At 46.5% G+C, this 121,896-nt stretch overlaps 5 protein-coding genes across 17 annotated transcripts in view; 2 read left to right on the top strand and 3 right to left on the bottom strand.

The window, feature by feature from the left end:
• Positions 1-5,028: 5,028 nt before the first annotated feature.
• On the bottom strand, positions 5,029-34,140 carry SLC37A3 (solute carrier family 37 member 3). The gene is made up of 15 exons (XM_081212258.1): positions 34,035-34,140; positions 28,072-28,253; positions 26,986-27,100; positions 23,947-24,039; positions 23,287-23,370; positions 22,239-22,384; positions 21,196-21,292; positions 19,862-19,946; positions 17,758-17,963; positions 16,848-16,989; positions 16,160-16,261; positions 12,812-12,859; positions 12,373-12,524; positions 9,641-9,706; positions 5,029-8,171 (listed from the first exon to the last, which is right to left on the bottom strand). The coding sequence occupies exons 2-15, from the start codon at positions 28,164-28,166 to the stop codon at positions 8,079-8,081; spliced, it is 1,524 nt and encodes a 507-aa protein (XP_081068384.1). The 5' UTR covers positions 28,167-28,253; positions 34,035-34,140; the 3' UTR covers positions 5,029-8,078.
• A 69-nt stretch (positions 34,141-34,209) lies between these two features.
• Positions 34,210-42,592, top strand: RAB19 (RAB19, member RAS oncogene family). Of its 8 annotated transcripts, none has more exons than XM_081212284.1 (4): positions 34,210-34,442; positions 39,186-39,409; positions 40,032-40,215; positions 41,641-42,592. In XM_081212284.1, the coding sequence occupies exons 2-4, from the start codon at positions 39,215-39,217 to the stop codon at positions 41,907-41,909; spliced, it is 648 nt and encodes a 215-aa protein (XP_081068410.1). In that variant the 5' UTR covers positions 34,210-34,442; positions 39,186-39,214; the 3' UTR covers positions 41,910-42,592. The 8 variants fall into 8 exon arrangements, with proteins under 8 accessions (XP_081068410.1, XP_081068409.1, XP_081068408.1 ...); XM_081212283.1 differs by having other exon boundaries at positions 34,210-34,535; XM_081212282.1 differs by having other exon boundaries at positions 34,210-34,590.
• Positions 42,593-51,039: 8,447 nt separating this feature from the next.
• On the bottom strand, positions 51,040-73,519 carry MKRN1 (makorin ring finger protein 1). 2 transcript variants are annotated; one of them, XM_081212259.1, is made up of 8 exons: positions 73,364-73,519; positions 62,552-62,680; positions 60,617-60,843; positions 56,718-56,944; positions 55,429-55,643; positions 54,604-54,714; positions 53,971-54,109; positions 51,040-52,071 (listed from the first exon to the last, which is right to left on the bottom strand). In XM_081212259.1, exons 2-8 carry the CDS (start codon positions 62,671-62,673, stop codon positions 51,859-51,861), a joined length of 1,254 nt encoding a protein of 417 aa, XP_081068385.1. In that variant the 5' UTR covers positions 62,674-62,680; positions 73,364-73,519; the 3' UTR covers positions 51,040-51,858. The 2 variants fall into 2 exon arrangements, with proteins under 2 accessions (XP_081068385.1, XP_081068386.1); XM_081212260.1 differs by lacking the exon at positions 54,604-54,714.
• A 442-nt stretch (positions 73,520-73,961) lies between these two features.
• LOC308596920 (uncharacterized protein) lies at positions 73,962-112,042 on the top strand. 2 transcript variants are annotated; one of them, XM_081212248.1, is made up of 21 exons: positions 73,962-74,569; positions 80,667-80,811; positions 82,256-82,457; positions 83,448-83,587; positions 85,133-85,247; positions 86,694-86,868; positions 87,429-87,540; positions 89,006-89,112; positions 94,586-94,712; positions 96,546-96,666; positions 97,050-97,135; positions 97,386-97,516; positions 99,072-99,131; positions 101,179-101,245; positions 102,128-102,222; positions 103,327-103,455; positions 105,860-105,974; positions 107,050-107,187; positions 108,197-108,363; positions 110,709-110,800; positions 111,384-112,042. In XM_081212248.1, the coding sequence occupies exons 4-21, from the start codon at positions 83,503-83,505 to the stop codon at positions 111,577-111,579; spliced, it is 2,118 nt and encodes a 705-aa protein (XP_081068374.1). In that variant the 5' UTR covers positions 73,962-74,569; positions 80,667-80,811; positions 82,256-82,457; positions 83,448-83,502; the 3' UTR covers positions 111,580-112,042. The 2 variants fall into 2 exon arrangements, with proteins under 2 accessions (XP_081068374.1, XP_081068375.1); XM_081212249.1 differs by lacking the exons at positions 73,962-74,569; positions 80,667-80,811 and having other exon boundaries at positions 82,327-82,457; positions 99,072-99,110.
• Positions 112,043-118,859: 6,817 nt separating this feature from the next.
• Positions 118,860-121,896, bottom strand: part of DENND2A (DENN domain containing 2A) — a 62,887-nt gene continuing 59,850 nt past the window's right edge. For all 4 annotated transcript variants that reach the window (XM_081212235.1, XM_081212237.1, XM_081212236.1 and 1 more), the window contains exons 18-20: positions 121,694-121,896; positions 120,523-120,609; positions 118,860-119,582 (exon numbers count right to left, since the gene is read on the bottom strand). The exon at positions 121,694-121,896 is cut by the window's right edge and continues 37 nt beyond it. In XM_081212235.1, the coding sequence (XP_081068361.1) occupies positions 119,551-119,582; positions 120,523-120,609; positions 121,694-121,896 (322 nt within the window). In that variant the 3' untranslated portion in view covers positions 118,860-119,550. The remainder of the gene's footprint in view (positions 119,583-120,522; positions 120,610-121,693) is intronic.

The raw sequence follows: 121,896 nt of genomic DNA, 5'->3' as shown, positions 1-121,896 counted from the left end.
GACAAAAAGCAGGCAACTTCAGGCATCATATAAATAAAACGAATACTTTCAACACAAATGCCATTATGGACAGGTATTATACCTAAGTGGCTCCCTTACATCTTATTCTCATGACCCCCCCCCCCTGTAGAGTAGCTTAAGCTAAGAGGCAATGCCTTAGGTTACCCAACAAATGTCATGGCTTAGGGGAGATTTGAACCTGGGTCTCCTCAGCCATGCTCATGGCTACAGCACACCGCCTTGTCAACAAAAGAGTAAATACAGCCGGAATGATATGTTAGAAAGTTCAGAGTGCTAAGCTGTTCTGGCTTCTGTGCAAGCCCCAAGAGATGTAATATATTATGACTGCTTTCTGAGAAGAGGAATTACCGGAGAGGCGAGCTTTCTTTACTAAGTAATGGGCATGAATTAACTGCCTCTAAAAAAATTAAGGCAATCTTCTCTCCCATTCTAAACATAGATAGATACATAGATAGATAGAGTGATGAGCAAGCTCTCCAGCAACGCATTTCTGAGACCAAGGCGCATGCTTGGAGGATGCATGGAGGAATAGCTTAACAAATGAAGAAACAGAAGTGGAATGATTTGCAAGCTCAGATAAACATGGGGGCCGGGGCAAGAGTATCAGATGTGTTTGGGCTGCCTTATCAGAAACCATTAATCACAACGGCCTCTGTTCCTTAGGTAAAGCAAACTTATGAAACAGAGCAGGAAATCTGCCAGATCAACAAGCGGCAAGATAGTGACTGGGTTGCAAGGCTACCGGACTCTGAGAACGGGGGAGGGAAACAGAAAAGGTGAAGGCTTATCTAGATGATCAGTTCAAAATGTGCTCCCTAATCCCGCAAGTTCCAATACAAAGGCTAACAGTGAAGTATCTAGCACACAGCAATAAAAGGAGGGATGGTTCCATGTTCTTGTTTTTAAAAGGGGCTAATTCTGAACATGATCTATGAAAGCGAATGCCCTTCAGTTATCGGACACCAGCTCCCATCAGCCTCAGCCAGCATGGGTTTCCAAGCTGACAAACACACTTCCCCCTCTACATTTTGTTCTCATAACAACTCAGCAAGGTAGGTTAGGCTGAGTGGGGATTTGAACCCTAGTCTCCCAGTTCCTGGGACGTGGATGGCGCTGTGGGTTAAATCACAGAGCCTAGGACTTGCTGATCAGAAGGTGGGCGGTTCGAATCCCCATGACGGGGTGAGCTCCCATTGCTCGGTCCCAGTTCCTGCCAACCTAGCAGTTCGAAAGCATGTCAAAGTGCAAGTAGATAAATAGGTACCACTCTGGTGGGAAGGTAAACAGCGTCTCCGTGCACTGGTCTGGTTCGCCAGAAGTGGCTTAGTCATGCTGGCCACATGACCCGGAAGCTGTATGCTGGCTCCCTTGGCCAATATAGTGAGATGAGCATCGCAACCCCAGAGTTGGCCACGACTGGACCTAATGGTCAGGGGTCCCTTTACCTTTACCTTACCTCCCAGTTCCTAGTCTAACACTCTGACCACTACACCACACTATAGTCCAGCCATTTGTGGAGGGAACCATATTGGCTATCCCAATCTAGAATGCAGTTCAGCCTTCCCAAGAACGCCCTCTAGAATCCTCCCCTCTGCAACACACATACTCCCCAAAGTGTCCTGCATTTCAGCAGCTCTCTGCCCTTTGGCACATAAGGACTGCTATTCAGGAAAGTGTGAAACTTTGTCCCCCTTGGTGCAATGTGCTAACTCGCTGCAGAGCTCTTTGGATCCGAGCCAAACTACAGATACCTTTGCCTGGTAGCAACTCCCATCAAGGCGAAAAGACAAAAGTTCCGGAACCAGGGACATGTGGGCCACTCTTGTTAAAAGAAACAAAAAAACCCGCGAACACACTGATCAAACATCTGGTGAGGATGAGGGCTAAAATCCAGTTCTCCTCGGTGCAGTTTGTTTTATGGGGGCAACAGAAATATAGATGCACAGCCCACTCTTTGCCTGAGGTCTTTAGCTCTTTTGCAAGTTCCTACTTTATAGGCTGAGCAATGGCAAAAATATCATGCCTTAGCAAAGGATTGCATATTGTTGCCCATCCACCATTTTGCAGCAACTATCCTGGAATTGAGTGACCAGTGTGGCATAACTACCACAGTGCCTTTAGATACCCACTATCTTGGCATCTACCTCGATCCACCCAATTGTAAATACAGTGGTACCCCGCAAGACGAACGCCTCGCGAGACGAAAAACTCGCAAAACGAAAGGTTTTTTCGTTTTCGAGTTGCCTCGCAAGACGAATTTCCCTATGGGCTTGCTTCGCAAAAAAAAGGTCTGGGGACAGCGGGGAAGAAGCGATCTTCTCCCCCCGCTGTCCCCGGACTTCTTTTAAAGCAAGGGGCTGCGGGGAGATCGCTTCTCCACGCCGCCCCTTGCTTCAAAAGAGGTCCGGGGACAGCGGGGAAGAAGCGATCTTCTCCCCCCGCTGTCCCCGGACTTCTTTTGAAGCAAGGGGCGGCGGGGAGAAGCCTGCCCCCGCCGCCCGGCTTCGGAACGATGCTCCGAAGCCGGGCGGCGGGGCGGGAACACCTTCTGAAGGCGGGCGGGGGGCGGAAGTCTTTGCTCCCCCCCCCCCGCCTGCCTGTCCCGGAGGGCTTTTGAAGGCAGGCGGGGGGGAGCAAAGACTTTCGCCCCCCGCCCGCCTTCAGAAGAGGTCCAGGACCTCTTCTGAAGGCTGGCGGGGGGCAAAAGTCTTTGCTCCCCCCTGCCTGCCTGTCCCGGAGGGCTTTTGAAGGCAGGCGGGGGGGGGGAGCAAAGACTTTCGCCCCCCGCCCGCCTTCAGAAGAGGTCCAGGACCTCTTCTGAAGGCTGGCGGGGGGCAAAAGTCTTTGTCCCCCCTGCCTGCCTTCCCAGGGGCTTTTAAATCGCCCCGGACAGCGGAGAAGTCCTCCGCTGTCCCGGGGTTTTTTAAAATGCTGGGGGTGGGAAGAAAAGCCCTTGTTCCCCCCCCCCAGCCTTCAGAAGAGGTCCGGGGACAGACTGTCCCCGGACCTGGTCTGAAGGCGGTTTCCCTAGGAACGCATTAATTGATTTTCAATGCATTCCTATGGGAAACCGTGCATCTCAAGACGAAAAACTCGCAAGACGAAGAGACTTGCGGAACGAATTAATTTCGTCTTGCGAGGCACCACTGTATATATCTGTATTTTAATAGGGTAGTGCGCTTTATTTGTAGCTGTACGGTGGATGCTCGGGCTGCGAACGTGATCCGTGTGGGAGGCACGTTCGCAACCTGCAGTGTTCGCAACCCGCAGCGCCACGTCTGCATGGGTTGCAATTTGGTGCTTCTGTGCATGCGCGAGTGCCAAAACCCGGAAGTAACCCGTTCTGGTACACATGTAGATGCAGACAGAGACACGTCCAACACAGCATCATCTGTGCACCATAAAATGTAATTAGCCCTATACCTTTTAAGAACACCTTTGTGATTGGTAGTCATTTTAGTTACAACTTTGGTTGATAGCTGTCATTCTTTTCTTTTATTCCCCCCCCAACCCTTATATATACTGCATTTATTAATTCCTTTAGACTTTTTAAAAAGGCTGGTTGATAGCTTTTAAAAGCTGTTTGTATGGGCTATATTACATTTATATGCCACTTTTTCTTCCAAAGATCTCAAGGTGATGTACATGGTTCTCTCCTACCTCCCCCGTTATCATCGCAAGCCTGCGTGGCAGGTTAGGCTAAGGGACTGTGACTGATCCAAGGTCACCCCTGAGCTTCCCACCCCAGGTCCTAGCCCAACAGTCAAATCCTACAAATATGATAGCCAACGTGACACCAGGTGCACAGAGAAAGGAGGCTCACATGTAATTCCCCACTGCGAGCGGAAGAAAAAAAGTCTGTACAGGACAACTGATTGCTGCAAAAACATGCTGTGCTTCACAGCCTTCATCGCATCCTGTCACAACACCGACCTCTGAAACGGTTGCACAATTTGGTGCAATCTAAACAGAATGTAAACAAACAGATTTCTTCCAATTTGCCAAAAAATAATTTATTCATGTGAAAACCGATTTGGAAAGTTGACAGCGTTTCCCCAATTGACACAAAGCAGAGTGTAACGAACAGTAATACTGGGGCCGGGAGGGGGGGGAGAGGTACAGTGTCTAATGTTGTCAGTTAAGCAAGGGCAGTGTGTTTTGAAGCACCCCTGGAACAGCCAGGCATCAAGTCTTTGAAAAGGACTGCCTTGCAAGAGGACTAATGCAGCGTGGAGCCCAACCGCTTGTGCTGAAGCTTACAGCTATGCAGGCTCAAGGCAGACCTTCGCAGTGTGGCAGAAGTGGATTGGGCACACTTATTTCCTTGGAATATAGCCTTAGCCAGGGATGCAAGGACAAGCATGCTATCTCAGCGCTAACCCACCCTGCCACACTCCCCAAGTTGGAAGGAGCATCTTTCAAAGAGGAGAGCCCTTTCTACTCTTCCGGGGTTTCCAAATTGTGCGGGGATCTGGCATGCGCACGTCAGTCTCCCCGACAGAGATATTCAGCCTTCACCACATGTGAAGGCTGTGGGAGGGGCAACAGTGAGGGGCTGGAGGCAGTGTGGCCAAGGACCACCACCCCCATTTCTCCATCACATGACAGGGATCAAGTAAGGGCCTGTGTCAAAATCGCTTCCCCCACAGGTTAGCGCTGCTGTCTGTCTTCACCCCTAGTAAGCCAAAACCATGTGGGCGACCATCTTGAATTTCTGAGGCGGTTCTCACACAACTGCTCTCTCCCCCCCCCAGCCACGCTGTGCAAAGCAGGGAGCAGAACGAAGTACTGCAGCCTTTCTCAACCTGTGGGTCCCCAGATGTTGTTGAACTACAACTCCCATCACCCCTAGCTAGCAAGGCCAAAGCTCAGGGATGATGGGAGCTGTAGTCCAACAACATCTGGGGACCCACAGGTTGAGAAGCACTGAAGAACTGGATCTACATCAAAGACCCTGCTCTTTGTGGATCTCCTCAATCAAGCTGCCGAATATCTTTTTTTTGGGGGGGGGGGTTTGCGGAGAAGAGAATGGCAGTGTGTGTGGTACATCCTGAAACTTGGAAAAGGTAAAATAAAAAAATGGAGGTTGCGCCAACATTGTGCCCTGCCGATGTTGCTAGACTCCCTTCAGCTCCAGCCGGCACGGCAAAGAGACAATGATGCTGACAGACACCATCCAGCAGGGCGCCATGTTGGCTCAAGCATTGGAGCTTGTGGCTTTCCTACTAGGCCACGTCAGCCTCTTCTAAAAAGTACCTCAGGGATAAAAGCAAAAGTGGAAGCATGAAGTACCACAGACAGCCTGATGTTGCAGCCCCGAGTGGGAAGGAGCAAGGCCTTCCTACCTCTCACACAGCCTTTGCCAACGTGAAACTACCCAGATGTTTTGGACTACAACCCCCTTCAGTCTGAGCCACCACAGCGCTGGCAGGGGCTGATGGGATTGGTAGTCCTAGGCGTTTGGAGGCACACTCTGGTTTCTCTTCAGGGCATATAAAATCTTTTCTACACGTGTGGCTGTCACCAGGGTGGAGAAAGCTGTTCTGATGGATAGGACGGCAAAGGGGAAATAATGTTTTAAAATGTGGGAGATGGGAGGAAAGAAGTCTTTTCTTTTTTTTAAGGAGACGCCTAGGAATCAAGCCACCACATACTGAAGATGGTGGAACAGAGCAACACACTGCTGGGAAGGCGTACAGAGCAGTTGAGCGCCACAAGTCAAGGAGAGGCCTTTAAGGTAGCCGTAACATGATTCAACAAGGACATTCATAAATAAAAACATGTTTTTCTTTTTTAAAAAAGGTATCACTGTACATTAAGTTTCTATAAAGGCATTATTAGAAAAAGAACAGAAAAAAAAATCCCTTTCCCCAAATTCATGCCTTAACAATTAAGTGTTTCTTCCCCTTCGGTCTCAGCAGCACACAAAGAAAACTGAGGTGAAAATTCATTGGCAAGGAGACATGCAAGGCAGCAGACACAGAGTAAGTAAGGTTTTCTGAGGTGGGCTGAGGGTTTGACAGTCCCAAGTGACTCAAAGAATTTTGTGGTGCATTTTTTAGATCCAATTTAAATAAATAATCTCTCCTTTTTGCAATCTAGGCTGACCCGTTTCCCTGCCACCAAATCCAATCAAAGAACAGGTAAAGTAGCAAGCAGTGCGCTGGATCAAACCAGAGAAACCCACAGATCTATCTCATAGGTGCCCATTATCCCACGGGCATAATGAACAGAGCTTATTTGGGCAAAACTCTTAAGACACATGGGAATGGACAGCACACTGCTTTGCTAAACAAAACCTGGGGAAGTCGCTGCTTGAAACGAGCCTATGTACATTGACTTTTACATGTAGATGCCCTGGGTTGATGTCAGATAACAAGGCAGACACAGCACCGGATTTGGCGACAGGTATCACCCAGAGCCTAGTGGCCTTCTACTCCCATGCCATGAACTTCCAGGGCAGACCTATACCTTAAGCAAAAGAACATGCCAAAACCAGCTGAGCTCTCCTCTTCCCTGCTGTAACATCTAGATCAATTTGCCTCAAGCCCCGGCACCGCTAAACTGAGCACTTCCCTGCTCTCATTCCAGAGTGTTGGTTGCTGCTAGCAAGGCTCAGTGTGACAACATCAGGATGCTAACCTAGTTGAACTAGAGATTATGGAGAAGGGAAGACCTCAACCTAGAAAGTCTGCCCTCTTTTCTGTCCTTGTAATGCCTTTGGTGCAGGCCAAAGGATCACTCAGATCACTCCGTCAGGGTTGTGACTTGGATGACTCCCTAACGAGAAATTAGGTCTTTACTTCTCTCGCAGGATACTGAAAAGTATAAATCACCCCAGCTGATTGGAGAAGGCCAATATCAGATGATTACCCCTTCCCTTTTGATTGCTCATAAGCCCATTCAAACTCCTAACATCCTAAATTTTAAGGACTCCGGTAAAACTTTTGATTATCACCCTCCTCTGTGAATTATTTGGCTTTGCACCTCTCCCAGAGACGCAGCCTCATTCTCACACATCAGGCAGTTAAGAGAAGAATAAATCAAGTATGGAATGCAACTGCACTGTTAAGACACGGACAGGTTAAATTAACACAGGCAACCTGGACAGGACAAACATTCATAAATCAAAATAAAAACACAACAAGCATTCTTTATACAAGAGCGGGCTAAGGATCTGGGCTGCTTCCAAAGGTTCCTGCTGTGTATTTTGTAAATACAGGGCCAGGTAGAAACCAGGAGGCAGGTGCTTGGCACAACGCGTTTACAACACACACACACACACACACACACACACCAAAACCCAGCACTGGACTGGCCCAAGCCTGATTTATATAGTGTCAAGTAATGAAACAGCTTTCCCCTGACTTTGCTATAAAAAAAGCTGCAAAAAGGGGGTGTCAGTTGTAGCGATCTGGCTGCTGTCGGGTGTCCAGATGCAATTTACAAGCGACTGATAAGAGCCAGTTTATAAAGTTATCAGCATCAAGTGGAGAGGCATGCCCCAGATTGTTCCATCTCAGGCTGCAGGTGGGGGGGCGGGGTTTGCACATTTATATGATTCCTACGTCCGCCGATAAAATTCCCTCCACTGAGACAATTAGCATAATAGGAAGACAGCAGATTTGAACTCCTCTCTTGGATTTGCTCATTTTCTACCCGCAAGATTTATTTTGTGGAGGGCGTATTCAAAGCTGAGATCACCCACCTGCAGCCCAAAATGTTGTAGTCCAAGCAGGGGAGTGGGAGATGAGTTTTAAGATTTGATCCTGGTGATTGCCGAAACTGGCTCCAAGAACTGGGGGGTGGGGGGAATGTCTCTCTGGCCAGTTCTGCAAGCCCACTATAAACATACAGACACCTCCAGGCTGCAGGCGGCTGAAGCGTATCTTCAGATGGTATTAGGGCATTCAGACACAAACTTCGCAGTGTAAGTGGCAATCAACCACGGATGTAAGTGACAAAGTAAACATTAGCTGCTTGATGTCCTGAAACTCCCTTCCGCTTAGTGGTCCTTCCTTGGACAGTTCTGTTGAGTGGTGCAGAGAAGGGGGAGGTCAGCCAGCCAACCTGCGCAAACGTCTCTCTGCCCGCAGCATCTTGATTTCATTTACTAGTAAAGGCGTGATGAAGAGCACCGTTAAACCGATCTGCGAGAAGAAAAGGGGTTAAGGATGTTAGCATGGCTGCACACTGGTTCAACGCCATCGTGGCATTTGCTCCCCATTTCACACACAGGGGTGAAAACAAGGAAGCTGCCTTGTACCAGGTCTGTCTAAATCCAGGGCTGGCCATTCTGGACTTGGCAGCAGCTCTTCGGCAAAGACTTTCCCTGCCACGTATGTGATCCCTTTGAACAGGCAACGCCAGGGATGGACCTGAGACTTTTGCAGATAAAGAATATGCTTTGCCACTGAGCTATTCCCCGTAAGTGAAACACTCATATAGGCATGGTTCCATGGAGAGTGTGCTTGTATGGTGTGGGCATTTGTCACAACTGCATTTCATCCACTTCCCTCTTTTTCCCCAGACACCCTAAAATGTTTGTACAGCACAATTTTGTGTGCATGACTCAAGACACCAGCCCCACAATGTTCAATGAGGCTTGTAAGCCTGTAGAAGATTTCAGCCTGAGCATGCAGTAAGGCCTTCAAACACATTCTCTGTATTTTATTGTGCTATGTTACTTAGATATTTGTGGGGGGGCATAGATATTTGTGGGGGGGCATAGTTACCAACGAATGCAATAAATAATAGCGGCAGCGGTAGATCGATTACAGGCCAAGGTTTCTAGTCAACCAACTTTCGGAGGGACACATTTTCACATTACTGCTGCACAGGATACAACTCAAACACAAAAAAGTAGCATCCCAATTTCACATGAGAAAATGTTTAGGATGAAACAACATGTGCCATGTGGGAAGGAGGCAGTGGAAGAAACCTGACCAATGACCACATTTTGAGAGCTGAGGGGCTTAAATGCCAATGAAGTCAAGTTGCCATTTCTGCTCACCTTGGGGGCTCATTCACAGAAATGACTCCACGTGTGAAATGGAGGGGAAACAATCTGTGTGAGAGAACTGCACTGTGGCAAAAATTATGCGTCAGAATTAACTGCCAGGGTCCTGTGCAAATCAGCTAAGGAAAGGCGACAGTGTGGTTTGGTAGAACAGTCTTGAAACAGCGACTGTGGGAATCTCTCCCACCATGCTTGACTTCTCTAGATGAGAATAAGACTCTCTGCTTGCTGTTTCCTGACTTATATCAATCTGTCTTCAGTAAATTTGCATTTTCCCAATGGATTTCTGGAAAGCAATGAAGGGGCATGAATAAAAAGAACAGGTGGGGCAATCCATCATACCTGCCCCCTTTTCCCCATCCCACCCAAACACTGTCAGCCTCCACATGTATTGTTCTCATACTGGTGCTCACCTAACTCATGTGGTTGCTGTAAATTTATAGCAGTTTGTGCGTGAAGCAGAGAAGATACATGAAGTGTTACGTGAAGCGTATCTGAACACTTGAAAGTGCAGTACAAATGTTTAGTATCTTTAATCTAAAAATCCAACGTTGCATCAGTTTTCAAGTAAAAATAAGAAACAGCAACCAGGGCTCTTACCATCAGGCTGAAGAAATAGAAAACCGACATCCATTCCAATTTATCGTGAATCAAAGATACCAGTGACTGAAAAGGGAAGAAAATATGAGAGCTATTAAGGCTGTCAAGGGGTGGAGAACACAAAGAGACTCTCTCCTCCTCCCCATATGTTATGTCCCTCTTGCTTTTCCTTATTCAAAACACAACCCAGCACCTCCTCATGTGGCTACTCCTTCCTTCCAAAGCTGTCAGGTTTCATCTTACGAACTGTGCTGCTATCCCCCAAAGGCCTGTTGACATTATTATTTATCAATCATTTATACAGTGCCTACAATTTTGTAGGTGCTGCAGAGTGATTTAAAATCTAACAGACAAGATGTAGAGGGGTGGAAATGTGCCAGGAACCTTTCAAATTTGCTGTGTGGAAGGGGGGGGGGTGGAAGGAAAAACAAGCAAAATCAGGTATCAATTCTTAAACATGATAATCCCTAAATATAACCTTTCAAATTTGCTCCAACGTCTGAGTTACTGCCGCAATCCAGGGTTAACCAGAGGCTGTAGCAAATGGGAGGAAGAACCCCTGAAGAACCGAGGGACTCTTTCCTTCCCTCTTCTCAGCATAATAAAAGACATACAACTAACAGAAGTGGCAGAAAAGTTGACATGGTACAAACAGATACGTCTTCATTTAGAATCATAGAATTGGGAGGGAACCCAACCCCCTGCAGTGCAGGAATCTTTTGCCCAACGTGGAGCTTGAACCCACAACCCTGAGATGAAGAGTCTCCATTTAGTAAGGATATAAAGCTGCCTGATATTTATTCATTCATCTCAAACATTTTCTATCCTGCTTTTCTCTTAAAGGGAACTCAGAGGGGCTAACAGCAGAGCAGGGGCAGCAGCGTCTGGCTCAGGCCCCAAATACACCCCACCCAAGGCCTACAGCGGTACCTCGGGTTAAGAACTTAATTCGTTCTGGAGGTCTTAACCTGAAAGTGTTCTCAACCTGAGGTACCACTTTAGCTAATGGGGCCTCCCGCTGCTGCCGCCACGGGATTTCTGTTCTCATCCTGAAGCAAAGTTCTTAACACAAGGTACTATTTCTGGGTTAGCAGAGGCTAACCTGAAGCGTCTATAACCCGAGGTACCACTGTATCTATCTGACTCTTGGGACCCTCTCCAGGCCCACCTCCTCTCCCCAGGTCACACCCTTCACCCATCCCACTGGAACGTGTCCTTCAACACTGGCAATGCCTGGACAGTGGGGAGAGAGGGCGTGAGTGTGCGTGGAGACACGTCCACTCTGCAAAAGCAACATTTGCTATTGTTGCTTTGCTTCCCTTTGCCTCTGGCCTCAACCACCTCCGTCATGTGCCCCCTCCCCCGGAAGGCAGTGTGGTCCTCAGGCTGAAAAAGGTTCCTCACTCCTGTTTTAGGCGGGCAGAACATTTTTCCTTGGCCTAGAAGCAGAGTAGAGCAGCTTCATCCCTCTTCAGAAATGAAAGCAAGTGCTTATACTGAGATTCTGCCCCTAAGTATGTCTTTTACATCGCCGTGAACCCCCACACGTTCGACGGGATGCGCGCACTGGGGTGGGCGGGTGGGAAAGGTCATGCGCCTCACATGCAGCCTTTAAGCCTCTCTCTTTTCCAAGATGTTTGACATACTCCTGCTGTTAGCTTCCCACTATGGAAGACAGCCCCGCTTGCGGAATCTCAGCTGGTTGCTATGGAGATGCATTGTCAAGAGATAACGGCAACCTCAGGTAGAGAAAGAAGCGGAGGATGCGATTCCTCAGACACAAAAAGCTCTCCCCCCCCCCGGCCTGGTTCCTTCAGGAACGGGTTCAAGTTCAAAAACTGGAGAGCGGTGGGGTTAAAGAACTGGAATTCTAAAGAGGATGCTTGCCATTGTGATCTTCAGGCAAGAGAATCATCTGAGAATCCTCACGCTGCCTTGATCGGAGAGGAGAGGCGTCCGCTTCTGAAGGGAAAGGCACTCCAGAGACAGCGCAAAGCCAAGAGGGAATTTCCTTCCCACTCCCACAGATCACCGCTACTGATAAGTTGCTGGAATGCTCCCTGGGGCCAATTCAAAACCTACTTACAAACAAAGACGTGAACTCCGGCCCCAGCGGGCTCCTTGGCACTCCATTACGGAAACCGTAATGGTTACCTTTGCCAGAATGTTAGCTGCAGTCTCGTGCCATACGGACATTTCCCCAGTTTGCCCTGTGTTCTTTTTGGCTTGCACTCATCTGCTCCTGTTACGCAGGGCGTCAGTAACACCACCACAGACACATCCAAGTGCCTCTGGCTTCTACATAATTTTAAGGAGTCTCTCAGGAGGGCAACACCATTAGAACCTTCCTGACTCTCAGGATCCCTCTCAATGCTACAATGCTATGATACGATGATTCTCCCTAACCATGGATAATTTTATACATCTCTCATATATCCACCTTTCACTCACCTATTTGTCCTATACTTAAAAAAAACCCCTCCTAACTTTGTAACTTTTCCTTGTAGGTGGAATAGCTCCAGTCCCTTGAACTTTTTGGCTGCGCTTTTCTAGCCGTACAATCTTTATTATCAGGATCAATGCAGTGAAATGTTACCGGAAGGAAGATCTTCATGGTGGTTAGATTTTTAAAACCCTCTGGCAGCCCATTTCACCCTTTAAAAATGTGGAATATCAGAGCCTTCTGCTCTTTGAAATTTCAACAGGTGCTTCTGAACCCTTCTGAATCTCACCTGGCCCACAGCTGCTCCAATGCTCCCAGTGCCATCCACAATCCCCGTCACAGTCGCCAGAGCCTCGCTGCTTCCTTTCACCATCTCCTGACGCCCCAGGTCTGCAGAAATGGCGGAACTGATCATATTGGAAGGGCCTCCGATGAAAAAGCCTAAGGACCATCGAAAGAGATTAAAGAAAAGAATTGAGACCACTGCAAAGGATGGGCCCGCTCTCTGTTAGGAAGCCAGAACGTTTTTCATCTGAACTCGTTAACCCTGCCATATACCCTACAAATACCCACGAAGGCACCTTTAATTGAAATGACTCAATTGAAAAGCAGGGAGTTCCACGATTATGCAAAAATTGTGTGTTATTTTTGATGGCTCACACTTTTACTCCAATACAGATGGCAGGATGAGATCTGCCTTGTGTCCAGCCACAGCCCTTTCCCCTTACCTGTTATTGCCATGAGAACCGCATTGATGAGCTTGTCGTTTGGTGAACCTATAAAAAGAAAGGAATCATAGAATCACTGGATTGCAGAGTTGGAAGGGACCATGAGGATCATCTGGGCCAACCTCCTGCAATGCAGGGATCTTTTGCCCAACACGGGGCTCAGACCTGCAACCTCTGAGATTAAGAGAAGAAAGAAATGCTTCAAGTTCGTAACTACCCTTTGGAACGAGTCTGAAAAGATCAGGAAGGAATGAGAAGCTGATCATTAAAGCTGCTTCACCAAGGCTATCTGGGAAACTAGCTTGATCCAGCAGTGCTCATCTTATGTCCTCATGACCAACCAAAAACTCAACCTGGCCAAGGCGATGGGACACCACATTGAATACAAGGCTAGTACAGTGGCACTTGGGTTCCTGAACGGCTTAGCTGTCAAACAAAATCGGCTCCCAAATGCTACAAACACGGAAGTAAGTGTTCTAGTTTGCAAACATTTTTCAGAAGCTGAATGTCCAACATGGCTTGGGTCCAACATGGGTCCTGCAACCCATCAGAAGCTGCGCCTTGGTTTTTGAATGGTTTTGCGAGTCGAACGGAGTCCCAGAACAGTCTAAGTTCAAGAACCAAGGTACCACTGTATGGGCCAGTGAACTGCTGGAATCGCATCAGTTCTTTTGAGCATTAGGAAAGGGATTGAAAATGATATGCAGATACATGGAATGATCCATAGCGAACTTGGGTCCCCAAAACACTTCAAACGACTGGCTGTTTTGGATGAATTCTGAAGAACAGAACCATTAGGAAGGACTCTGAAACAAGCACATGTTTCTGTTTTCTTTTGTTTAAGTCTTTTGGATAACTCTAAGGATACAAATGTTTTGGCATCTTGCAAGTTTATTTACTTTTCCACAGCCTACTTAGAAAACGAGCAAAAAAATTATTGTTTTTTTAAGGGAAGGAATTGAAATCAAAACTATCAGTATCATAGCAGCGTTATAAAAATCTACGGGGCACCTGCACTCTGCATACTATGCACAGTTCTGGCCTCCTCATCTCAGTAAGGATATTGTAGAGTGGAAAAGGCTACACAAAATGGGGAACCAAAATGATCAAGGGATAAGAAAAACTGGGGCTTTTTAGTTTGGTGGAAAAAATGGCGAGTAAAGGAGGGCATGACAGAGATGCATGCAATTATGCATATTGTGGAGAAAGTGGTCGCAGGTAAGCTTTCCTCCCCTTCTCGTAGTAGTAGAACTCTAAGGAAGGTGAATGTGGGAGCATACAGGACAACAAGCCCTTTCCCCACACAGTATGTAGTTATACCATGGAATTCACTCCAACGAAACGCTAACTGCTACTAGTCTCTACTGCCTGCACTGTCTTGAGGCAGAGGGCCTATGAATGCCACTTTGCAGGAATCCCTGATGGAGAGTGCGTTGTAAGACGCAGTTCTGTGCTTCCCACAGGCATCTGGTTTGCCATGCAGGACTAGATGGGTCTTTGTCCTGATTCAGCAGGACTTTCCTTATACTCTTAAAACAGCCTTTGCAGGCCTAATAGGCTGCAGCAGGGTTTCCCAAACTGGGGTCTCCAGCTGTTTTTGGAGGTCAGTTCCCATAATCCCTGACCCACTGGTCCTGCTAGCTAGGGATGATGGGAGTTGTAGTCCAACAACAGGTTGGAGACCCAAGTTTGCAAACCCTGGGGCTGGAGGTTTCCCGCTGCTAATTTATGCATTGCAGTTTCTCAGACTGAGAATGGAAGATTTTCCACAATCACCCATTGCATGCCTGGGGCAATTATTCCCAAATCCAGGAAGCCACTCCACAGTACCTGCCTCAGCACAGTAAGCAGGAACAATACTGCTACTTTTCACTGCCATCTAGCTGGCATAAAATTTGAAATGCATCACCACCTTCTCTTATTGGTACCATGGCATTCACTTGAGAAACATGCAAGAAAGAGGAAAGCTGATCTTTCTCTTGCCAGAAGATGATGGCCAGTTACACAACACTCTTAAGGTGCAGAATTCTGCCCATTAAAGAGTTCGGTGTAACTCACAAGAGCAGACTGCATAATCCTATGCCTGCAATATTTGCACGCAATGAAAGACATTTTAAACAGTTTGCCTTGCAATCTGTGGGGTGCAAAAGATGGTCCTTGAGGAACTGCCTAAAGGAGAGCGATCAGGACGAAGATTCTATTTGTGTGATTTTTGCAGCTGATGTTAAGATTGCAAAACAATGAGGCATGGGAAGGAGCAATGGAGAACTTCTGAAACAGCTATGGGATATTAGCTCCACCCAAGGCATGATGGAGAACAGCAACAACCGGGAAAAGATAAACATGGTATTTTACAAGGACAGGAAGAAACACCACAGACAAAATAATTGCAGCACACAGGAAGAACAAGGATGTGGTTTGAATGCTTCACCTGTAGATTTATTGAGCATTTAATGTGTCAATACGAATGGCAGTCGTTAATATTGCAGTTGTTGCATAAGGGATTGTTACGGCTGACTGGAGTGCAATTGAAATTAATAAGAGTTTGGAACGCAGAAATAAAGTAAATCATTAAACCATCAATTCTAGCACACGAGGGACCATCTAAATTATATAATTTGGCATCTGAATGATTGGTATTAGTAATTGTATTATAATTTGGCATTGTTATAATGAGGCTATTATTGGATTATTGTAACTGAAAACTAATAAAAATTATCATCAGTGGGGCGGGGGAGATTCTATTTGTATACAGCCTCAATCCTTTCTGGCCAGATGAAAAACTTACAGGGAGATCCGACACTGCAGCAATAAAAGCTCCGTAAGCCAGAGTGGTAACACTACCTGATCCCTACAAAAAAGTCTCCAAGTCTGGCTTGCTCACTGATCTGAGCCATGGTGGAAACTACTTCTGATGGCTACAAAGCTCTCACCTACCCCACTTTAAAGGAGGTTGATGTGGCACATGGAATGCACAAATGGATGCACATATGCCTGTGTACAGACACAACACACAATGGTGTTTCATCCCTGCAGGTCACCCTGTATGGCCTTTTTCTCACTCACCCAAACTTTTGTTTGGGGGCTTCCCCAAGACACTTGGCTGACCACTGTTGGGACCCCTGGGTCTGATCATCCAGCAAGCTCTTCTGATATACTTCATCTGAACTCAAGGCGACCCCAAACCCTTGCCTTATTAGACAATGAAGCACAGTCATAACACATTTCAGCTGTCTCCTTGATTACATGTCATTGAAGCCACACCATGTGTTGAACTAGAGAAGACAATGTGCAGGTTACACATGACCCCACGCTATTAAACCCCATACCAAGCAGAGAAGTACTCACGGCTGTATCCCAAGAGAGATGCAATAGCCAAGATGAGGCTAACGGCTAACACCGGGGCTCTCTTTTGCAGTTTGTCAGAGATGAAGCCTTGGATGGTGCCACCTGCAGAAATAAAAGAGACATGGGGCCTTCTGGGTAGAAGTGCAGAAGACACCCACTGATGGGCCTTCAATGGCAACTGCAATAGCAGGCTATAGTTTACTACAAGCAAAATACAACACAAACGGAGGATCGGATGTCACTGTTTAAAAGCAACGTGGCCTAGACATTGAGGCCTGACCATCCTGTACAGCTTCATGGGTCTCCTCGTTGACTCTGAATTCATGCCCAGATTCCAGATGTGGAAGAACACGTCACCCCACAGATGTTGCTGGACTCCCAACTCCCCCCAGTCCTAGCCAGCAGTGTCAATGGGAGATGTAACCCAACATCTTGTGGGGGGCCAAAGCTTCTCCATTCTAGTCTCTCATCCCATCCCAGACCTCTGCCTCCTGAGTTCACTCTCATACTAGGTCTTAATAAGTATATCCTAAATGCAGCAAAACATATCATGAATAACAGGCAAATGGAAAGCAATTTAAACCACTGAGCCGGTACAAAAATGGTGGCTGCTTTTTCCCTCCCACCCAAATCTATACTCAAGGAAGGAAAAAGGGGGGAGGGAGCAATTGCATGTTGCTCTGCATACCTATAATCCCTCCGACATCATACCAGATCGACAGCTCATCAGCTTCCGCCTCCTTCCATCCAAAATTGTCATAGAGGTACAAAGGCAGCCAGAAGAAAAAGGAGTAGTTCACTAGCTTTAAGCAGGCATAGGCCAAGGAATACTGAAAGAAACGCAACCCAATGAAAAGCTGTTAGAACTGAAGCAACGCGAGCATAGCAAGCACACTGTAATGGGCTAGGAGGAAGGAGGCCTGGGTTCAAATGCCCAGCTCTGCCACAAGGTTCACTGGGTGGGCTTTAGGTAAAGCCTTATAGAATCACAGAGTTGGAAGGGACCCCGACGACCACCCAGTCTCAGTCCCCTGCAATGCAGGAATATGCAGCTGTTCCTTACGGGAACTGAACCTGCAACCTTGGTGTTATCAGCACCAGGCTCTAATCAGCTGAGCTACCTTGTGTTGCATCTCTCTGCCCAACCGGCTTTGCTATTGTGAAGACAAAAAGGGAAGCCTAAAGAAAGCGGACTTTTAGAAGACATCTGAAGGCCGACCCATTTAGGGAAGTTTTAAAAGTTTGATGTTTGATTGCGCTTTTAATATTCTGTTGGGAGCCATCCAGAGTGGCTGGGGAAACCCAGCCAGCTGGACGGGGTATGTATGTATGTATGAATAAATAAATAAATAAATAGAAGGAATTTCTTGAAGTCTCAGAGACCCCAGATTAAAAGATGCTGGTTGCCCTCACTAGATGACTGTCCTTCAAGCAGGTTTCTTCCAGATGTTGTTGCCTTTCATCCTTGGCCCAAGGCTCATGGGGGCTGGAGTCTTGACAACATCTGGAGGGCACCAAGTCAGGGAAAGCTGCAGAGATCCTTATGGAGTACACAGACCAGGGTGCCACATATTCCTAACAACATCAGGAGCCCTTACCAATATAACCCCAGGTAGACAACAAGCCTGAAAAAATCCAATAGGCTTGGGCTGGCGTGCGTTGCTGCTGCTGCCACTGTTGCTCAGATCAGCTGCCTGAATGGAGTAATTCTGATCGTCGTCGTCGTCGTCACTGCTACCAATCAATGGCTCACTGACATCTTCTTCCGCAGAACCATCGCCCTCTTCGCCAACGTCAGGGAGGCCTAGAAGAGCAGAAGGGGCCGCAAATCAAAAAGAAAGGACAACACCATCCCCTCTCCCAGCGATCGCTCTTTCGGGTCATTTTCTCCTCCCTTCTGATTGGCTCGCTTGCTCTCCCATACCTCAGTCCTCCTCCTTTGGCTTAGAAACTCTTCTAGATGGTGTTCTGCAGAGTCGCCAGTTTCTACCCCTGGTCTTCTAGAGCACTCGAAAGTATCCTGTCTGATCCTGGCGTCGGCTCTCTCTGCTTTGAGTGTCTGGCCATTAGTTGGAAGACACAACAAATTAGTGCATTCCCTATATGGCTGCGGCTGAATGTCCCCAAAGTTCTGCATCGCTGACAGTGCTGCTGGTACTCAAAAAGCAGGAGATACTTTAAGTCTCTCAGCAGCAGTTCTAGCGGAGGAACAGGGAGGAAGACTCTGTGCTGTAGGCTTGCTAAGGAGCTACTTGCATTAGTTTGCCACACATCCAATGTTAACCTGTCTCCAGATCTGCCCTGCCTCTACAACTTCCTCTGCCCTTAGCAGACACACGTATGTGTGCACACATGGGTATCCCACCCTAATCTCATCATTGAACTTGGAAACTCCTAACCTTGGAAAGACTTAGTAGCTTCAGGGAACAAGAATGTTGGGAGAATGTAAGAATAGCCTCACTCATATTTCTCCATCAGCAGCCATTCTATCTGGTAACAACGCTTTGGCTTAGAAACTCTTCTAAGATGGGTGTTCTGCAGAGTCACCAGTTTCTACCCCTGCAATGCAGGAATCTCAACAAATATGCATCCATGACAGAGGGCCATACAGTTGTCCTAGGTCAGGGTTTCCAAAGCTTGGGTCTCTGGCTATTTTTGGACTAGCAGGAGCCAGTGGTCAGGGATGATGGGAAACTGTAGTCCATAAACAGCTGGGGATCTGAGTTTGAGAAACCCTGTTCTAGACACTCTTTGCAAACGGATGTTTGATTGGAAACAAAAATTAAAAAGGGAAAAATCAAAACAGAGCTTGCCTCCTCCTTGTATTGAACCATTGCTACTTGCTCAAAGTAGCTCTCCACCTGCCTCCTGCCTCTGTGCTCACACAGTTTTGCTGCTAGTGTTTTGTTTGCATATTTGTGTTTTCATCTCTCTCTACTGCCCTGCTTTTGCCTGGCTAATTGACTCGACTTTGTGAGAAATGGGGTATGTAAATGGTTTAAATAAATAGCTCCTGCACCCCACTGGTTCTCAGTGCCACTGCCTAAGATGCAGTTTATAATAATAGCAGGAGCTGAGCACGTGTAGAAAAAGTTTTGGCGTTTTAGCAACATATTAAAGCAATGTCTAACCCACCTTTTAGGGCCCAATGGTTTCACTTGATGGTTTACAAACAGTTTAGTGCACATGACATCGTCATGAAACAAAAAATAATAAATGCAACAAATTACATCAAAGCTATCCGTTAAACAAAAACAAAACAGCAGCAACTAAAACTTTTTCCAAGTCCAAGGACAGCTTTAAAAAAGTGTCTTCAAGTTTCATTTAAAAAGCAGCAGAAATGAAGCCAGGTGGACTTCCCCAGGGCTAGAGTTCCAAAGGTGTGGGGCAAGCACTGAAAAGGCCTCGTTCCTGATGCGAACCTTGCAGTCCTTACCTGCAGGGCAGAGCAGGGCCTCTGAGGCTGAAATTAACACTCTGTCCCTGAGATAACCTAGCCTCATTTTTTTTTTTAGAGCTTTAAAGGCCAAAAAAGTGTTTAAGTAGGATCTGGAAATGAATAGGCAGCTGTGTAACCAGTACAGAGTTGGTGGAATGTGAACTGAACCACTATCATCCACAAGCTATACACTTAATGCAATAAAAGGAGATTGGGTTGCAAGTAGAAAAGTCAGAGGATGTGGTCACCTCACTGCTACTCACCTACTTCCTTGGGGGAAATCACCAGGCCAAAGAAGACAATGATTCCTCCAGCAAACTGGACTGAAGCTGTCACCAGGAAGGCATACTGAAAGAGGGGAAACAAATGCAGAGCTCTTACACATGTATTTTTAGTCTCTTTGCCTTAAAAATTAGGGATTTTTTGTTGTTTTTCTATTTTACTTCATGTCTCTACTTGTAATTTAAGTTGTATTGTTTAAAACCTGTTAATTGTGAATCTGATAGGATTGGAAAGTGGGCTGAAAGGCAGTCTAAATAAATACACAAACACAAAACTCCATTTATTATTTATTTTCAACACTTCATGCTAGTAAAACAGATTTACAAGTTCCTTAAAACCATCAAAATGTAAGAGATGTACAGAACATGAAAAATGGCACAAATAAACACAATGGAAAAACTTTAACAGAACTACTTGGTTTGGTGTGGCCAAAAAAATGGACAAAATAATAAACGGGAGTTTTCTGTTTGTGTATTTATTTAGACTGCCTTTCAGCCCACTTTCCAATCCTATCAGATTCACAATTAACAGGTTTTAAACAATACAACTTAAATTACAAGTAGAGACATGAAGTAAAATAGAAAAACAACAAAAAACCCTAATTCTTAAGACAATTTTGAAGCTTAGGGGCCATCACCAAAAAGGCCCATTCTGTCTGTAGGATCACAAGAAGGTACTTATACCCATCTCTTAGTGATTAGGAAGTTTCCTATGGAAGAAGGAACTCAAATATCCTTGACCTAGACAATTAAGGGTTTAGAAGCAAGTGGTAGCAGTATGAATATAGCTCAGGAGCAAATCTGCAGCAGCTGAAGTTAACAGAGAACAGTGGCATAGCTAATCCCAAATACTAGTTTAGTTGCCATGTTTTGGAGCAAGTGGTTTCCTGGCAGCTTTCAACGAGAGCCCCATGTAGACTGAATTGTAGTACTCCAGATTAGAGGCTACCAGGCTATGCACCCTGATATTAGGTGCTTCTTTTCCAGGAAGGTAATGATTAAAGAATCAGCCAAGACCAACAGAACTTCCTTCTTGGCCACAGCTCCAATCTGGGCATCCAGGAGAAGGTCCAGACCCAGGAATAGTCCTACGTTAAGAACATTCTCTTTGGATTGGAGGGGACAAACTGACATTCCCATCACCAGAGCCACAGCTGCCCACCATGAACAACCCAACCAATGGTTTCATGTAAATATTAAGACAAAGCTGGAGACAGCATCTCCCTCAAAAATGAGCTCCAGCAGGGGGACCCATGGTTTTCAGTCTTGCATACCAAGACTAGCTCTAGTCCATGTGGAAGGCAAACAACACTCACTTCGTAGCCATACTGCAGAACTGAAGAGGCAAGGAAAGCTCCAAAAATGTTGCCCACCGAGGCACAAGCACTCCAGAGACCAAACACAAGCCCCCTCCTGAGTGTCCAAGAGAGAAAGAAAAAATTGGTTAACTGCTGAAAATGAAGACAGAGAAGAGTCCAATTTATGAGGCACACCCAGTGAAATGCTCCTCTCCACACTCCCTTAACAGACTTTGCATGCATGGTTAAGCCTTCACGGGTCTGTCCACTTCATTGGGAATACCAACATTGCTAGCAGAGAGATGCTCTGTGTGTGTCACCCAATCATTCTTGGATTCCAGGCTTCCTAGAAATACTGGCCCAAGAGGTCTGTTTTCAGTGAACTGGGCACTTCACCCAATGCTGCACACCAGAGATAATGCTGCCATTTAACCCTTGTCTCTACTTACAATGAAAATTAAGGCAATCCAAGAGCGTCTAACAAAACAAATGATTCTGTTTACACAGAAACTTGAGGAAGATTCAGAAATTACCTCAGGACTGCAGCTCATGCATACACATATTATTTATATATGTACAGTGGTACCTCGGGTTACATACGCTTCAGGTTATAGGCGCTTCAGGTTACAGCCTCCGTTAACCCAGAAATAGTACCTTGGGTTAAGAACTTTGCTTCAGGATGAGAACAGAAATCGTGCTCCGGCGGCACAGCTAAAGTGGTGCTTCAGGTTAAGAACAGTTTCAGGTTAAGAACGGACCTCCGGAACGAATTAAGTACTTAACCCGAGGCACCACTGTATATGTGTATTTATTCATTAGTGTTTTTGTTAAGTTTGAAGATCTACTCCAGTGCATATCACAGGGATGGGGAACCTGTGCCCCCCCCCAAGTTGTTGGACTCAAACTCCCATGAGCCCATGCCAGCATGGCCAATGGCTAAGGATGGTGGGAACTGTAGTTCAGCAACATCTGAGAGCACCACAGGTACATTGCAAAATGCACACGCAGAGGAGAGACAAGGCACAAATGAATAGGAAGTGACTGAGGAGGAACAAACATACCCGGCTTTGCCAAACCAGTTTCCCATGACAGCTACGACACAGGGCCAGCCAGTTGACTGCAGCAAGCCGTTCACAATCCACAGGAAGCAATAGAACCACTTGTTGTAGAAATGAAGCCATTCAGTGACAGTGCCAAAAACAAACACCTGGGAGGAAAGAAGGTGACGCGGTTAACAGCAAGGTGAAAGCAGCCTTGCAAATAAGCCTACAAAACTCACTGGCCCACTGTGTTAATCACTTGTGACCTAAAAGAAAAGAAGTAGCAACACTTCTGTAAAATATTTCCCTGATTAGGATCACCTGGAGCTGATCCTTGCTCACTATAGGAGACAAAGCAAAGAGGGCACTAATTTACAAGACCGTGGGTTAAGAGAATAGACGTTTTGGGGCTGCTAAAAGACAATGGAAGGTGGAAGAAATGAACCAGTTTAAAAGGAAGGAGGAATGTCGAGGACAAAGAGAACCACACAGGTGAGCCACACAGACCTAGTAGGTCAAAATCAACCTAGGCTGCATTCAGAAGGAATGTAAACCTAATTACTAAGGCTGAAAACAAGTAATTCCAGCCAATTATTTCTAGATGCTATAATAACCCGGTGCTTCCCAATCTCTTGACTGAATTACCAACTAAGACCTGAAGCATACAGACATGTGCAAGCAATGGAACTGAGATCCCAGTTGAACCAGCTTAATTTGGAAAGGCCAAAAAAGATCTCACTGCAGAGTGGGTTTGCAAAAGCCTGCATGAACAATATGCACTGCAGTCAGGTTTCATGTCTTTTCTTTACTAGCTTGGTTGTGCTTAACCAGCTGAAGCCTTGCAGTAGCTGAACATGTGCAGTATTGAGGATTTTTTCATGAATCTAACAACTCCCCTTGGCCAGAGGATACAAATTTACCATACACAAAATCAAAAGATGCTAAAAACCCTAGACTCCTCATTGCCTCAGGAATAAGTCTGACTACAATGAAATTTTCCATGTCAAAAACCAAGTATTGTAGGAACTGCACATCTCTTCCCAGCTTGAGCTGAGATTTCCCAGCTTACCACGACTGCAGAGGAACACATGCCGAATGACAGGACCCAGCGCATATTCAGACGATCCCCAACAATACCACTGATAAAAAGACCCTTAAAAAAGAGAGGAAAATATTACCATTTAACAATATGATGTAGTCTTTGAACTATGAATGCTTTCAACACAGTAGGCTTCAAAGTATCGCACTATTCTTTGTGGTTTGCATTCTAGAAGAGGCTATATTGTATTCTAGAATTCTATATTGTATTCTAGAAGAGTTCAAACCTCTGAAGGGCACCAAGTTAGGGAAGGCAGGAATTCATCCATGCCCCGGCTTCTGCAAAGCCACACAAGTATTTGGTGGATCCAGAGCTTAATTCACTGGGAAGGATTGTAGCTGGGGGGCGGAGCATCAGCCTTATCCACAGAATGTCCCAGCATCAACCCCGGCATCTTGAGGAAGGGCAGGTGGACTCCTGTCTGAAACCATGGCAGTCTGCTGTCAGTCCACGTAGGCAATACTGAGTCAGATGGACCAAAGATGTCACTCGGGGTAAGGCAGCTTCCTAGGTTCTTAAGATCCTACAAACGTACACCCCCCCACACCAGACCTGAGGGGGTTGTGATCTTCTTTCTCTCTCTCTTTTAGACAGGCTTTTAGAGTTTGATGGGGAAAAGGTTTCACTCACCACAGCGTACGAGAACAGGAAGATGGTGTCCAAAGTTCCAAGGAAGAGTGTGGCTTTCCTAGTATCGGGAAATATATGGCTATTGTTCCAGAGCTGCAGAGAGAAGCAAAAATCACCCCAAAATAGGGATCTCAAATGTGCTGATGGGATAACCAAGCCTAACACCAACTTAAAAGTGACCAGGGATAACCAGCACGACTCATCTTCAGTGCCCCAGCCTTCATCAGAAGTACGAAGCAATCTCAGTACTGTAACACTGACTCCAACCACTAGAGGTCAGTCCCTTTTGCACTTTAGATAAAGATGTTAATGTTTTTATTCCTAAGGGCTCTACTGAAGAGGTCCTACACTGTCTTACTTTTCAAAGTACGAACACACCCCACCTGGAATTACCCAGAAAGGGCTGCTTCACATTTGACACTTACTCTTAACTTTTTTTTGTTGGGGGAGATGTTGACACCATGATTCTGATGCAGTTCTCCACTGAGTGTCGACTGGTTGGCAGACCCCAGATCTGCGCCGTGTCATGATGTTAAACAACTTTTTACTTTGAACACAACTTTTTGAATGTAGCCATCAGCTCTTTGGGGGCATGGGGCACATATGCAAACTGGAGAAGCTACTGCAGACACTATGCATGCAAAGCAGCCATATGCATGTACACAATACAATGCACACTCTCTTCCCCCCTCCATACCAGTAATTAAAATGGGGGGGTTGGGATCCCCCCCTACGCCTACTGTGTGGGCTGAGAGATCAGCTTTTCTCCCCACCTGAAATCTGTAGGAAGACACACATACACACTGCAACCATTAGGCTTGGGGGGAAGCACTTCTTTCAAGATGAACTTAACCAGGGAGCACGGAAAGAGGACGGGGCTTTTAAGGCACAAAGGAAGCTCTCTGCGGGCACATCTCTGCCCAGAGGCACCATGTTTGTGGCCCTTACTGTGCCATTACAAACAAAACAATGTGCAATGACAGATTATATTGCTGCTTCCAAGTGACAACTTGCAAACAGCCAAGCCATTTTCCATATGGTTATCTGGAGCACAAATCTCTAAAAGCAAGGGGTACATTAGTCTTCTGACACTACCTAAAGGCATAAATCAAGAGTGCTGATGATTGTATTGTTACACCACACACAGCCTTTTGAAAGGACTAAGGGACAAGGGTATAGGTTAAGTGTGGAGTTGTGTGTACTTGCCCTGAATCAGAAAGGGAGGCAACCTGAGCTACTGCATGCCAGTGTGGTGTAGTGGTTAAGAGCGGTAGATTCGTAATCTGGGGAACTGGGTTCGCGTCTCCGCTCCTCCACATGCAGCTGCTGGGTGACCTTGGGCCAGTCACACTTCTCTGAAGTCTCTCAGCCCCACTCACTTCACAGAGTGTTTGTTGTGGGGGAGGAAGGGAAAGGAGAATGTTAGTCGCTTTGAGACTCCTTCGGGTAGTGATAAAGCGGGATATCAAATCCAAACTCTTCTACTACTACTACTCAAGAATCACTGGATGCAATTGCCTTACTCCAGAGTAAGAATGCAGAGGATCGCAGCCTTATGGCAACTTGCAGACAGCCAACTTTAGTTTTATGTAGAGTTAGGTATGGCCAACTGTTGGCCCATAAGTAAAATCTAGGCCCCCCAAGCAATTTGATCTGGTTCTTGGCAGCCCGGCTCACTTCTATTATAAGCACGCTAAAAATGTTCCCCAACCATTTCTTGCGCATGGAAGAGAAAAATGTCCCCCTCCACCTTGTAAGCAAAGGGGCGATTGCACTGTGTTAATCCTCCTTTTATAGATTTTGTTATGTGGCACCCCAGCTATTCCTGAGCACTTGTTCTCCACAGCTCCGACACCATGATTGGCAGACAGTACTCGCCCGCTTCTGAGAAAGGAGCCCGTTTGGGTGGCAAAATACACGCTGAGGTCCAGTGCCGAGGGCCTTCTGGCGGTTCCCTCATTGCGAGAAGCAAAGCTACAGGGAACCAGGCAGAGGGCCTTCTCGGTAGTGGCGCCCGCCCTGTGGAACGCCCTTCCAGCAGATGTCAAAGCGATAAACAACTACCTGACATTCAGGAGACATCTTAAGGCAGCCCTGTTCAGGGAAGTTTTTAACGTGTGATATTTTATTGTATTTTTGGTTTTTATGGAAGCCGCCCAGAGTGGCTGGGGAGGCCCAGCCAGATGGGCGGGGTATAAATAATAAATTATTATTATTATTATCTGCCACTGTCTCACTCACAGTCTGGAGGAAAGGGAGCAACCCAAGAATACAGAAGCTGGCACAAAAAAATTAGAGTGTTATCCTATTCAGGTTTATCTGGAGGCAAGTCCCACCCATTTCTATAGGATCTTCCTTTAGAGCCATTGCTGCTGCAGCTGCTAAAGGACGACAGTCATTTGCCTCTCTTGCTTCCATTAAAGGAAAATTCCAGGCATTACAGAGCTGGGTGAAATCTTAGAAAGCCTAGAGTGCTGAAAAAGAGAACGTCACATTGTCTCCCCTTCCCTTGCTTTTGGCGGTTTGGATGAATACATCCAACACTGGCCAAAGTCAATATTTAATGGAGTCAAGATTACCTACATCAGAAATCTTGTGCATTCTGCTTATTGAGAAACCAGGCTGAACTCACACAAGCAGGAGAGAGCAAGGTGTGCCCCCCCAGCCATTCTTTCACATCACTGCTCCTATACAGATGTCACGTGGGACACAATGCAGTGAAATCAGCCCCATGGAACCTTCCTCCAATAGATCACTCTCCTGCGACAACAGGATGTAGTGCTTGGATGGTACCCAAAGAAAGCTCAGATGATTTGTTTTGGCTCCCACAATGGAGAAGGGAGCTTCCCCTTCCAGGGGACCAACTCTGTGAGATGAGCTACCACTTCACAAGTAATAGCTGTTGGGCCCACCCCTCCCTGGTGGACAGAAAAGCATCCCTTTTGGGGGCAACCTGCAGACCTGTAATATGAATTTTATATCCTAGGTTAGCCCTATTCAAACTAAACTCATTGAAATGGATGGCTATGACTAACTTACCTCATTTGGTTGGAGGCTGGGGGAGCTGTTGTTATGGGGAAAGGGGGTCCACTGGTTGGATATGCTGACCTTGACATTGCTAAACGTCTTCCGGGAGGCATGGAGCAAAGAGTAGCTGGGAAAATTAAGGGGGTGGGGAGGAAGGGAGAGAGAGAAAGAAGGAATATCACACACAGGTTATTTTCTCATACCTACAAGAATTGCTATCTGATTTCCTGAGAGGTGCTGCCCTTCTCACTTCCAAAGAACTTTTGGAGCTTGCCATTTTTTGTGGCAACTGATTGTCATTTATTCTGGTGGTATCCTTACACAGGGAGCTGCCCAGGCTTTCAATGATTTCGGATGGTGGATGTAAGATGCTCACATTAGTAGTCATAGGACCTTTGTTTTGCAAGGCCTCCTCCAGAGGATGTTCTGTCTGGCAGAAACCTAGTCCCTCCTCATCTACATATCTCATTTTAGTCAAAAGCCCAGAGAGATCTCCTTGGGGGTGGTTTTCCTTTTAGGGGGTGATATACTGCCCTCCCTTATGTGTTGTGCTTTCATAATTAAAGGCAGGTTTATCTCTGCCTTTACCTGGAGGTTATGTGGACGACAATCTGCTGAGTTATATTCCTGTGTAGGGATCATTTTGGATGAAATCTGGCCCTCCCTTGTCACTGGCAAGTACAATATTGGTTAGAGTGGGGAAGGATTTTAAAAGCTGGTCTTGGGAAGACCGCTTTTTGCATGTACATTGTAGAAGAACACAACCTCCCAAAAGCCAAACCAGAAACTAAAATGAATAGAAGAGGAGTTGGGGCAGGGGATTGGGAACCTGTAGCACTCCTGCTATTATTAAGAGTACTACTCCCATTGGCCCCAACCAGCATAGTCAGTGGTCAAGAATACAGGAGTTGTAGCCCAGCAACTTCTAGAGGGCCACTAGTTTCTCACCACAGGCAACGAGGAGAACACCCAAGCAAATATCAAGCAAGCATCTCCATCCAGAATCAGCTTCTTAACTGTCTCTCCACCTTCAACTTGCTCAACCGTCCACAAACCCCACAAAATGGCTATTGTACAGACTCAGTTGCAACAACCTACCTGAAGAACGTGAGCAGGAACACGGCGACATGATGGTGTGTGCAGTGCGACGTGAGGGTCCTGTTTGCAGGCGGCCTCCTCCGAACCCCAGGCATAGTTCTCCTTCCGGCCTCCCCAACTCCCCTCCCCAACCCCCTTTCACCCTTTCAGGGTAGAACGTAGTTAGGTCATTTCTCTTCTCCCTTAATAATAAAAAAGAGGAAAAAATAAGCAGTGGCAACATAATCCAAAGCATTTTATCATTTCAATCCTCAGAGTCTTTGGACATTCCCAGAGTTGGATGGTCTGGTTTGTTTGACAATGAGAAATCAAACCTTTAGTATCATTGGCCCATTCTGCCAATAGATATTCAGCGGGCACCTTTTGTGCCAATTTCTACTGAAAACTTTTCTGTTCTGCCAGGCCTTTGCGGGCAATTAAGAAAACATTTCCCACAATGGTCTATTGCTGTTTGTTTCCAATTTCTTTTTGCGCTTAACTTGCTTTTAACTTTTTGTGATTTTATTGTCTGGTTTTATGTTTCCATTTTGTTGTAAATCAATGTGAGATTTTTTTTTAATGACGCAGTGTCATATAAACTGTTTTATAAATAAAATTAAAAAGTTTCATAGAACTCAGTGGAACTTACTTATGAGAAAACTGGCTTAGAAAATTATTATTTTCTCCCATTGATGAGTCCCTTTGCACACAGGAGTGTGTCCAAATAACTCGCAAAATTTTAAGTGCATAAAGCATAATGAAAAACAGGAAAATACAATAAAAATCATGCATAAAACAGATGCAGTAAAATAGAATAGCAGAGAAAATAACAGCAATAGACAGCAAAATCATCATAGCCCATCAAATGCCTGGAATAAGTTTTCATCTGGCACCAAGAGAATGTTAATTGATGGTGCTACATGGATCTTACAAGGGAGAGCATTCCACAAGCAGGGAAACACAACTGTAAAGGCCCTGTCTCTTGCTGCAACCCTTAGAACCACAGAACTATAGAGTTGGAAGGGCCCCAAGTGTCATGTAGTCCTATCTCCTGCAATGCAGGAATCTCAACTAAAGGAACCTGGAGGACAGCCTCAAAAGAAGATTAAAAAATCTGGGTAGTTTCATATAGGGAGAGGCACTCTGAAAGATTACCGTATTTTTCGCCCCATAAGACGCACCTAGATTTTTTGGGGGGAAATAAAGGGAAAAAAAATATTTCCCCCCCAGGTGCGCTGCGCTACACCAGGAGCTTGGGGCGTGCTGAGCTCAGCGCGCCCCAAGCTTCTGCGTGCCGGCAAGCAGTCCGCTAGCCCTGGGAGAGCCGCGGGGCTCTCCCAGGGCTAGCGGATCGCTGCGCTACACCAGGAGCTTGGGGCGTGCTGAGCTCAGCGCGCCCCAAGCTTCTAGGTGCGCGCAAGCAGTCCGCTAGCCTTGGGAGAGCCGCAGGGCTCTCCCAGGGCTAGCGGATCGCTGCGCTACACCAGGAGCTTGGGGCGTGCTGAGCTCAGCGCGCCCCAAGCTTCTAGGTGCGCGCAAGCAGTCCGCTGCCGCCCCAAGCCTCGCGCATCCGGTGGGACCTCCTGCCGGGTGCGCGAGGCTTGCAGACACTCGCCCGAAGCAGGGGGAGCCCTCCCGAGGGCTTCCCGTGCTTCGGGCGACAGGCTGCCGCCCCAAGCCTCGCGCACCCGGTGGGACCTCCTGCCGGGTGCGCGAGGCTTGCAGACACTCGCCCGAAGCAGGGGGAGCCCTCCCGAGGGCTCCCCGTGCTTTGGGCGACAGGCTGCCGCCCCAAGCCTCGCGCACCCGGTGGGACCTCCTGCCGGGCGCGCGAGGCTTGCAGGCATTCGCCCCATAAGACGCACCCCGATTTCCCCTTCATTTTTGGAGGGGGAAAAGTGTGTCTTATGGGGCGAAAAATACGGTAATGAACTTAGGCTCCTGTCCCACCACTATAAGAGGCCAATTACATTTATGTATATCTGTGTGAAAGCAATGGACTCATTAGTAATATGTCTTTCCCAAGACCTGCCACCCCGAGTCTCAAGATCCGCCCGAAAGTCCTAGTGCAAGATGGCGTTATGAGACAAGGCATGGTTGGTAGCTGTGCTCTGTTTATGGAGCTCCCTCCCACTTGAGAAACTAGCTATTTCTACACCAGAGATGTAAACTTATTTGGCTTTGGAATCCGACATCGAGGCTGGTTAGAGTAAAGGCTTTGTACTGCTGTTTTTATACTGGATGAGTGAATTTCTTTATAGTTTATATTACTGATTATAAGAAGGACAGAGTATAAAAGCTCTGAAATAAATGCAGCCACAATACCGAAGCAGAGCACACAGGAGCGCTGGCCCACGTGCTCTACTGTGTTTCGAAAAGCAAGCAGATGCAACTAGCCCCGTCCAGGCATTCTGCTCGAATGTGTAACTCAGATAAGGATGAGTGCACTGTCCCACTGCCATCCCCATTACATTCCAATTCTTAGAGGCTGAAGGTTTGAAGCAGGAAGATTCAAGAACTCATGGAGGCTCTGGACAGGCAGGGCTCTAAATCATGCAGGGAATCCCCATGAGTATAGGAGGCTCCCCCAATCAGAAGCACCTTCCATGATCTTGAGGACAACAGAGGAGGGTGGATTTGATTTAAATTTAAATCACTAGTCAGTAAGACTTGATTTAAATCATTTTTTTAAACAGACTCAATTTTGCTGGTATAAACTTAATATTTACAACCAGATGAATGTTTCATTTTTGGCATAATAAATTTTCAGAGACAATTTTGGTTATACTATTAGAAATACATAGATAATTATGAAATTATTGTGAGGTTTAATAAGTCAACTGTTGATAATCATTTCCTTAATAACAATTTAAACAATTTATTTAACTAAAACAATAGCATTATAGCACATGTATCCATGTTTGTTAACTGATGTGGTTAAACTTTTTTTAAAAAAAACTTAGACTGAGTTTTAGCACACATGAAAAACTTAAAACAAATCCTTATTTCCTGATGAATAGCCTTTGGACGATAATATAACTTAAATAGAAAACTATCTTTTGAAATATTTTTCCTCCAAAAGCATTTTATTTTAAAAATCCGATTTAAATAAAAAAATCCGATTTAAATTTTAAAAAATCCATTTAATATTTTTTTTTAAAAAAATGATTTTTATCCACCCTTGTCCCCACTCTCTTTTGCATGTATGTTGTACTGTACACAGAAACAGAACTCCCAAATAGGGCTACATCTGTGTCTCTGGCTACAGATTACATTCACTGCTTGAGACACAGCAGCTTCAAAACCACCCCCTGCCCTATGGCTGGAGTCTCCTAGAGAGAGACAGACAGGGAGAAAGCTGGAGGAGGCAACTGCTATTTGTCTAGGCTTATCTTATCTGTCCTTTAGTTGGCTATTTTTTCCTAGAAGTTGGGAGGGGGAGAAGGAAAATGAGCTGCTAGGAAGAGATCTTCGAGGAGATAAGCCACAGACTGCCCCTGGATCTGTGGCCCTCCAGATGTTGGATTACATCGCCCTCAATGGTCAGAGATGATGGGGGTTGTAGTCCAGCAACATCTGGAAGGCCAAAGGTCAGCCACCTCTGCCTTAGGCAAACTAATATTCTCTCAACCTCAGTGTGCCCCCTCAAATCACTAATCCGGAAATAACACAATCATCCTACCTTACAGAGCTCTTGTTAAAGATTCACCATCTTGCCCAATATTCTTAAGGATTACTGAGGTGACATGTGCTATTCAGGTCTGAGCTACTCTTTAGGGCTATCATGGGACAAATCCAGAGCTTCTAAGCTTCCCTTCTTCTGAGCCATAAAGGAGAGAGAAAGAGCCTCAACAGATTGGGGTGGAGAAAGAAGGCTAAGCTTCTGAAGCATGGGCCAGATAGTCACCACTAATTATAATGTGAAGGTTGCCTTCACTCTGAAAGATGGGGTGGTCCTTAGAAGGCTCAGTTGTAAAGCATATTCCTTACATACAGAAGGTCTCAGGTTCAGTTCTTGGCATCTCCAGGTACGGCTGGGAGAGACCCCTGCCTGAGAGCTGCTGCCAGTTTGTGTAGACAATACTGAGCTAGATGGGCCAATGGTCTGATTGAGTTTGATAGCTTCCTGTGTTCCTTCTCTTGCTAGTCAACAGAGCAACCTTGCTGAAATCAGTTCTACTCCAGTAACATTGACAGAAAAACTATAAAAGCAAAGAATATCAAGGAGTTAGGTAGGACTGATTAAAGGAGTTCCATTTTGCTTCCTACTCACTTTGGCAGTAGGACGTTGTGGGAATTAACTAGATTTGACACAGGAGCATTTGGAAACAACCAGCTAAGAGCAGTCAAGACGCAGAAGGCCTCAGCAGCTCTGGCGATCACAAAGCACTTACTGGGTTAGGCCTGGATTTTCTCAAGCACAAAAAGCTTGCAGGAGGCAAAAATTCTGCCAGGAACGAACAGCTGAAGAATATCCACTTCATTACTTATATGGAAAGCTACTGTATACTTTTCTGAGAATTATACAGCACCCAACATTATCAAACACAGATTCACATTTGCACGACTCCACTACAGCACGTTGCTCCACAGCCCATGAAAATTGGGAAGGGTTCATAAGAGCTTGAAGGTATTGCCTTCCATCTCATCACACACTGCCTTATTAACTTGATTAAGACATCAAATATTTATCCAGTAGATGCTCCCCTGCAACTCATTTTTCCTCCTCCCTTCCAGAGCTTGCTGTAACCATATTTCCATGTTATGGCCGCATCAAGGTTAACTGAGGTTAAAGCTAAGAGGATTGCTTCCAATCCATTAAGTAAAATAATGGTTTGGTACCAGCTTGCAAACCAATGTCTCAGGTCGTCTTCACTGCAGTTAGCCCCCAATGCACAACTTAAGTATTAAATCCACAGCGTGGCATTACCTTTATTGGAAACTACCAAAAAGTTTTTTTTAAAAAAAGGTACCATGTTCTTCGTCAGATAAAATACTACACAAGACAAGGGGTGACTGTGCATGGAAAAATAACAAAAGAACAAAACTATGGTTATAGCAAGCCGAAGAAGGGAGGCAGGAATTCATACAAAAGAGGGAAGTTGGCAGCAGGAAGGAACCACAAAGGCCTGCGGTGCACCTCCAATCTCCACCTCCAATCTCCGTACTATTACTTGAACCAGATTGGTGCCGGCAAGGAGCTAATATCCCCCAAAATGATCCTGGTCCCATCTGGGAACAAATATCTGATTGATAAGACTGACTGGACATGTCTTAAAGCACCCCAAGAATTAGCTGCCCCTTTTTGCCAGGAAATACTTGAGGTACTCTTGCTTCCTCGCCACTCAAGAGCAGCAGCATTCCAAATAACTGAAAACATTCCCTTGAAATAAATGCCCAACACCACCCGAAACACTTGTAAATTGCTGGCGGGATTACAACCTGACCAGGCTTAGGCTAAAAAACCCCTTTTCTCTGTTTAATTCGAGAATAAATACAGAAATCCCAGACTTGTTTACTTTCCTCCGGCTTTTAACTCACATGCCTCCAGAGCAGCATTCCCTCCTTAACCTTAGCATGCCTTGCAAACCTAGTCCCGACAAGGAAATAGGACTCCACCTGCTCAAACGGCTACGTGGCAGGAGGCTGCTGTTAAAAGGCAACCAGGGCCAGCACAACAAGCAGCAGCTTCGGGCCATTTCCCGCTGAAGCCACGGCAAGGCGGACCCGCGTGTCCCAGGGCACGTCTGAATCCGGCCTGACCCGAAAGCAGGAGTCTTTCCTCCTTGCTTTCGAATAATAATTTTTTAAAATCACATTCAAGGACAATGACTCAAGAAACCTCGCAAACCCCGCCGTGAGCGTGGGCTTGAGCGGCAGTGGAGCCGCCCCTGCCTCCCTCAGCCCTCGCCCCCCGACCACGCCGGGGCTCCTTCCCTTCCCTCCTCGCAGCCCCCGGGAGCCTCCACGTAAACACCGCTCACCTGCCCGCATTTCCAAGGCAACTTCCAGGAAGTCACGTGAGAGCCTCCTCTTCCGAGCCGGCGCCGCTCGCGCGCCACCTCTCCCGCTCCCTCGCCAGCTCGGGCCGCGGCCCCGCCCACCTTGCCCTCGCAGTGCACTCTGGGAGTCGTAGTCCTCCTCCTCCTCCCTGCTGCCTCGTGCTTCTTAAGCTCGCGAGGGCGGCGGTGAAGCTGCTGCCGCCGGAGCCGGCAGCTCACTAAGTTGCTTTCGATGGGCTGCGTTGTGGCGTCGTGGGATCGGGCCGCGCAGTGCTCCTGCGAGGCTGGAAAAGCCTTTGCCTGTTTCCTTCGGGGAGCAAAGCAGCGATTAACTACAAAACAACCACCACCATCTCAAACCCCGTTGAACTGAAGGGGACTGACTTCAGAGTAAACGTGCATAGGATCGGGCCGTCATTTTGCCACTGTCCAGAAGCTGGGAGGGCGAGGGCGCCTCGCCAAATCTTGCTCATTTATCCGGGAGTAAGAATAGACATTTAACAAGAGATATATTTCCAACAAACTTTTAAAAATTCCTGTACGTTTCAATAGCTGCCTGTCACTTAGAAATCCACCTAGTTGTTGTTATTGTTATTATTATTATTATTGATTGAATTTATTTACTGCCGTATACCCGGAGGTCTCAGGGCGGTTCACAGAATACGATAAAAATATAAAACCACAAAATACATAATCAAAATAAAAACAGCAGCCCAATAACACCCTCCCCCCAATTTAAGAGCATAGGATCCTCACAACATTTAAAGTAAGTTGTCTCCATCTCTGCATCTCTACCTGTAGAATGCCTGCCTTCTGCTATGCATCGCTGAGAGGTGCAAACTTTCCAGTTGCTCAGAAATCTTTACCAATAGGAATGGAAATGGAGCCAGTGAATGGACTGTTAAAAAAACACACACACACACAAAACCCCTCTTACTCTTGCTGCAGTTATTGTGCTAGAAGGGATTTTACCTTTTGAGATTAAACAGCTCATCCTAGGGGGATACCACAGTCCCATCCCCCCAACCCTGCAAGGCTTCTGTGCTCCTAACAGTGATATATGAAAGGCAGAATTTCTACTGGCACAGCTTTTTCCTGACATGGACATGCAGCAAAAGGAATGGCTCCAGCCTCCACCTGACAGAGCTTCAGTCCATTTTTAGATAGTGAGAACCTCAGTAGGCATCGCCCATAGGTGTATGTGCTGGCATGAGAAAAAACCCACAGAATGTGCAGAGCAGGAAGAAAAGGTGGATATCATAGTTTCTTTCTGCTGCTAGATTTGAACAATGGTTCTCTTCTGGATAACTTATTAATTATTTGACAGCTTGCTTCTCTCTTGGAGTCTAGAGACCTGTATCAGTTACTTGACTGCTGTGGGAGAAAAATTCTCAGTACAGTTTGCAGGGGGAATATTGTTATTCTTAAATGTATAGCCAAACCAGATGCATATTTGGTGTTAGTAGTAAATTAGGCTTAATAATGCAAGCAGCATCGTTACCAAAGCAAGGCTCTATGGACCTGAAAGCACATGCTACTGACTACAATAGCAATTCTGACTCAACATGTATAGGATTGGACTGGTAAATTAATGAGGAAGTTGAGTTTTTCCTTTTAAGATATCAGGCCTGTGCTTTACTTCTCTGTACTTTCAACACAAGTGGCTTCTCGCTTTTGATCCTGTTTGAGAAAGTTGTGCAGACTTAAACTCTTTGTGTAGTGCAATCCTGCGAATGCCCAAGGCTGCAGTCCTATACAGTGGTACCTCGGGTTACATACGCTTCAGGTTACATACGCTTCAGGTTACAGACTTCGCTAACCCAGAAATAGTACCTCAGGTTAAGAACTTTGCTTCAGGTTGAGAACAGAAATCGTGCTCCGGCAGCAGCAGTAGGCCCCATTAGCTAAAGTGGTGCTTCAGGTTAAGAACAGTTTCAGGTTAAGAACAGACCTCCAGAACGAATTAAGTACTTAACCCGAGGTACCACTGTATTGGATCCACTTACCTAGGTGTAAGCTTCCCCATCCCTTGAAAAACAGTGGCACTTACCTCTTAGTGGTCAAGCGCAGAATGTTGTTGTTGGTTTCTTTATGACTGCCTGACAATGATTCATTTTCCAGCATTCATGTCATTCAGAGAAATACAACACTTCCTTTGCACTGAGTTAGGAAGTGGCTTTCATATACAGCTGTATACGAGTGCTTCTCTGGGGGTTGGTGCTTCAACGAAGTAGTTAACGAAAAGCTCAAGGACTGAGTTGGGTAAGATTCATTTTATAAACAGAATAGCCTGAAGACGTTGAACTTGTAGAACTACATTTCCCATCAGGCTGCAAGCAAGCCCAGGAAAGGTGGGAGGGGAATACAAAGAGAGCTATACCTGGCCGTGCAGGTAAGAGAAAAGGGTGAACAACAGGTGAACAAAAGTTGGTGTCGAGGTTTACTACTGCTTTAAGATATTGCGGAGGGTTTTAATGTTTTACTGCATTGAGCAATGACTGTCCCTTCTGTGGTCTGAGGAAGGGAATTTTTTGCTGGAGCATGAGTTGAAAGGAGGAATTGTGGAAAGGGGAACTGATGGTGGCTTCGAAGTTATGCTCGCTGTGATAACGAGGAAGCAGTTCTGCAAGGGGCCAGGCGCTGGAAAGAAAGGTTTCTCTTTGTTACTGATAAACCGAGGAAGGGAAAATACAGGAGTGTGTGGGCTGGAAAAACTGCTCTTTCTCTCTGCCGCTCATATCGGTCCTAATGACTTATAAATGCACACTTTCTACCTGTTGTCCTTGGGTGTAAAAAGATATCTGCTCACCATGAGAGAATAGCTTCTTTGTGACAGTAGTGCTGACAAGACAGTGCCTACTATTTTTTCTCCCAGCAAAAGCTGACCTCTCTCTTAGTACTGTGGATTATATGAATCGTGCTTTCTCCAGAGTGTCATGATAAAGAGATTGCTCCATGCTATCGGGTGATTCATCTAGCATAGGTAGAAGTAGATCTCAGGCTTGTGTGATCTATGTTAGTTTTTACTATAAAAAACCCCTGAGGTGAAGCAACTGTGAGGGTGCAAAATGGCGGTTTGGGGTCAGCTGGGGCAACTAGGTATAAAGTGGTGATTTAGGGGGATGAGCTACCTGCCGAGTGCATCCAAATTATTTGGGGGGTGGGGAGAAGTAGAGGGGCCTTTATGAAATCCACAAGCCTCAACCCTGATCACCACAACTTCTGCCCAATTCCCTGCTTGTACACAGTACCTAAGAGAGTGGGACCCCCATCTGCCCACCCCAACCCAGTCATTTGAAAACTAGCTGCATTTGAAAATCCTTGTGCTAGAATGACCTGCATATAAAAGAAGAGAAAAAAAGACACAGCAATTTAGACCTTTGATTGCCATTGCTAAACAACTGGGAGACAGAAACCCTTGCAAATCTACTGCATATCACTCTGCTTTGTCCTGGCCCCAGATTTATGTAGGCACAACATGCAGAACATCCAACACCTCCAGTTCAAAGATAACAGGCAGCAGGATTAAAGTTTACCCTGCCAATGCAGATGATGTCTGTTGTTATTATTATACCCATACTGGAGCTGTGGGCCGACAGCCAATGCACACCATCCCTTCAAAGCCCATCCAACACACATATCAACTGTATGCATTCCCCCAAAGCATCTTGGGGAGTGTAGTTTTTGGGAAAGGCATGTGTTTTTAATGTGTGTTGAATGGGCTTTAAGTGGAGAGTGGGGGTTGCCCAATGCTGCTGCTACCACTTCGCTGCAGGGCAGGGGGGAGTTAGAGTAGTGTACGACAACCCTGAAGTGTAGTCCAGTGTTATGCTGGTGTTTTGCTTTTTGTTCAGTAAGTGGGTAGGAAATGCTGAAAAGTTGAGCATCCTTAATTAAGGGTTAGAGGGGGACATGGGAGTTAGGGAAATTAAGGTCTTCAGCCATGGACAGAAAGATGTCTGAATGAGAAACAATGGAGAAAGCAAGTTTTTTCTGATTTTGACAAAGAGGAATGGCTGAGGGGCTCAGAATGAATCTAGCGGGGCAGGCTGCCTTCTGCTGTCCATCAGCATTTACTGCCTGAGATTATTGCCTCCCTCTGCCTAATGGCAGGGCCAGCCCTGATAGGATTGCAGGCTACATTGCCCGCTTCAGCTTTAAACCTAAAAAGGTATGATTTCCCTGTTACACTGCTCCAGTGGCCTATACAAGTTTATTACTAAACAAGATGGGGCTGAACTGGACAGAGCCAGGCTGCCACTTGAAACCCTGTCATTACGAAAACCTGACCTGCTGGAGGTAGAATGAAAGCCCTCTAGCAAACTCCACACACTCCTTTGCCACTCAGTAGTTAGGCAAATTTTTCCATTGTCTTTAACAGTAGCTGCAAATAACAATAACAACTAGGGACCAAAGTACCTTAAGGGCTATCTCCTTATCAATGGCGTAGCGTGGGGGGTGCAGGGGGGGCCGGCCGCACCGGCGCAACATCTGGGGGTTAGGGGGCGCAAATCCACGGGTTAGGGGGCACAAATCCATGGGTTAGGGGGCGCAAATCCACGGGTTAGGGGGCACAAATTACTTGCCTTGCCCCGGGTGCTGACAACCCACGCTACACCACTGCTCCTTATGCTCCATCTTGATCAGTGAGCTCTCTGTTGGGCCACTCCAGCTGCTTCCTCACGCTCCTCTGGTTTGGTTGACCGAGCCTTTAGTGCGACAGGCCCTGTGAGACTCCCTGCCACTGGAGGTTTGGCAGCAACCATCACTCCCTTCTTGCAAATTACTTCAAAAGGACTTTGCAATATGAATTTTCCCTTTTCAACCAATTGGTATTTGTTCATGTTTTTATGGATGCTTTCTGTTGATTTTATTTTCATGCTGCCTTGATATTTATTTATTTTTTAATGAAAGTGCAGCGTATAAATACATAAACAGACAAGTAAACAATAGGAAGAGGGAGTGCAGCGATGAAATGTTGCAGTGCGAAGTACTTCCGCCAGCAGACTGACACGCTTTGGGTATCTCTGCTGAATGGTACAACATGATCAGGAAGAACGTAAACTCCTACTAATTAAATGGTATTAGGAGTCTGGCTGTTCTTTGCACTCATTGTTGCTCACACTCTTCTAGGGCCAAGTCGCTCAGGGCTCCAGAAGATCATGGCTTTCTCCAGTTCTGACATGGACGAGGCTTTTGACTACTTGTTCAAGATCATTCTGATTGGAGACTCCAACGTGGGGAAGACGTGCGTGGTCCATCGCTTCAAGTCTGGGCAATACCACGCAAAGCAGCAAAACACTATTGGAGTGGACTTTACAGTACGTTCGCTGGAGATTGATGGCAAGAAAGTGAAGGTGAGTGGCACAGTCTCCTTTCTGCACTGGTGGGCGTGGGCAGGTGGGCATGGCTTGCCCAAAACAACCTCACAGGCCAAACAGGAGGCCTGGTGGGTCTCAGTAGACTCATGGACCAGAGGTCCCCAGCTCTGAATTAGCAAAATGTGAAGCAGGACACACAGTTGTGCAAAGAGTAAGCGATAGCTGATTGTTGCATCTTAAATGGCGTCTTCAGTTCCCAAGGAGGCTGAAATAAATGGAAGTCCTGGAAATAATGAAATTCATGTTGATCAACTTAAGCATCATTTAGGCTATACCTTTAGACTACCTGCTTACCTGAGAGCAAGTCCTTCTGAGCACACATGGGCCTTACTTCTGATTAGGCCCACAGGATTGCACTGTAAATAGATTAAGAAGGTGATCAACTGGAGATTTGGATGGCAATGCCTAGGATAGTTGCAAGTTGACTGTGGGCTAAATGTGTTTGTGGATAAATATGACTGCAGTCTGGAGACTGTATTTAAACTCACTGCTCTTTCTGTTCAGTAAACTTAGGTTGACTTGAAGGATCAGTCTCTGGGAGAAAGTTAATTTTATTTCACTGTATCTTCCCCACCCCCACCCCCACTCTACCTTTCAGATACAGGTGTGGGACACAGCAGGTCAAGAACGCTTCCAGACTATAACCCAGAGTTATTATCGCAGTGCCCATGGGGCTATTCTTGCCTACGATATGACCAGGAGGTCTACTTTTGAGTCAATTCCTCACTGGATTCATGAGATTGAAAAATATGGTGCTGCCAACCTGGTCCTGATGTTGATTGGTAGGTGATAAATTCTACCACCAATAGCATGAGTTTAAACTTATCTACTTTTTCTTGGTCTTTAATTTTGAAATTTATTTTTAAAGCTGAAGCAAGCATGCATAGTCCTTTTTTCTGAACTAGGAAGAGAGAACCAAGAGAAATGGATGAGCTCAGAAGGATACTACTACTAAGGGACATGGGTGGCACGGTGGTCTAAACCACTGAGCTTCTTGGGCTTGCTGATTGGAAGGTTGGTGGTTCGAATCCCCGTTATGGGGTGAGCTCCCATTGCTCTGTCCCAGCTTCTGCCAACCTAGCAGTTTGAAAGCACACCAGTGCAAGTAGATTAACAGGTACTGGTGCAGTGGGAAGGTAAATGGTGTTTCCATGCGCTCTGGTTTCCGTCATGGTGTCCTGTTGCGCCAGAAGTGGTTTATAGTCATGCTGGCCACATGACCTGGAAAGCTCTCTGTGGACAAAAACCAGATCCCTCGGCCTGAAAGTGAGATGAGTGTCGCAACCCCATAGTTGCCTTTGACTAGACTTAACCGTCCAGGGGTCCTTTACCTTTACCTACTACTAATTTATTACTTATACCCCACCCATCTAGCTGGGTTGCCTCAGCCACTCTGGGTGGCTTCCAACATAATAAAAACACAGCAAAATGTCAAACATTAAAAGCTTCCCAATACAGGGCTGCCTTTTGATGTCTTCGGAAAGTTGTGTAGTTGTTAATTTGTTTGACATCTGATGGGTGGGCGTTCCATAGGACGGGCACGACTACAAAAAAAGGCCCTCTGCCTGGTTCCCTGTGACCTTACTTCTTGCAGTGAGGGAACCACCAGAAGGCCCTCAGAGCTGGACCTCCGTGTCTGGGCTAAACGCTGAGGGTGGAAACGCTCCTTCAGGTATACAGGGCTGAGGCCATTTAGGGCTTTAAAGTCAATGCAGCCAATGCAGATCTTTTATGACCAGAGATATTTGGCCCCGGTGATTACTTCTGACTTTCCCATTTGTCAGAATAGACTCAACTGACTGCATTAAGGATCCAGTTATAAGTTAGGAGATAGTACTTGTGAGTAGGTAAATCCTATGGAACTAAATGGGAAACCTGCAGCAACCCACTTGTCCCTTTTTTCCAGGATGACAAGGAATCATTAATGAGTCCTATTTGGGTTCAAACCACTACAAATCCACCTAACAGTTACCTCGTTCAACTCACATTTTACCAGCTTCCTCACAAAGATATCATGGGGGACTGACTTTGATTTGATAGTCGTAACTCAGTTTTAATTTTGTTGCAGCATGTCTCCTTTACGCCACTTAGAGACAGCTGTGGTTGAATGGCACGCAAATAGTTGAAGTACATAAATAAACCACGACCCACGCTGCTTGATGTATGTATCCTAAATGTCACTGAAACCTTCTTAATCCATTTCAAAGGGAACAAGTCAGATGAAGCAGAGAAGCGCCAAGTCCTGTTTGAAGATGCTTGCACTCTAGCGGAGAAGCATGGCATCCTTGCTGTATTGGAGACATCTGCCAAAGAGGCCCAGAATGTTGACGAAGTCTTCATCCTCATGGCTAAAGAGCTGATGGCCAGGAACACCTTGCAGCTGCATGGCGAGGCTGCCTATTCAGATACCATCCATCTGGACAGCAGGCCAGTGGTTTCTAATTGGGATGATGAGAAGTCCAACTGCTCATGTTGATGAGGTACTTCAAGGAGAAGAAGCAACCAGGGGCGATTCCTGGGGCCTGGTTTTGTTATGAGAATCCCCCTGCTAGCCTCATTTTGCCACCTTGATAGCATTTCAGCCAGGCAACTTCGACTTTGTGTCGTTCTTCAGAAGCAGAGGCCACCCTTTGTTCTGACGGGTTGCAGTGGCTGAGACTGGCAGTGCTACCTTTTCAGTTGAAGAGAAGGAAGGTCTATTGGAAACCATTTGCTTAAGTGGACAGTTAACTATTTTTTGTCCAGTCAGGTGTCTGTTTGTTTCTACCAATGGCTGTGGAAAATAATGGTGTGTTTACTTGCCAGTCACTACAATCTCTTCTTGTATATGTTAGCTTCTAATTGGTGGTGCCATTGACAACCATTGGCAGCCCATGTAGTGAAATGTTAACAGAATGGCTTTGAATGGTTGCATCCCAGATGACTCCCTTACCAAGCGGCCCAGTGCTTTTGTAGCAATCTCAGAAACTTGATTAATCGAGGGCAGTTGACTGGTCTTTTTGTCTGTTTTCTTAGGATTCTCCCTACCTCTCCTTGCCATCAATGGCTAGCCTTTATGAAGATGTTTAAGGGGGGATTTTTGTGTGCCTGTTTCCTTTCCTCCTTTCCTTTGATGGCAAACAAAGTAAAAAGCGTTTATATGATGTTCCCTTTTGGAAATTTGAATCAACTGAAGTTGTTACACCAGAGTTTTCCAACTATGTGTAATATTGTTTTACATCTACTACAAGTTTTATCAAAGAACATCCCTGGTTTAGCCTAAGAGGGCATCTGGTCCACAGGTCACCAGCCTCTTTTTAAGCCTTGTGGCACATTTGGAGTTTTTAGCGAGTGCGGTGGGTGTCGTTTCTCTCTCCCTCTACCCCCCCCCCCCGCACAAAGAGCCAGTGGAAGAGAGCACATCTGCACACAATTCACTTTTCGTGGGATGTGGGTGAAAGTTGGATTCAGTAGAATTTGAGTTATGGAAAGCCCATAGATCTGAAAGAGGAAGTGGCAAAGAACAAGACTCTTCCAACTTCCTCCTATGCACTTACTAAGGGAGAAAATGGTAATCACCCTAAGCATCTCATGACCAAGGGGGGAGGGCTCGGGTTTTGTGGGTTCCACAGAAGCCACATTGGTGACCTGTGATTTAGTCTAACATTCTCTTGCCAGGCAGTTGCCTCAAGCAAGTTTGTCCATAGGGCCTGAAATACATCAGCCATTGTCCTTCTCATGCACTGGGCATCTGCATAGAGTAATGTAGGAGGATAAAATCTAAGACAGGAGCCACAACCACATCCTGTGGCAGTGGATTCTATACAATGATGTGTTAAATAGTACTTCCCTTTCTTTCTGTCTGTCCGGAAGCAATGGAGTCTCAACTTCATGCTGTGACCTTGAGGTCTCTTCTTATGAGGGACGGAAATCTCTGTCCGTTATCAGTGCATGATGTTGGCTCAGGAATAAATAAGTACCGTATTTTTTGCTCTATAAGACTCACCTTTTCCCTCCTAAAAAGTAAGGGGAAATGTGTGTGCGTCTTATGGAGCGAATGCAGGCTGCGCAGCTATCCCAGAAGCCAGAACAGCAAGAGGGATTGCTGCTTTCACTGTGCAGCAATCCCTCTTGCTGTTCTGGCTTCTGAGATTCAGAATATTTTTTTTCTTGTTTTCCTCCTCCAAAAACTAGGTGCGTCTTGTGGCCTGGTGCGTCTTATAGAGCGAAAAATATGGTGTATAGAAAGGAGAATTCCTGGATTGCAAGATCCAAGTTTGGGGCTCATTGGTGAGAGAACCCCAGCAGAGATTTAAAACCACAAAGCAATGCAGCAACATAAGGCATGGAAATATAGGCTGTTAAGACTTTAAAAATATGTCTTTCTATGTGAGTTCCAAAATAGTTGCCTCTTCTCCCAGCATAGGAAAAGACCATGTTTAGTACGTTAAAAATGGTTTACTTACAAACTCTCCAAAGGTCAGATTCACATGCTTTTGCATACATCAGTCAGAAAGGCTGCACAGGCCTTTCTTAGTTTAGTTCCAAGGTGGTGAAAGTTATTATTGGTAATAATTATTGGTTTAGGAACTCAAGAGTGGCTTGAGAGAGCTACGCGGTCTGAACTGGAGAAACCAGTTCGGACTTCACACACTGAGCTTCTCAGGTAGACCTCCTCCCAAGGTGAAGGGGAACGACCTAGGCTAAGCCTGACAGGATATCTTGCTCTATGGTCTTAACCCCTTCATGCATTACTTAAGACTTAAGCATGTTGGTTAAATGAGACTGGTTATCCCACACGTGAAGGGAGCCCCACACAGAATTGTTGGAGTAGTTCAAGGCCCTCCTAGCCAGCAACAGTGACAGCCACTTGTATCCACCTAATTATTTCCACATTAGCAAAGTCCCCAAATAAACAGGACAGCTAGCTCATGCTTCTGCCTCTACAGTTTATGCATGTGCATAATGCTTGGGCTACAGTGGATATGAAAATCTGTGAACTGGCAAAAAAAATAGTTTTTACTGTTGCTGATAAGTTGTAAAAAGTGCTGCCGACATCAATGGGGGGGGGGGGGAGAAAAGAAATAAATTAGGCAATTGCTGTTCACCCCACCACCACTTCTCATGACTCAGTTTGTGCATACATGTGAACTGAATTGCAACCACTTTGACTGTTTTCAGCCTGAGGGTAGAGCGAGTCTTTTTTTAGCAATCTGTATGCTGTTCTGGGAGTGTTTTTTGGGTTAATGCCTGAAATAAGGCTGAAATAAGGACTGTGTGCTGCTTGCTGCCTGCTGCCCAGGAAGACTCCCTGAGTGAGTGCTTGTGGGCCCTGCTTCTGCCACTTACCATCTGGCTTGGGGCGGGGCCTGGGGCCTCACAAGGACTGCGTGCTGCTTGCTGCCTGCTGCCCAGGAAGACTCCCTGAGTGAGTGCTTGTGGGCCCTGCTCTTGCCACTTACCATCTGGCTTGGGGCGGGGCCTGGGGCCTCATAAGGACTGCGTGCTGCTTGCGGCCTGCTGCCCAGGAAGACTCCCTGAGTGAGTGCTTGTGGGCCCTGCTTCTGCCACTTACCATCTGGCTTGGGGCGGGGCCTGGGGCCTCATAAGGACTGCGTGCTGCTTGCGGCCTGCTGCCCAGGAAGACTCCCTGAGTGAGTGCTTGTGGGCCCTGCTTCTGCCACTTACCATCTGGCTTGGGGCGGGGCCTGGGGCCTCATAAGGACTGCGTGCTGCTTGCGGCCTGCTGCCCAGGAAGACTCCCTGAGTGAGTGCTTGTGGGCCCTGCTCTTGCCACTTACCATCTGGCTTGGGGCGGGGCCTGGGGCCTCATAAGGACTGCGTGCTGCTTGCGGCCTGCTGCCCAGGAAGACTCCCTGAGTGAGTGCTTGTGGGCCCTGCTTTTGCCACTTACCATCTGGCTTGGGGCGGGGCCTGGGGCCTCACAAGGACTGCGTGCTGCTTGCTGCCTGCTGCCCAGGAAGACTCCCTGAGTGAGTGCTTGTGGGCCCTGCTTTTGCCACTTACCATCTGGCTTGGGGCGGGGCCTGGGGCCTCACAAGGACTGCGTGCTGCTTGCTGCCTGCTGCCCAGGAAGACTCCCTGAGTGAGTGCCTGTGGGCCCTGCTCTTGCCACTTACCATCTGGCTTGGGGCGGGGCCTGGGGCCTCATAAGGACTGCGTGCTGCTTGCTGCCTGCTGCCCAGGAAGACTCCCTGAGTGAGTGCTTGTGGGCCCTGCTTTTGCCACTTACCATCTGGCTTGGGGCGGGGCCTGGGGCCTCACAAGGACTGCGTGCTGCTTGCTGCCTGCTGCCCAGGAAGACTCCCTGAGTGAGTGCTTGTGGGCCCTGCTTTTGCCACTTACCATCTGGCTTGGGGCGGGGCCTGGGGCCTCATAAGGACTGCGTGCTGCTTGCGGCCTGCTGCCCAGGAAGACTCCCTGAGTGAGTGCTTGTGGGCCCTGCTTTTGCCACTTACCATCTGGCTTGGGGCGGGGCCTGGGGCCTCACAAGGACTGCGTGCTGCTTGCGGCCTGCTGCCCAGGAAGACTCCCTGAGTGAGTGCTTGTGGGCCCTGCTCTTGCCACTTACCATCTGGCCTGGGGCGGGGCCTGGGGCCTCACAAGGACTGCGTGCTGCTTGCGGCCTGCTGCCCAGGAAGACTCCCTGAGTGAGTGCCTGAGGGCCCTGCTCCTCCCTGCCACTTACCACCTGGCCTGGGGCGGGGCCTGACAGGCCTCACTAGGACAGTTGTTACTGCCGGAGAGGCACAGAGTGTTTTTAAAATGTTTTTTAAAAATTTTCTTTGGATTTTTTGTATGTGGGGAGTGGGGGTGGGATGGATGTTTGGTTGGGCTTGGGGAATTATTATTTTTTTATTTTGATGTTTTTGTAATTTTTACATTTTTTTGTTTGTATTGTTTTATTGGTTTTGTTTGTTTGTTTAAGGTGTTATTTTGTTTTTAGGGGGAGGGTTCAGGGCTGCCGGGGAGTGGGCCCCAGCCCACAAAATGGCTGGGGCATGTTCCACAGGGGGGGATGCACTGGGACAACCGATCTCAGTGATCACGGGTAGGAGGAGGAGCTACGCTAAGACCAGACCATGTCATTACAGAGGAGGCAGGTTTAGTCGTTGTCTGAGGACTATCCCTGCCTCCGGGTCTGGTCCTGTCCGGATGGATACTAGAATCAGCAAGGGATACCCACGTGACCTGAAGGTGCTGCTGTGCAATGCCAGGTCAATGATTCGTAAGACCACTGCCATCCATGACTTGATCATGGATGGAGGATTTGACCTGGCATGTGTAACAGAGACTTGGTTGGATGAAGCAGACGGGCCTGTCCTTGCCGCTGCTTGTCCACCAGGTTTCTCTTACGCACAGCAACCCAGGTCACGTGGGCGGGGAGGGGGGGTTGCAGTGATTTTTAGGAAGTCATTAGTTTGCACCAGGCGTCCTATTGGGAAGACCCAGTTTTCTGAGTGCATGTTCTGGAAGTTGGGCAATAGGGGCAGTACAGGATTCCTTTTGGTGTACCGACCTCCCCGCTGCACCAAGGATTCCCTGCCCGAGCTGCTTCAGGTCGTGGCGGATGTTCTCCTGGAGACACCTAGCCTGGTCGTCCTAGGGGATTTTAACATCCATGCCGACACGACCTTACAAGGGGCCGCTCGGGACTTCGTGGAAAGCATGGCCTCCATGGGGCTGTCCCTGAATAAGTCTGGCCCAACCCATAGCCGTGGACATGCCTTGGACCTGGTGTTTACCTCTATGGATGTTGGTGATCTGACACTAAGTAAAAGCGAAATGAAAGAAGTGCCATGGTCAGATCACTTCCTGGTGCAACTGGACTTCTCTGCGACCCATCCCCTCTGCAGGGAGGTGGGACCAATTCGGATGGTCCGCCCCCGCCACTTAATGGATCCAAATGGTTTCCAGAGAGTGGTAGGGGATGCTTTATCCCATGTTGATGGCCTTTCAGCCGATTCCCTGGTGGCCCGCTGGAATGTGGAGTTAACCAGGGCTATTGACTGTTTGGCTCCGAAGCGCCCTCTCCGATTGCATGGAGCCCGGACAGCCCCGTGGTTTTCCACGGATCTGAGGGCAATGAAACAATCGTTGAGACGGCTAGAGCGCCGGTGGCGGATAACTCATTCCGAATCTGACCGGACACAGGTTAGAGCTCAACGTCGAGCCTACCAAGTGGCGATAGCGACGGCGAAGAAGAATTTCTTCACCGCCTCTATTGCATCTGCAGAAAACAGCAGCAGGAGACTTTTTCAGGTGGTTCACAATTTAGCGGAACCACCTGCAACATCGGGGCCCAGTACGGGCCACATGTTCTCCTGCAATGATTTTGCAAAGTTTTTTGCAGATAAAATCGCCCAGATTCGGGAAGAAGTAGACTCCACCGTGGGAGCAGGGCCGGGGCGGGAGAGTGCTAGAGTTCTGTCTAGTCAAGTTGAGTGGGATCAATTTCAATCTGTTACCTCCGAGGATGTGGACAGGCTGCTTGGACGAGTGAAACCAACCACCTGTCTCCTGGATCCTTGCCCATCCTGGCTTATAAAAGCTAGCCGGGAAGGACTGGGCGATGGGCTTCGTGGGGTGGTGAATGCTTCCCTCCGTGAGGGAGCCTTCCCAGACCCGCTGAAAGAGGCGGTTATTAAACCGCTTCTTAAAAAACCATCTTTAGATGCGGCCACGATGGCCAACTATCGCCCAGTCTCAAATCTTCCATTCCTGGGCAAGGTGATTGAGCGGGTGGTTGCTGAACAACTCCAGGCACGCCTGGAAGAAGCGGACCATTTGGATCCCTTCCAGTCGGGATTCAGGCCTCATCATGGGACTGAAACTGCCTTGGTCGCACTGGTTGATGATCTCCGGCGGGCTAGGGACAAAGGTGAGAGCTGTTTCCTAGTTCTGCTGGATCTCTCAGCGGCGTTTGATACCATCGACCATAGCATCCTTCTGGACCGTCTTGAGGGGCTGGGAGCTGGGGGCACTGTTATACAGTGGTTCCGCTCCTTCCTCCTGGGCCGTGTTCAGAAAGTGGTGGTGGGGGATGAGTGTTCAGACCCTTGGGCCCTCACTTGTGGGGTGCCTCAGGGTTCTGTCCTCTCCCCCATGCTTTTTAACATCTATATGAAGCCGCTGGGAGAGATCATCAGGAGGTTTGGGCTGGGTGTTCATCAGTATGCGGATGACACCCAGCTCTACCTCTCTTTTAAATCAGAACCAGTGAAGGCGGTGAAGGTCCTGTGTGAGTGTCTGGAGGCGGTTGGAGGATGGATGGCGGCTAACAGATTGAGGTTGAATCCTGACAAGACAGAAGTACTGTTTTTGGGGGACAGGAGGCGGGCAGGTGTGGAGGATTCCCTGGTCCTGAATGGGGTAACTGTGCCCCTGAAGGACCAGGTGCGCAGCCTGGGAGTCAGTTTGGACTCACAGCTGTCCATGGAGGCACAGGTCAAATCTGTGTCCAGGGCAGCTGTTTACCAGCTCCATCTGGTACGTAGGCTGAGACCCTATCTGCCTGTGGACTGTCTCGCCAGAGTGGTGCATGCTCTGGTTATCTCCCGCTTGGACTACTGCAATGCGCTCTACGTGGGGCTACCTTTGAAGGTGACGCGGAAACTACAACTAATCCAGAATGCGGCAGCTAGACTGGTGACTGGGAGCGGCCGCCGAGACCATATAACACCGGTCTTGAAAGACCTGCATTGGCTCCCAGTACGTTTCCGAGCACAATTCAAAGTGTTGGTGCTGACCTTTAAAGCCCTAAACGGCCTCGGTCCAGTATACCTGAAGGAGCGTCTCCACCCCCATCAGTCTGCCCGGACGCTGAGGTCCAGCGCCGAGGGCCTTCTGGCGGTTCCCTCACTGCGAGAAGCAAAGCTACAGGGAACCAGGCAGAGGGCCTTCTCGGTAGTGGCGCCCGCCCTGTGGAACGCCCTTCCAGCAGATGTCAAAGCGATAAACAACTATCTGACATTCAGGAGACATCTTAAGGCAGCCCTGTTCAGGGAAGTTTTTAACGTGTGACATTTTACTGTATTTTTGGTTTTTATGGAAGCCGCCCAGAGTGGCTGGGGAGGCCCAGCCAGATGGGCGGGGTATAAATAATAAATTATTATTATTATTTATTATTATTCTCTCATCCTTCCAAGGCACTCTCATGCAACTACTACGGATGACCACATAATCTGAAAGGTGTACTGAGGCACAAAATGCCTATGAAAAGGGATACAGCATGTCAACAGATAGCACTGTACTAATTTCAATAGTTTATATACCACCATATTTATCTCTGAATACTTGTGTGTCTGAACACATGCCTCAACCTAGGGGAAACATTTTACCCGACATCTTCATGAATCTCACTCATTTTGATAGTAGCACCTGCCTTTGAAACACAGATTAGGTCAGCATTTTCTGATTTAAGGCAGTTAGGTCTCATTGGCTACAAAGTGACAACCTGACGTTACACGTTTTACTCCCAATTCAGTGGCAAGGATTAAAGCATAGGTCTCATGCCATTACTCAAAAAAAAATTTTTTTTTGGTCTCTCTCATACAAAGCTTCTCTCTTCTCTATAACATTGCAATTAGTTGAATCTATATGCTGATATTAAGCATGAGGGGGATGGAAATATCCAGATGATCAATTGCTACTGGTGACTCAAAACTGGATGCAGAGGTCAGGAAACACATTTTCATCCTAAATTTTGCAAGAGGTTTTTTGCAGCCCACATTTGAGAAAACCGCTATTACGACAAAATCGAGAGCACATGGGAACGTAACTAAAATATAGGAGTTGCAAAAGTTGAAAACGAATTTGCTTTTCGGTTGTTTTTTATTATTATTATTTGGGAAAAGTGCTTCTTACAAAAGGCAGCTGCAAAGTAACACAGACTTCAGCAACAGTTTCCGATTCCATTTAAAAGTGAAAGGAGACGCAATCCAAAGGACATAAGCAGCAGAACAGTTTTAAGGACAATCCAGCAGCATTAAATGTAAATGGAAAGTGAAAATTCCATTAAAGAGACAGTGGGAAGAGGGAGAAAAGGGTTGGGGGGCTGGGGGGGCATCTGGAGTTTTTTCTTGGCAGAACTGGAGCCTGATTGCGCGGTTGCTTGTTTGATGGGTACAGCCAAGAGGTAATGTGGGTTCTTTTAAACAGAGAGAGAGGATAGAAAGAGATAGAAGTGTTTTCCTGGATAAAACTCTTGAGTGATTGATAATGATGTTCTCAAACACATCTAAGAGGAAGGAAATACAGGGATTCTAAGATGCTGGTGCCCTAACTGGGTATTAGGCTGGTCAGAACCCTCTTTGGCTAACCATATCCCGTGCCTGTGCAGCCCAAAAGGAGTGTAAAGGTGGCTGGGAAGATATAAGAGTGCCGGTGTCATTAAGGAGATGCCTATCACCAAGTTAAATGAGCTGGTTTCAAGACCACTTCCCCCAAAAAACTTGGTTGAGACCACGGCTGCTTCAAAGCTCGCAGGGACTTCAGACTTCGTGAGCCAAGAAAAGGGGTGGTGGTGGGGTCTAAAGTGGGTGATGGTGAAAGAGAAGAGAGAAGCGAAAGGGTTTAATACACACATATACTAAGTTGCCCAGCCCTTGGGATACAACTCTGCATTTTATTTGTATATACATACATAGAAAGTTCTCCTTTCACACACAAAAAAACCACATTTCCCTCTCATGCCGAACAGTAAAAACCCGGAACATTCGCGCCTGGTTCTGGTTACACAGTAGTAAATAGTAATGTGCAAGTAAACAAGTGACCAAAACCACAAATGAACACGTGTACATGGGGTGGGAGTCGGGTCTGGAATGGAACTGAAGCCGGCCAAGGGAAAAGAACGAACAGACGACACCGCTGGCCCGAAATCTGAAGTAGTAAAAAATAAATGTTTCCGAAGTCCGTAATGGAAAGAGGCCATTGGCCAACTCCTGCCCATCCCTGCCCCTGCCGCACAACCGCCGCTCTCACATTTGTCTCTGGGCTCTTCAAGATGAGTGTGGAAGTCCTGTAAACACTTGAACCTTGGAACTGGGTGAATCCCCGACAGGAACACAGATATGAAGCAACAAGTCTAATCTAACTGTCTGACAGTTAAATTCCATTTTTTTTTTTTTTACAAAAAAAACCCTAACGTTTTAAAGGTTTATTACATGTCATTTGTTTAACAGAGAAGAAAAAAACACACACTCCTGGGGTTGGGGGAGCTTTGAGGCCGGGAGAAAGGAGGGCGGGGTGGGGTTCGGGGAGAGGAGGAGACAGACCCTGGGTAAAAAGTTATTACAACAGCAGCACCTGGAATGGATAGGCCTGCCTAGGAGGAGAAAAAAACACAGGCACTGCCACAACACCACAGGAAAAAGAGCTACTGCCTGAAAACTGGAGCAGGCAGTCCAAAACTCCACAAAGAGGTGCTATAGAGCCAAGTCGTAATAGTCTTCCAGCTCATCGTGAAACAAGTCCCATTCGTCCTCTGAGTCTGTCAGGTCATCGTCGCCGCCTGCTGCCAACAGCATGAGAAGCATCTCGCCCAGCTCAAAGGTCACCACCTCGTCCTCGTCGTTCTCAAAGGGATCGCTGCCCTCCCTGTCCTCGATGAACTCCCAAAACCGGTTTCTCCGTTGGGCCTGCAAGGGAAGCAGAAGAGATTGCCCTCAGGTGTCTCACATTTCCCATACTCTTTCTTGTAAGGCAGCGCAAAGGCACACATCTCTCTCTCTCTCCCATGTTCCATGTTCCTCTACCAAACACTGGGCAAAACTGGTAACATTCAGGGCACCTCTAGGCAGAGAGATTTTGGGTGCCTGGTATGCTGGCTGAGCGCTACTGATCCCGCAAGCCGCAGAGGGAGACTGTTGTGCTGATCCCAGCCAGCACACAATGGCAGTCTGAGGGACATGGGGAAGGCAATAGCTCAGTGGCAGAGTGCATGCTTTATTTGCAAATGCTCCCAAGTTCAGTCCCTGGCATCGCCAGATATGGCTCGGAAAGACGCCTGCACGAAACGTGGGAGAGATGCTGACAGCCGGTGTTGAGAATAATGGAGTTAGATAGACCCACAATCTGGCTCAGTGTGAGGCAGCTTGACAGAGCAGCTTTGTACCATCTTTTCTTATTGGATGTTATTATTATTGATTAAAATTCTATACATCTGAGGATTAAAGGGCACTTTACAATATTCCTTGCGCCTCTTCAAAATCAAATTGTTTAAGTACTGTGGACATTTAGACAAAGTACTCGCAGGAATGCCACCAGTTGCAACAGGCCTGCAAAACCTGTGATCCACCAAGCAGAAGACAACAACAACAACAACAACAACAACAACAACAACAACAACAACAACAACAACAACAACAGTTATCATCACTCCAAAGGCAGCAATAAAACAGTGAACGATACACAGCAGGTTGGCTGCAATTTGGCTCGATGGATCACCAGTAGTTCAGATCTGCATAATGTATTTCTGATGGAGGAACCAACTCAGCATTTCCAACTCAGGAAGGAAGGATGTGCTCTATCCATATAAAAGTGTGATTATGTTCAAGGCAGTAGGACTACCATGTCAACACACTCCTTCTCTTCCCAAATCAGATGGAATTTTGCATTATTTTCTTTCCACTGCTTTAAAATAACTCAGTTGAAGCTGCTCCCTGGGCAAAGAAAATCTGAAATAGTATTTTGGTTAGGGTTAAAAAGGAGATTGCAGTAGGAAGTTGCACAAAAAAACTCTCTTCCTGCAAACGGCATCAACTCTCATCGCCACCCCATTTCACAATTTTTCATGGATGTTCATTTAGAGCAAAGGCAGGAAGCATTGGGCCTTATTCCAATTTGGCTTTGGGCTATCAAATAGCCAAGTCTGATTGGCTATGTGATGCCATTATGTGGTTGGCTGGGATCATGTCAGGAAGAAGTCCATTTTTTAAAAATAGCACCCAAGTTGCAGATTGGAAAAAGCAGCATCCATTAGCGTGCATATGTGTGCACGCACACACACATTAATTAATTATTATTATTATTTCATCTTATACACCACCCTATACCTAGAGGACTCAGGGTGGTTCACAACAAGACCACAACATATAAAATCAAACAAAAAGCAGTAACCCAATAACACCCCCCCCCAAAGCCACATTCTAAAAGGGTGTCTATCAGATCAAAGGCCTGGTTAAAAGGGAATCTTTTTGCCTGGCGCCTAAAGGTGTATAATGAAGGCGCCAGGCGAACTTCCCTGGGGAGAGCATTCCACAGACGGGGAGCCACTGCAGAGAAGGCCCATTCTCGTGTTGCCACCCTCTGGACCTCTCCTGGAGGAGGCACATGACGGTGGGCCTCAGAAGATGATCTCAGGGACCAGGTAGGTTCATATGCATGTATTTAATCTTGCCTCCCCCAACCTTGCCCTTCTGATCTCCAACATTTTGTGAGTGAAAAGAAGGCACTGTCCTGATTTTCCTGCACTTTTGCACACACATCCTCCAACATCTTTTTTAAAAAAACGAATCATCAAAAGCTGTGGGACTTACTCTGTATCTACTCGAAGTTCCCACTTTCTGCCTCTGGGGCTCCTCTCGGCGGCCATCGGGATATGCGTGTTTGTAAAAACAGTTCCCTCCAAATGGGCAGCTCCCACGGCCTTCATCAAAATACCTGCATGGCTTGTTGCTGGAAAGGAAAATATCGCAACCCTTACTCACAGCATAGCCAATCAGAATTCAGTACTGCATTTGCTTTATAATCCAGGTGATTTTGTTTTCTTTTCTTTAAAAAAAAGAAGAAGAGGTATTGCTTGCCGCCAAAGCCATTTAAAACCAATTAACACATGTACACAATGGATTACATCGATGAGCATACTCAAAGGGTGTGCGCATGGGTAGGTGCATGCAGAGGAGAACATCTGTATTAGCCTGTGCTGTCATTTTAAGGCAAGGTTGTGGTTGGGTAGACAAGGGAAGAGCACGTGAGGTTGTCTGGCGCAAAGGAGTGAACAAGTAGCTTGTGTGGTCTGCATGCATCTACCAGTGGTTAGATAAAGATGCATTTCACACACAGAAAGGGGTAGGAAGGAGGTATGAGGGCTTTAGGTAACACTGTGCTTTTCTCCGTGTACGCCCTTAATGTCTGCAGTCAAACTTGGCCCGAGGCTGCAGGGCTCATACCTCATTGCCTCCTTGTATTTCTGAATGAGTTTCTGCTTCTCTTCCTTCTCCTCCACCCAGTACTCACTTGGAATGACAAAGTTAGATGTGATCCGACATTCTGGGCAGGACCTGGGGAACGAACAGACTGCACTGCAAAATTCCACATGACAGGGGCGCTATCTCCAGCTACAGACATACCATGGTATATGCCCACCTTTTAAAAGCAGTCTATCGCACCTCAGAATCTTTGCACCACGGTTCTTTCACAACCTAAAAGCTCTCCCCACCCCCAAACCCCATTTCCTGAGGTTCTAAATTTTGCAGCTTGTCCGTTTCTTAAGAGCAATGGGGGGTAAAAAAAAACATTTCACACACAGACTCATTTTTCTTTAGATATAAATAAATTTATTTTTGTAACTTTGCTTTCTTGGATGTCCATATTGGTTTGGGTTTGATTTTTCCAAGCAGACTTTAAAGAGGGATGGGTCACTGGCTCAATAATGAACTAGAAGAGCGAAGGTTTAGGAAACACACATTTGGAACTGATCGGTCTCTTTTCACCATCTGAACCCAAATGATTTTGTATGGTAACCAATAGGACAGCATGTTGCTACCATTCAACAAAAAGAAGTTATGACTTAACATTCAAACTAAATGGATCTTGCTGACCAGTCACGAGTACCAAGGTCAGAAGAATATCCAATAAAACCCTCAATTCTGAATAACGTTACTTATGTATTAAACACAGTCTTAGGACGAAAGAGGGGCGATGTTGCAAGTTCACACAACATACTAACATCTTCCCAAGAAACAAAGCACAACGGACATGGGGAAGTGCCTCACTTTATGATCTTGCTCTCAAATTGTTTAGCGCTCCTCCACTTGCGGATGCACTTGAGACAGTAAGTGTGATTGCAGTTGGAGAGGATCCCAAAGCGACGCTCGCTGGGATTGGCTTTTTCATACACCACCTCCATGCAGATGCCACACACCATGTCTTTGCTACGCTGGACGGCAAAGGAGAGCTCCATGTCCTTCTCGTGAGCCTCGATGCAAGACTGCAAGGGAAAGAGGGAGAAAATGACAGACAACGTCTTCCAAATACAAGGTTAACTTTGGAGGACCAACCTTGCCTCACTCCCGTCAATGGGAACTCAATGCAACAAACTCTTCTGCTTGAAAACTCGAAAAATATAATATATACATGATCTTCCAGGGGTTCACATATAAAAGATTCTCTTTACAAGGAATCTTAAGCAAGGTGTGAAAGTTATGGGAGATAAGTTTTTCTCCCTTTTATAATGCTAGAAACCAGGGCTACTCAATGAAGCGAAAAATGGGAAGATTCAGGATAGACAAAATTACTTCTTCCTGCAACACACAGTTAAACTCTGGAATATGGTACTGCAAGATGTTGTAACTATCACCAACCTTGATGGCTTTGAAAAGGTTCAGACAAATTCATGGAAGGTACAGGCTATTGGAGGCTAAGTTTTCCCTCCACTGTTGGAGGGAGAATGGTGCCCCCAGTACTGGAACCTGAAAGCAAGGATGGGGAACCTGGTGCCCTCCAGATATAGTGGGAGCCCCAACTATGTACAAGGCCAACAGTCATGGACAGCGGGAGTTGCAGTCCAACACTGGGAGGGTTACAAGCTTCCCATCCCTGCTTTAAAACATGCCATGGTGCTATGCATCTCCCCTCACTCACATCATGTTCCTTGATCTACTTTCCATCTTGGCTGGAAGGTAAGAACTGCCAAGGTGTCTGGAATACCAAGGATTGAATGGTTGCCTTCTTGGCTTGGGGAGATTCACAAATTCTCTTGAGAACCCAAAGACAGAAGGAAGCCTAATCTAACATTATGGTACATTCTGCTACATTTATTTTTTAAACTTTATATATTGTTTCTGAAAACTTTACATTTTAGTCATTCTCTTGGGCAATGTCTATTACCACTTGGCTGTTCTGAACAAGGTCCATAGAGCAGCACACCTAGGCCATCAGCCAACAGTCTGGACCTGTAACAACTTGTTTGAAGGACTTGTGGAGTCAAGCAAGCTTGCAAGGGCTTAAAAGTTTGATCTTTTGATGGGTCAGCTAGTTATTTTGCTGGTTCTTCCCGCCTTACCTTTATGTGCAAAGATCTCTGTGCGGCATCAGCGGGATGGAGGACCTGCAAGCCACACATGTCACACACATCTCCATGGATATATACACAGTTTTCTCCATAGCGGCATTCTCCCACTGCGGCATAGGGACATAACTGTTTCTTCATCTCCAGGTTGGTGTGCTGCTTTTCATATTCCTCTTCAATTACCATTCTCTGCATGGGAGTTTCAGTGCAGGATGGAGCAGCTGGAAAACATCAGAATGCAGAATGCTACTCTTAAAGTTTGCATGTAATCATCTGCGCAACTAAGGAAAACAATTGCAGATGGTTAAGACTCTTGCCTGGATGCTGCTTGTCCCCAGCATAAAACTGCTACCATCTTGCCATTATTTTGCACCAGAAAATACTTAACTCAAAACTATGGAGGCCACCACAAACCAAGTACAGCGGTACCTCTGTTTTCAAACATAATCCGTTCTAGAAGAATGAGTTCCGAAATGTTCAAAAACAAAACAGAAATCTCAATATGGAAACCACATTTCTGTTTCGACTTCCAAGGTGCGCTGAAAAACCAAAGCATTTGCTTCCGGGATGAAGGCGTTTGAGTTTTGAAACATTCGTCAACTGAGACATTCGAAAACCGAGGTATCACTATACTTATTTTGTTACAACTCATTTTGTTGCTCTCTGCAACAGGCGAAACCCTTGAAAGGGAACTCACCCCGCCTGCCAGCATGTGGCCACAAATGTTGCATGAACACAAGCTGGCATGCCAAGTTTCACCTGACACATGGAGCACTGCCATGGCTAGGTGTATTTTGGTGGCTTCTACAGAATATGGGGACTGCCACTGCAAGGCCATCTTCAAAATTCAGAATCAGGTACTGGCAGACCGGCCAACAAAGCTCATTCTAGACGTTGCGGCCACCTCTTCCCAGCCATCAAATGCTGACATGCGGCACCTTGATCACAATGACACAAACGAGATCCCTAGAAAAGTAAGGGCTGTTTCACTCTGCTGATTCCGTCACATGATTATGGCTGTTGATCCATGGCCATGTGAGAACAGGTCAGCACAATAGCACTTTCACCAGCAGCTACAAACACAGAAATGGCTGCTGGCTCACACCAGGTCTATAGTCCGGGCCACACTCATGTTTAGCTAGACAGTCATGTGCAGGAAGAATGGTAATTTCATTTACTAAGTTAGGCACATTTGGCTGTCTGTACCTGTCAGGGAACTGACATCGGAGCTAGAGGCGGAGGGGAGGCTCTCAAATGATGCTGGAGAAGGGCCCAGCAGGGAGAAAGGCAGCTCAGCAGATGGGGAAACAAATCAGCGCTACACCAGGGATAAAGGGGGGCAGATGGGGGAATCGGTGAGAGGGCTCCAGGACTCTTCACCGGACACCAGCGGGGAGAGTACGGGTCCTCCGCTACCCACGCCCACACTGCGCAGAAGACTTCCGCGCAGGGAGAGTAGGAGGAGACTGGGCGTCAAACAACTTTTATGTTGGAAAAGGTTTAAGAAACGCCCACTGACGGATTCTGCTAGCGACGGAGGCAGCCACGAAGTGAAGGGCTGTCCAGACAGAAAAGTCCAACAAGGCAACATAGCCAGGAGAGGTGGCAACTTACGCACGAGCAACCCATACTCATTACAGTACCCTTTTAAAAATCATGTTATATCTTGACTTCATCAGAACTCTCTTAGAAGGAAGTCATGTACTTGGGAACAGAGTGGCAGTTACTAATCAAGCACTTGGATGGAATGGGGATTGGAGTCACTCGAGCAAAGGGCATTCAATAAGATCTGCAGACCAGTGGCAAGGAAAATGAGTCTTCAGCCAGCTAAATCATGGCAGATTTTAATCAGCTGCAAGACAGAGTAAGAAAACTCAGGAATCAACACAATATAAAAGGAAATTAATTAAGAAAAGAGCCTTTTCCAAGCCTCTACTCCTTGTGACTTGAATGTGCTTCTTAAGCTTGTGGCCGAGGGGCAGAGCTGCATTAGAGCACAAGGGTAGCTAACTTTTTTGGCTTGAGGACATTGTTCACCCTTGACTATTTCTCTTAGGCAGGCTTCCTCAAACTCGGCCCTCCAGATGTTTTTGGCCTACAACTCCCATGATCCCTAGCTAGTAGGACCAGTGGTCAGGGGTGATGGGAATTGTAGTCTCAAAACATCTGGAGGGCCGAGGTTGAGGAAGCCTGCTCTTAGGATTACATTTCCGAAGTGGGTATGACTACCCCACACTCACACACAAAGCCTGAGGAGGGGGGTTATTGCCCCTTCCCTGCTCATCAATCTGATGACTGGGAAGGGATGATTGGCATCTTCATCATCAGAGTGGACACCGTCTACTTTCTTTTTTCAAGACACCACAGCACTCTGTCTACTGGATAGGACAGGGATTAGCCACCCCTTGTTGTAGCAAGTCACCATGGCCACAGGACAATTGCCCAGGAACAAACTCCACAGCATCCACCCAATCTCCAAGTGCAAATATGGGAGGAACAGATTGAGCGTTGCTATAACCCAAAAGGCCTGGGGGAATTTTGAGTGGGAATCCAAACCAGCTTCAAGTCCACCTCTGACACAAGGTATTAATAGTGTAGAACTGTTGTAAGCTGCTCTGTCTCACTAACATTCACCAACCTGTAATAGGGATATTATTTAGTGAACTGCACATCTGGGCTGCTGTTTATTACCCTTGCAGCCCAACCTGAAATGCGGCAGTAACAGCTTTGGAGAGCTTTACAGGGCAGTTGCATGCAGCAATATTAGCTTCAACGCAACCCTCAAACTGACTGCAATGGGTTCAATTCCTATGGACAATACTGAAGAGTTGTTGTAAACTCTGAGAGCCATCATAAACCACTCTCTCCTGGCCACAGTTCCCTCCAGTCTGCCAAATGAGGACAATAAACTACATTTGCTTTGGATCCTGCATTAGGAGGACTATTTTTAAAATATTTTAAATTAAACAAGTCCTGAATTAGAAAAACTCTTATCTTTGCTGCTGCCTTGGGGGTTCTTCTCTCGGACGTGGAGTTGACACAGTGCTGCCCAATCCCACATATGTTAATTTTTTGAATTTCCCCACTAATACCCATGGGCAGTTTTCATTTCCATCTCCAGGGACATTTAAAAATAACTTTTCAACGCAAACCAGCAAATTACTTATCCAGACAGAGAGATTGTTCTGTGTCCTTTTTATGTCTATTTGTCTCTAACCCCATCCCCCCTTTGCTCCATTTCCCTTAGAGAAGAAAAGAGGAGAGAAACCGAGTGAAGGGCAAATGATGGAAAGAAAGTCCTAGCTCAGAACTCTGATAGTTGCTGCAAAAAGTGTGGCAGCACAATGAAAGTTGTCAAGCTCTCTGTTATTTGCAGAATGCTTAAGAAAAACACGACCACATAAATCAATAAATTGGGCTCATAGGTCTTCCAAATGGACCTGGAAGTTGAGATGATCCCATTTTATAGATAATGGATAGCTACTAGAGGCTTGCAGCTAGTATTTTGCCAGATAAATTCCCTACGGCGTGATCACACACTTCCTCAGCCTGATTGCATCCATGTTTACTTGGAAGTAAGCCTCCATTTCAGTGGACCCTGCTCCCAGGTGACTAGCTGTGCCTCTCCAGGGTTTCAGACAGGGGACATTTGCAGCCCTGCCTGGAGATGCCAGGGATTGAACCCAGACCTCCTGCAAGCAAAGAAGATGCTTTACCGCTAAACTATGACTCTTCTCCACTCACTATACGGCAGTTTCCTATGTTCCTAGCATAAAAGAACAATGTTCACATCAATGTAGTTCTTTACTGAAACACTACTCTTAATGAGACAATAAGAACATGAAGCGTCAGTGCTGACTGACGTTTATCACTACTGTAGTAAGTCCACTTACCACGGCCACAGTATGGCTGCCCAGGGACAAACTCCACAGCATTCACCCAATCTTCAGCCCTAGCTCCGGCGGCTGCCAGGTCTTTGTCTTCAACTTCAGTTTCACCAGTGCTCACTTCAAGTGTTCCAGGGGACGGGCTCACTTCTGTGGAAGCTGAAGGGTAGGTTTTTATAGCTGGACTCACAGTAGTCACTTCTTCCCTTTTCAATGGCTTGGTATGTTCGTATCTGGTAAGGAAAGTCAGAATTTTACTTTCCTCCCCGAGGAAGAATAATGACATACATAGACATTGCACTAAATGTGGACCTTTTCCTAAGAAACTGCTGGCAACAGGAGCGCGATATGGAATGGAAAGCGATTCCGCTGCTATACATGAGGAACTTGTGGTTGAAATTTTTTGCCATGCAGAGCCCACAGCATATTTGTCAAGTGTGTGCCTATCTGTTAAGCTTGAGAAGGCGAAGTATTTTGTACCTCTGGCACTAGCATGAGATCCAAGGTCCCTTTCAAAAAAACAACAACAAGGTAGCAGAAAGTCTGTCTGCTTCCCTGTTCCCAATAGCTTCATTTTAAGCAGACTTACAAACGTAACTCGTTACCAAATGGCTGGCGACCAACTCACCTTTCACATGTGTATCCCATCGTTCAGCCGAAGAGCACAGGGCGGCAAACATGGGATCATCACATTTTATCCTCACAACTTGCCCACAGCAGCCTGTCAGCTTCATAGCTGGTCTGGGCACAGAGCTTTTGAACCAAAGTCTTCCTGGCCCAAGGCTAACAATCTATTTGCTACACCACACCGCTACTCTAATCTCACTAAAATAATATTCAATCCGAGGCATTCAAAGTCAACTGGAGGATATAGCTGTCGTCTAGTTGGTCTAAAATTCCACACACTACGGCTCAAATTGTTTAGTGCAGGACATCCAACATCATGCAGAACAGGAATGCAGCTAGTTCTCATAAGGTGGATGATAATGAGGTTATTTTCCCCTGTAGCTTTTCAGAATTAACCTTATGATAAAACTTACATTTGATATACACACATTTGTTACATTTACACCTGGTCTTTCTTCTGAGCAGCTAAAGCCAGTGACCATGACTCCCTGCCCATTCTATCCTCACAACCCTGTGAGGTAAATTAGGCTGAGCGACTGAGAGTGGTCCAAGGCCAACCAGGGAGTTTTGTGGCCTGAGCCATGAACCAGGGTCTCCCTGTACCAGGATTGGCCTTCCAGTCACTCCCGGACATCAGATCTACCCTGTACACGTTACTGTGCTTTAATGTCAAGACTTCTGTTCAAGATCACACCCTATGCATTAAGGTGTTTAAATTCTTAAAAGGCAGGTTTGTTTCTAGGACAAAAAAAAATCAGGAATGACTATGTTAGCAGAATAATCTCATTTACAGGTTACAAGATTGAGGTGGAGGGGTTTGGCTGCTGATCATGCTCCATATAAATTCTTATATGAACTTAAACAATAGCCTCAACCACACATTCCCATTTCCCTACATCACTATTCCCTCTAAAACCCCTCATAAATTGGCTCTGCACATCAGCCATTACCATTTTTTGAAAATTGCCCCAAACAAACTATGACCTGAAGCCACACCACAATTTCCAGTTCCGGTGTAATGCTAAGCTAAGGACTGTGGCTTGTTGCTCCTGCTGAAGGAGGAGCAAAGAGGGAGTGATAAACTTATTCATGCTGAGCCATGAGCACGGTGATTATTACATCCACAATGGTGTTTGACAACTGTAGAAAGGAGAGTGTTCAAGATGCGAGTGCCCCACGGATGATCACATCCATTGGACTGAGACCTCCCCAATCATATAAGAGACAGGGAGGGAAGTCACTGAGGGTAATGGTCACGAAGAAATGGAATTGGCTGTTAGTTCAAGGCTAAAACATTCAGCAGCATTTCTATACCTGCAACGATCTCCGTAAGAACAGCATCCTCGCTGAAAATACCTGCACACCATGGCAGACTGACTAGTGTAGAGATCATGGGAGTAACGGCAGCTGTCTCCCTCCTTGCAAACGCCATGCATGAAATACCTGAAAGACAGAGCATTGCAAATATGGCTCAAGCAGAAACATCAACATCCTGTAAGAGTTCTAAAGGCATTTCATTCTGCTTGATGCAAATAAATAATAAACCAATGCTGAATAATCCTCTTAAAAGTTCTAAAGCATCATACTAATACTAGTACTAATAGCCATTAATAAACTCGTCCTTTCTTCCATCAATTTATATAATCCCATTTTCAATCCATCTAAACCATGACCATCACTACATTTTATGACTGCAAATTCCACAAATACACATCATGTGAATAAGTATTTTCTTTTTTCTATCCTGAACCTGCTGCCTTGAAATTTCACTGGATAATTTCCTCCCCCAACTTTGTAAAGTAAAATAAAAAAACAGTTAACATATTAAGATACCAGACATGGAAAAGATGGCAGAGAAGGACGATCAAAATGATCAAGCTACAACACCAATGAGCACCAGCCATCATGGCAAATGGGCAGTCCCTGCAAATATTAAATTATGCAGTTTCTCTACTGTGTAAGGAGAGATACCTTTCTCCCTCTTCCATAATTCTAGAACTCGAGACCATTCAACAAAATTGATGAGCCGTAGATTAAGCACTATTTATAGAATTCATTGCCACAAGATTTGGTAATAGCCGCTGACACAGACAGTCTTGAAATGAGATTAGACAAATTAATGGAGAAGAACAGACCCACCAGCAACTACTGGCTATGGCAACCTAAAAGTCTCTGTGTTCAATGAATTCCTAACCAGTAGCTTGGGGGCAACTGTGGGGGGGGGGGGAGACTGTTGCCTTTATGACCTGAATATGGACTTCCTGGAAGCATCTAGTTGGCTACTGTTGGAAACAAGAAGCTGAACTATATAGGTTGTTGGTCTGACCTGGCAGGGCTCATCTTATATTCTTATTTTAACATCTTATTCATCTCTGGAAAAGGCCACCTTTAACATTTTAATTTTCTTTGCCAGTTAAGTGCAGAGATCCCAGTTGTCTTCAGACAAAAAAATGTGAAAGAGGATGCAAACAGGGTGTTATCTGTTCTCTTTTTTTGCACTGCTCCACAGTGCTGGGAAGAACAACCTGGACTATTTAAGCAAAGGGTGCAACTGGAGCACTAATTCACTTACTATCCCAATCTCCAATGCATACAGTCCCAGTTTGCAACCAAAACTGCCTTCGTGGATGACCTGCACCAGGAACCAGAGGGGGAGCTGTTGGTTCTGGTGTGCCTCTTAGCAGCTTTCAGTTTATTGTCTTGATGCCAAGGAAGCAGTGGAAGTTTTGGACCAGTGTTTGAGTGCAGTAGCATATTTTTTATGTGGGCTAATAAGATGAAATTTAATCCAGACAAGACAAATGTGCCATCAGTCAGCAGGAGAACAGAACCTGGAGTACTGAAAAGTCCTGTTCTGGACAGGGTTGCACTCCCCTTGAAAGACCAAGTTTGCAACTTGGAAATGTTCCTGGATGCTCTGGTGGTGCCTGTGAAGGAGTGTTTTGTACAACTTCGGGTAATTCCCTGGAATAAAGCGGACAGAGGTGGAATCTACACACATGTTAAAAACATTGTGAAAATGCTTTTTTGAAAAATCATTTTGAAAAATGCGTTGAATTTGCTGTAGCTCACAATTGTGTCACAATTATATACTGCACTTTACAACACATTCAAAACGTTTTATTTGCAGCTGTATAACTGGGCCCCTGGTCACAGTACCGCAAGTCCTGGCCACTTCCAGACAAATCACTGTAACATGCTTCTCTGCAAAATGTTTGCAAATTTAGCTTGTACAAAATGTGGCAACCAGACTAATTTCTGGAGCCTGCTTCGCTGATCATACTCCTACAATGCCTTTTAATTCTGCCCAAGCTTTTGGGTAGGTTCTGGAACCCTACTTTTATGCTGATCTGTTTTATCATTCTCTTGATTTTACTGCATGAAACTGATTTTAGTCATCTGTTGTTGTTTATAAACATTTCTGTAAGCTGCATTGAGTTTATTTTATAAAGAATGTGTAATTTTTTAAAAAATAGCAAAAAAAGAAGTACTTAAAGGGGCGGTGGCATTCTAAGCATGTTGACTTAAAGGGAAGTTCTGTGGAAATGAAAGAGGACTCATGTTTTAATCAGGGCTGCAAGCTTTGATTGGTTTACTGAATGATTAATCTACCTAAAGCTTTAGCTGCCCCCTTCACCAACTTGGTGCCCTCCCCCAAAAGCTGTTAGACTCCAGCTCCCATCAGCTTCAGTCACAGCATGGCCAATGTTCAGAGTTGAAAAGAGCTTTAGCCTAAAACATCTGAAGAGCACCAAGTTGGTGAAGGCTGCTTTAGTTGATTAATGGTGGCACCACATTTTAATTTGGGGCTATAAATTAAGAACACATTTGCTTACTATTGAAGCCATTTTGATTCCAGCATATTATTGTAACAGAAAACAAAAAAAGATGTTGAAGTTGTGTTTTCCAGCTAAAATGAATTAACAGCTTTTGTTTATTAAATGCTAAGTTGTGCCTTCAACTGCTTTCAGCATTTCATACCCATGTTGTTGTTTTTTTGTGATGCATTTTCTTAAACTCAAATCCATTGCCACTGGATGAAAAACAATTTAACTAAAAACACTAGTACTGTAACACTAGAATGAAAGCTTCAAGTACAAGAGTGAGTTCTTTGTCAGAAGAAGTCTAGCCTGAAGCAAAAAATAAAATAAAAATAAAAATGATACCAATCATTAAAGGAAAGGAAAATAATGTTCTCCTAATGAAAATCATGCTATCGGCACCCAATGACCCCAAAAGCTTTATCCCTCTAAAAATAGAAGAAAAACAGAAGATTTGCTCATTTCAGCCAGTAAGCGTTTCATGAATTAAAGCCTTTCTGTCATCATACGATCTTAAGAGCAGAGTCTGACATGCTGAATTTTCCTCAGACATCTTCTCGTAATTTTAGAATCAAAGTAAATTAGTCTTTAAAAATACAAACATTTCTTCAAATACACCCAATGCCCCAATGTTACAATTCCTAGACCTTTACCCCTGTTGCACCACCTGGTTTTATTTTACACTATTAATCTGGCTCTCAATAGAGCATGAGGAATGCTGCTATGTGATAAACTTGAAAAATGAACTTGACGTCTCCTATGTGCCCCAGACTGGGTTTAGATATCGGTTCAACTGAATTGGAAGCATCAGTCAGCTTGGCCAGCCTTAGACTATAATGGTTACATAGACTTTCTACTCAGAGTAGACAGACTGAAATTAATGTACTTAAGTTACAGTAGATCCATTAATGGACATAACTGAGTACGCCTAATACTAGATACAACCCTAAGCCTTCCAAGTTTGAACTACATCACCATTAATGGTGCCAAAAGCAGCAGGGGTGCCCCACAAATACCTACTGTGATAGTGGAAAATCAATAAATCCATTTAAAAAATAGCATTTGCCAACCCTGTGCCCTCCATATGTTTAAAAGACAACTACCATCGGCATAGGACTGATAGGATCTGTCATCCAAAACATCTGGAGGGCACAAGGTCGGCAAATGCTGATCTAGAAGCATATGACCTACACCTTCCTTTTTGTGTGGAAAAGAGCTGTTCACACAAAGAGAGAAAAAGAACCAGACCACTTTAGTCCAGAGGTGAATGTATCTCACATGTACTCAAGACAAAACATTTTTCTGTAGGAATCTCTTTTGGAAGCTCGTCCTTACACATGCCCAAACTGCAACTTTCAAATTTGGAAATGCAGTCCTAAATCTAGTAAGCTTCTAACGCAAGAGTTCATGTGTGTGTGTGTGTGTGTGTGTGCGCGCGCGCACGTGCGACAGAACTGCCACCACCACCCCACTCGAATACAGATGCAAGTTCAGTTTATGTAGAGAAAGGGGGGGGGGGAGCAGAACACACAATATACTGCTCCTGGACCTGACCATGAAATGCAGTTCAATGTAACAAGTGAATAGCAATAGATAAAGGGCAAAAAATATATATCTTAATTTAACGTGAATGCTCATGTGGTCTGAACTAGTGGAGTGTCTGACAAAGAATGAGATCTTGGGGTGAAGATGCTGACCCATTGCGTGGGAGTTGTGAATAAGGAAATTCCATGCTAGGGTTCATTAAAACTGCTGATATCATAATGCCATTGTACAAATTTATGGTGCAACCACATTTGGAATACATACTGTGTACAATTCTGGCCACCTCATCTCACAAAAACATACTGTTAAGTTGGAAAGGTTCAAAAAGCTCAAGCAAAATAAATGATCAAGGGGATGGAGCAACTTCCCAATGGAGACAGGCTGCAGTATTTGGGGCTTTGAAGTTTAGAGAAAATGTGAATAAGAGATAATAAGATAGAAGTGTATAGAATCACAAATGGCATATAGAAAGTGGATAGAGAAAAGGTTTTCTCCTTCTCCCATAAAACTAGAACTCAGGGGCATCCCATGAAGCAGAATGCTGCAAGATTCAGGACAGATGAAAAAAAGTTCTTTTTCACTCAGTACATAGTTGACAACTGAATTCACTTCCACGGACACAGTAAATGCCAGCATTTGGGATGCCTTTAAAAGACAATTAGACTAATGCATAGAAGATAAGGCTATCAATGGCTAATAGTCAAAATGGCTATGCACAGTACATACAACTCCCCACTTGAGCGCAGCACTAGGAACCCGGTGGGTAGCTCACAAGGACATCCTCTTCAGGTTGCGGGAGGGGTCTCCTTGCGAGCTGCAGGCTGCCCAGCTGACACTACCCTGCATGTCAGTTGTTAGGCAGGGAGACTGAGCAGCCTCAACAAAGCCCTGTTGTACCTCCGGCTTGCAAGTAGAACCTCCCTGGAGGATGTCCTCTTCAGGCTCTGAGGAGGGTCTCCTTACAAGCCACAAGGACTCTCCAGGGTGCTCCTCACTTATGTGCATTTCACTTATGCATACAGGGGCCCAGAACGTAACACCCGTGTAAGTGGGGAGATGCCTGTACTGCAATTTGGCACCAATTTATATCAGGAATGAACCACACAAAGACCAACCACCTAGGTCAACAATATCACTATCAAATTCATTATTGAATCTTTTAAAACTATGTCGTCTATGCAACACCATATAATCTGCACAATTTTCACTTCAACACCCCCACACAAAATTTAATCATGTATTCAGAAAAGTTGCTTTCAGCCAGCTGGGTAAATCCAATTCAATTTAGAAATAACCTGGAATGAACCCATAATATAGCCAAGCCTGAAGTTTTTAGCAATTTCATAGTTTGGAACATCCTCAGCCTAAGGCTGTATACCCTAATTAACCTGTCTCTCATCCTCTCTGTATTTACTTAACCCATTCTGTTCATTATGTGAAGTCGTTTTTCCAAAGTAAATAAATAGCACACATTCTGCCTGACATTCTCTTTTTAAAATTGGCAGGTTTGAAGAGTTTACGAGTGATATCAAGTGGATTCTACAGTACCCACACCCTTTAATTAGCTGTTGCTATTTTAGATAACATGACTGTCACTCAACTGTTCACTCTTCAGAATTAAGAAAAGCACAAATGACTGAGAATATCTTTGCTGTGAGGTCCCAGAAGAGGAAAGACTGCATTGTTACCTACCCTAAAGAACTGTGCCCCATTTGCTCTGCAACAAACAACACTATGGGCTTTTGTTCAAGGGTCATATGTGAAACCTTATGTGAAACCTCATGACTTTTCTGCTACATTCTGTTGCAGATTCACACTCCAACTCAGATGGCATCATTCAAGTTCAACAAACTACTAGCAAGCACCTGAGGACAACTTGTGAGGAATCAACACAATAGGGAGAATAAGCTTCAGAAGTTAGAAGATGATTGCTACCTGGTGGGCACACCATGGCTTAGTCCTTATGTGATCCAGCAGTATGGAGGGGAGATAATTAATCTATCATGCCAGTCAAGGGTTACTCATAACAGGGGAAACTATAATGTTCCTTCAGAATGAACTGGGCAGGCATAAACCTGGAGGTGCCCATTTCCAGAAAATTTTATTATCATCTGTCTGTCTCAAGAGACAAAGGAGTGCGCCTTCAGGGGTGAAGTCAAACCGCTGAATTAGCAGCACCAAAGTGACCTCCCTGGGGCGCAAGCCTAGGCAGTGAGTATGGAGGTCTTGGGCTGCCCAGATGACTAGACCCCCCCCCCTCTCACTGTCGCTGATATGGTCCAAAGGAAAGCAGAGCAAAATGTTTCACACCAGCCTGGCTGCAGGAGTTGCCAGAGGGAGGTGTACAAGATGCTATCCAACAGTCATAGGATTTGTGTAGGGTTTACTCCTCAGCCTCCCACAGATATCCCAAAAGGCAGTGGAGGTTTAGAATCAGAGTTTTCCTAGATGGACTACCTTCCCAGGCTGACAACTCCATCTACCTCTCACTTTCCTCTACAGCACATGCAGAAACCACCTTCTTGACCATTGGACCCACTATTGGTCTTGTCCACTCAATCTGCCAGAGGTTGTCTTTGCATGCAGGGGAAGTCCCTAAATCATGACCAAGGGTGAGGACAAACATGTCACTGAAGGAGCTTAGTATCACCTCTTTTATTAGATTCAATTAGTTTGCTAAGTTTGCTATGGTGCTTGCTATTTTCCAAAATAGTCAACTTTTATTTCTCAGCTTGACATTTCAAAAATGTAGTTTACATAAAAGCTGGAATGAGGAAATTCCTAATGCTTTGCCTGGCTGCCCAAGCTCCTATAAGTTAGTGTATGTTCCTATGAATTGGAAATGGCTTTCTAGCTGCACATAGCACTGAAAAAACCAGATATTACTCTTCTGTGCATGTCCCACACCTCAAACTAAGAAGGATACATGTGAAGCATCTGTTGTCTCTTACATTCCAAAGAACAATATGAAACCTTGATAAGCATTGAAAGTTTTGTTGTGACACAGTACTGCACAAATCATCACTGATTATACAGACTTTTTACTTGGCATAGGTACATGGTATGCACAAATTGCATGAAAATGCATAAATAGAAGAGAGGGCTATGAAGTTTTCTGAACTACATATTTCAGCAGCAGGATGATCTTTTATTTCTATGCATCACTGGTGAAAGGTGTTTGGAACAGTTACAAGATCAATTAAAGCCTTGCATCTTCTGTGACAGTCTGCATACCATCATAATACTGTTTACTATTTTTTTCAAATTAAGGAGACACTGTTGTGTTCATTCCATATCATCATCTTACATGGATGCTAATTTCCAGATGGCCTTCCTATCATAATTATTTTATTTTAAATATGTATATACCACCCATGCTACAAAGTCCTCTGGATGGACAAAAGCACACTGATTGTTGTTATTCGCTAGTTGTGGACGTAAACCACCAGAGCAGCAGTTCAAAAGCATAATTATATTAACGGATAGACTGACATCCTCTAACTTACATAAATATGTAGCAAGAACATATACAGTGGTACCTCGGGTTAAGTATTTAATTGGTTCTGGAGGTCCGTTCTTAATCTGAAATTGTTTTTAACCTGAAGACCACTTTAGCTAATGGGGCCTCCTGCTGCTGCCGCGCCGCTGCTGCACGATTTCTGTTCTCATCCTGAAGCAAAGTTCTTAACTCGAGGTACTACTTCTGGGTTAGCGGAGTCTGTAACCTGAAGCGTCTGTAACCCGAGGTACCACTGTATTAGCTAGAAATTGTTTCCTATCCACTTTTCTACCCTGCTCTCCAAAGTTCTGCACTTCCCAGGCAATCTCTTGTCTCTGTTCCCTTATGTTCTCAGAAGCTACAGGTTACATCTCTCAAACTGCCCTAGATTTCCTGCAACAAGAAAATAATCGTAAAAACTTCCAATAAGCCCTAATATAGCGAGGAAAACAATAACTGGGTAATTCTTAGGTTTGACTGAGAACAATCTGACCAATAGGTAGGCAAGAAGGAAGTCCAAGTTACATTGGTCCAAGAATGATCTAAAGGACTACAGTTGAAAGGACCCAGGGAAATAAAGCCATTTTCAAATAATGAGGACTCAATCTTGTTTCCTTATATAGGGAACAAAAGATGAGATCTCATACTTCACTGACTGGAAGATGGTGCAGTGGGTACTAAATACACCCACTTTGGGAGATGGCAACTACATTCCTGCCTCCTGTGCACCTGTGGGCATTTTCTTAGATAACTTGAGGACAACTGTGAACCTCAGGAACTTGCAGTGCATGAAAATAATTTAAGATATAGGTATGGTGTTATGATACATCTCCAACAACAAAATATTATGATTCAATTGCAAATAATTAAGGGAAACACGACAGGCTCAGTATTTGTTGTTTTTCTTTGTACTCTACTTAAAGAAGAGAAGTAGAGTTTGGATTTGATATCCCGCTTTATCACTACCCGAAGGAGTCTCAAAGCGGCTAACATTCTCCTTTCCCTTCCTCCCCCACAACAAACACTCTGTGAGGTGAGTGGGGCTGAGAGACTTCAAAGAAGTGTGACTAGCCCAAGGTCACCCAGCAGCTGCATGTGGAGGAGCGGAGACGCGAACCCAGTTCCCCAGATTATGAGTCTACTGCTCTTAACCACTACACCACACTGGCTATGATCGATTTTTTTTATCTAGCCCTTGAAAACTTGGAAGCCATCAGCGTTGTCCTGTCACACATTTCACTACATCATCCACAATGCTCATTACCCAAAGATGTCAATGTGTTTTACAAGCTCCATGTACCTCTTAGTTTATACAGATGGATTAATGGTATCTGTCCACATTTCCCCACTGCTTTCCCCCTCTATTTTCGATTGTATAATTCTTGGGAAACAAAGACCTATTTCAATTGCCTACACAACTCTATAAAGGTGCAATGTGCAGCAACACACACACAATCAATCAATCAATCAATCAATCAATCAGGTGTGTCCAAGATTACACAGATACCTCTTCAGATAACCAAATCTAAATGCTAGACTTAATTCAAGGACTGAAAGTACTGAAGCTATTTCTGCTGTCCCACACATTTATTTCTAAGCATGCCACTTAAATAATTATAACTGCAGCTATCACTATTATAACTACAGTACTCTTCCATTTGCAAAAGAGAACAGACCAGGATAGAGCAGTTTCAAGGTAAAGGAAGAGCTGGAACTCAGAAAGCACTCAATATTACCTTGGAACAGAACTGAGAATAATGCTAAAATTCAAGTTCTACAAATTTACAGAAGCCAATCAAGTTCAAAACTCACAAAAGAAATATTCATTGTTTTGAGAATTATTTCTGTTAGGATCTGTAAAGTGACTAGAAACAAAACGAAGACCTCTGGACAAGAACTATGCCACTTCTATGTGTTCACTACAGCATCTGGCACAGAACACAGCATTAAGAATTAAAACAGTGATCTCACTTACTTGATCTGATCAGAGATGGTCAACTTGAATCCCATCCTGGGAAATTTTTATCCAGCTTCACTCATGAGAAAACTGTTTCCAAACCATATGAACAAGAAAAATATCTATACTAATAAAACACATGGGGTTTGTATACAAGGCCCCATGTTTGCCCAAACATGTGTGCTTCCTACTTATTTTCAATGCCCTATATTTATTTTAAAACTTGCTATCCCAACAAGGTGCCTACACAAATTGTGGGGCTACAATTAGCATCATCCCTGACCATTAATTATGCTGGCTTGGGCTGAAGGGAGTTGCAATCAAACAACCTCTGAAAGGTCTGGTGTTGGGGAAGGCTGTTCTAATGTCTCAGCCCCTGTAAAAGGGGCTCAGGGCCTATGCAACGAAATACACTTCCATCCCAGACCACTGCTGAGGAATTAAGTAAACTAATCTAGCAAAGAATTACAGTAGATCAAACCAGAAGACATGCAGTGTAGCCCTAATTAAGTTTACTTCAAAGCAACTCCCTAGTAAAGGACTGCAATCTAAGTTTGTTTCAGCCTAGGACTTCAAACACTGCTGCCAGAGAATCCTTTTCATTTTGCTCCCACATACACATCTTATGTTATCAGTCTGCAGTTAAGCAGGACTCGGAAGGCTTACGTGTACATACAGATCAGTGCCACCTTTAGTCACAGGCGAGCATCACCAAGGGGAGCAAGCAAGTGAAGTGAACCCGGTGAGCAGAAAGGGTTGCGTTGGGTGTTAATTGGGAAGCACACGGAGGAATACATTGCTGTCATCATACTGGGGTGGGTGGGGGCGAGAGAGAAAGAGATCTGCGTCTAGGAAAATGAAAACTAATAGTACTTAGGATGGATGTGGAGCGAGTAGTAAACAAAGGATCCAGGCAGCATTTTACAAAGGGCGCATGGAGGACCAGCGGCGGAGGAGCCGGAAAAACCCCCAAAACCAAAACATCTCGGAGGACACATGACAAGAAAACCTACCCGGCTTCTAAAAAAAGAAGATAAGAGACAGACGGGGGCAGTGGGCAACAATGGTGACATACCGACACACACACACACACACCACCACCACCCCTGTTTCTGCTTCGGAAGAAGGAAGGATCCCGGCCAGGATCGGTGCGCGCTTGTTCTGCCAGTGGAGGATAAAGGACCCGAGGGAGGCAGGGGGGCTCGAAGGTCCGAGGAGCCCGAGCGGGGCTCCGAGGGCGGTTGGGGAGCGGAGGGAGGGGGGAGGCACGGGCGCCATCACCCGCCACCGCCTCTGCACGTTACCTGCAGGCGACTTGCTTAGTCCAACCGCCGCTGCTTCCCCCTCCGGCTCCGGCCGGCGGCGGCTGAGGCTCGGCTGTGGGGAGGCTGGGGGAAGTGGCGATGGCGGCGGAGATGGTGGCGGCGGCGCCGGCGGCGGCGGAGGGGCTGGGGGCCGCGACAGCAGCTGCCGCGGCTGTCGCTGCCGCGGCTCCGCCACCACCGGGGGCCACCGCAGCCTCCGCCATTACTGTTTACCCCACACAGCGACGGCCCCGCCGGAACTTCCGGGAGCTCATCCTTCCGGCCTGCTGGACAGGAGGGCGGGGCAAAAGCTGATGGACGGGGGAGGAGGAGGGGGAGGGAGGAGAAAGGGAGAGGGGTGGGCGTGGCTTACCTTACCCCCCTCCCCCGCTTCGCTTTGGGAGAAGAGGACAAGCGGGCCGAAAGAGAAAGGGAGAGAATGGGGTGGGAGGGGGGAAGCACGAGGTCGAGAGCGAAGGTTCTGATTGGTGTAGCCATTCGTGAAGCCGCGCCCACTGGGTTAGACGGACGTGGGGGAGTTGTGACGCCAGACCCGGAGGCGGGGCTTGGGCGGGGGAACCACCTGCAAACGGGCGTCGGGCTTCACTTCGCGCGAGCGGCGGTTGGCGACAGAGGTCTATCGGGTTTGGGGTTCCTTTTCTCTGTCGCGGCTCCATGGGGAGCTCGCTCGGTTACGGGGCGAAGCTTTGGGGTCTCAAAGCCCAAATACACACCGGGAACATGGAGGAGTCTTTTTGTGGCATCCTAAAGACGAACATAATTTAATTTGGCATAAGAAGAACCCACTTCAGTTAGAGGCCTAAAGCGTTCTATTTCAGCTTCCAATTGTTACTATCACAATACATTTCTTGATTTACTTTTATCTATTTCAGATTTATACGCTTGCTTGATTGTAATAAAACCTCAAAGCGGTTTACACAAAACAATAAATTATTGGAAGAAAGCTTAGGAACCACTATATAAAACATTAAAAGAAATTTAAAAATCACCGCTAAGCTGAAAACCAGATTGCAATGCATGTTGACATTGTCCGGATACGCTTGTCTAAACGTAGGTGTTTTGAGCAGGCACGCGAAATGGTACGGTGAAAGCACCTCCCTGACACCTATAGGCGGTGAGTTCCAAAGTGGAACAAAGGTGGCATTCTGTAACAATGCCGTTTCCTCAGACTGAAGCAGTCAGCGGGTAAGAAGATATTGCAAGTAATCTGATCCCAAACTGTTAATGGCTTTGCATACTAATAGTGTTGTGGGAAATCTCACATCCTAACACAGTGTGTGTTATCCAAGTGGGACTATACAAATAGAGACCAAATCTAGATGCAAATGTACCTGGGAGGGTGATCTGATGGCCAAGAAAGATGGAGGCAAGAATTGCCCTGGCAATATATACTGAACCTCCTCAAACAAAGAACTTTAAGCTGTTTTGTTACATTTTGTTGCCGTTTTCATACATTGCTCATGTACACTTATCAGCGGCTACATTCCTAGTCTATCAGGGCTCCTTTGAAGTAGACTCTGTTCCATGGCCTTGAGAGCAGCTCCTCCTGCTTATCTTCAGCCTCCCTTCCCATCCTTCTCGCAGCTATCAAGTCGCATAAACATTAGGCATTCCACATGTCTGCCTGTGGCCTTGCTCAGATTGCAAGCTACATAGTTTGACATCATTTCTTCACAATAGTAAAGCCTAGAACTTGGCCTGGTAGCAAATCAGCAACCAATGCAGGACTCTGACCAGAGATATTATATGTTAACAGGGTTAGAACTGCTGGTGCTGCTGCTTGCGTGAGTGTTGGGAGGACCGCTCCCTTTCTGCCAACTCCATCTGGCCTAGGGGGCGGGGCCTGCACTCATCGCCACAGCATAAGAGGTCTGGGAGAGGCCTCCGGGACACGACTGCTGGTGCTGCTGCTTGCGTGAGTGTTGGGAGGACCGCTCCCTCTCTGCCAACTCCATCCGGCCTAGGGGGCGGGGCCTGCACTCATCGCCACAGCATAAGAGGTCTGGGAGAGGCCTCCGGGACACGACTGCTGGTGCTGCTGCTTGCGTGAGTGTTGGGAGGACCGCTCCCTCTCTGCCAACTCCATCTGGCCTAGGGGGCGGGGCCTGCATTCATCGCCACAGCATAAGAGGTCTGGGAGAGGCCTCCGGGACACGACTGCTGGTGCTGCTGCTTGCGTGAGTGTTGGGAAGACCGCTCCCTTTCTGCCAACTTCATCTGGCCTAGGGGGCGGGGCCTGCATTCATCGCCACAGCATAAGAGGTCTGGGAGAGGCCTCCGGGACACGACTGCTGGTGCTGCTGCTTGCGTGAGTGTTGGGAGGACCGCTCCCTCTCTGCCAACTCCATCCGGCCTAGGGGGCGGGGCCTGCACTCATCGCCACAGCATAAGAGGCCTGGGAGAGGCCTCCGGGACACGACTGCTGGTGCTGCTGCTTGCGTGAGTGTTGGGAAGACCGCTCCCTTTCTGCCAACTTCATCTGGCCTAGGGGGCGGGGCCTGCATTCATCGCCACAGCATAAGAGGTCTGGGAGAGGCCTCCGGGACACGACTGCTGGTGCTGCTGCTTGCGTGAGTGTTGGGAGGACCGCTCCCTCTCTGCCAACTCCATCCGGCCTAGGGGGCGGGGCCTGCACTCATCGCCACAGCATAAGAGGCCTGGGAGAGGCCTCCGGGACATGACTGCTGGTGCTGCTGCTTGCGTGAGTGTTGGGAGGACCGCTCCCTTTCTGCCAACTCCATCCGGCCTAGGGGGCGGGGCCTGCACTACCATCACAGTTTAGAGGACAGAGCAGCTACCGGCAGCAATGGACAAAATAGTTTTAAATGTTTTAATTGCTTTTAATTTGCAGCACCTTAAATGGGGGTTGTTGTTTTTTATAATATTATATTATTTCATTATCTGCTGCAAATGTTAAAGATGTTTTTATATATTTTAAGGTGTTTTAAAGGTGCTTTTATTGTTTACTTGTTGTACCACCGTGAATGGTGGTTTTTATTTATGTATTTTTGTTTGTTCCATTTTGCTTTGTTTTTGGGGTTGGACACTGAGTGGGGCGGGGATTGGTTTTGTTTGGGCATAATTGTTTTGGTTGTTTTGTTTTCTATTTGTAAATGGAGGTTAGTATGAGGCTTGGGATTGCGACCGTGGAGGGGCGAGGGAGGTATGGCGGTGGAGGCAGATGTTATAGGCGAAGGGGATCGAGATATGGATACGCTCGTACCCCTTCCAATCTGCGCCCCATCCCGAGAGACGAGGGTAGGGTGAGCAAGGATTACTCACCTCCTTCACTGGTGTTGTGCAATGCCAGGTCTATAGGCAACAAAACCGCTACCCTGCGAGATTTCTTTATCTCGCAGGGAGTTGACCTGGCTTGTGTGACGGAGACCTGGGTGCGCGAAGGGGTAACTGTTACCTTACGAGAGATGGCGCCCCCGGGTTTCTCCGTCCTCCACCAGTCACGGACTGTGGGCCGGGGGGGAGGGGTGGCAGTATTAATCCGGGGAAATTGTTCTTTCAGGGCTCTACCATCGCCATCGATCCCCGGCATTGAATGTGTTGGCCTAGTGTGGGGCTCCGAGGAGAGCTTGGCTGTCTGGCTGGTGTACCGGCCACCTAGCGCACCAGCAGCCACCCTGTCAGGTCTGCTGGAGGCGGTGGCCGGCTGGGCCTTGGAGTTCCCTAACCTATTGGTATTGGGAGACTTCAACTTCCACGCTGATGCCACTCCCTCCTCACAGGCTCTGGACCTGGTGTCTTCCATGGCGACACTAGGGCTCTCCCAGTTTGTTTCGGGCCCCACACATCAAGCAGGCCACACGCTGGATTTGATCTTTGGCGCCGGTATAGATGTGATCATGTCTCCTTCGATGAAGGTGCCATGGTCTGATCACTGCGCTCTGAAAGCCAGGATTGACTTTCCACCCCCACCCTGCTTAGGTGGCGAGCCGATTTGGGCTCGCCCGCGGAGGCTGATGGACCCGGATAGATTCCGTCAAGCCTTGCGGGACCTTGCTCCCCCTGGCGACTCATTGACTGAGCTTGTTGAGGGCTGGAATACCCAGCTCCTGGCAGCCATCGATGAGATCGCACCTAAGCGCCCTCTGCGACCCCGCAGAAACCGGGCTCCCTGGTTTACCGAGGAGCTTCGGAAAATGAAACGGGACCTCAGACGGCTAGAGCGAGTATGGCGGGGTGCCCGTGACGGAGCCTCAAGAACATCTTATAGGGTTTTTATGAAAACCTATGAGATGGCAGTGAAGGCTGCTAAGAAGTCTTACTTCTCGGCCTCCATTGCATCCGCTAGCTCTCGCCCGGCGCAATTATTTAGTATAATTCGGTCTTTAACGTCCCTTGAAGGACAGCCAAATTTAAATAACAATCTGACACACAGCTGTGAGGCATTTGCGAGCTTTTTTGCGGAGAAGGTCCTGTTGCTCCGCCATGACCTCCCTGCCAATTTGGATACAATAAAGGAACTGGAGGCCCCTCGACTGTCCTCGGGTCCAGTATTGGACCACTTTGACCGGATATCTCCAGCCGATGTGGACAGATTCCTCCAAGCTGGAAAGCCCACCACCTGTCCTCTTGACCCGTGCCCGTCATGGCTGATTAGAGCGTGTCCAGACGAGGTGCGGGGCCCCCTGGGGGATATCATCAATTTGTCCCTTGGCACCGGGATATTCCCAGGGGAACTGAAGGAGGCGGTGGTGCGTCCGCTCTTAAAGAAAACATCATTAGATCCCTCAGATCTATCCAATTACCGCCCGGTCTCGAATCTTCCATTCCTGGGTAAGGTGATTGAGAGAGCGGTTGCTGAACAGCTTGGTAGGTTTCTGGATGAAACATCTGCTCTGGACCCATTCCAGTCCGGCTTCCGCGCTGGTCATGGGACCGAGACGGCTCTGGTCGCCCTAACAGATGATCTCCGCAGGCAGCTGGATCGAGGCGGGTCAGGGCTGCTGATTCTTCTAGATCTGTCAGCAGCCTTTGACATGGTCGATCACGAACTCCTGGACCACCGCCTTGCCGACGTGGGGATCCAGGGCACAGTCCTTCAATGGCTGCGCTCGTTTCTCTCTGGTCGGGGACAGAGGGTGGCGCTTGGGGGGGAATTGTCATCACGCCACTCCTTGGTGTGTGGAGTGCCTCAGGGTGCAATTCTCTCCCCGATGCTTTTTAACATCTTTATGCGCCCCCTCGCCCAGCTTGTCCGGAGTTTTGGGCTGGGTTGCCATCAGTATGCTGATGACACCCAACTCTATCTGTTGATGGATGGCCATCCTGACTCGGCCCCAGACACACTGACCAGATGTCTGGAAGCTGTGGCTGGATGGTTACGTGGGAGCCGGTTGAAGTTAAATCCTTTGAAGACAGAGGTCCTCTGGCTGGGGCGGGACGATATGGGATCGAGGGGGCAACTCCCATCTCTTGCGGGGGTGCAATTAGTGCCAGCACCGGCCGTTAAGAGTTTGGGTGTAATCTTCGATACCTCCCTTTCTATGGAGTCGCAGATTACAGCTATAACAAAGGCGGCATTTTTTCATCTCCGCCAAGCTAAGCAGTTGGCCCCTTATCTCTCTCGTCCTGACCTAGCCACGGTGATCCATGCGACGGTCACCTCCAGACTGGATTATTGTAACTCGCTCTACGTGGGGCTGCCCTTGAGACTGACCCAGAAACTCCAGCGGGTGCAGAATGCCGCGGCGAGACTCCTTATGGGGTCTTCGCTGCGAGACCACATTCATCCGGTATTATACCAGCTGCACTGGCTCCCGGTGGAGTACAGGATCAGGTTTAAGGTGCTGGTTTTAACCTTTAAAGCCCTATACAGCCTAGGACCCTCGTACCTACGGGACCGCCTCTCCTGGTATGCCCCACAGAGAAACCTACGGTCTGCAAATAATAACATCCTCAAGGTCCCAGGCCTCAGAGAGGTTAGGCTGGCCTCAACTAGAGCCAGGGCCTTCTCGGCTGCAGCTCCAACCTGGTGGAATGCTCTGTCAAAAGAGACTAGGGCCCTGCGGGACCTGACATCTTTCCGCAGGGCCTGCAAGACAGAGTTGTTCCGCCAGGCCTTTGGTCAGGGCGCAGCCTGACTCCCTCCTCTGGCAACCTGCACATAATTCTGCTTAATTGGTTGCCATCAATTTGATTTAATTAATTTTTATAATGAAATATTTTTAGATTGTGTGATTATTATTTGATTGTTGTTAGCCGCCCTGAGCCCGGCTGTGGCTGGGGAGGGCGGGATATAAATAAAATTTATTATTATTATTATTATTATTAGAAGCTGATTTACATGCAAGTATATAGAGAAGGTTTGGGGGGTGGCGCTGTGGGTAAAACCTCAGTGCCTAGGACTTGCTGATTGCAAGGTCGGCGGTTCGAATCCCCGTGGCGGGGTGAGCTCCCGTCGTTCGGTCCCAGCTCCTGCCCACCTAGCAGTTCGAAAGCACCCCTAAGTGCAAGTAGATAAATAGGGACCGCTTTCTAGCGGGAAGGTAAACGGCGTTTCCGTGTGCTGCGCTGGTGCTGGGTCGCCAGATGCCGCTTAGTCACGCTGGCCACGTGACCTGGAAGTGTCTGCGGACAGCGCTGGCTCCCGGCCTCTTGAGCGAGATGAGCGCGCAACCCTAGAGTCGGACATGACTGGCCCGTACGGGCAGGGGTACATTTACATTTTATTTATATAGAGAAGGTTTGGGGGGACAGAGTCTTTCTGTGTAAAGTTTTAATGTACACAGAATAACGCACAATCACCATTCACATCAGTGATAATGGAAGATTAAACAACCAACTTAGCTTTACCATGCAACTGAACATCTATAGTGGGAGAAGAAAGCATTTTCACATTTAATGCCAAATTGATAGACTCAAACTTCTTGGTAAAATTCTTGCTTGCTTTTTTTTTTAATTTTAAAAATATAATTTTACTTTTTTGTTTTCAAACATAAAATATACACCACCACCATAGCAAACTTATTTACAGTAAGAGGTCGGATACAAAACAAAAGCTAGGTCAGGATTATGTAAGCAGTACATTGTTTGGTCATATTTTCAGTAAAAACGGTTCTTTTATTTTCATTAAAGAAGTTTCCTTATAGTATAGAAAATTAACCTAAAGCATCGTCCCATTAGAGGCCATGCATGTTTAGAGGACACAATGCATTTTCATTATATGTTATATGTTTAATAAGGCAAAACCAAGTTGTTTGAATGCATTCTTAGAACATGGATTATGTAATGTATTTGTTTTATTAATTTTTTAATACTTTTGCAGATTCCACTATTCCATCATGTTGACATCAGATTATTCTAGTGTCTTGCAATGGTTTGGTGGGCAGCTTCCAAGAAGAATCTCAAGAAATATTTATGTAACGTTTCTTCCCCATTTCCATTGAAAATAGAAAGAAGAGCCTTTTGTTGTATTTATCCTATTTTTCTGCTTTATTTTTATTCTTTTAGTAAGCTGTATAAGCCTCTAGGCAATGCACATCACTAATTAAAAAACAACAACCAAGATCTAAAAACACATCAATAAACAGATAACCAAGCTGCAAAAATAAATAAAACGATTTGCAGCAGTAAAGATCATTTGATCACAATTCAGTAATTTCTTTGAAGTTTCTTTGTTGAAAAATGGCAACTTTCAGTTCAGCAGCAGAGTGTCCTGGGGTACCACAATGTTCTGTCCCTGGTTTCTGAATGTTGCCATTTTTAAATATATATTTGTGCCCACTTATTCTTTCTCACACAGACCTGCTGTATAAGAAACACAGTAATGAGTGATAGGAACAGCATAATAAAAAAAACACAGTTGAGTGATCCTTACATATGTTTTCAAATACACGTTCATTTCAGTAAACCTTTACATGTTTAGGTATGCTTAATGTGTGAGGAGATTCATCATTCACTCCATGCCTCCTCCATCTGTTGTCATCATTTGTTAGTATTTCACTTATCAGGCTCTATCACAATCAAAACTGGGCAGTCTGGGGCCTTGTTCAATCCAAGGAACTGTTATTGTAACACTGGAGTCTTAATTTTCTATTGCAATACAAAATGTATTGACAGTGGAGGGCAGCAATCCATCGTGGCTGATTAATGTTAAAACGTACCCCACCCTTTTAAAGTTGCACAGCTAGGAAGAAAAGTATAACAACAGGAGAGTATAACTGGAGACCTGCAAACATTTGCAGATGTGAATTGTGTGTAAAATGGCTTCTGTCAATCCACTCCTCCCATTGTCACACTTATTCATTCACATCCATATACGTACATCTACACTATTTGCATACAAAAGTTAATTCACAGGTTACTCTCACCATTTAACACATACACACAGCCTAACAACTGAACAGTGCTTTGATGGCACAGCTTTCTACCTATTCTGAATTACGACCCTTGAACACAACACAGCCCCATCTGTCCCTGAGACTTAGGCATGCACAGTTTGTTTGTTTTTTCATGAAACAAAACCGAGGAGTTCATAAACATTGCATAACAGCTCAGCAGCTGAGCAATGTTTAGGAGAAAGGGGCTCATTTCAATCAGAGCTAGTACAGTTGATAGCTATGGCAGTTTCAAAGAGTGCAGCCTGTGTTAATCTCAGATTCCACCCCTTCCCCCCTTATCAGATTTACCTGATTTTGGGTGGCAAATGGCAAAACCACTATTTCCCTGCTGTATTGCATGTTTTGTGCTCTTGCCTAAAACCACCATAGGAACTCTGAAATATTATCCAAAACTGACTTTGATTTCTCCGGAGAGATGCATGAAATTGACGGTGCTGAGCATGGAAAAGCACCAAAAGTCATGGAGATCACAGATGTTTTCTCCAATTTGACAACAGCCTTCCCTTTCCCCAAGGCAGAGAGTAGTTCCAGAATGCCAGCTGCTTTATCCTGTTAATGATAAATGGACTTGCTTGGCGTGGAGTCCATGGCTGGAATGCAGGACAGCTGGAGCCAAGATCAGTCTGTTGCAATTCCCAACAGGCTCATCTTCTTGCAGCGCTGGTCATATGGAAAGTTCAGCCAGCATATGGTGGAAACAAGGAGCGCTCGTAGAGGTAAGGATCCAGACACATTGCCACCTTCTTCTGCTGTCAAAGGCCAATGCTAGTTAAATACCAGATTGCTAAGAGGGTGGGAAGAATCAAAGGTGCAGCTGGGCAAAACCTAAAATAAAAATGAGGGTCCTATCATTAAGAATGCAGGGTTTGCTCAGGAGAGTAGCATAAGATAATTTTTAAAAATACATTGGTGACTCTTGCTTAGTTTCAACAAAGTGTAGACTGTTTTTAAAAGGACTCATAGTGAAACCAAACTGCGTTTGCCTGGAAGGTAAACTTAGTTGATATTTAGTTTTTAGTATTTCACATCAGGGTGGCTAGCACACAAAATTTCCTGTGTGCAATAGTATACTTGGTGCTGAGCTAACTAAGCTGAGCAGTATAAACCTCACCATGTAACTCAGTCCTTAACTCAGATGGAGAAATCACTCTAATTTTGGATAAATTGTTCTAGGAACTCTAATTATAGTGATCCTGGAATGCAAGGCCGAGAGCACTAAATTGTGTGGTTGGTCCTGGACTAGTTACCTGAATATTTAGCTGGTGTCTTTTGTAATTCTGTTATAGTTAGAAATGTAGGAAGCTGCCTTATACAGGTAGCAGCTCTTGAGGATTCTAGGTAGGGACCTCTCCCAGCCCTCCTATGAGATGCTGAGGGTTGGACCAGAGACCTTCTGCATGCCAGGCAGATGCTCTTCCCGTGAGCTTCCATTTGGGCTGGAAAACTTTGAAAAAGGAAATTTGAGGTTTAATCTGAGGTTCTTTGTTTCATTTCCATTCTCCCTTAGTTTCCCTTTTATCATGAATATTATGCAGTTTTATAAACTGATGGGTCGATTTGTGGTCTTTGACTACACATTGGAAGCCACTTTTGAGGGGCATGATGTGATGATACAACAACATAAATGCCTAAATAAATGATAAGGAAGGGACCAGCTTGCAAGTCAATTAAAGTCTGAGAACAGGCACAAATTTTGCTCCTTTCAGACACACTTTTTGACAGCGTTGGTCTTCATGAATTGGCCTTCTCTTCAATCAAAGAATGATTTTGAAACCTGCCTTTACCTTGGGAGGCCGTGTGGCTTCTGTGGCTTCTCGTGTTCTCCAAATAAGAAGATACTTGAACGGTGAGTGTTTCTTGAAGAGATTGCATTCTCTTTTTTATGCCACCCTTGTGTGCAGTATTAAGGCTGGTTCATGCATACATGTACATCACCTGATAACTCATCACCAGTTAGGGTTCCTTCAGACTGCCATTATTTTGCAGGGTGGATTCAAGTGCAGACTGGAGCATTTAATTTGTGCATTTGTAGTGGATTGATGCTCTCTGTCACCCTAGTTCAGAAGCAGTGTTAGGGTAGCACAACTAGTTTGGCCGCATGGAGCACCACACTGCAGGGGGCACCACAACAGCGCTGTAGAACGAAGGGGAAGCGCACACCAAATTATAGCGTCGCACAGGGTGCTGCTTGAATTTGAGAGCCCAAAGTCTGCCACTGTTCTAATGCAACAAATCTGCTTTCAAAACCCAGGCTTTTTGTAGTTCAGAATACATACCATGAGCAGTTGTATTGTTAGGTATTTTTAAATCTACTGCACTGGAGGGGGTTTGGATGAGGCCACAGTGTCCCTCTGTTCCCCTCTGTTTGGCTGTGCTGGGCTGTGCCAGTGGAGTGGCTCTGTTGCCTCAGAAGCCCCAACTGCACCCACAAAAACTGTTAGAATTCCTGATCTATGATTGCAGTCATGGGATTGTTGTCTTTCACATGACGGTATATGTTTTGACTCCACAGAGTGGGAAGTGATGGAGACAGGATGTTTGTGTTACTGTGTTCCATGAAGTGGGACTATTGTCCTTTGTTCTTTTTCTCTTTGCTGTCTGATGCTAGAGAGAGAGGGAACCATGTTGCAGTGCTCAGTGTGTGTTTATATGTAAATAAAGTAGATTAGCCAAAATGCTGAGTTGCTGAGGTCTGTTACACAAAGCTGCAAAGACTCTGCAGATCCCTAAGTGTGCCGATGTCTGTTGGCATCAGTCGCTGTGATGTTTGGGCTGAAGAAAGCTTATGAAGCTCCTGAACGATCGACCAGGAGGGAGGGAACATGCCAGTCGGGTGTGTGTCTCTGTCAGGGTCCTACTCCAGTGTAGGCTGAACTCCTGACAAAAACAACACATTGGCAGCAGCTGCCACTGAGGTTTTCCAAAGGTGGTAGCTGGTACATGTGTCCCCCCCCATGGGGCATTTCAGGAGTGGGAGGAGGGCAGGGGGTGGATCTCAGCTAGCCAAGGATCCACTGGATCCCAAGCTATTGGCAAGTTGTAGCAATGGCCCCAATCTAGAGTTTTCTGCTATGGCAGCCTTGCACAGGTGTACTCCTCCCCCACCTTGCCTTCTGTTTTGGATGGCACAAGCGGTGGGGGCTACAGATGTGGCAGTGGTTCCCACATTCCATTAAGCCCAGCTGCTGTTCACCAGAGTTTGGACTGCACCCTTAATGGCCTTACAGGGGCTCCCTCTTTAAATGATCATGTGTGTCACTTCACTTACATTTCAAAATGCAAGCAAAGCCCTGCTGTGTTTGGAGCCCTTCTGCTCTTTGAGGCCCTGGACTCCTGCCCTGATTGTCACACTTTCCCATTAGATATCGACAGTGTTTGTATTTTGTTCTAGGCAGCGACTTCTGCATCCACCCTTTGGTGAGGGAGGCCCTGGACAGCAGGAGGCCTGTCGTTGCCTTGGAGAGCACCATCATTACACATGGCATGCCATATCCCCAGAATCTGAGGTGGGCAGAGACTGTAATTTTCTCACACAGCAAAAGCTGCAAGCTGGGCTAGGCCAGAAACTGATGCACACATGCATGCACCTCATGACATCTCATTGCTTGTTGATCTGCAGCTAAACTGAACTCATGAACTGCCTTCATTGAAAAGGACTATTTCTGGGGTCACCAGGTCAGGGGCATTGCTAGGTATTTAAAGGACTTGGGGCAGAGGCCCCTGACACAAATCTACATAGAATTTGCATATGCTAATTTATGTAGACAGCCCTGGGAAGTTGAGGGAGTGGCTGAGTGGCAGGGGTCTTCACCAGTAATTCATTTTGCATTGTACCCAGCCACCGGGTGAGTGGCTTTTGGGGGAAATTTTAAGAAAATGGAAGTGGCAGAAAATATGGTACCCACCACAAGAGCCCCGCCCCTGGCAACCCTGTAACAATGCTGAGGTCATCAGGAAAAATGACAGCTCTGTCAATTACATTTGACCTTTGATGGCTGCTTCACAAGTTCTAGCTATCGCCTGAAGTTGCAGTCACCAAGTAATAAACATATACATGCAGGGTAGGATCCACTTAAGCCTGTTTCCTATTCCTATAACCATACATTTTTTATGGTAGTGAAGCTTGATAAGCCTATCTGGGGCAGTCTTTGCACAGCAAATGAACAGATGGCACAGTCTCTTTAGGATTAAGGTACCACTGCAGATTGCAAGTGAGGGAATTGCATTCTTGAACACTCCTCTGGGTGGAAAAAGTTAATTGACATTAGAAACGCAGCGCATCAGGGAATGTGTAGAATCTGAGGAAGGATACACCAAATGATTTATCTCTGTGCAGATTGCCATTCAGAATAGATAAAACCAGGGCATTTTTTTCAGCCGGAGCTCACCAGAACTCAGTCCCGGCACCTCTCAGGTGGGCTCCATTGCCATTATAAGAGAACAGGGGAGGGGGTCATGGTGCGTTCCGGCACCTCTTTTTCTAGAAAGATAGCACTGGTCAATAACCTTGACATACTAGAGAATAGGCTTTAGGTTGGCTAAAGGCAGGGCTATTAGGAGAGTGGGGACCCCAGATTGCCACCTACATTTTTGAGCAGGGATTGGGGAACCTGTGGCACTCTAGATGTTGTTGGACTCCAACTCCCATCAGCCTCAGTCAGCATTGCAGAATGGTCAGAGGTGATGGAAACTGTACTCCCAACAACACCTGAAAGGCCAAGGGTTCCCCATAGCTGATTTATCCCTGTGCTGACAATCTGGCCATAAATTGATAACGCAAGAACCTCATCGCCATTAAAACTAACCCAAGATTATGTAGAGGAGCCACAGGGGAAGGAAATGAAATGTAAATGAGGGTGTGGTGAGGGATTGGGTGAGGAGTACAGTTTTTAATACCATGGCAACTTATTTTGCCTTCTTCTTCTTCTTTTGCGTTGCTCGCAATGCACCAGCATGGCCAGAGAGGTAGAAGAAATAATAAGAGCAAATGGGTCTGTGCCAGCAACTATTGGCATTTTAAGCGGTCGCATCCATGTGGGCCTCCAGAATGAACAGCTTGAGACTTTGGCCAAGAGCAAAAACGCAATAAAGGTGTCTCGGAGAGATCTTCCCTACATTCTCAGTCAGGTATTGGACTGAATTCTTGAGGGGTGGTGCTTTGTTTTCTTTTATGTTCCCCTGGCTCAAATCTCTATAGAGCACACATAATCTCTGAACATAACCTAAGCACATGAGAAGACCTTGCTGGATCAGTAGGACTGGAACCACTGCAAAGCAGTGCCACCTACCCCCAACTCAGACAGCCACCCCAGAAGGATGCAGTGCTTGATAGTATTGAAAGCTGCTGAGAGGTCAAGGAAAATTAACATACATATTTCCCCTGAATCTCTCCCAGCGGAGGTCATCATGCAGGGTGACCAAAGCAGTTACTTGCGGGCCAAATGGGGTGACCTAGTAAGCTTAATTAGGTCCAGGTTCCCCACCTCTGTAGTTTACGGTTCTTATGACCAGTAGCCATGGATAGCCTTGTCTCCATTAATTTGCCTAGTCTCCTTTTCGAGCCACCCAGGTTGGCTGACATTGCTGTATTTTGTCCAGTGGTGGAATGATGTGAGAGGGTTGGAATCTAAGCACTCCTTGCTGAGGGTCTTGCGCAAACTAGATTATGACTGGCTTGTTCCACACAGGGCTTGTCTGGTGGTACAACTGTGGCTGGAACCATGATTGTGGCACACAAAGCAAAGATCCCTGTATTTGTGACAGGAGGAATTGGAGGGGTTCACCGCGAAGGAGAGAAGAGTAAGAGACTTAATTTTATAACTAGAAATTAAATTCCAAATGCTGTTTTGATTTTATAACCAGAGGTTAAATGCTAAATGCTGTTTATGTTAATATATATATATGAATTCTAGGCCTATTATCACCTACCATTTTATGGATCTCCTCTAGGAATGGGAAACTTGGGGCCTTTCAGATACTTTTGGATGCTAATTCCCATAAGCTCAGCCTACAAGGATGATGGGAGTTATAGTCCAGCAGCATCTGCAGGGCACCACATGGGCTACATCTGAATTAATGGCATTTCTTCACATTCTTCCCTCCCTCCCCTGCTTCCCCTCTGTTCTAGAGGTGAGAACCAGGACACCCTCCCCAATTCTTATACAGCACAGTCTCGAAACTGATCCATCCCACACACCTTGCAGTTGCTACTTTGAAACACATCGGGTTAAATGCATTCACTCGTTTAGGGCTACAATCCTATACACACTTGCCATGGGGTACACTCAGTGCTTTTTTTCTTTAAAAAATGGTTAGGGGTACTCTCATTTTGACTCAAGAAAATCACCATTTTATAGTTCAAATCAGGAAAAATAAATACAGCAAATGGACAAAGATTCACAAAATGTTTAGGGGTATGTGTACCCCTTCGTCCCCCCAGAAAAAAAAGCAATGGGTTCACTTCACTGAAACCAACACGACTTATTTTGGAGTAGCCATGTATAGGATTAATCCAGGGCTGGCCAACTCATGAGGTGGGCTGAGGCAGCCGCCTCAGGCAGCAGAAGCCCACGAGGCAGTGCCTCTGCAGGCACGCTGCCCTCCCCACCCCACCCCCTCTGCCACTGATGGAGAAGCAGTAGTACCGAGATCTCACCGAAACATAGCTGTCAACTTTCAGATTTGAAAATAAGGGATCAGCAGCCTGAAAAATAAGGGATCAGCAGCCACACCTGTCCTGGGGACAGTCTACGGGATATCTAACAATCCGGGATAGCAGCAGGAAGCAGCGGGAAACGGCGCTGGAATAAGGGAAATTCCCGCAAAAAAACAGGAAGGTTGACAGCTATGCACTGAAATACCACAAAATCTCATGAATTCTCATTTGGTCCATGAGATCCTGCCACTGCCGTTTTGTGGATGCTGCCAAACAACCCAGGTAAGGGAGGCTTCAGCAGGGATGGTGGCGGCGAAAGGGCAGGGTGGCACTTTCCTGTTTCATCTCTGGTGGCAACATGGAATGCACCACTCTTGGATTCTTCTGCTGAAGTTGCATCTTGTTTGACCCTCAGACCGTAGAAAGCCACAGCCAATTAGATGGTACTGGCAAGATGAGCCAGTGGTCTGACTCATTATAAGGCAACTTCATATGTTACTTTAATACAGAATTATGATGGTTCCCACCCCCACCAGTTTGCCCATTTTGGTGGCTATGAATTTTGGCAGGGCCACTGTCTTTTCAGTCTTATCTCCCTGTCCTTTTCAGCTTTGGATGTGAGTGCGGACCTAACAGAATTAGGCCGTACTCCAGTTGCCGTGATTTCCGCAGGTGTGAAGTCTATACTGGATATTGGCAGGACATTGGAATATCTGGTAAGGAGCCACAAATGCAGTGCAGAGGGAAGGAACAAGAGACAGAAGGCTGGTTTAATCTGGCCTTTCTCAGTTCTGTCGTTCCAGCTTCACGTAGAATTTACTCCCATATTTCAATGGATAGTTGTACTGTCATGGCTGTCCTGCTCAGAACTCTGTTATTCTGAAGTAGGGATAGTGGTTGGCAACTACACCTGATCTCCAACCCTTATAGTCTCCCCTTCTCTTCGGTGCTTGTCTGCCTGCCTCTTGTATACTTCCTTAGCCCTCTCCAGGTTAACCTTAAGTTGTTGGTGTAAAGCTTCCATTTCTTCCACAAATTGTTCGGCCGCCGGCACACTCCACCTCCCCTCCCCCCCCCTGGGAAGGCCCTGGGGTGACACCCGTAATTGGCCATGAAGGGACTCATCCCCGTGGACACATGTTCAGCGTTATTGTATGCAAATTCGGCCAGCGCTAGCTTTTCCACCCAATCGTTTCCCGTTTCGTTGACGTAGCACCGAAGGTACTGCTGAAGTACGCTATTAGCTCTTTCTGCTTGTCCGTTGGTCTCCGGGTGTCTGGCTGTCGAGAAGCTCACTTCGATGTCCAGCAGGTCCATGAGCTTCTTCCAGAATCTGGAAGTAAATTGTCTCCCTCTGTCGGACAAAACCCTCAAGGGGGCGCCATGCAACCTGAAAACGTGATCTATAAGCAGTCTAGCTGTCTCCTCTGCTGTCACTGCATGCGAGCAAGCAATAAAATGGCACATTTTGGTCATCAAGTCCACTACCACCATGACTGCAGTTTTCCCCCTGGACTTGGGTAAATCGGTCATAAAATCTATGGATACCACCTCCCATGGCCTTTCTGGGGTGGGTAAGGGCTCCAGTAACCCCGCGGGTGGTGCCCTCTCCCCTTTAACCCTCTGGCAGCGCTCGCACCCCCTAACGTATTCTCTAACATCTTCCCTCACTCTTGGCCACCAGAACTGCCTGGTGACTAGCAACATGGTCTTGTGTTGACCAAAATGTCCCGCCGTGGGGTTATCATGTAGTTGTTTGAGTACTTTTCTCCTCAAGTCCCCTTCTGGTATGTACAATGCTCCCTTATAGTACAGCGCCCCCTCCTTTTCCTCAAAACCCCCCTGATTTTCTTCTGCATCTCGTATCTCCCTGATTTTAGTTTGTGCGTAATCGTCATTCCTCGTCAACCCGGTTAGTTCTTGTCTCCCTATCAACACTCCCCCCCACACCCATCGGTCCTCGGGTATCACATGTCGTGCTTCTGGCTCTCCCTCTCCTTCCACGTACTCAGGTTTACGGGAGAGGGCGTCTGCCCTGACGTTTTCTTTTCCGGGCACATACTGAATTTCAAAGAAGAACTTGGAAAACTCCTGTGCCCATCGCACCTGTCTTTGGTTGAGAACTCGAGCAGTCCTCCAATATTCCAGGTTTTTGTGGTCCGTGCACACCTGGATCTTGTGCTTCGCACCTATCAGGAAATGTCTCCAACGTTGAAAGGCTTCATGAATTGCCAGTAATTCCCAGTCATACACTGTGTAGTTCTGCTCTGACTTGTTCAGCTTCCTAGAAAAAAAGGCACACGGCTTCCACTCTGATCGATTTCCTGGCTGGAGCAGCACGGCTCCGACCGCTCTGTCTGACGCGTCTGTCTCCACCCTCATAGGCTTCCGCAGATCCACGTGTAAGAGTTGCTCCTCGGAAGCGAACACCCTCTTTAGCTTTTCAAAAGACTCCTGAGCTGCTGCTGTCCATTCAAACTTCTTCTTGCTGCTGAGACAATCAGTTATGGGTGCCGTTAGGTGGGCGAAGTTCTTGATGAACTTTCTATAGAAGTTTCCAAACCCCAGGAACCTCTGCACGTCCTTCCGGGTCTTGGGAGCCTTCCATTCTAGTACTGCCTGCACCTTTCCTGGGTCCATTGCCAGGCCTTTGTCCGACAACCTGTAACCCAGGAACTCCACCTCTCAGGCGTGGAATTGGCATTTCTCCAGTTTGACCCACAGCTGGTGCTCCTGCAGCCTTTTCAGCACTTCCCTGACATCTTTTACATGCTGCTCCTCGTTCTCTGAGTAGATAAGCACGTCGTCCAGGAAGGCCACGCAATTCTTGTACAGCAGGGACCCCAGCACGTGGTGCATGAATGCTTGAAATGTGCTAGAGCCTGATTGTAATCCAAAGGGCATCACAAGGTACTCAAAGGCCCCCAGAGGGGTGAACATCGTGGTTTTCCATTCACCCCCCTCCCTCATCCTTATCAAATTGTACGCCCCTCGAAGGTCCAACTTGGTAAAAACCTTCCCTTTCCTTACCCTGGCCAAAATGTCATCAATCCTGGGCATTGGGAAGGTCACTGGTTCCGATACCCAGTTGACGGACCGGTAATCTACGACCAAGCGGGGCTCCTTGGAGTCTCTTTTGTCCAAAGAACACTGGACTGCCCCCCACCACCCTTGATTCTCGTATAAAGCCCCTCTTCAGGTTCTTGTCAATGAACTTCCGCAACTGCTGCATCTCCCTGTCCGACATGGCGTACAGCTTACCCACTGGTAACTGGGAGTAGGTTGATCTGACAGTCAAAGGGCCGGTGAGGGGGTAGTCTATCCGCCTCTTTCTCACTGAAGACTTCTTCCAGGTCTGCATACTGAGGTGGTACTCTCACCTTTTCTCCCACCACCATCCCTGCCATCCTGACTACTGCCATCCTCGGGGTTTCCCCTTCGTGGCAGTGCTCTACGCAGTGAGCTGACCCAAAGGTGACTGTTCGCTGGTGCCACCCCACTACTGGATCGTGCAGTGCTAGCCAGCTCATTCCCAGTATGATTGGTGGCCCTGCTAATGTGGCAACGTGAAAGGCAATTGTCTCAGTGTGTCTGGAGACCCTCATTTTCATGGGAGGGGTCTGGTGGGTCACTTCCCCCCCCCCAAGAGTTCTCTCCCATTAATGGTTGTTACTTGCAGGGGGTGTTCGAGAGGCACCACCTGGAGTTGGTGTTCTAGTGCAAAATCCCTGCTAAAGAAGTTGCAAGAGCTGCCAGAATCCAGCAATGCCTTCACCTTAATAGGGTGTCCGTTGGGGAGCTCTAACACCACCTCTATGGCTATGGCTGCCCGGGGGGGGGGTGTCTGGTTTGGGCACCTTCACTGGTTGCTCGCCTGGCTGCTGTGCCCGCTCTCCTGCAGCCAAGCCTTGCCGTTTCCCTGCTCCTGCTCTCCCCCAGCGGCCCCCACCATTCCTTGCCACGCCTTTCTCTGAGGGCAGACTCTGGCAAAATGTCCCGGCTGTAGGCAGAGAAAACACTTCCTGGTCGTTTTCCCCTCTTTCTTGCGAACCTCGCCGGAGTTTGAAACCCCGTGCGCGCGCACTCCTCCAATTTCCATTGGTTCCGCGGGCGGCGCGGGCGGTGCAGGTGGCTCAGGCATGTCTGGAATGCGATTGTCATGCCAACGCTCTGCTCTCCCTTCCCGCATTTCCAGAGCGCGCGCCTCTTGGCGTACTCCCACAGCAAGCGCCATTTTAGTCAGCTGGTCCATCAATTGTGGGCGGGGCGAGCAGGAAAGTTCATCTTTTACCCAAGAGGATAAGCCCTCCTCAAATAGCATTTGTACTGGTTCGGAACCCAGTTCCCACCCGAGTTTGTGGATTAGCATGGCAAATCGTGACCAGTACTCTCTCACTGATTGGTTCCCTTGTTTGTACGCCATCAGCTCCTTGCGTGTCACGCTTTGCTCCACATCACTTGAGAACATATGGTCCATGGCGCTAAAAAATTTCCTCAAGTCCTTTAAGGCGGCATTCTCCGATGCCATTAAGGGCCTAATCCATTCTCTGGCCCCGCCTTCCAGGTGCCCTATCACAAAAGCGACCCTCCCCCCATCATCTACAAAGTCCTCATACTGCAGGTCCAGCGCATATTGCACTTCTGTCTTAAATGCATTATAGTCTCTGGGGTTGCCTGAAAACTTCTGTACTAGTCCCGGTACCTTCCTTGCGATGGGAGTGGGCTTCCCCTGGGCATCCTGAGTCCGCCTTTCATCCAGCTGCGCCGCTAGTATAGCCAGTTGCTGCTCCAACTCTCTGTTTCTCTCTTCGAGCGTTGGTTCCTTCCTGGCCCCCTCTCCGGCGCCTGCTCCTCCAGTTTGACTCCTGACGCTGCCTCTGCTGCTCTCCGCACAAGCAACGAAGGGACTGACGGATTGCTGTAATGGGAATTGGGGTTGCTTGTGCGTAAACTGCAAACTGCTCCAAGCTAGCTGTATAGCTAAAACTTTCCCTGGTTTGACAGCCCTTGAAATGCGACTGTCTTAGTCACTGGCAGAATCCGTCAGTGGGCGGGACCTAAATTTCTTCCAACATAAAAGTTGCTTGACTCCAAGTCTCCTCCTAGATTCTCTGCGTGGAAGCCTTCTGCGCAGCGTGGGCGTGCCAAGCGGAGGTCCTGTGCTCTCTCCGCTGATTTCACTGGAAGAGTCTCTGAGCCTCCCCTCCGCCTTGCTCTCACCTTCCCCTTTCTCCCTGGTGTCCCCTGGATTTCTTTCCCCCGTGGGAACCCTCTCTCTCTCCTTGCTAGTTCCCTCCCCTGCATCACTGGAGCAACTTTCCTCTCCTCTTCCCTCTGATGGCAGTTCCCTGACATTAGGCAAAATTGCATGTGAATATAATTTACACTAAAATGCTTAGTAACTTTCATGAGAACTTTAAAAAGTGCAAACTTATGTGGAAATGTGGAAAACTGAACTTAACACTGGGAAAAGGAGAAACTGAAACTGACAGATATGCCTATCCCTCTTTTGAGCGTAGTGGAAGTGAAGGAGGCAAATTATCTGTTTTTATGAATGTTCCTTTGCAACCAAAGTATTAATCAAATTGAGTTGAAACTGGCCTAAGTTTCTAACACAGAAACTTTCTCACCTAATTTATTCTAAAAGTAGTTGGGTGGCTTGTGTACCCACAGTGGGCTGCAATGAATACTTCCATGAGCCACAGGCAGCCCACATGCATTATAGCGATTATAGCAATTAAAATGTATATATTTTGAGGTTGTAGACACAGTTCAAAGACAAAACAAGAAAGAGATTTGTTGGGCTTGCTGCATCTAGTTCATGAGATCGGATTCTATCAAGTCCATGGAGCTGGAGGAAAGGGCTTGTATTTTATCCTTTTGTGTGAGAGTGGTAAGGGTTTACTGCTTGGGGAGGGGCTGTACCTCAGTGATACACGGGTGCAAAAGTCCCTAAGTTCTGACATCTCCAGGCAGCAGGGCCCTCAGCTAGTCAATCTAAGAAAGACACCTGCCCATTGCAGCAGACAGTGAAGAGCTAGCTGGACCAATGGTCTGACCTGGGATCATGGAAATTTCATTTGATTCTGTAGTGTGGTAAGTGATTTGGTCCATAACCCAGCAAAGATGGTTTTTGCTTTCATACCACGTATAGTATTTTCATTTTGCCCCCGCTCTTCACTTTTGCAGGAGACTCAAGGTGTCTGTGTGGCCACCTTTGGAGACTCCAGAGAGTTCCCAGCCTTCTTCTGCCATCAGAGCGGCTTCCAGGCCCCATATCATGTGCAGAACGAGGAGAATGCTGCACAGCTGATTGGTGAGCTGTCTGTGGAACAAAGTGCTTTTTGAGAATGGAGTGTTTGAGTTCAAACCAATTAGCTTCTCAGTTTCCCTGAGGCGGAAGTTCATTGCCCACATATTGGGGAACAAAGCCCATTGTAGTCCGTTGGGTTTACTATTGAAGAAATGCGCATGGGAGCAGGACAAATCTGTCCCACGTGCTCCTTTCCATCCTTGGATATCTTCTCTTGTTTTCAGTATCCTGGTGTTGAGACTTGGCAGGGGCAGCGGCCCTGGCAACCTCTTACACCCCAAGTGACCAAGAGCCCCCTGGACCCAGGGCTTTTTTTCTGCTGAAAGAAGCTCAACAGCTTAGGGGTGTCTGTCTAAAAAAGGTGGGGATTCCTGCACTGGACCTACTGAAATTAGTGGTGGGTGGCCACCTTGTTTCAACCTGCTCTTTAGAGTGAATATGCCTGTTTCACTCTCTTGGCTCTGCGCGTGGATTGGAATAATAATAATAATAATAATAATAATAATAATAATAATAATGTATTTGTACCCCGCCCATCTGGCTAGGTTTCCCCAGCCAGGTGGGCGGCTTCCACAAAGACCAAAATACAATAAGATGTCACACATTAAAAACTTCCCTGAACAGGGCTGCCTTAAGATGTCTTCTGAATGTCAAGTAGTTGTTTATCTCTTTGACATCTGATGGGAGGGTGTTCCACAGGGCGGGTGCCACTACCAAGAAGGCCCTCTGCCTGGTTCCCTGTAGCTTTGCTTCTCGCAATGAGGGAACCGCCAGAACGATGGGGGTGGAGACACTCCTTGAGGTATACTGGGCTGAGGCCGTTTAGGGCTTTAAAGGTCAGCACCAGCACTTTGAATTGTGCTCGGAAACATACTGGGAGCCAATGTAGGTCTTTCAAGACTGGTGTTATGTGGTCTCAGTGGCCACCCGCAGTCACCAGTCTAGCTGCTGCATTCTGGATTAGTTGTAGTTTCCGGGTCACCTTCAAAGGAATGTAACGTAAGCAAAATAATTATTATTTATAATTTTTCTTTTTTAAACATTCTGTTGTGACTTGGATCTGCTAAGTAGCAGGATGCTACACTGCTAAAATCTCTTTCAGAATGGTCCAGAAAGTGACTGTATGTCATAACGTGCCGCCTGTTTCCAGGGGAATTGTACAGAAAAAAAGGATGGCTGCCCCCACGTATCTATGCACTCACTGGGGCTGATGGGAGTTGTAGTCCAAAACGTCTGGACGGCTGCATTAAACTTCATTGGGTGCAAAGCAGTTGACACCAGAGGCTACTGGGATGAAGAAATAAATTGCAAGCACATGCATATACATCTACAGTGGTACCTCGCAAGACGAATGCCTCGCAAGACAAAAAACTCGCTAGACGAAAGGTTTTTCCGTTTGCGATTTGCCTCGCAAGACGAAATTTCCCTATGGGCTTGCTTCGCAAGACGAAAACGTCTCGCGGCTTTGTTTCCTTTGTCTAAAAACAAAGACATGTTTTGTTTATAAAGTTAATTTATTTTCCCTTCAATTTTTGAACTGCTCTTTACAGTATGTGTGACTTTAAAGAGCAGTTAATAAACTGTTGTTGTACCAAATTTGGCTTTGTTTGGACTTTGTTTGACCATAGGAACGCATTAATTGATTTTCAATGCATTCCTATGGGATTTCGTGATTCGCAAGACGAAAAATTCGCTAGACGACAAAAATTGCGGAACGAATTAATTTCGTCTTGCGGGGCACCACTGTATAAGCGATGAAATTTGTGATGCCACCTTTGTCACCTGTTGATAGAGTTATTCAGCAGAGAAACACAGTTAATGGCCTTTCTTCCTCAGCCAGGTCCCTGAATTTGCAGTTGGGCAGTGGAGTGCTGATTGCAGTGCCCTGCCCTGAGGATCAAGCTGCTTCAGGACAGCTTATTGAAGAAGCAATCCAGCAGGCTTTGAGAGAGGCTCGGTAAGCTGCTGCTGAAATCCCGTAACTTTTCATAACACAAAAGTTCTGGGTTTGTTTTGTTTGTCTTCCATAGCCCTGCTAGAGCACCAGCCAGAGGGGGGCGGGCAGTTGTCCACAGATCCCTGAGGCCTCTGACACCCAAGTTCCAGCCAGTGGGTGCCCTCTAGGGGCAGATTTTCTCCAATCAAGTCCCTCCACTTAAAAGACTGAGCTGAGCTCACCTTGGATAATCAATGCATATATTTATTAAGTTTGTAGCATAGATAGGGCCACCTGATGTGTTCCCCCCTTTTATGGATAGAAAGATGATTTATTTGTGCTCTTCTCATATACAAATATGAAATTACTGGTTCTCATCCAGATTGCTCTTCTTACATTTGCAGGGAAAAAGCGATTACAGGAAAGGAGCTTACACCCTTCTTGCTGCAGATGCTAAACAAGTTATCTAGTGGGGAGTCACTTAGATCCAGTATCCTTTCCTGAAAATGCTCGCTTCTTACTTCCCCTCCTCAAAATCCAATTGCATAATTCCCCCCCCCCCCATGTTCTCCATACTTTCTGGAAATCTTACACTGCCCCAGCGCAACATTATACTGGCAGCATTCTGGGAAATTAAAATAGAGGGAGATCTTTGCACCAATTTCTTACACCTACTTTTCTTTTAGTTCTCGGGTTCTTCTGCTTTTATTTTCCTTTCATCATACCCTTCCCCATATCAGATATTGCCTTGATCAAGAACAACGCCAAGGTGGGCAGCCGCATAGCTGTGGCCCTGAACAAGATCCAAAGAGCCCAGGGCTGGAGAGACGACTTGGCTCAAAATGAAAAAGTATCTCCTGTACCAAGACCGGTGGGTGGCCTGCTCTGTAAGGGTCACTACTCTCTCAGAGAGAAACAGCTTGGCTGCTGCAGATCATTTGCACATCGCCTTAACCTTGCGGTCTTGGCCTCGGGCTCCTCCAGGCAACGTGATGATTGAGCATTCATCCGGATTTCTTTGCACAAAGCTTACCTGGTGGTTAGACTATGTTAAATGAAGGTCTTTAGGTCAGCCACCACTTTTGCCTTCTCTAAGACTAGCAGTGCTTCCCTGCAAAATATTTTTTCCCAAATGGAGATAATTTCAGTGTAGGAAAATATCACAAAAAGTCACAAATGTGGAGTTGAAATGAAAAGATCTTAAAAGTCATCTAGTCAAACTCCTCACTGATGTCAGATTATGATGTATGTACACCAATCATGTATGAAAACAGAATGTCTCTTTTGTCACAATGATGCTTGCTTGGAAACGCAAACGTTGCAGTCATCGAACAAGAAGAGCAAAGAGGCGTGCCTCAAGGAAGTGCTTTTAAAAGCAGTAACTTACTTTGGTAGGAATGCCTAATGCATTTTCAACCACATGCCATCCACAGGGGCACTAACACAAACTAACACATCCATTTTAAAATGGATACTCAAACATAACCTCCAGCAAACATGCTGAGTTTATCAGCTGTCTGATGTTGCATAAATGTTGGACAGTGACTATCTTGAGAGTTTTTAAAAATGCAATTTAACAAGCATTTTCTACTTTCTCTCTGGAGGTTGTTTGTTTACAGTTTGCATTAGGTCTTTACATTTATTTACTTTTTTCAATATGTACTTTGTTTTACTGCTCCTAAGGAAAACCTTTTGGTTGAAAAGCACTGACCATTCTTCTGTGGACAAGTTGATTTATTTGCTCCCACTGCCTTTCAGGGAACCCTCTCAAGGTGGCCTATGGAAGACTTTGAAAATGCAACATAATGTGAGGCACATATAGATAACAAGGTGTCCCCATGTTATGGACTACAACTCCCACCAACCTTTACCATTGGTCATGTTGGCTGAGGCTGATGGAAGTTGTAGTCCACAATATACACAACACATGCCACCACATTGTCTGTAATTTCTGTGAATTTACTACTTTTAGGCATCTGCTTGAAACATGTCTCCTCCTTCTCTTGTCTGATAACTACTGCACACCAAGCTTTCATTAATATGAGGGGTGTATCTAGATCAGCTTCTGCGCAACTTCTGATCCACCAAGCCAAGTGTTGATCATTATTAGCCCACCAAGGACTCAATAACCTTCCTTTGTTTCTACTGCCTTGGTGGCACTGCAAAAACTGTTGTTGTCTTCTGCTTTGAGCAGGGTTGGGGAGACTGTGGCCCTCCAGATGGCGTTAGACCCCAGCACCCCTAAGAACCAATCCCCATGGCCAAAGGTCAGAGTTGATGGAAACTGGTGTTCAATGATGTCTGGACAGCTGCAGGTTCCTCAGCCTTGGCTTTGTGGGCATGTCCTGGAAGAAGGGCTCTGGAAGAGAGCTCTGCTGATGGCTTCTCCCTCCCTCTGATCCACCCACCTCTTGTTTTCCTTTCAGGTGGTCATTGGTGGTATCAACATCGATTTCATAGCCAAGGCAAGAGATGCAACAATAGTGGTAAATGCACTTAGCAATATTTAAGCTCCATTTTCCTTACCCTAACCTGTTGCTGTAAAGCTCACTGGATGCAAGGAGCTCACATGTCACCTTTCCAGACTATTAGGAAGTATAAGGGCTGGCAGTCTGGAGGCAAGCAGGTACTGCCTAGGCAGGTAACCAAGCCTAAAAGATGTTAGGCAGGTAAACAGGTATATAGGTGGTTAGAAATGGGCTGATCTGGGCAGATAGAAATGGGCCATCTGAGGATTTATACCAGGCATAGGCAAACTCAGCCCTCCAAATGTTTTGAGACTACAGTTCCCACCATTCCTGACCACAGGTCCTGTTAGCTAGGGATGATGGGAGTTGTAGTCCCAAAACATCTGGAGGGCCGAGTTTGCCTATGCCTGATTTATACAGATGTACATGATGTTGATGTGAAGGCAGAATTTGTGTCATCAGAGAAATGAAGTTGGGGGAAGCAGTCTTCTGGGTGCAATAGAAAAGCCCAAGCTCACTACTTTCCCCAGGTATGTCTGTCTGCCCCATGTGAGCAGCTCAATAATTCATTTATTTAACAAGATTTATAACCCACCTAATCAACAAAAACCTTTATGTGGTTTACATAAAACAATACGAAATATCCATAAGAAGCATACCATTAAAATATAACTTTAGAAACAGGTAGATCTAAGATTTATTGAAATATAAGTAAAACCAGCAGTTTTGGAACACATGCCTAATAAGTTGGTGTTTGGGAATATGTACTTGAGTGACACGTTGCTTCACCAATCTGGTGCCCTCCAGATGTTTTGGACTACATGGCCATGTTGGTGAGGACTGATGGGAATTGTAGTCCAAAACATCTGGAGGGCACCAGATTGGTGAAGGCTGGATGAGACTGAGAAACTGGTTCAGAGGCAAAAGGTTTACAGGATCAGGCAAAAGCCTATTGGTCCCTTTTTTCCGCCTGATTTGTGCTAAGCTGCAATACCACCCTTTGGCCACATGTAGCAGTGTCACTGTAATGCAGTAGTTTGTCTGGCAATTTACCACAGTGGTGCAGAGAGTAAGCTACTTGTTTCCTGCTGCCAGAGATGCCAGCGCCCTACAGGAGGAAAGAAGGGAGCATTCTTCCATAGGCAGGTAGCAGCAGCGGCGGCAGCTTAACACTGCCTTGTGGTGCCTAGGTGTGGTACAACTTGCCTCCCAGCCACTTCTTATGGGTCACAGGTGTTGCTATGATAAAAATGATGGTTGTCATCATCATACACATGGACCCATGAGCTAAGAGAAATAAAAACGTTCCATAATAAGTGATGAAAACTCTGTGGAGTGCGGAAAAAGAAGAGGGTTTAAAGCTGATAAATAGAGTTGTTCACCCTATGTCATCTAGTGGAACATTTGATGCCAAGTAATGCGACACACCTCTTTGGTAAAAGTGAGCAGAGTTCCCTAGCCAAATGTCTGGCCACCTTTCTGAATAGCTGACAAGTGGATGGAGACAGAAATGGAAGAGTTTGATGGTTGTTTAATTAACAATTAACTAAGAAAACACTTCTTAATCCTTGGAGACAGAAGAAAAGTACAAACCATGATGAATGTTGGCCTAATAGACGATTGGATTTTATAGATTTTCCATTTCTAGAAGAAATATGGGAACCTCAGCAGATGACAGAAATAAGTTTATTGTAAGGAATGGCTGTAGCCTAGCTCATTTTGGATGGGGAAAGACCATAGGTGATTGTTAGAGCACCTGCCTTGCATACAGACGTTTTGAGGCTCAATCCCTAGTGTCTTCTTATCGGGCTGGAAAAAGCTCCTTCCTGAAATCCTTAAGAGGTGCTGCCAGTCAAAGTAGACAATGCTAATTAGATGGATCAATAGTCTAAACTTGGCAGCTTCCTGTGTTCCAGTCCCATGAGATCACATAAAGTGGAATAGTCTCCATAGAACTTGGGTTTAACTGGAGCCAGTGTTGACAGCAGTAGCATTATGGTACCATCTGGGAAAATCAAGGCATATCTAAGTTTGGCCTGTTTTGTTGATTTCTCTGCATTTGCAGGGTGGAGGACAGACAAATCCATCAACAGTGAGACAGTCGTTTGGAGGTGTAGGGAGAAATCTAGCAGGTAATTCATTCTAATTTTGCTCTCTGCAGGGAGATACTGGGTCCAGCATATTGCTATGCTCAGCCTCCACATCATTGAGCTAGAAAGTTCCAGGGTCTCAACTCTCCCCAGGTTTGTTGGAAAGGAGGTCATTGGATGGGCTTGTCTGGTGCTTTTTTGATATTTGCTTTTTATTTACAAATATGCAGGTTGAGCATAGTTGGAGATCTAATGTGGGAACAGTCCATTGCTCCCAGATCTCAAGGGAGACAGCTAGCACCCCAAAACACTCTCTTCTGGCACTTCCACATGACCTGTTTATTCAGCATTCGTCCTCATTTGTTTGCAGGCAGATTAGACAATTTTGGATATTTAATGAGGATACATTCTGATTTGTTTGTGGGGAGGTTTGAAGATGTTGCATCAAACGAAGTGTTATCCCACACTTCACAGGGTGTGTTATTTACTGCAAAAAGTCCAATATTTTGGGGAAGTGGATTTGTTGCGCAAGACCTCCCAACCAACAACATTTGTGCAACTTGAATCTGTCAGTATGTGCTTGAATCCCACCAAAACATAATGAATCTGAGAGTGTTACATCTCTCTTAGTCTCCATCTCAAACTGCAACCTATCCTCACATGCAGACCTAGATTGCATCATCCTCAGTAAGGAGCAGGGAAAGGGCATCTCTCAGGTATTTCCTAGTTGTTCAAAAGACAGATTATTGATCCTGAGCCAGATGGATAGTTTGGCCTGGTAAAAGGCACTTTCCTATATAAATTAAAAAGAGTGCAGTAGATATTTCACTGACTGATGACCCCAGAATGCTTCTACCTTGACTTTCAGATTCTAGGGTTGTTGGCAGATAATCCAGCTTTGTTCCATTTCTCTTCCATTTTCAGATTGCTTAAGTCGTCTTGGGAAGACCCCATTCTTTATCTCTGTCATGGGGAAGGATGAGCATTCAGAGTCCGTCCTACGCTACTGCAAGCATATGGTAGCTCACAGCTTATGGTTATTCTAAACTAATCCGTAGCAGGGTGGCTGTTTTTCACAAAATTTCATCATTCCAGTCCCAGGTACCCACTCTCTGCTTACTATGAGATTCCTTGTGGGAGCCCTTCATTTTAGGGACACAGGAAGCTGCCTCATAACTAGTCAGAGGTGAGGTCCATATATAATAATAATAATAATAATAATAATAATAATAATAATAATAATAATAAAATAACAACAATAATAATAATAATGTTATTATTTATACCCCACCCATCTGGCTGGATTTCCCTAGCCACTCTGTGCGGCTCAGTATTGTCTGCATTGAATGGGAGAAGCTCTCTAGGGTGTCTAAGTCTTAACTGGAGATGCCAGGGATTGAAGCAGGGACCTTCTGCAGGCAAATGAGATGCTCTGCCACTGAGCTACAGCCTTTACATAGCAGGGAAGTTAGAGGAGGGGAATCTCAGATCCACCTGACCCGCCAAACTCTCCCCAGACTACATCTGCCTCGCTCCAGGTCACAGCCCTGAGTAAGCAAGGCCTGGCTGGAATGTGTCTTTGAACTCTGATAATGGCTCTTCCTTGTCTGGATGGAGGACCATATAGAAAGCAGCCGGCTGTACAAAAGGTGTAAATTTTACATTCCTTTTTCTGCCCACTGTTGTGTCAGTCTCCACCCACCAATGGAATGGGACCCCCAGAAGGATGTCCAGAAGGGAATGTGGCTCTCTGGCCTAGAATGATTCATCACCCCTCTTTTAAGCTAAAGAGAATGTGGAATTGAGGCAACAGATTTAGAAGGCAACAGAAATGAGCCGGGAAAAGTTGAGAGGCCTGCATGCTCCAGGGCCATGGATATCAGTGAGACCCAGGTGCACCTGGGATGTGCCTACCTGTCCCAGTCTGCTCCTATGTGATGCTTCCTGGATTAACATTTGCTTCATGGTGTTATTCCAGGTCTCCTTGAACTGGAGGCCAGATTCATCATGCAGATGATGAAGCACATTCACTAGCTGGGCAGGCGCTGGTGCACATTTTGCTTCGAATGAGCTGCAGAGAACAGAACACTAAATTTGTCTCCCCCCCCCTACCTTACTTTGAGGACATGAGAGGTGTCTTGCGACTGGAAGGGCACAACACAGCCACCTATTGTTCCGTATTCACAGGCAGCGGAGAGCTCTCCCTGGGCTTGGGAGACATGGACATCCACCAGCAGATCACCGAGCAATATGTAAGACCCTTCTGCGTACAGCGTGAAATCTCACTGCCTCTTTTCTGCTCATGGTGCCCTCTGCTTTCCTAAGGGGCAGAGGATGTTTTCTCAGGGTACCTAGGAAGGAAACAAAGGGGAAATCCAGAACTGGGTAATTCTGGAAGGTGGCATTGTGATGGAGTGCTGAAAGCCACCTTTCTGCCACTGCCGCCTCCACCCACAACTCCTTCCAGACTCTGTGTTTTTAGGACGTGCCGAGCTGTAGAAACACAGATAAACATAGCCTCCTTGGTGGCTGAGTTGTATTTTTGGGACACTTAATGGAAGGGGTGATTAGGAGTGATTCAAGTGCAACCCCACCCTTTCCCCCTATTAATAAAAAAAAGCCTGTTGAGGGGAAAAAAATCCCAAGTCTGCACTTAACAGCTGATACTGTTTGGTTAAGAAGGTATGAATGCCTGCCAGTAATCCACTTATCAACAAGACCCTTAAAAGACTGAAGCTTAGCTCCTGGAAAGAAAAAAGTGGTCATTGTTCCCACCCTCTCACTACCTTTTTCCAATCCCCATTTCATTATTAAAGGAAGGAAAAAAGGAGGCACAGCTATTAAACGATATATGATTCCCTTGGATTCACACAGAATAACACAGCAACAAAAGCGCCTCAGAATTTCTGCCGGCTTCTACCTGTTGATGGATGCTGATTGAAATGTCGCCTTCAGTGAATGCAAGAGGCTGTTGGAGCAGGAGTGGGGAGCCTCCTGGACTACAAATCCCATCAGCCTGAGCCAGTGGGGCCAGGGATGATAGGAATGGCAAGCCAGCAACCTCTGTATGATCAGAGGTTTCCCACCCCTGACTAGGATGCTGGGCAAAACTTTAGGCTAGGTCTACACTAGTTAACTCATGTAGTAGGGTTGGGACTGCAATCCTATGCCTACTTACCAAGGGGTATATCCCACTGAAACCAACAGGCCTTACTGCTAAGTAACCTTATGATTCTACTGCTTGTTTTAAAATAATGTGAATGCCTTGGATTTGTTGGATCCTATTCATGTTTGTTGAGAACTAAGCCCTATTGCAGTGTTTCCCAACCACTGTTCCGCGGCACACTAGTGTGCCGCGAGATGTTGCCTGGTGTGCCGCGAGATGTTGCCTGGAGGGAGGCGGGCAAGTCGGGTGGCGAGAGGCGGGGCGGGGGCGGCGAGGAGAGGCCGCCCAGCACGGGGCTCTCGCCGTCTGCCTGCCTGGCTGCCTGCGAGCTCGGCGGGCAGCGCCTCCGTCCACAGCGCCCGCCTCGCGGCTCTCATTCCCTGCCCCTGCCAAAGCTCACCCAGCCAAGCCGCGCTCTCCTTCCTGCCTCGCTTTGCTGCCTCCTCCCCCCCCACCCCCAAAGCTTGGAGGTTCCCCGGCAAGGGGGAGGGGAAAAAATTGAAATTTACACTTTCGTGCGTCCCTCCCGGCGTGACGCTGCGCGCTGACGTCATGGGGCTGTAATGGTGGTGTGCCTCGAGATTTTTTTCATCAAACAAGTGTGCCTTTGCCCAAAAAAGGTTGGGAAACACTGCCCTATTGGTTTGTGGGGAAGGCATCTGCCTAGACCAGGCTTCCTCAACCTCGGCCCTCCAGATGTTTTGAGACTACAATTCCTATCATCCCTGACCACTGGTCCTGCTAGCTAGGGGTCATGGGAGTTGTAGGCCAAAGACATCTTGAGGGCCGAGGTTGAGGAAGCCTGGTCTAGACCTTGGAGACCTCCTTCTGAGGCTCCGCCAGATGACCTGGTCATGGAGCATCCTGAATTGCTTGTGCAAAGATGGCTCAATATCTGCTCCTTACTAAGCATCCTGATGTGTTTGCAGGTTGGCTATATGCCGTCTCATCATCATCCCACATTTTTATAGTGTTTCCCCATCCCTTTCCTATCCACAAAAAGTTCATTTTTGTCCTAGCTCCAGTCCCCAAGCTTCTTACGTGTGAGTAAGTAAGCTTTTTTTCAAGGCTTACAATGGCATAACTCAGGCTACAGGTACAGATCATCTTAAGGCAAAGCTGTAGAGTTCAAGAATGACATCAGGGTTCTGAGACCAGGACTAAAGCTATGGAGATGACTCAGATCTGGTCCCACCCATCCCACCAGAATTTGAAGCTGAGTCGTGGCAACACTCACTTGTGGGACTCCCTTTGAGTGTGGTGCACTTGGAGCTGCATGCTTCTGCAAGGGACCTGGGTCTGTTGCTGATGGTGGATCTGCAGCAGAGTGATGTCACTGGGAGCAGCCAGAAGACCCTGGCCAAGTGGCATATGCCCAGCCACAGAACTTCCTTCTTTTACTTTAGGAAAAGAGGAACACCTCATTCCTGGAATAAACATGGATTTCCAATTGCCAATATTGTCTCTGTCTCTCATGCAATTTCCTCCAGGTGTCCACGTTCAAGGAGACTCTCTGCTCGGCCCCACTTGTGTGCATTGATGGGAATGTGCCCGTGTCCACTATTCAGTATGTCTGTCAGATTGCCAGGGAACATCACCTAGCAGGTAAGAAGGGACACTCACAAAGCACAGCCTAAAATGCACTGTGTTAACAAAGGAAGTGGCCTTATAGAGAGTCAGACCTTTTGTCTATCTACCTCAGTATTGTCCACACTGACTGGCAGTGGCTCTCGAGTTTCAAGCAGGGGCCTCTCTCAGCCCTGTGTGGCAACATTGTGGATATTACTGTCAGGAGCTTGGCCTACACTTGAGTAGGACCCTGGCAGAGACACATGCCCAACTGGCATGTTCTCTCCCTCCTGGTCAATCGTTTATTTACATATAAACACACACGGAGCACTGCAACATGGCTCCCTCTCTCTCTAGCATCAGACAGCAAAGAGAAAAAGAACAAAGGACAAGAGTCCCTCTTCACGGAACACAGTAACAGAAACATCCTGTCTCCGTCACTTCCCACTCTGTGGAGTCAAAACATATACCATCATGTGATAGACAAAAATCCCATGACTGCAGTCATGGAGCAGGAATTCTAACAATTACCTGGGACCTTCTGCATGCAAAGCAGCTGCTCTATCACTGAGCTACATCCCTTTCCACCTTCTCCTAGTAAGGGAATGTTCCCGGCATCATCTCACTCTGGCTTATTTTGCTGCTTATTTCCAAACCGCAGGAAAACTATTACGCTCAACGCCCTGTGTTCTGAGAGAGGGTGGCATATAAATAGAATCTTGATGACAATGATATATATTTTTTCTTTGCATTTAGCTCTTGTACAGTAAATCAACATTTTAAGAATGCAATGTGATGAAATCTCAAGTGAATATGAACCATTGTATTTGAATAGTGACATCTGTAAATGTCAGTGGAGGGGTCATCCGGGCTTCCTTTTGTGCTGTGTTTCTAGGCACAGGTCTGGACTTTAAAGCTCTATGTCCAAGCTGGTTTTGTGTGTGTGTCCTGGTTCTTTTCTCAGCAGCCAACCAGATTTATAGCATTGGTACTGCCCTGGACATTTTAATAGAAAGACAATGTTTGTAAACTAGACAGATGCATCATTGAATACGCATGATTCACGTTTGTCGGGTCAGATTGACTAACCCGATTTGATGCTCTTCTGAAGTGTGTTATGAGCCGACAGATGTGGACAAGGCTTCCAAGCCATTCCTTTCAGAAAGCTGGAGAGCCCTGGCCTGCATATCCCCCAATCTACGGGAACTAAGAGCAATCAACCGGACCCTGGGACATCCTGTTTCGGCAGGTGAGGCACTTTTGAGAGTGGAGGCCAGGAATCTTTTGTGTCCCGTCCCCCCCCACTCCATCAAAGCTAGGAATATACTGCATTTGCTTTATATACTGAGTCAGACTGTGGCCAAACTATCTTAGCATTGTTTGTCCAGGTTGGGAACCTGTGTGCTCTGGGCTACACCTGCCATCACCCCTGATCATTGGCCATGCTGGCTGGGGATGATGGGAATTGTAGTCCAGTAGTGCTGTGGGTTAAACCACAGAGCCTAGGACTTGCCGATCAGAAGGTCGGTGGTTCAAATCCCCGCAACGGGGTGAGCTCCCATTGCTCGGTCCCTGCTCCTGCCAACCTAGCTGTTCGAAAGCATGTCAAAGTGCAAGTAGATAAATAGGTACCGCTCCGGCGGGAAGGTAAATGGCATTTCCGTGCACTGCTCTGGTTCACCAAAAGCGGTTAGTCATGCTGGCCACATGACCTGGAAGCTGTAGGCCGGCTCCCTCGACCAATAAAGCGAGATGAACGACGCAACCCCAGAGTCATCCACGACTGGACCTAATGGTCAGGGGTCCCTTTACCTTTAACACCTGGAGGGCCACAGGTTCCCCATTATTGATGTAGAACCATGCAGCCTTGCAAACACATCTGTCACTGGATCACTGGACCACCATCTGTCCATCACCATTAGTCCCTTCCAGCTGACTTTTCCTACCATGACCCTACCTAGGAAAAAGGTTCCACACTTGTAGCCCAGAATGACAAGACAATGACGACAATTTTATGTATAAAAATACTTGTTTGCTGCCATTCCATAAAATATATCAAAGCGGTTTACAGCAAAACTCTGTGACACAATGGCTCAGCGCGTCTGGCTGTTAACCAGGAGGTTGGTGATTCGAGCCCAGCCAGGGATAGCTGCAGGCAGGATTCCTGCATTGCAGGGGTTTGGACTAGATGACTCTAGGGGTCCCAACCCTATGGGTGGCATTGATGCTCTGTCACTAATTTTCCTCCACTCTTAAAGATATGCCATCTACATTGGAAGATGCTGTCAAAACCTCTCTGACCCTGGCCCGGCCCTTACTGGGAGAGTTGTACTTTGTAGTTGTGACACTTGGCCAACATGGCGTCCTGGTTTGCAGCCGGAACATGAATGGGAGGCTGTCTCTTCGCCCTGGAACTTTCAACAAGGTAGGAGCACAAGGCAGCAAACGTGAAGGGATAAAAACAGTGAAGGCGGGAGGCAGGAGCTACAGGTAAAAGGTGCTTGGCAGGCAGGGAAATATAAAGAAAAGGGACGTCTGACACAAAATTCTACATCAAGTACCATTTCCCAGAGTTTCTTGGGAGGAAATCTTGACAGTTAAGCATTAAAAATCTAGGGATATTGTGGCAACTTAAGCTGATGTGCAGCTTGCGGACTTAACATATAGAATAAGAGAACAAGAAGAACATACGTTTAGAGAAGATTGGAAAATGTTTATTGAATATATGGGGGGAATTGTTTACACTTGAAAACGTTGGCAGCATTAAGATAAATTCAGCAGTGTAAATAAGTTTTGATGTGATGTAATAATGGAGTACTGAATGGTTTAGTTTATGTAAAATATGCAGGGATTTATGATCGGCAAAATGAACCATGGCAAAAGAAGAAGGGAAGTCATTGGTATTTTAAAAATGATTAAATGAGTATTCTAAATTGTAACACAGATAGATAGATTTCTTATTAAATTTTATATCTATCTATCTATCATCTATCATCTATCTATCTATCTATCTATCTATCTATCTATCTATCTATCTATCTATCATGTTCATGTAGGCTGGGAGACGGAATTCAAATATTGCAGAAAAATGGAAGCAATTAAAAATGTCCCATCCTTCACTTTGGTTTTTGAGTTTTCAGTAGATTGTGTAGGCAAAGGGAAGTTTTTATCTGTCTTTCATAACACTAGAACTCGTGGATGTCCCATGAAGCTGAATGTAGGAAAATCCAGGACGGATAAAAGAATGGACTTCTTCACACAGTGCATAGTTAAAACTATGGAGTTTGCTTCCAGACAAGGCAATGATGGCCATCAACTTGGATGGCTTTAAGGGAGAATAAGACAAAGGCTATCACCGGCTACCATACCAACCCACCGCAATGCTGTGCCTCCACTGCTGGTCAGAGTATGCCTCTGAAGACCAGCTGCTGGGAGTCACAAGTTGGAAAGAGCGCGGCTGTACTTGGGTCCTGCTGCCAGGCGTCCCACAGGCATCTTGCCTGGTTGCTGTGAGAACAGGATTCTGGATTGGAAGGACCACTGGTCTGATCTGGCAGGTCTCAACCTTTGCGAACATAACCTGAGATTTTCAGAGTAGTCAATATTGCTGTTGTGGACCAGTTTCAGTCCAACAAAGCATTCATGAAGTAGAGCACATGTGTATACCCCTTAAAAAACAAATAAATCTAGAAATCCCACTGTTCAGCTATTTGGTGAACTTTTCAATCTTATTTCAGTATTTTTTAGATCTGTTGTACTGACTCTACTGTCAGCTGCTGGTTTTATTCTGGACAAGATTTCATCTTTGTTTTATGGTTTTAATTGTTGACTTGCAAACCCCCGGCGAACTTTTGTTATTGTGTGGTGCCCATCAAAATGTGTGTGTGTGTGTGTATTTGGGAACTTAGCACATATTTGCAAATAGATTTCTGGATGTCCATTTGCAAGTATGGCATTTGAGAATGATTTTTTTTTGGGGGGGTTATCACTCCTAAAATAGAAATTAGCTTCACCTGTGGAGGTACTCCTGACCTGATCCCTGGAGTAATAACTGCTTACTAGTATGACACAACCCTTTATCAAGCAGAGCTTATTACCCGCTCTACTACTGTTACATTTCTAGCTCATCTTTATTCCAAATAGCTCAAGGAAGTGTACATTTGTACCTTGGAAGTTGACCAGAATCCCTTGTGGAAATCCTTTTGACTTCCAAAATGTTCGGAAACCAAAGCGCGGCTTCTGATCGTCTACAGGAGCTTCCTGCAGCCAATCGGAAGCCGTGGAAGCCCCATCGGACATTTGGCTTCCAAAAATAGTTCACAAACCAGAACAGTCACTTCTGGGTTTGCGGTGTTCAGGAGCCAAAACATTCGAGAACTAAGCTGTTTGAAAACCAAGGTACAATTGAACTGAGTTCTCATCTCCATTTTACCATCAAAACTCTATGAGGTTGCAATAGGCTGAGCAACCGTGAATGGCCCAAGGCCAGCCAGTGAGCTTCGTGACCCAAGTGGGGATTTGAACCCTGGACTCATGTCCTGGTCCCGCATGCTAACCTCTTCACCGCACTAGCTTCTCCTGAAATGAATGAGAAGTTCCCTTCTCATGCCAACTCCATGCGTAGTTCGGTTGGGTCTCTGGCTCCCCACCTCTAGGGTCTTTTCTACCTCTAGCATTCACCTGACAGTGTATAAAAGGAGCTGGAATTTGTCTTACAGTTCACCAGGTTCAGAGTGTTTCCCCCATTCTCTCTCCTATCTCACCTTGCAGGCCACTGCTGCAGATGAGCTGTGTGCTGTTCACTACCCAGCGATCCCTGTCCCCGTGGAGGAGATAGTCAATGTATCTGGAGCAGGTGACAGGTATGTTGCCAGCTGCCCAGAGAGGTTCCTGCCACAGCATCAGGCTCCTCCACCTTCCTCTCCTTGGCCCCTGCCCCCCTGGTTGCTGTGACAACATAACAGTGCCAGCATGTACGCGGCATTGCTAAGGAATCGCTAGTCCAAATATTTATCCGGAGGTGGTGAGAGAAACGGGAAGGTTTATTGTGAGCTGTCATTTTCCTGAGCCTTTATATGAAAGGGAGAGAAATGGAGGCAATTAAGTCTCAACAAGACATTGACATCTTTGCTCCACGTGCCTTCAGACGCCGCAATTGTAAAAAGCGCCTGGAGCCTCTTAGTGGGGCAGCCGGGCTTTGCTGAAATGGGAGCCTTCAAGACCTTGACGTCTCAAAAGGTTCTCCATGAACTACTCATGGTGGTGCCAGCACGACAGTCATCCTCTGATGCCAGGGAAATGTGGGTCTGGGAGAGGGACAAGGGGTTTATACTGGGGTGCAGGATGAGAACACTAAAATAAAACCACCATAAACGGTGAAATTCAGTTGCTGAAGAGCTTAGTCTTTTTCCTTCGGTAAGCTGAGTTGGCCTCTTCTCTCTTCAGCTTAATGGCTGGAATCCTCGCTGGGCTGCTTGCTGGAGAAGACATGGATGATTGTGTCCGGATGGGCCTCTTATCCGCCAGCTTCTCCCTCCGTTCTTATGAGCCAGTTTCGCCAGACATCAGTGCCACCAGCGTGAATGTGGCAAGGCTCAAGGCTCAGCAGTGGCCTGTGGCGAAGCGCTGGAAGTGGACTTAAGAGTCAGGCAGCCCCTTCTGCACCCTGAAATGGGCAGATGCACCAACATATCTCTCTCCTACCTGGGCCTGCTTTTGAACTGAATCAAGTGGGCTCTGTGATTGCATGAGGAGAAGAGGAAGGGAGGCTGGCTGGCTGGGTCTCTCCATCTTCCCTTTCTCCCTTCACCATTCTTTACTGCTAGGCCCAGTGCTTTTTTTCTAAAAAACCGCTTAAGGGTACTCTCATTCTGACTCAAGAAAACCACCATTTTATAGTTCAAATTGGGAAAAATAAAGTGGACAAAACTACAAAGATTCACAAAATGTTTAGGGGTATGCGTACCGCTGCATACCCACAGGGGAAAAAAGCACTGGCTAGGCCTATGACCTAAAAATTTAAAAAATGGAAAGCCTGCACCAAGAAAATTGAATTATGCAACCTGTCCCCCATGAAGAACTATTGGAAATAAAAAAAATTTTTTAACAGATGGTGCAGTGTTAGTAGTAGATGCAAGAAGCTCATTTTGAAACTGAATGTAACAATTTTAATTTTACTTTAATTTAAATTTTACCTTCAAGCCAAAAGGCAGCATTTAGCCTGGTTACACATTCAAGACACTGCTACCTCTATCATGTTACGTGACTCTGATTTATGTATGTGGGAGGTGGGCTCAAATGTGTTTTACCTCATTTAAGCGGTGGCGGACTTTGGGCTCTCAAATTTCAGCAGCACCCTGTGTGACGCTAACCCCCCCCCCCCCGTCTTTCATGCTCCAATTGGTGTGGAGACCCCTGTGATGCGGCACCCAGTGTGGCGGCCTAACCGGTTGCCCCCCAACTCTGTATTTTATCACAGATATGCAGCATCTTGTTTTGACCTATGACTCCCATCCGCCCTAGGCAGTGTGGCCATCAGTCAAGGATGGTGGGGGATGCAGTCCACAACATTTGGAACATACCACATTGGCCATCCTTGCCTTAGGCTGTTTTCTGCAAGTGATGGTTTGAACCCATTTTCTCAAAGGTGGGGTGTGCCAACCAAATTGCATTCCCGGACTAGGAGCTCTTGTGGTGTCACAGAGGCTGCTGGGAACAGCAGTGTGGCAAAAGGGACCCTAGTGTGGGCATTGCCCCAAGTTACATTCCATGGTGGTGACTCAAGAGAGCAATAGGCATGTAGTGTCTCTGCTCCAATGCTTGCAGGTGGGGGAAGGATTTGTTCAGCCACACACAAGATGGCTCAAAGGAAACGTCAAAGGGCCGTTGTGGTTTTCCTTTCCAAGATACTGCGCCAGGCACAGTGGTAGGCTAAAACTCCAGGCCAGCCTCCTTCGGGGGGGGGGGCTGAAACACTTTCTGCCACCAAGCTTAGATCAGAGCTCAGTTTAGGGTAGTGCCTGTGATCTGAAGATGCTTCACAACCAACATTCCTATCCAGTAGAACAAAATGAGTTGCAAATGCCAAGGAAGGGTGACAAACAGGACTGATCAATACATATAAAATAAGGCATTGAGTGGAAGAAAGTACCTTTAATCTGCAAGGTAAAGGTAAAAAAGGTAAGGGACCCCTGGACAGTTAAGTCCAGTCAAAGGCAACTATGGGGTGGTGGTGCTCATCTCGCTTTCAGGCCGAGGGAACCAGAGTTTGTCCACAGACAGCTTTAATCTGTGCACACAGGTGACACACTTTTGCCCAGCCTAGGAAAGCTTTTTTTTTTAAACCAGCACAGCTCACTCAGTACCTTGCAGCACCTGCTTAGCTAAAATAATAAAAATCAAATTGTTCCATGACCACAATGGGGAAAGGTGGCATTGAGCGGGAAGGACATGCTTGTGTTTTACAAAGGAGTTGGGTGTTGCTGCTGCGGGGTGGGGGCGTAAAGGAAAGAGGGAGGGAGGATTTTCCAAGCAGGAGGCGCGAGCTAGAATTTCAGTATCACAAAAAGGGGGGAAAGGGGGTGGGGTGGGGGTTAAGCTGGGAATCCAGATGCATAAAAGGGCTCCTACTCTTGACGCAGAGACATCACCCACATGCATGTGTGGCTGGTTTTAATCTCTCCGGCAAGCTCCAAGGCAACAGCAGCCCTTTGCCCAGAGAGCCGGGAGAGAAAACCCAGGCAGGAAGAGAGGATGAGGGTTTCCGCAGTGGCTACCTTTGCGGTGCTTTCCGTTCAGTTTTGCACCCTGGCTCAAGTCCGTGGGAAATGGGCTGGGAAAGGGCTGGTGGACCCAGCTGGGGCTGGAGGAGCCAAGAAGCCTCTCCACGCGCCCCGTGAAGGAGACAGAGAGGCGGAAGCCCAAAGACTGCCTTCTGCCAGGTTGCGGAAGATGGAGGCAGGAGCTGGAGCAGGTGGCAGAGCCCACAGCAGAGCGGCAAGCAAACCCCAACCGGGACATGTCAAACAGAAGGCCAGCGGCAAGAAGCAGGTTCCCCAACTGTCCCCTCCGAGAAGTATGAGCCCAGGACTTCAGAACTACTTGAAAGGACATGGGAAATTTAACACGGATACGGTGAGTAAAAGCCCTCCTTATGGCAGTGGGGGCTAGGGCCCTCCAGATATTGCTGAACTATGACTCCCATTAGGACAAGCAAGCATGGTGGAAGGTCAGGGATGGTGGGCACTGTAGTCCAACAAGAGCTAGAGAGCCACACGTTCTCCAACCCTGCCTTAGAGGTACAGAGAAAGCAGCCTTGAACCAAATCAGAGCCCTGGGTCCGTCTGACGGGAAGAGGTTTCCAGTTCTATCTTGAGATGCCAGGGACTGAACTTGAGGCCTTCTATATGCAGATAATAAATGAATATATTGTTGGTTTTTGCATTCTGCACCACCCAGAGGCTTTTGAACCATTAAGTGGTTCATAAAGACTTTTAAACAGACAGACATCTCCAGGATCAAAGACAGTCTGTGTCTAAATTTCTGGGAATCACAGGCAGGCAGTGTGCTGGTGCAATGTGAGAAGATAGTGCTGGATTGCAGCAGGCCAAGCTCTTCTTAATGCCTTTAGCACTGGTGCCTAAAGGGATTCTCTTTCCTGTCCTCCTCAGTATTCCTGTCCTGGGATTCAGTCAAAGGCCTGCAGAAAACCCTCAGACTGCGATGGCTGCCTGGGTCTCTATACCTGCAAGCTGCCGAGAGGGAAGTGCAACCTGAAAGCAGTTTCCCGTGAAACAGGTAATACATAAAACACAGCAGAAAGCCTAAGACGCAGGTGGAAGGGAGGGGCTGGCTTCTGTTGGACATACTGAAATAAATCTCCTTTGTGTGAAAGTTCCCAATAAGAGGTCAAGCTCTTATTGTGGAGCTAATTCTGTATCTGGGGCTGCACCACTTTCAGTGTTTCTGTGTGCAAGGGAAGTGTGTCATGTATTTTGAATCCTCCCTGTAAAAATAAAATAGAAAACTAAATAGCAGGGGGAAGGGTTCTAGCCAAGCATTCTCCTCCTTAAAATGTTGCTTTCTATATGCGGAGGGGACAAGGGTGGCGATGTGGGTTAAACCACAGAGCCTAGGGCTTGCCAATCAGAAGGTTGGCGGTTCGAATCCCCGTGACAGGGTGAGCTCCCGTTGCTTGGTCCATGCTCCTGCCAACCTAGCAGTTCGAAAGCACGTCAAAGTGCAAGTAGATAAATAGCTACCGCTCTGGCGGGAAGGTAAACAGCGTTTCTGTGTTCGCCAGAAGCGGCTTAGTCATGCTGGCCACATGACCCGGAAGCTGTACGCCGGCTCCCTCGGCCAATAAAGTGAGATGAGCCCCACAACCCCAGAGTCGGTCACGACTGGACCTAATGGTCAGGGGTCCCTTTACCTTTATATGCAGAGGGTACAGATGTTTTAAATATACAGAGGAGCATTTCATCATCTGAGCCTACCTGTGGTGATAAGAGTCTAGAAACTAGCTTATCAGTCACAGGAAGAGATGCGGCTCTCAAATGATGTTTTTTAAATAAGGACACCATGTGGCATCATCCACTGTTAGCCAGCAGGAGGCACTGCAGCCACAAAATAAGGAAACAACAGATTTGGGGTGTTCCCACCCACAATCTGCACATCTCCCTCCATGCCACACAAACCTTTTAAACCGCAGCACTGACATTGTTGCTACAAGGTCTGGCATCGGGGCCCCATTGTACTAGAAATGAATGAAGTGGGAAATGACAAGGTAGCATTACTGAGCCATACTGAAAGGTAGTACTGGGGACAGGTATTGGAATGTAGGGCAGTAGAATCCTTGCAGGTTACTCCGTTACACTGTGCTACAAAACGGATTGTGCTGGCTACCTACTATGTAGATGTAACCTGAATGTTAAGGAGGCAAACTTTGGATCTGTCATAGCACTTAAAATCTCCACCAATATTCAAGTATTAAGCCAGTTGTGATTTCCTACTGAATTCATTCAGATACCTAACTTACCAAACTTCCTATGTGCTCTTTGATAACACAGGTCTAACCTTTCGGCTCATCTGTGTGCGCTTTTTTAAAAAAATTAAAAGGTAGTAGTACATTGATAAATGGATATTTTATTTAATGGATACCTCAGATAATCGATGTCTGCTTGTAGGAAGATATTGAGGTTGGTGTCTCATCAAGGAGAGTTCCCCTGATGATTTGTCTGTCTGCTCTCTCCCACAGGTGGTTTCTTCCAGAATATCCAGAACAGATAAAAGACACTGAGTTCCTGTCAGACATTTAAAAAAAGAGCTGCCAACAAACCCCAACAGGTGTTCATGCTTCTAAAGCTGTACAATTTGTGGGAGGGAGAGAGAGAATTAAAAAAAACCTGATTTTATGTGGCATTCTGTTCAAACGTTGCAAGTTATGTTTGCTCACATTATCTAAACTGATACAATCTCTTAATAAAGAAGGACTTTCAGTTTATTTTGACTGTTTTGATTTCGGTTACCCCATCTGCACCTCCTATGAGAAGGGACCTTCAGGGATCCCTTCTCAGCTTGAAGATGAATGAGCAAAGAGATAGAGCTTTTTTCTCTTCTCATTTCCGGGAGAAACCCAAGAACTATGGCTGCTGCTGGAGCAACTTGTCTCAGGGTCCAGGTCTACTCTGGCACAAGGGCACCAGTTGTGATCTTGCAGATGGGCAGAAAACCTTGATATGTTCAAACTTTGGCAACAGGGTGCAGGATCCTAAGTTCAGGCTACAACATGCAAGTCCCAGAGCCCAGGTGTAAAAGGAAAAGGCACAAGGTGTGCACGGACCTATGCAAGCTTTAAAAAAGTCCTGGGGAATGGACCCTGAGAAGACAAACAGCTTGCAAAACGTACAGGTTTCCCTACTGACACCGTGTGCCCCTAGGAAGGGACCATTGCTCACTGGTAAGAGTCACCTGAAAGCAGCCGGTCCCAGAGTCATTCCCTGGTATATCCACTTCAAAGGATTAAGTAGCAGGTAATAGGAGAGACCTTTTGCTGGCTGAGATGATGGAGAGCTTCTGCCAGTCACAGTAAAGAGTACAGGGCTAGATGGGCAAGTAGTCAGAGCTGGCAGAAGGTAAACTCCCAACTTTCACTCTCAGCACTGACAACAGACAGAAGGGCTGGGGAAAACACGACCTTCCATTTTGAATCCTCCGTGATATAAAGTCGAGACGTGCTCTGAGGGAGACGCCAGGAAGCAAACTTCCGCCACATCTTATTTGTGTGAGAAACACAAGAATAAGGTGGGGTGGGGAGAAGGAGCCTTAAGTAAAAATGGAAGCTAACAAAAATGGAGCCTTTCGGTGAATTTTTGACGAAACCTCTGCCAACACAAAACAGCAGAGGTGGCTCTTCAAGCACCTTGAGTGAGATTTAAGGTCCCAAATTTTACTGTTGTAGGAAGCTGCTTTATATAAAGTTGGGCCATTGGTCCATCTAGCTCAGTATGGTCTACATTGATTGGCAGCAGCTCTCCATGCAGGAGACATTCCCAGCCCTACCTGGAGATGCCAGAAATTGCCTCTGTGGGCAAAGGAACTGAGCTACAGGTGTGTGTCCCCCCCGCCATTGTTTGAATTCCCTCCCAGGGTACCATTACTATTTCCACGGCCAGTACTCTCCCCCCCATCCCCATTGACGAAACCTCTGCCAACACAAAACAGCAGAGGTGGCTCTTCAAGCACCTTGAGTGAGAGCACAGGTGTGACATAAGGTTCTGGCCTACTGATGAGTCTTCAGCATGACATCTTCCACCCAACAGAGTAACTGGAGGGGCCTCTTAACTGGGGCTGTCCATAAACGTAGAAGACATAATGGAAAAGGTTCATTGCTTGGTGAGTGCATGAACAAATCACCACGGGTTTCAAATCATTGATGCAATTTTTGTGCCACCACAAGTGCAGCACTTTTCAGCAGAGTGGCTTCACACACTCAGCAGTCACTAAGCCAGAGCTTTCCAAACTTTTCATACGGGTGTCACACTTTTTAGAAAGCAACATTTCGCGACATGGTAATTCAGTTTTACTAGCAAAATGGAGGTTAAACTAACCCCTTTCCAGCCCCCCCCCCCCCGGGAGGAGCACAGGGAGTGTTTGCATGGCACACCTACACACTGCAGCTGACACACCAATGTGTCATGACACACAGTTTGGAAAGCTCTGCACTAAGCATTGACAAGCTTAGAGAGACCAAGTGATGTGCAAGCCCCAAGATCCACATGAGAAAGCAACCGATTTACACTTTTTTGGCCACCAGGGGGCCTAAGACCCCATAACAACATCATCAATATTATTCTGATCACAGTTCCCAACGTTATCTCTTTGGACCAGCCCGGGCTGTTGTTGTTTTTATATATGGATGTTGCAGAACGTTGCCATTGATGCAATCATAGTGCATTAATGGCTTCATACTGAACTGTCTACACATCACTTATGATGCTTCCCCCACTGTTCCCACATTATTGCCACCTGGAGGGGCCACTTTTGCCGTACAAAGAAAACTGCAGAACATTTGCGATATGAAGAGTTGCATTTCAGCAGGCAACTATGGAACATGAGATCTGTGGCACTGCCCTGAGATCTCCAAAGAAAGGGCGGTATACATATTTAATAAATAATAAAAATAGCACGCTCTGTCCTGAAACGTTTGCAGGGGCAAACTGAACTGAAAGCAGGATTGCGTAAAACAACTCCAAGTACCATCACAAGCCCAAATAGTTCTGAACGCGCCATGAAAAGGACACCTGGAGGTTCCCCCTTTCATGCAAAACTGTTTGGAGCGGAGAGAAACGAAAGAGGAAAAGAACAAAGTCAGGTCAAACCCACAAAACACTTACTTGTGAATGGTAAGAATGACTGGACACATTTTCTTTAACATCACTCATTTTTAATTACATCGCATCAGCCTCTCAGCTTACTCCGAGAAAGGATGCCCACTAGGAGGGACGGCAAATCTTCCATCCCTTAGTGGTTGCTGGAGTGGGTATCAAATTCTCAGCAGCTTCAGTGGTTCCCCTGCCTCACCTTCCCTCTAACTGCCTCCTGCTTTGCCCCCTTTTCATCATGTGGTCCCCGTCAGTATCTCAGAGTCCAGGTTAATGCAGATTCCATCCAGCAACCTCCTTGCTGCCATTTGAGAGAGGAGCCCAGGGCAAGTGTCATTGGCTAATACTCTTCTTAACCTCAATATAAATAAAAAACAACATTTCAAAATGTTTAATAGCTAAGAAATAGGGAAAAAAACAAACCCCAAACCACTGTGAAATCTGCAAAGCGCCAATGGAGAGAGTCTTGAGAATGCTTTGTCCAGTGCATGTTCTTGGTAGAAGCTGAGAGTCCCCTCCCAGCAGCCTCTTCGTCTGTGTCCCCCTTAGCGCCATTCTAGGAGGCCAGAGGCCAGCTCTTCATCTAAGCACAACTCCCGAACCCCCTGCTTCCTGGGTTGGGCTTTCCCCTCCTTGGGAGCAGGCAAAATGGGAATGGGGGAAAAATTGGTCCATTTTCCGTCTGCTGTGAAAGAAATCAGTTCTCCCTGCAACAGTGGCACTCTAAGGTCTCACTTCTTGTGGAGAAATTTCATTCTGCTACCTGGAAGGGATTGATGGGTGGGAGGCAAGAAAGAAAGAAAGAAAGAAAGATATAGAAACCATGTGATTTTGGCACAATGGGATTGGATTAAAGTCCCCCCCCCGTCTCCAGAAAACAGATAAAAACCAACCAGTGCACAACCTCACCACATTTCCCCACCTACATTCTACACGGCCTAGTATTTATAAACAAGTGCAATGCCCAGGCTCCTCACTATACACACCATAAAGTTTGCAAAATGGCACGTTGCAAAGTTTACACAACATAGCCATGACATAAATCCCATCCAAAGACGGCTGATGACATTTATGGAGCCACAACGCAGATGGTAAAACATATGAAAAGTAGCAGCGTGCTTTGCTTACAAGTTAACTGCGTTTCCCCAGCAGCTGGGGGTTTTGCTTTAAAAGCTCAATATTCCCAGCAATGGAAGCAATACCTGACACAAGAAGCTCTCAGTTCCATAAACTGTTCCTTTATACCTGCAAAATGAGGAGATTTTGCCAGGCACGGGAAGAGACCCTTTCAAGCCTTTGCAACACTGCCCTATGAGAAGAAGCAGCTCCCTCTTCTACAGAACTATAAAAGGGGCAATAGCCTTCAAACTGGAAGGATAGCCATCCCTGATTTACATCTACTAATACCTGTAAGCCCTCACCCCCAGTTAAAACATACCCAAAACGCATTTCCTCACGTTCATCCCCTGTTATCACTCCCATCCACAGTAAACCTGTCCTCACCCATCAGAAATTACATTTAGAATGCAGTGTCCTTGGGGTACGGACCTGCCCTATTTCTTTTATTACTGTGCATAACATAAATACAGCAGTGATGGTGTTTATATTGCAAATAAACCCACACACATTGTGATTTGACTTTAGGACAGGCAATGGGATATAAAAGCACACTGCAACCCAAAGCAGCAGCCAGGATCTCTTACCTAACCCTTTCAGGAATTTATTGACTCCACTCTGCTCTCCACTGGGAAGGGTTTCTAGGTACTCTTGGGCACGTACCTCAAACAAACCTACAAAGGGGTGGAAAACAGAATGCAGAAAGAAAGAAAAACCTGGTGAGTTCCAGTTGCGGATGATGTGGGGTGTAACATCACAAAAGCAGTTGAATACAACATTTCCTGTTTGCCCAGAGTGGACACACAGGGGAATGTTGCTCCAGCCAGGAGAACTTCCTGTCACACCTGGTCTGGAGCATCTTCCCCCTGTGTGTGACCAGGTAGATGGGCGTGACCCTGGCAGACCCTATAAAGGGGCCAGTCATGCAGCCATCTTCCTCTTCTCCATCTAACTCTCTTTTGCTACCGCTCTTTTGCTGTGTGTGGGCTCTCAGCCAGCAGCACATGGGCTCATCCCTCACACTTTTCTCTGTAACTAAAAGGTAAAGCCTGCCTTCAGGATCATACTGTGAACTGAATGTAAGTAAACCTTATCATTACTTTCTAAAAGAAGACTGCTGTGTCATTGTGGTTTTTAAAAGGGAACAAAAGGGGATTTACCAGGAACAATCCAATCTGGACAAGCCAGACTGGACTGCTTAACTCAAATGGTTCTAATGAATCTATCAAGTAGCTTTCTGCTATGCACAACGGAACGTGCTCTGCTACTAGCGTGAGTGAGGAAGGATAATATTTAATCCATATATCCTCTCTGGTTCGAATCCCCGCGATGGGGTGAGCTCCCGTTGTTCGGTCCCAGCTCCTGCCAACCTAGCAGTTTGAAAGCACGTCAAAGTGCAAGTAGATAAATAGGTACCACTCCGGCGGGAAGGTAAACAGCATTTCTGTGCACTTCTCTGGTTAAGCCAGAAGCGGCTTAGTCATGCTGGCCACATGACCCGAAAAAACTGTCTGCGGACAAACGTTGGCTCCCTCGGCCAGTAAAGTGAGATGAGCGCCACAACCCCAGAGTCGTCCACAACTGGACTTAACTGTCAGGGGTCCTGTACCTTTACACTATCCTCGGCATTCCCACCGATGCCACCTGAACAGCTCTTACGTGATGAAAGGGCGCCAAAGCAGAAAGAAAAAACCCTGATGAAAAACACGTTTAATTAATCGCATGCCCCTTTCACCGTCCTCCTGCTTGCTCTCTCACCTTTAGCACCCTGTTTCCGCAACTCTCGCTCCTGAATGAAGCCTCCAAACATTTGCGTCTCCATGAAGACCTCCAAGAAACGCCGGAGGCTCTTGGAAGAGACCGACTTCCGGAAGGCCTCCCGCTGCAGGGTCCTCTCTTCCCTCTCGGAGGGAGTCAGGAAGAGGGAGTAGTGCCCCACAATCTCCACAAAGAAGCGGACG

Source organism: Podarcis bocagei (genome assembly GCF_964188305.1).
Source record: "Podarcis bocagei genome assembly, chromosome: 10".
Taxonomy (NCBI): Eukaryota; Metazoa; Chordata; class Lepidosauria; order Squamata; family Lacertidae; genus Podarcis; species Podarcis bocagei.
Note: the sequence above shows the minus strand (reverse complement) of the source record. Positions and strands in the feature narration are given on the sequence as shown.

Coding starts and splice junctions, on each gene's coding strand:
- SLC37A3 (XM_081212258.1), bottom strand. CDS start 28,166: ATGCCTGGGGTTCGGAGGAGGCCGCCTGCAAACAGGACCCTCACGTCG. Junction 24,040..26,985: donor CCAGCCTCCAACCAAATGAG/GTAAGTTAGTCA, acceptor TTCTCTCTGCAG/CTCTGGAACAATAGCCATAT. Junction 19,947..21,195: donor TTCTGCAGTATGGCTACGAA/GTGAGTGTTGTT, acceptor CCCCTCTTTCAG/TATGCCTTCCTGGTGACAGC.
- RAB19 (XM_081212280.1), top strand. CDS start 36,647: ATGCTCGCTGTGATAACGAGGAAGCAGTTCTGCAAGGGGCCAGGCGCT. Junction 36,705..39,185: donor GCCAGGCGCTGGAAAGAAAG/GTTTCTCTTTGT, acceptor ACACTCTTCTAG/GGCCAAGTCGCTCAGGGCTC. Junction 39,410..40,031: donor TTGATGGCAAGAAAGTGAAG/GTGAGTGGCACA, acceptor TCTACCTTTCAG/ATACAGGTGTGGGACACAGC.
- MKRN1 (XM_081212259.1), bottom strand. CDS start 62,673: ATGCATGGCGTTTGCAAGGAGGGAGACAGCTGCCGTTACTCCCATGAT. Junction 60,844..62,551: donor TCTTACGGAGATCGTTGCAG/GTATAGAAATGC, acceptor TTTCCTTACCAG/ATACGAACATACCAAGCCAT. Junction 56,945..60,616: donor GCAGCCATACTGTGGCCGTG/GTAAGTGGACTT, acceptor GATGTTTTCCAG/CTGCTCCATCCTGCACTGAA.
- LOC308596920 (XM_081212248.1), top strand. CDS start 83,503: ATGATTTTGAAACCTGCCTTTACCTTGGGAGGCCGTGTGGCTTCTGTG. Junction 99,132..101,178: donor CAAGAGATGCAACAATAGTG/GTAAATGCACTT, acceptor CTGCATTTGCAG/GGTGGAGGACAGACAAATCC. Junction 108,364..110,708: donor GCCCTGGAACTTTCAACAAG/GTAGGAGCACAA, acceptor CTCACCTTGCAG/GCCACTGCTGCAGATGAGCT.